The following is a 144,179-nucleotide window of genomic DNA, read 5'->3' as shown; positions in this document are numbered from 1 at the left end:
CCTCTGTGTCGGCAGTCGGCAGGCAGTCCGTCCATCCATAATTGTATTATTATTATAATATATACCACCTAACCGTGGTTTTTTTTTCATTCTTTATACCGTCGTCATAGTGTCATACTAGTTGTTACGAGTATACTACTATCTCTTTATCAACCAGTGTACAGTGCGGTAGTTCACGGCTGTGGCTACCTCTGTGTCGGCAGTCGGCAGGCAGTCCGTCCATCCATAATTGTATTATTATTATAATATATACCACCTAACCGTGGTTTTTTTTTCATTCTTTATACCGTCGTCATAGTGTCATACTAGTTGTTACGAGTATACTACTATCTCTTTATCAACCAGTGTACAGTGCGGTAGTTCACGGCTGTGGCTACCTCTGTGTCGGCAGTCGGCAGGCAGTCCGTCCATCCATAATTGTATTATTATTATAATATATACCACCTAACCGTGGTTTTTTTTTCATTCTTTATACCGTCGTCATAGTGTCATACTAGTTGTTACGAGTATACTACTATCTCTTTATCAACCAGTGTACAGTGCGGTAGTTCACGGCTGTGGCTACCTCTGTGTCGGCAGTCGGCAGGCAGTCCGTCCATCCATAATTGTATTATTATTATAATATATACCACCTAACTGTGGTATTTTTTTTTCTTTCTTTATACCGTCGTCATAGTGTCATACTAGTTGTTACGAGTATACTACTATCTCTTTATCAACCAGTGTACAGTGCGGTAGTTCACGGCTGTGGCTACCTCTGTGTCGGCAGTCGGCAGGCAGTCCGTCCATCCATAATTGTATTATTATTATAATATATACCACCTAACCGTGGTTTTTTTTTCATTCTTTATACCGTCGTCATAGTGTCATACTAGTTGTTACGAGTATACTACTATCTCTTTATCAACCAGTGTACAGTGCGGTAGTTCACGGCTGTGGCTACCTCTGTGTCGGCAGTCGGCAGGCAGTCCGTCCATCCATAATTGTATTATTATTATAATATATACCACCTAACCGTGGTATTTTTTTTTCTTTCTTTATACCGTCGTCATAGTGTCATACTAGTTGTTACGAGTATACTACTATCTCTTTATCAACCAGTGTACAGTGCGGTAGTTCACGGCTGTGGCTACCTCTGTGTCGGCAGTCGGCAGGCAGTCCGTCCATCCATAATTGTATTATTATTATAATATATACCACCTAACCGTGGTTTTTTTTTCATTCTTTATACCGTCGTCATAGTGTCATACTAGTTGTTACGAGTATACTACTATCTCTTTATCAACCAGTGTACAGTGCGGTAGTTCACGGCTGTGGCTACCTCTGTGTCGGCAGTCGGCAGGCAGTCCGTCCATCCATAATTGTATTATTATTATAATATATACCACCTAACTGTGGTATTTTTTTTTCTTTCTTTATACCGTCGTCATAGTGTCATACTAGTTGTTACGAGTATACTACTATCTCTTTATCAACCAGTGTACAGTGCGGTAGTTCACGGCTGTGGCTACCTCTGTGTCGGCAGTCGGCAGGCAGTCCGTCCATCCATAATTGTATTATTATTATAATATATACCACCTAACCGTGGTTTTTTTATACCACCTAACCGTGGCAGTCCGTCCATAATTGTATACTAGTATCCAATCCATCCATCTCCATTGTTTACCTGAGGTGCCTTTTAGTTCTGCCTATAAAATATGGAGAACAAAAAAGTTGAGGTTCCAAAATTAGGGAAAGATCAAGATCCACTTCCACCTCGTGCTGAAGCTGCTGCCACTAGTCATGGCCGAGACGATGAAATGCCAGCAACGTCGTCTGCCAAGGCCGATGCCCAATGTCATAGTACAGAGCATGTCAAATCCAAAACACCAAATATCAGAAAAAAAAGGACTCCAAAACCTAAAATAAAATTGTCGGAGGAGAAGCGTAAACTTGCCAATATGCCATTTACCACACGGAGTGGCAAGGAACGGCTGAGGCCCTGGCCTATGTTCATGGCTAGTGGTTCAGCTTCACATGAGGATGGAAGCACTCAGCCTCTCGCTAGAAAACTGAAAAAACTCAAGCTGGCAAAAGCACCGCAAAGAACTGTGCGTTCTTTGAAATCCCAAATCCACAAGGAGAGTCCAATTGTGTCGTTTGCGATGCCTGACCTTCCCAACACTGGACGTGAAGAGCATGCGCCTTCCACTATTTGCATGCCCCCTGCAAGTGCTGGAAGGAGCACCCGCAGTCCAGTTCCTGATAGTCAGATTGAAGATGTCAGTGTTGAAGTACACCAGGATGAGGAGGATATGGGTGTTGCTGGCGCTGGGGAGGAAATTGACCAGGAGGATTCTGATGGTGAGGTGGTTTGTTTAAGTCAGGCACCCGGGGAGACACCTGTTGTCCGTGGGAGGAATATGGCCGTTGACATGCCAGGTGAAAATACCAAAAAAATCAGCTCTTCGGTGTGGAGGTATTTCACCAGAAATGCGGACAACAGGTGTCAAGCCGTGTGTTCCCTTTGTCAAGCTGTAATAAGTAGGGGTAAGGACGTTAACCACCTCGGAACATCCTCCCTTATACGTCACCTGCAGCGCATTCATAATAAGTCAGTGACAAGTTCAAAAACTTTGGGTGACAGCGGAAGCAGTCCACTGACCAGTAAATCCCTTCCTCTTGTAACCAAGCTCACGCAAACCACCCCACCAACTCCCTCAGTGTCAATTTCCTCCTTCCCCAGGAATGCCAATAGTCCTGCAGGCCATGTCACTGGCAAGTCTGACGAGTCCTCTCCTGCCTGGGATTCCTCCGATGCATCCTTGCGTGTAACGCCTACTGCTGCTGGCGCTGCTGTTGTTGCCGCTGGGAGTCGATGGTCATCCCAGAGGGGAAGTCGTAAGCCCACTTGTACTACTTCCAGTAAGCAATTGACTGTTCAACAGTCCTTTGCGAGGAAGATGAAATATCACAGCAGTCATCCTACTGCAAAGCGGATAACTGAGTCCTTGACAACTATGTTGGTGTTAGACGTGCGTCCGGTATCCGCCGTTAGTTCACAGGGAACTAGACAATTTATTGAGGCAGTGTGCCCCCGTTACCAAATACCATCTAGGTTCCACTTCTCTAGGCAGGCGATACCGAGAATGTACACGGACGTCAGAAAAAGACTCACCAGTGTCCTAAAAAATGCAGTTGTACCCAATGTCCACTTAACCACGGACATGTGGACAAGTGGAGCAGGGCAGGGTCAGGACTATATGACTGTGACAGCCCACTGGGTAGATGTATGGACTCCCGCCGCAAGAACAGCAGCGGCGGCACCAGTAGCAGCATCTCGCAAACGCCAACTCTTTCCTAGGCAGGCTACGCTTTGTATCACCGCTTTCCAGAATACGCACACAGCTGAAAACCTCTTACGGCAACTGAGGAAGATCATCGCGGAATGGCTTACCCCAATTGGACTCTCCTGTGGATTTGTGGCATCGGACAACGCCAGCAATATTGTGTGTGCATTAAATATGGGCAAATTCCAGCACGTCCCATGTTTTGCACATACCTTGAATTTGGTGGTGCAGAATTTTTTAAAAAACGACAGGGGCGTGCAAGAGATGCTGTCGGTGGCCAGAAAAATTGCGGGACACTTTCGGCGTACAGGCACCACGTACAGAAGACTGGAGCACCACCAAAAACTACTGAACCTGCCCTGCCATCATCTGAAGCAAGAAGTGGTAACGAGGTGGAATTCAACCCTCTATATGCTTCAGAGGTTGGAGGAGCAGCAAAAGGCCATTCAAGCCTATACAATTGAGCACGATATAGGAGATGGAATGCACCTGTCTCAAGTGCAGTGGAGAATGATTTCAACGTTGTGCAAGGTTCTGATGCCCTTTGAACTTGCCACACGTGAAGTCAGTTCAGACACTGCCAGCCTGAGTCAGGTCATTCCCCTCATCAGGCTTTTGCAGAAGAAGCTGGAGGCATTGAAGAAGGAGCTAACACGGAGCGATTCCGCTAGGCATGTGGGACTTGTGGATGCAGCCCTTAATTCGCTTAACAAGGATTCACGGGTGGTCAATCTGTTGAAATCAGAGCACTACATTTTGGCCACCGTGCTCGATCCTAGATTTAAAGCCTACCTTGGATCTCTCTTTCCGGCAGACACAGGTCTGCTGGGGTTGAAAGACCTGCTGGTGACAAAATTGTCAAGTCAAGCGGAACGCGACCTGTCAACATCTCCTCCTTCACATTCTCCCGCAACTGGGGGTGCGAGGAAAAGGCTCAGAATTCCGAGCCCACCCGCTGGCGGTGATGCAGGGCAGTCTGGAGCGACTGCTGATGCTGACATCTGGTCCGGACTGAAGGACCTGACAACGATTACGGACATGTCGTCTACTGTCACTGCATATGATTCTCTCAACATTGATAGAATGGTGGAGGATTATATGAGTGACCGCATCCAAGTAGGCACGTCACACAGTCCGTACTTATACTGGCAGGAAAAAGAGGCAATTTGGAGGCCCTTGCACAAACTGGCTTTATTCTACCTAAGTTGCCCTCCCACAAGTGTGTACTCCGAAAGAGTGTTTAGTGCCGCCGCTCACCTTGTCAGCAATCGGCGTACGAGGTTACATCCAGAAAATGTGGAGAAGATGATGTTCATTAAAATGAATTATAATCAATTCCTCCGCGGAGACATTGACCAGCAGCAATTGCCTCCACAAAGTACACAGGGAGCTGAGATGGTGGATTCCAGTGGGGACGAATTGATAATCTGTGAGGAGGGGGATGTACACGGTGATATATCGGAGGGTGAAGATGAGGTGGACATCTTGCCTCTGTAGAGCCAGTTTGTGCAAGGAGAGATTAATTGCTTCTTTTTTGGGGGGGGTCCAAACCAACCCGTCATATCAGTCACAGTCGTGTGGCAGACCCTGTCACTGAAATGATGGGTTGGTTAAAGTGTGCATGTCCTGTTTTGTTTATACAACATAAGGGTGGGTGGGAGGGCCCAAGGATAATTCCATCTTGCACCTCTTTTTTCTTTTCTTTTTCTTTGCATCATGTGCTGATTGGGGAGGGTTTTTTGGAAGGGACATCCTGCGTGACACTGCAGTGCCACTCCTAGATGGGCCCGGTGTTTGTGTCGGCCACTAGGGTCGCTAATCTTACTCACACAATCAGCTACCTCATTGCGCCTCTTTTTTTCTTTGCGTCATGTGCTGTTTGGGGAGGGTTTTTTGGAAGGGACATCCTGCGTGACACTGCAGTGCCACTCCTAGATGTGCCCGGTGTTTGTGTCGGCCACTAGGGTCGCTAATCTTACTCACACAGTCAGCTACCTCATTGCGCCTCTTTTTTTCTTTGCGTCATGTGCTGTTTGGGGAGGGTTTTTTGGAAGGGCCATCCTGCGTGACACTGCAGTGCCACTCCTAGATGGGCCCGGTGTTTGTGTCGGCCACTAGGGTCGCTAATCTTACTCACACAGCTACCTCATTGCGCCTCTTTTTTTCTTTGCGTCATGTGCTGTTTGGGGAGGGTTTTTTGGAAGGGACATCCTGCGTGACACTGCAGTGCCACTCCTAGATGGGCCCGGTGTTTGTGTCGGCCACTAGGGTCGCTTATCTTTCTCACACAGCTACCTCATTGCGCCTCTTTTTTTCTTTGCGTCATGTGCTGTTTGGGGAGGGTTTTTTGGAAGGGACATCCTGCGTGACACTGCAGTGCCACTCCTAGATGGGCCCGGTGTTTGTGTCGGCCACTAGGGTCGCTTATCTTTCTCACACAGTCAGCTACCTCATTGCGCCTCTTTTTTTCTTTGCGTCATGTGCTGTTTGGGGAGGGTTTTTTGGAAGGGACATCCTGCGTGACACTGCAGTGCCACTCCTAGATGGGCCCGGTGTTTGTGTCGGCCACTAGGGTCGCTTATCTTTCTCACACAGTCAGCTACCTCATTGCGCCTCTTTTTTTCTTTGCGTCATGTGCTGTTTGGGGAGGGTTTTTTGGAAGGGACATCCTGCGTGACACTGCAGTGCCACTCCTAGATGGGCCCGGTGTTTGTGTCGGCCACTAGGGTCGCTTATCTTTCTCACACAGTCAGCTACCTCATTGCGCCTCTTTTTTTCTTTGCGTCATGTGCTGTTTGGGGAGGGTTTTTTGGAAGGGACATCCTGCGTGACACTGCAGTGCCACTCCTAGATGGGCCCGGTGTTTGTGTCGGCCACTAGGGTCGCTAATCTTACTCACACAGCTACCTCATTGCGCCTCTTTTTTTCTTTGCGTCATGTGCTGTTTGGGGAGGGTTTTTTGGAAGGGACATCCTGCGTGACACTGCAGTGCCACTCCTAGATGGGCCCGGTGTTTGTGTCGGCCACTAGGGTCGCTTATCTTACTCACACAGCGACCTCGGTGCAAATTTTAGGACTAAAAATAATATTGTGAGGTGTGATGTGTTCAGAATAGGCTGAAAATGAGTGTAAATTATGTTTTTTGAGGTTAATAATACTTTGGGATCAAAATTACCCCCAAATTCTATGATTTAAGCTGTTTTTTAGGGTTTTTTGAAAAAAACACCCGAATCCAAAACACACCCGAATCCGACAAAAAAAATTCGGTGAGGTTTTGCCAAAACGCGGTCGAACCCAAAACACGGCCGCGGAACCGAACCCAAAACCAAAACACAAAACCCGAAAAATTTCCGGCGCTCATCTCTAGTAATTAGCAGAAATTATTTCTCCAGGTCCTACATGCTGAGCGAAAGTTAGAACCCCCCTACCCCCGCGGGACATAAAAGCTGCCGCTGATAGCACCCCCCACCTTGATGGGTGGGTAGGGGGGTGTAGTACGGGTGACCGGCGGTCTCCTGTCCGCCGGTCACCTTACCGACACCGGGATCCCGGCAGCATACCGACGCCGGGATCCCGGCGGGGAGGGGAGAGTGCAGCAAGCCCCTTGCGGGCTCGCTGCGCTCGCCACGGTGCGGGCTCGGTGGTGACCTGCGGTCGCCACGGGTTCTATTCCCACTCTATGGGTGTCGTGGACACCCACGAGTGGAAATAGTCCCTGTTGGTCGGCATGCCGACCATCGGGATAGTGAGCCGTCGGGCTCACGGAGGAGGTCATGTGACTGTCGGTCAGCCGACCGGCGGTCACATGACTACCACCCTGGGTAGGGGCCCCAGTGCATTGTTGTGCCCAGGGGCCTACACTGCTGTTAAGACGGCTCTGCTTGTAGCCTCCTCTCCCCCTCACCAGTGACAGCGGGGTTGGTCCGGACCAAAAAGGGGCGTGGCAACATGGGCATGGGGGTGGAGCTACATGGGACCAGGCTGCTGCTGCTGCTATGGCCAGCCAGACTGTTAGGTAAGTGAAGGGAAAGAGAGAGAGAGAGAGAGAGAGAGAGAGAGAGAGTGTGTGTGTGTGTGTGTGTGTGTGTGTGTGTGTGTGTGTGTGTGTGTGTGTGTATATATGTGTGTGGGGGGGTTGTTTGTATAAGTGCCATTTCTATAGGCATTACATATAAGCGTCACTACCACTATGGGCATTACATATAAGCAGAGCCGTCCCTAACCAATATGATGCCCTAGGCAAGATTTTGGCTGGTGCCCCCTAGCACCACCGCTGGTTCTGCCTCTGACCTTGCACCTCTTTCCCAGCACCATCACCCCTCACCCATAGCAGTCCTTGTACCCCCTATATTTTAAATAGGAACAGTTCACACATTTGACGCACAGCCCAAAAAGGGGCATCTTCTTGCTGGGAAGGGGCATAGCCACACAATAGTAACTTCAATTCCAATTACGCCACACAGTGCTGCAACTTTATTCACTTTTTATCTTGCGATAGTGTCCATAATTCATATTACATCCCACAGTAGTATCACTTTACCTTATAAACGTTACTCCTCACAGTAGAGCCCCTTATTCACATTACATCACACTGAATTGCTCCTTATTCACAGTACACCACATTACACATTATTGCTCTTTATTCACATTAGATGACAAAGTAGTGCCCTTTCTATATGCAACGCCACATAGTAGAGCACCTTATACACATAATGCCACACATTAGTAATGCATTTATACACAATTCCACACAGTAATGCCCCTTACACATATGAGACACATTAATGTCCTTATAAACATAATGCACCTTACACATTATGACAACCTTTATTAATGCCCTTTTACACATAATGTCCCTTACACATATGCCGCACATTATTAATGCCCTTATACACATAATGACACACATAGTGCCCCCTACACATTTGCTGCACATTATTAGTGCCCCTATACACATAATAACACACATACAGTAGTACCCTGTTACACATATACCGCACATTATTCATGCCCTTATACACATAATGACACACATAGTGGCCTTTTACACATATGTTGCACATTATTAAAGCATTTTTACATGACACACATAATGCTCCTTACACATATTCTGAACACTCCTGCACAACCAACCCACTCACATGCACACAGCACTCACACTTCCACTAACACTGTGATCTCTGCCTCTGCTTGGATACAGATGTGTCCTCACAAATCTTGCCTCAATGCTAACGTCGGGCACCTTTTTTTCTTAATGAAAATGCATCTTATTTGCATTGCTATGTGGCTAGGATGCACAAGCAGCTTCTGCTGATTAAACTGATATGCAGCATGCCAACATACTGTGTGAGACTGTGGCTGTATCTGCATATGAAATGCTACATACAGAATATAGGCATGCCACATATCATTTTAATCAGCAGAAGCTGATGATGCCCCTAGGCATATCAAATGCCCTAGGCAATTGCCTAGTTTGCCTATGCCTATGGCCGGCTCTGCATATAAGCATCACTACTACTATGGGCATTTCATATAAGCGTCACTACTACTATGGGCATTACATATAAGCATCACTACCACTATGGGCATTACATATAAGCGTCACTACCACTATAGGCATTACATATAAGCATCACTACTACTATGGGCATTAAATATAAGCGTCACTACCACTATGGGCATTACATATAAGCATCACTACCACTATGGGCATTATATATAAGCGTCACTACTACTATGCACATTACATAAAAGCGACACTGCTAGTATGCGCATTACGTATAAGCAGCACTACTACTATGGGCATTACATATAAGCATCACTACCACTATGGGCATTACATATAAGCGTCACTACCACTATGGGCATTACATATAAGTGTCACTACCACTATGGGCATTATATATAAGCGTCACTATCACTATGGACATTACATATAAGCGTCACTACCACTATGGACATTACATATAAGCGGCACTACTACTACGCACATTACGTAAAAGCGCCACTGCTACTATGCGCATTACGTATAAGCAGCACTACTGCTATGGGCATTACGTATAAGTAGCACTACTACTATGCACATTACATAAAAGCGCCACTGCTACTATGCGCATTACGTATAAGCAGCACTACTACTATGGGCATTACATATAAGCATCACTACCACTATGGGCATTACATATAAGCGTCACTACCACTATGGACATTACATATAAGCGGCACTACTACTACGCACATTATGTAAAAGCGCCACTGCTACTATGGGCATTACGTATAAGCAGCACTACTGCTATGGGCATTACGTATAAGTAGCACTACTACTATGGGCATTCCGTAAAAGCGTCACTGCTACTATGCGCATTACGTATAAGCGGCGCTACTGCTATGGGCATTACATATAAGTAGCACTACTACTATGGACATTACGTAAAAGCGGCATTACTACTATGGACATTACGTAAAAGCAGCACTGCTACTATGGGCATTATGTAAAAGCGGCACTACTATGGGCATTACGTAAAAGGGGCGCTGCTACTATGTGCATTACGTATAAATGGTGCTACTACTGTGGGCATTATGTTTAAACGGCACTACTACTATGGACATTACGCATAAGAGGCACTACTACAATGGGCATTACATATAGGGTGCACTAATACTATCAGTGTTACGTATAAGTGGCGCTACTACTATGGGCATTACGTATAAGGGGCACTGCTACTATGGCCATTACGGATACAGGGCTCTACTACTATCTATGGGCATTATGTGTATAAGCGGCACTACTACTTGCTGTGTAATGTGAATACGATTGTGCTGCTGTGTGGCGTTAATTGAAAAGAAGTACTTTGTGTGGCCATGCCCATTCCTTGTGAGACCACACCCCTTTTTCCAGCGCACGCTGTCCCTTTATAAAGTGTGGGAGGGCACAAATTTATAGTTTGCCGGAGGGCGCCGAACACCCTAGCATTGGCCCTGTAAACACCCCTAGGGGTGGGACAGCAACACAGAGTATGTCAGGAGATAGCATAACTCTCGAATGCCTGGACCAATTTACAACAAACTTGGTTCACATATGACTTGCAAGCTGGGAACAAACACTGTGGGGGAAAGACACCCCTAGCACCTCTAGGAGTGAGGCAGCAGCACAGAGTTTTTCAGCAGTCAGCATAACTCTGGAATGCCAGGAGCAAGTTACAACAAACTTTCTACACATGTGCTTACACTCTGGGAACAAACACTGTGAGGGTAACACACCACTAGCACCCCTAGTGGTGGGACAGCAGCACATACTATATCAGGACATGCATGATATCTCAGTGATGACAGGGCTGCATGTGACAGGGACAGTGACATGATGTGAGATAGGGAATGGAGGCAGCAGGAAGCCACAGACTGAGAGTTGTATAGTGGGAAGAGCAGGTGGCTCTTCCCACTGTACACTATTCCCTTGGGGGACCAAAGTGCATCAGGGAAGCAAGATATGCCTATATACTAGCATACCCTCCAACTGTACCTTTTTGGCAGGTACAGTACCCTTTTTATGGTCTGTACCGATTTTTGGCTCTCCAAATTTCCATTGAAAGTATAGGAAAATGGGTGTAAGCACGCCCCCTTTACACATGGCCACACCCCTTTTCCTACTTTGTACCGATTATTATGTGTAAAATGTTGGAGGGTATGTACTAGATCTCCAATCAACATAAATTAACAAATTATCATTCTAATTTACCATCCTCATCCCGTACCAAAGCACGGGTATTCAGCTATCTACAATGTTATTTATACTGTGTGTTTAATATTTCCATTCATTTTTGTAAACAGACATTCTTAAAATTCGGGGCAACGCCGGGTACTCCAGCTAGTATATACTAAATCATCTGTCACAGTAGTAATATTCTGAGCATATTGGAAGTCTCGCAACAGAACATTTCTAGATGGAGTTTAAGATCATACATGTTAACATTCAACAATATGCTATGTCGGCATGCCCTCTTATGGAGTCTTTGTAAGTCATTAGCAAAACCAAATGCTCCGTCTACATACAGTACAGTCACCTTCATTGTTGTCCTAGTTGATAGGATAACCAGAAAAGTAGCTCTGGGTGGAGTGACATGAGATGAAATGAAAACCAAAACGTTATGTACCCTCCAGGTTCCATTCCCAGCATTCTGGCTGTCGGTACAATGGTGCCACGTAGTGCCACAGGGCACAGCCACGCTCACTGTCCACTCACCCTCTTTCCAACACATACAGTGGGTGTGAACAAGTCGAATTGATGTCATTACCTTTTCCCTGTGAATGTCACCTTGCGGGCCCACCTTACAGTTTTATATACGCTGATATTGAATAATACATTTCTAGTGCGCCACAAAAAAAACAACTCAGTTCTGCTCTTTATATGCTCATGGGTTACACAGGTTCTGTGGCTGATTAAACCTAGTGAAATGCAGACTTGAGGTTAACCAGCCACAGAAATTGTATAATTCGTGAGTTTCCTGGTTTAATGGGATAGTATAGTTAGTATTGCTATCTCTCTCTCTCTCTCTCTCTCTCTCTCTCTCTCTCTCTCTCTCTCTCTCTCTCTCTATATATATATATATATATGTGTGTGTGTGTGTGTGTGTGTGTGTGTGTGTGTGTGTGTGTACACACACACACACACACACAGACATAACGGAAAATGTGTGTGTGTGTGTGTGTGTGTGTGTGTGTGTGTGTGTGTGTGTGTGTGTGTGTGTGTGTGTGTGTGTACACACACAAGCATAACGGAAAATTATTAATTCAGCCTCTTAGATAAAGAGCTTTATTTCCTTATAAAATATAAGTGGTGATGTAGTCTAGAAACTCCTGTCACTTATGTTTTCCCTTTACCTATACATTGAGGCACTCTGTACAGCATTGCCTTATAGTTCATTTTCTGCACTAGTCTCATTTTTTTTAAACTAGAAACTCATGTATCTCCAGTTGTAATTGATGTAGAAAATGTATATGTAAGATAGCTGTAACTCTGTAGCTTTGCTGCTGGTTACTATGACATCACACCTAGCCTGTGATATCACTAGCCCGTGACATCACAATGCTTCTTCCTATAACATTCTATCTACAGCTGCTGACGTTTCCAGTTTCCATGCAGGAAGACAGGTAGGAGGAGGTGAGTCCTACATAGCAGGGTATGATGGAGAGGGGTAAGGAAGACAGAGTGCAGTATAGTTAGCTGAAATGCAAGACAAGATAGACAGAACTGGAATACAGGTGCAAGGACACATACATAGGAGAAGCGCAGGAAGGAACAACATATTTAGGAATAAAAATGTAGCGTTACAGGAATAAAAAGGGCAGTATGGAGGATAAGCACACATACAGGAGATGCAGATAACATGGGTCTCTATGAGGCAGGATCGTGGCTTTGGGATGAAAAAATTAATAAAATAGATAAATGGGATATTGATAACTTTGAAAGTATCTTGTTTGGATTAAGGAAAATTGGGAAACTGGTTGATTCATGGACATTTTATTGTACTTAAACTAGTACTATGCTTAATGATAGTCTTTTGTGTTTCTTAGATCATCTGGCAAAGAGATTTGCAGAGTGTTGGGTGACCGGCAAAGAGATCTGCAAAGTGTCAGTTGAAGACGGCGGGAGGGGTCGCAGAGGTAACAACGACTGGAGTATAACATGAAGGAGGTAAGTTACCATACTCTCTCTGCACATGTTACATCTGCCCCACCTGCAGTGCACATGGTTTTGTCCATTAGAGAACAAATTCGCTGCTGCGATTAGGGTTGAATTAGGCCCAGTGTATGATATTAACATGGTCAACATAGCACTAGGGAAGACCTGGAGCAGATAACTTGGGATAAAATGTCAAAAGTGAAAATAAATAAAAATGAAAGTACGTAATAAAATGTAGCAGTATAATAATACACATAGTATGTCAGCTTTGCTGCTGGTTACTGTGACATCACACCTAGCCTGTGACATCACTAGCCCGTGACATCACAATGCTTCTTCCTGTAACATTCTATCTACAGCTGCTGACGTTTCCAGTTTCCATGAAGACAGGTAGGAGGAGGTGAGTCCTACATAGCAGGGTATGATGGAGAGGGGTAAGGAAGACAGAGTGCAGTATAGTTAGCTGAAATGCAAGACAAGATAGAAAGAACTGGAATACAGGTACAAGGATACATAAATAGGAAAAGCGCAGGAAGGAACGACATATTTAGGAATAAAAATGTAGCGTTACAGGAATAAAGAGGGCAGTATGGAGGATAAGCAAACATACAGGGGATGCAGATAACCTGGGTCTCTATGAGACAGGATCGTGGCTATGGGATAAAAAAGTTAATAAAATAGATAAATGGGATATTGATAACTTTGAAAGTATCTTGTTTGGTTTAAGGAAAATTGGGAAACTGGTTGACTCATGGACATTTTATTGTACTTAAACTAGTACTATGCTTAATGATAGTCTTTTGTGTTTTTTAGATCATCTGGCAAAGAGATTTGCAGAGTGTCGGGTGACCGGCAAAGAGATCTGCAAAGTGTCAGTTGAAGACGACGGGAGGGGTCGCAGAGGTAGCAATGACTGGAGTATAACATGAAGGAGGTAAGTTACCATACTCTATCTGCACATGTTACATCTGCCCCACCTGCAGTGCACATGGTTTTGTCCATTAGAGAACAAATTAGCTGCTGCAATCAGGTCTGAATTAGGCCCTGTGTATGATACTAACATGGTCCTAGCACTAGGGAAGACCTGGAGCAGATAACTTGGGTCTCTATGAGAAAGGATCTTGGGTTTTGGATAAAAAGTAAAAAAATAGATAAAGTGCAAATAAATAAAAATGAAAGTACGTAATAAAATGTAGTAGTATAATTATACACATACTGTAGTAAGTCTGACCAGGAAATTCTGGTTATTTAGATCATCATTTGGCAAAGTTCTGGCAAAGAGATTTGCAGAGTGTCGGGTGACCGGCAAAGAGATCTGCAAAGTGTCAGCTGAAGACGACGAGAGGGGTCGCAGAGGAATTAGTGACTGGAGAATAGCATGCAGGAGGTAAGTTACCATACTTGTGTAATTGTGTGTGTGGTGGGGGGTATTGAGAGCACAGTACAAAACATAGGGTCTATGGTGGGAGAGAGCGGACAATACAAAACATGCAGAAGGGGACAACTTCATATAGCACATACAGATGGTGTGGGGGCACAATACAAAAACATAGAAATTGTGGCATACTCTATAGGACATATAGAGGAAGGACATACACTCTCTGGGGTTGCGAGATGTAGTACATACTGTAATACAGGAAAACAGGAAGGGTGGGTAGAGCATGATACAGAACATACAGATCGGGGGAAGAACAATACAGTAGAGATGAGCGGGTTCGGTTTCTCTGAATCCGAACCCGCCAGAACTTCATGTTTTTTTTCACGGGTCCGAGCGACTCGGATCTTCCCGCCTTGCTCGGTTAACCCGAGCGCGCCCGAACGTCATCATGACGCTGTCGGATTCTCGCGAGGCTCGGATTCTATCGCGAGACTCGGATTCTATATAAGGAGCCGCGCGTCGCCGCCATTTTCACTCGTGCATTGAGATTGATAGGGAGAGGACGTGTCTGGCGTCCTCTCCATTAGAATAGAGATAGATAGATTAGATAGAGAGAGATTGTGCAGAGTCGCAGACAGAGTTAGTTTACCACAGTCAGTGACCAGTGCAGTTGCTAGTTAACTTTTATTTAATATAATATATCCGTTCACTTCTCTCTGCTATATCCGTTCTCTGCCTGAAAAAAAAAACGATACACAGCACAGTCAGTCACACAGTGTGACTCAGTCTGTGTGCACTCAGCTCAGCCCAGTGTGCTGCACAGTCATCAATGTATAAATTAAAAGCTTATAATTAATTGTGGGGGAGACTGGGGAGCACTGCAGGTTGTTAGCAGGAGCCAGGAGTACAATTATATTAATTAACAGTGCACACTTTTGCTGCAGGAGTGGTGACCAGTGCCTGACCACCAGTATAGTATTGTTGTATACTACTAATATCTCTTTAAATATCAACCAGTCTATATTAGCAGCAGACACAGTACAGTGCGGTAGTTCACGGCTGTGGCTACCTCTGTGTCGGCACACGGCAGGCAGTCCGTCCGACCAGAATTGTATTATTTATTATTATATACCTACCACCTAACCGTGGTTTTTTTTTCATTCTTTATACCGTCATAGTGTCATCCTAATTGTTACGAGTATACTACTATCTCTTTATCAACCAGTGTACAGTGCGGTAGTTCACGGCTGTGGCTACCTCTGTGTCGGCACACGGCAGGCAGTCCGTCCGACCAGAATTGTATTATTTATTATTATATACCTACCACCTAACCGTGGTTTTTTTTTCATTCTTTATACCGTCATAGTGTCATCCTAATTGTTACGAGTATACTACTATCTCTTTATCAACCAGTGTACAGTGCGGTAGTTCACGGCTGTGGCTACCTCTGTGTCGGCACACGGCAGGCAGTCCGTCCGACCAGAATTGTATTATTTATTATTATATACCTACCACCTAACCGTGGTTTTTTTTTCATTCTTTATACCGTCATAGTGTCATCCTAATTGTTACGAGTATACTACTATCTCTTTATCAACCAGTGTACAGTGCGGTAGTTCACGGCTGTGGCTACCTCTGTGTCGGCACACGGCAGGCAGTCCGTCCGACCAGAATTGTATTATTTATTATTATATACCTACCACCTAACCGTGGTTTTTTTTTCATTCTTTATACCGTCATAGTGTCATCCTAATTGTTACGAGTATACTACTATCTCTTTATCAACCAGTGTACAGTGCGGTAGTTCACGGCTGTGGCTACCTCTGTGTCGGCACACGGCAGGCAGTCCGTCCGACCAGAATTGTATTATTTATTATTATATACCTACCACCTAACCGTGGTTTTTTTTTCATTCTTTATACCGTCATAGTGTCATCCTAATTGTTACGAGTATACTACTATCTCTTTATCAACCAGTGTACAGTGCGGTAGTTCACGGCTGTGGCTACCTCTGTGTCGGCACACGGCAGGCAGTCCGTCCGACCAGAATTGTATTATTTATTATTATATACCTACCACCTAACCGTGGTTTTTTTTTCATTCTTTATACCGTCATAGTGTCATCCTAATTGTTACGAGTATACTACTATCTCTTTATCAACCAGTGTACAGTGCGGTAGTTCACGGCTGTGGCTACCTCTGTGTCGGCACACGGCAGGCAGTCCGTCCGACCAGAATTGTATTATTTATTATTATATACCTACCACCTAACCGTGTTTTTTTTTTCATTCTTTATACCGTCATAGTGTCATCCTAATTGTTACGAGTATACTACTATCTCTTTATCAACCAGTGTACAGTGCGGTAGTTCACGGCTGTGGCTACCTCTGTGTCGGCACACGGCAGGCAGTCCGTCCGACAAGAATTGTATTATTTATTATTATATACCTACCACCTAACCGTGGTTTTTTTTTCATTCTTTATACCGTCATAGTGTCATCCTAATTGTTACGAGTATACTACTATCTCTTTATCAACCAGTGTACAGTGCGGTAGTTCACGGCTGTGGCTACCTCTGTGTCGGCACACGGCAGGCAGTCCGTCCGACCAGAATTGTATTATTTATTATTATATACCTACCACCTAACCGTGGTTTTTTTTTCATTCTTTATACCGTCATAGTGTCATCCTAATTGTTACGAGTATACTACTATCTCTTTATCAACCAGTGTACAGTGCGGTAGTTCACGGCTGTGGCTACCTCTGTGTCGGCAGTCGGCAGGCAGTCCGTCCATCCATAATTGTATTATTATTATAATATATACCACCTAACCGTGGTTTTTTTTTCATTCTTTATACCGTCATAGTGTCATACTAGTTGTTACGAGTATACTACTATCTCTTTATCAACCAGTGTACAGTGCGGTAGTTCACGGCTGTGGCTACCTCTGTGTCGGCAGTCGGCAGGCAGTCCGTCCATCCATAATTGTATTATTATTATAATATATACCACCTAACCGTGGTTTTTTTTTCATTCTTTATACCGTCGTCATAGTGTCATACTAGTTGTTACGAGTATACTACTATCTCTTTATCAACCAGTGTACAGTGCGGTAGTTCACGGCTGTGGCTACCTCTGTGTCGGCAGTCGGCAGGCAGTCCGTCCATCCATAATTGTATTATTATTATAATATATACCACCTAACCGTGGTTTTTTTTTCATTCTTTATACCGTCGTCATAGTGTCATACTAGTTGTTACGAGTATACTACTATCTCTTTATCAACCAGTGTACAGTGCGGTAGTTCACGGCTGTGGCTACCTCTGTGTCGGCAGTCGGCAGGCAGTCCGTCCATCCATAATTGTATTATTATTATAATATATACCACCTAACCGTGGTTTTTTTTTCATTCTTTATACCGTCGTCATAGTGTCATACTAGTTGTTACGAGTATACTACTATCTCTTTATCAACCAGTGTACAGTGCGGTAGTTCACGGCTGTGGCTACCTCTGTGTCGGCAGTCGGCAGGCAGTCCGTCCATCCATAATTGTATTATTATTATAATATATACCACCTAACCGTGGTTTTTTTATACCACCTAACCGTGGCAGTCCGTCCATAATTGTATACTAGTATCCAATCCATCCATCTCCATTGTTTACCTGAGGTGCCTTTTAGTTCTGCCTATAAAATATGGAGAACAAAAAAGTTGAGGTTCCAAAATTAGGGAAAGATCAAGATCCACTTCCACCTCGTGCTGAAGCTGCTGCCACTAGTCATGGCCGAGACGATGAAATGCCAGCAACGTCGTCTGCCAAGGCCGATGCCCAATGTCATAGTACAGAGCATGTCAAATCCAAAACACCAAATATCAGAAAAAAAAGGACTCCAAAACCTAAAATAAAATTGTCGGAGGAGAAGCGTAAACTTGCCAATATGCCATTTACCACACGGAGTGGCAAGGAACGGCTGAGGCCCTGGCCTATGTTCATGGCTAGTGGTTCAGCTTCACATGAGGATGGAAGCACTCAGCCTCTCGCTAGAAAACTGAAAAGACTCAAGCTGGCAAAAGCACCGCAAAGAACTGTGCGTTCTTTGAAATCCCAAATCCACAAGGAGAGTCCAATTGTGTCGTTTGCGATGCCTGACCTTCCCAACACTGGACGTGAAGAGCATGCGCCTTCCACTATTTGCATGCCCCCTGCAAGTGCTGGAAGGAGCACCCGCAGTCCAGTTCCTGATAGTCAGATTGAAGATGTCAGTGTTGAAGTACACCAGGATGAGGAGGATATGGGTGTTGCTGGCGCTGGGGAGGAAATTGACCAGGAGGATTCTGATGGTGAGGTGGTTTGTTTAAGTCAGGCACCCGGGGAGACACCTGTTGTCCGTGGGAGGAATATGGCCGTTGACATGCCAGGTGAAAATACCAAAAAAATCAGCTCTTCGGTGTGGAGGTATTTCACCAGAAATGCGGACAACAGGTGTCAAGCCGTGTGTTCCCTTTGTCAAGCTGTAATAAGTAGGGGTAAGGACGTTAACCACCTCGGAACATCCTCCCTTATACGTCACCTGCAGCGCATTCATAATAAGTCAGTGACAAGTTCAAAAACTTTGGGTGACAGCGGAAGCAGTCCACTGACCAGTAAATCCCTTCCTCTTGTAACCAAGCTCACGCAAACCACCCCACCAACTCCCTCAGTGTCAATTTCCTCCTTCCCCAGGAATGCCAATAGTCCTGCAGGCCATGTCACTGGCAAGTCTGACGAGTCCTTTCCTGCCTGGGATTCCTCCGATGCATCCTTGCGTGTAACGCCTACTGCTGCTGGCGCTGCTGTTGTTGCCGCTGGGAGTCGATGGTCATCCCAGAGGGGAAGTCGTAAGCCCACTTGTACTACTTCCAGTAAGCAATTGACTGTTCAACAGTCCTTTGCGAGGAAGATGAAATATCACAGCAGTCATCCTACTGCAAAGCGGATAACTGAGTCCTTGACAACTATGTTGGTGTTAGACGTGCGTCCGGTATCCGCCGTTAGTTCACAGGGAACTAGACAATTTATTGAGGCAGTGTGCCCCCGTTACCAAATACCATCTAGGTTCCACTTCTCTAGGCAGGCGATACCGAGAATGTACACGGACGTCAGAAAAAGACTCACCAGTGTCCTAAAAAATGCAGTTGTACCCAATGTCCACTTAACCACGGACATGTGGACAAGTGGAGCAGGGCAGGGTCAGGACTATATGACTGTGACAGCTCACTGGGTAGATGTATGGACTCCCGCCGCAAGAACAGCAGCGGCGGCACCAGTAGCAGCATCTCGCAAACGCCAACTCTTTCCTAGGCAGGCTACGCTTTGTATCACCGCTTTCCAGAATACGCACACAGCTGAAAACCTCTTACGGCAACTGAGGAAGATCATCGCGGAATGGCTTACCCCAATTGGACTCTCCTGTGGATTTGTGGCATCGGACAACGCCAGCAATATTGTGTGTGCATTAAATATGGGCAAATTCCAGCACGTCCCATGTTTTGCACATACCTTGAATTTGGTGGTGCAGAATTTTTTAAAAAACGACAGGGGCGTGCAAGAGATGCTGTCGGTGGCCAGAAAAATTGCGGGACACTTTCGGCGTACAGGCACCACGTACAGAAGACTGGAGCACCACCAAAAACTACTGAACCTGCCCTGCCATCATCTGAAGCAAGAAGTGGTAACGAGGTGGAATTCAACCCTCTATATGCTTCAGAGGTTGGAGGAGCAGCAAAAGGCCATTCAAGCCTATACAATTGAGCACGATATAGGAGATGGAATGCACCTGTCTCAAGTGCAGTGGAGAATGATTTCAACGTTGTGCAAGGTTCTGATGCCCTTTGAACTTGCCACACGTGAAGTCAGTTCAGACACTGCCAGCCTGAGTCAGGTCATTCCCCTCATCAGGCTTTTGCAGAAGAAGCTGGAGGCATTGAAGAAGGAGCTAACACGGAGCGATTCCGCTAGGCATGTGGGACTTGTGGATGCAGCCCTTAATTCGCTTAACAAGGATTCACGGGTGGTCAATCTGTTGAAATCAGAGCACTACATTTTGGCCACCGTGCTCGATCCTAGATTTAAAGCCTACCTTGGATCTCTCTTTCCGGCAGACACAGGTCTGCTGGGGTTGAAAGACCTGCTGGTGACAAAATTGTCAAGTCAAGCGGAACGCGACCTGTCAACATCTCCTCCTTCACATTCTCCCGCAACTGGGGGTGCGAGGAAAAGGCTCAGAATTCCGAGCCCACCCGCTGGCGGTGATGCAGGGCAGTCTGGAGCGACTGCTGATGCTGACATCTGGTCCGGACTGAAGGACCTGACAACGATTACGGACATGTCGTCTACTGTCACTGCATATGATTCTCCCCCCATTGAAAGAATGGTGGAGGATTATATGAGTGACCGCATCCAAGTAGGCACGTCAGACAGTCCGTACTTATACTGGCAGGAAAAAGAGGCAATTTGGAGGCCCTTGCACAAACTGGCTTTATTCTACCTAAGTTGCCCTCCCACAAGTGTGTACTCCGAAAGAGTGTTTAGTGCCGCCGCTCACCTTGTCAGCAATCGGCGTACGAGGTTACATCCAGAAAATGTGGAGAAGATGATGTTCATTAAAATGAATTATAATCAATTCCTCCGCGGAGACATTGACCAGCAGCAATTGCCTCCACAAAGTACACAGGGAGCTGAGATGGTGGATTCCAGTGGGGACGAATTGATAATCTGTGAGGAGGGGGATGTACACGGTGATATATCGGAGGGTGAAGATGAGGTGGACATCTTGCCTCTGTAGAGCCAGTTTGTGCAAGGAGAGATTAATTGCTTCTTTTTTGGGGGGGGTCCAAACCAACCCGTCATATCAGTCACAGTCGTGTGGCAGACCCTGTCACTGAAATGATGGGTTGGTTAAAGTGTGCATGTCCTGTTTTGTTTATACAACATAAGGGTGGGTGGGAGGGCCCAAGGATAATTCCATCTTGCACCTCTTTTTTCTTTTCTTTTTCTTTGCATCATGTGCTGATTGGGGAGGGTTTTTTGGAAGGGACATCCTGCGTGACACTGCAGTGCCACTCCTAGATGGGCCCGGTGTTTGTGTCGGCCACTAGGGTCGCTAATCTTACTCACACGGCTACCTCATTGCGCCTCTTTTTTTCTTTGCGTCATGTGCTGTTTGGGGAGGGTTTTTTGGAAGGGACATCCTGCGTGACACTGCAGTGCCACTCCTAGATGGGCCCGGTGTTTGTGTCGGCCACTAGGGTCGCTAATCTTACTCACACAGTCAGCTACCTCATTGCGCCTCTTTTTTTCTTTGCGTCATGTGCTGTTTGGGGAGGGTTTTTTGGAAGGGCCATCCTGCGTGACACTGCAGTGCCACTCCTAGATGGGCCCGGTGTTTGTGTCGGCCACTAGGGTCGCTTATCTTACTCACACAGCGACCTCGGTGCAAATTTTAGGACTAAAAATAATATTGTGAGGTGTGATGTGTTCAGAATAGGCTGAAAATGAGTGTAAATTATGTTTTTTGAGGTTAATAATACTTTGGGATCAAAATTACCCCCAAATTCAATGATTTAAGCTGTTTTTTAGGGTTTTTTTTAAAAAAACACCCGAATCCAAAACACACCCGAATCCGACAAAAAAAATTCGGTGAGGTTTTGCCAAAACGCGGTCGAACCCAAAACACGGCCGCGGAACCGAACCCAAAACCAAAACACAAAACCCGAAAAATTTCCGGCGCTCATCTCTACAATACAGATCGGGAGAGATAGTGAAATGTCTGACATTTACAGTATATCAATGAACTGGGGGCAGGTGTACAAAGCCTGGGAGAGTGATAAAGTGGAGAGAGATAAACTAACAACCAATCAGCTCTTAGGTGTCATTTTTCAAACACAGCCTGTAACATGGCAGTTAGGAGCTGATTGGCTGGTACTTTACCTCTCTCCACTTTATCACTTTGCAGGTGCGTAATACATCACCCCCATAGAATAACCAAATGATGAAATGGTACAGAATGGTATAAATGATGTGAATTAGAGCTGTAACAAGTGACTGTTTCCCTATCTTTACATATAATAAAGGTGACATAGTCCTTTCCCTAGAGTCCTTCTCCTTAACGCTCAGGGGGCCTGATTCAGATGCGGATGCAGAGCTGCTGTTGCACCAAGTGGCTCAATGCTTTTCACTGTGCATGCGTGTAAGCTGCACTGCGCACAAAATGAAATCAAGCTCACATAGAGGATCCCATCGCAAAGTGATTGACAGGAAGTCAGCGTTTGGGGTGGTAACGGGGGTGGCTAACTGTATACAGGCGTGTCAGGTCCGTTCAAACGCCGTTCCATGGGCGTGCATAAATTACCCATTGCGGCCTATGTTGATGCTGGAGAGCCCCCTGTGTCTAGGAGAATTGCTCAGCCTACGACTGCTCAGACTCACGATGCAATTGTGAATGGCAAGATTGCAGCAGCGATCACTTCAATAACCACAACTGAATCAGGCCCACAATTACACCATTATATTTTACTATTTTATCACATTAACAACTAAGGGGTCAGTTTAATTAAGTGCGAGTTTGTCTTACAACAGCCGCACTTTCCGGTAGCCCCATAGGCTGAATCTGGCCACGAAGGGTGTGAGTTTGGATGCTGTTGAAACGTTGCAGCAACGGTAACTCGTACCTAATTGGATTGACCCCTAAATGTTAGCAATTTATAGCTTTTATTATTTACTGGTTAAATTTCTTTTCTGAAGGTACCCACTAATTACTATAAGAGAGAACTTATCCCCCCAATGTGTGTATTGTATAAAAACAATGGGCCCTTTGGGATAATTGTCCTTATTTTAGGTATTTTCCATGTCCTCAGTAGTTAGAGTAACATACTTACATAGAGAGATTTTTCTCTCTACACAACCACACCACTGTTTGCAGTTTGTCTCTCTGCTTGTTCATCCACTAACAATGATTTTTCATCTCTTCCTATTCGTCTACACGCAGTGGGTGATCCCTGAATAGCTGCCCTGGGAGGAGAGCTGCGGACACATGCTCCAAATATTAGGACATATGCATTACCTATTAGGAGATGCGGTAAAGATGCCAGCTGTCGGGTTTACGGCAGTCAGAATACTGACTCTGGGGTCCCGACACTCTTCAGAATCCTGACGTTGGAACTCCAAATGGGTTTAGGCATCAGGCACGGGGTGGAGGAGAGGTGGTTAGGCTGTGGGGGAGGGAGGGTTAGGTTTACACGTCAGGCTGGAGGGTTAGGTCTAAGCATCATGTGGGGGATTATAGTTAGGCTGCAGATGGGAGGAGGTTAGGGTTAGGCAGCCCCAGGGGTGGTTAGGCTGCGTGGGAGGGAGGATTAGGTTTAGGCATCAGGCGGGAGGGTTAGGTTTACACGTCAGGCTGGAGGGTTAGGTCTAGGCATCAGGTGGGGGATTATAGTTAGGCTGCAGATGGGAGGAGTTTAGGGTTAGGCAGCCCCAGGGGTGGTTAGGCTGCGTGGGAGGGAGGATTAGGTTTAGGCATCAGGCGGGAGGGTTAGGTTTAGGCGTTAGGCATGAGGGTTAAGTTTAGGCTGCGGGGGGGAGCTTAGGGTTAGCCACCCCCGGCGGTGGTTAGGCTGCGGGGGAGGGAGGGTTAGGTTTAGGCAGGGGGATTAGGTTTAGGAGCCAGGCTGAGGGGTTAAATTTAGGCTGTGGGTGGGGGAAGGTTAGGGTTAGGCTGCTGATAGGGTGGGTTAGGCACCCCCGGGAATAGTTAGGCTGCGGGGAAGGGAGGGTTAGGTTTAGGCATCAGGTGGGGAGATTAGGATTAGGTGTCAGGTGGGGGTCAGGTTTAGGCTGTGGGTGGGGGGAGGTTAGGGTTAGACAGTGGGTAGGATTGGTTAGGGTTAGGCACACCCGGGGGTGGTTAGGCTGCGGGGAAGGGAAGTATTGGTTTAGGCATCAGGCGGTGGGGTTAGGATTAGGCATCTGACGGGGGGTTAGGATTAGGCTGCAAGTGGGGGGAGGATAGGGTTAGGCTGCGGGTGGGGGGAAGTTAGGGTTAGGCTGTGGGTAGGGTGGGTTAGGCACCCCGGGAGTGGTTAGGCTGCAGGGAAGGGAGGGTTAGGTTTAGGCAGCAGGGACGGAGGTTAGGATTAGGCACCCCCTCGGGAGGGTTAGGCACAAAGGGGAAGGTTAGGGTTAGACTGCGGACAGGCAGGGTTAGGGAGGTGGGGAGAGGGGAGAACCCCCCTTACTCACCCCTGTCAGTCTTTTCTATACAGGGATCCCGGCATCGGTATGACAACCACCAGGATCCCATGCGCTGGGATAGCATACTGACCTCTCTATTAGTACACCTCTTAATGCCCAGAGGGAAGGGCGATCCTGAGGCCATGGTTCCCCAGAGGTTTCCCCCCAAGGGGGTTTTCCTCTCCTGAGTGCTGAAGGATGACTCTTTGTGAGTCCAGAGGTGTAGCTTTTATGCCATAATGAGTACCAATCTCATGCCCATCCCTGCAATGTATAAGAAGTAAAATAATTGCTAATGCGATCACTTTACTTCTGGGTTTAGACCCCGCTGCGCTAGTTCACATGTGCAATCATCAGACTGCGTATGTGAGAGCAGACAGTAATGCAGAGGGAACCCAAGGATCCTTCTCCTGGGAATTATTGCATAATGTAGCCCACAGGCTACAAAAGCCATTTAGAAATAGCATTAGCTGCCGGGCCAAGCTCAGAAATGCTTTGCATTCTGGAGCTTAGTGAGTTTCACAGTTTACCATCTGCCGTAGAAACTTTTGGTGGCTGCTTTTGTGTTCAAAATAGGAGGAACGCAATAGATATCTCAAATATCCATTGCAGTCCCCAATACATACATTCAGGGGCTGGTTAATATTTGTGGGCAGCCCCCAAAACTGACCGTTTTTGGAGATGTCTCGCAAATATTATTTATTAAATATTCCACTTAATAAACTTTTTATATTTTAACATAAACTAAAAAATGTTTTATGTATTCATTGACTGAGTCTCCCGTCTTTACTGAATGCTAATTTCACAGGGTTCGCAAATTATTACTGATATGACTGTTACTCTACTGTCCTGCTGGTGCTCTGGCCTGCTGTATAGCAGCCAGACATATATTTTATATACAGCACTCTTGGGGAGATGTATCAAGCCTTGGAGAGAGATAAAGTGCAGATGTCCAATCACCCAAGCATCTTCTGTCACTTATCTAGCACAGTACATGAAATGATACCTGTAGTTAGAAGCTTCATTTGATTTGGGCAAATACTCAACTTTATCTCTCTTATACTTTATCACAGTATAAGATAATGTTATAAAGGCTTGTCAATACCTCCTGGTACATTTACATTGATTTATCATTCACATTTCTTCCATGCCAGAAAGGGGCTGATTGGGAATGTAAAGTGGCCCTGGAAATATATGAAAAGTGGCCTCATGTATGTTGGAGTAAGTCAGATATAAGCGGGGCTCAACACAAATTGGGCTTAAGCAAATTGTTAACATTACCCACAGTGGTAGTAAGCAAGGCTAATGTAGCATGGTAGGCAGTCACAGCACCAGCAATTGGATAGTGTTACAGGAGGTGGAGATCACACCGGTGTGTGAGGCATTGTACTGGTAGGCAGTCACAGCACCAACAGGAGGATTGTGTCACAGGAGGTGGAGATCACACCAGTAGGTGAGGCATTGTACTGGTAGGCAGTCACAGCACCAGCAGGAGGATCGTGTCACCAGAGCCGGCCCTAACCAATATGATGCCCTAGGCAAGATTTTGGCTGGTGCCCCCCTAGCACCACCGCTGGTTCCGCCTCTGACCTTGCACCTCTTTCCCAGCACCATCACCCCTCACCCATAGCAGTCCTTATTTTGGGGTTTGTACCCCCTATATTTTAAATAGGAACAGTTCGCACATTTGGCGCACAGCCCAAAAAGGGGTGTGATTTTGATGGCAAGGGGCATGGCCACACAATAGTAATCCCAATTCCAATTACGCCACATAGTACTGCAACTTTATTCACATTTTATCATGCAATAGTGTCCATAATTCATATTACATCCCACAGTAGTATCACTTTACCTTATAAACGTTACTCCTCACAGTAGAGCCCCTTATTCACATTACATCACACTGAATTGCTCCTTATTCACATTACACCACACCCTATTGCTCTTTATTCACATTAGATGAAACAGTAGTGTCCTTTCTATACGCAACGTCACATAGTAGAGCACCTTATACACATAATGCCACACATTAGTAATGCATTTATACACATAATTCCACACAGTAATGCCCCTTACACATATGAGACACATTATTAATGTCCTTATAAACATAATTCGCCTTAAACATTATGACAACCTTTATTAATGCCCTTTTACACATAATGTCCCTTACACGTATGCCGCACATTATTAATGCCCTTATACACATAATGACATGTATAGTGCCCCCTACACATTTGCTACACATTATTAGTGCCCCTATACACATAATGACATACATACAGTAGTACCCTGTTACACATATGTCGCACATTATTAATGCCCTTATACACATAATGACATGTATAGTGCCCCCTACACATTTGCTGCACATTATTAGTGCCCCTATACACATAATGACACACATACAGTAGTACCCTGTTACACATATGCTGCACATTATTAATGCCCTTATACACGTAATGACACACAGTGCCCCTTACACATATGTTGCACATTATTAATGCATTTTTACATGACACACATAATGCTCCTTACACATATTCTGAACACTACTGCACAACCAACCCACTCACATGCACACAGCACTCACACTGCCACTAACACTGTGACCTCTGCCTCTGCTTGGATACAGATGTGTCCTCACAAATCTTGCCTCAATGCTAACGTCGGGCACCTTTTTATTAATGAAATTGCATCTTATTTGCATTGCTATGTGGCTAGGATGCACAAGCAGCTTCTGCTGATTAAAATGATATGCTGCATGCCTATATACTGTGTGAGACTGTGGCTGTATCTGCATATGAAATGCTACACACAGAATATAGGCATGCCGCATATCATTTTAATCAGCTGAAGCTGCTGATGCCCCTAGGCATATCAAATGCCCTAGGCAATTGCCTAGTTTGCCTATAGCTATGGCCGGCTCTGCGTGTCACAGGAGGTGGAGATCACACCAGTAGGTGAGGCATTGATTGATTGATTTTTCATTCTACAAACCACTTTTTTTAACCTTATATGTTTCAAAGTACAGGGAGGAGAAGCACACACTACATACAGCACAGTACAGGGAGGGGGAGCACACACTACATACAGCACAGTACAGGGAGGAGGAGCACACACACACTACATACAGCACAGCACAGGGAGGGAGCACACACTACATACAGCACAGTACAGGGAGGAGAAGCACACACTACATACAGCACAGTACAGGGAGGGGGAGCACACACTACATACAGCACAGTACAGGGAGGAGGAGCACACACACACTACATACAGCACAGCACAGGGAGGGAGCACACACTACATACAGCACAGTACAGGGAGGAGAAGCACACACTACATACAGCACAGTACAGGGAGGGGGAGCACACACTACATACAGCACAGTACAGGGAGGAGGAGCACACACACTACATACAGCACAGCACAGGGAGGCAGCACACACTACATACAGCACAGTACAGGGAGGAGAAGCACACACTACATACAGCACAGTACAGGGAGGAGGAGCACAAACTACATACAGCACAGTACAGGGAGGAGAAGCACACAAGTAGTGAAACACAGACACAGGGGACCAGCGCAGCAGAATCTGCCCCTGATTATATACATAGCCACCACATTATTACATGAATAGCACCACATTATACAAATAGCACTGCATTACACGTATAGCACCACATTACACGTATAGCACCGCATTACATGTATAGCACTACACGTATAGCACTGCATTACACAAATAGCACCACATTAACACAAATAGCATAACATTACAGGTATAGCACCACACTACACGTATAGCACCGCATTATATGACTAGCACCACATTACATATATAGCCACCGCAATACATACAAAGCCTCCGCATTACATACGTAGACACCGCATAAATAGGCCAAGCATCATGGACAGACATTGGGCAGCTATAGGGCTGAAGGACGTTGCATTAGAGATTGTCCCAGGGCTGGCTGTGAGTGCAGCCTGGTCAGCTGGCATCCTGAGAACAAAGTACATCCTGCTCCTGTCCAGTCCACAAACCATACACTGTGACCGGGGACGCCCTAACCCTTACACTAACATGATAATGCAAATAATGTAATTTTATGAATAACCTCTCTGCCGGGTCCCCTTCAGTGCTCAGTCGCCGCTCTGGCCAGTTCAGTGAGAGTGCGGGAGCTGGGGTGGCAGCGGGTAAATTGAACCTGGCTCCGACCATCGCTTTGTTGCTGCTCCTGGGTGGGACTCGTTGAAGAGACCTTTGGCCAGGGCCAGGGAGAGGATGCTGCTGGGCTGGTTAACTTTCCCAAGGTCCCCAATTGGAAGAACAGCATCACCACTTTTCATGGCTAGCAGCACCTGGAATTGCCCGCCAGCCTAACTTCCGGATTATATTCCAATGAATCACAAGTACTGGAAGCAGTGTGAGCCAGCCCAGCCTGAGTGTGAATCAGCCTGGCTGAGGGGGATATGGAACCAGCCCATCGAAATCTGTCATGGTGTCCTGGTGGGCCAATCCGCCCCCGGTAACTGCACTCACTGCACCTATGGTAGCTACACCCTTGTATATAACACATGTAACTGTGACAGGGAAGGTGGCCCCTCTCAGCTGTGGGTCCCATAGCAGCTGCACCTATGGTAGCTACACCCTGCATATAACATATGTAATTGTGACAGGGAAGGTTGCCTCTCTCAGCTCTGCATAGCAGCTGCACTCCCTGCACTTATGGTAGCTACGTCCTTGTATATAACACATGTAACTGTGACAGGGAAGGTGGCCCCTCTCAGCACTGGGCCCCATAGCAGCTGCACTCCTCGTACCTATGGTATCTACACCCTTCTATATAACACATGTAACTGTGACAGGGAAGGTGGCCCCTCTCATCACTGGGCCCCATAGCAGCTGCACTCCCTGCACATATGGTAGCTACACCCTGTATATAACACATGTAACTATGACAGGGAAGGTGGCCTCTCTAAGCTCTGGGTCCCATAGCATCTGCACTCCCTGCACCTATGGTAGCTACACCCTATATATAACACATGTAACTGTGACAGGGAAGGTGGCCTCTCTCAGCTCTGGGTCCCATAGCATCTGCACTCCCTGCCCCTATGGTAGCTACACCCTGTAAATAACACATGTAACTGTGACAGGGAAGGAAGGTGGCCTCTCTCAGCACTGGGCCCCATAGCAGCTGCACTCCTCGCACCTATGGTATCTACACCCTTCTATATAACACATGTAACTGTGACAGGGAAGGTGGCCCCTCTCAGCTCTGGGTCCCATAGCAGCTGCACTCCTCGCACCTATGGTATCTACACCCTTCTATATAACACATGTAACTGTGACATGGAAGGTGGCCCCTCTCAGCTCTGGGCCCCATAGCAGCTGCACTCCTCGCACCTATGGTATCTACACCCTTCTATATAACACATGTAACTGTGACAGGGAAGGTGGCCCCTCTCAGCTCTGGGTCCCATAGCAGCTGCACTACCTGCACCTATGGTATCTACACCCTGTATATAACACATGTAACTGTGACAGGGAAGGTGGCCCCTCTCAGCCCTGGGCCCCATAGCATCTGCACTCCCTGAACCTATGGTAGCTACACCCTTGTATATAACACATGTAACTGTGACAGGGAAGGTGGCCTCTCTCAGCTCTGGGCCCCATAGCAGCAGCACTCCTCACACCTATGGTATCAGGATGCTGACTGCTGGGATCCCAACCGCCGGTTACACGATCCCAATGCATGATAGAGCATATGGTACTTGCCTATTCTCCCGCAATGTCTTGGAGACTCTAGGATAGCAGGAACCAAGGTGTAGGCATATCTTCAGTAACGCCTCAGTTCCACATGCTGATGCCCACTTCCCGTGTGAAGTGACCAGTCCAGGTGAGCTGATGACGTTATTCCTGCTGAATCCCATCACCATGGCCCCTTCCCCCGCTTTACAATGATGTAATTGTGGCTTTATTCACTGTGCCTTAATGATGCGATTCTGCTGTCATGCCCCTGCACTGCCCATATGGTTGCGCCATACCCCTCCCAACTGGCAGCCAAGAACTTGGTAAGTGTGTGATATCTGGGCCCTGTAGCTCACCAGCAAAAAAGTATACATTTTTTACCACATCCACTGCGTACAATGGGGTCTATGTACTAAGTCTTGGAGAGAGATAAAGTGGATGGAGATAAAGTACCAGTCAATCAGCTCCTGTAATTTTTCAAACCCAACCTATAATATGACAGTTAGCAGCTGATTGGCTGGTACTTATCTCCATCCACTGTATCTCTCTCCAAAGATTAGTAAATAGACTCCAGTATTTGTAATGAGCCCCAGCGCTTTAGCCTACCAAATACCCACCACCACCACCACCAATTTTGCAACTAAACACTGTAAAGCATGAGAGGACATGGGCTGTTATCCGATGTCTCCACTGTACAGCTGGCCACATGCAGGCCCATCCCGCCTCTGGAGCTGCGGCCCAGGATTATTCATCAATTTGACCTCACACTTGGACGGCCAAACCTGACCTGCAGTAGCGGATTTTGCCACGGGCAAGCAGGACTTTTGCCCAAGGTGCCACCTTCCGGAGGGTGCCGTCGCCATCTGGGGGGGCGCCGGCGCCATCCGGGGGACGCCACACCATGGCAAGATCTGCTACTGTGCCCCCTGCTGTGTCCGCTGTGTCCCCCGCTGGTCCCCCGTTGTGAAGGGAACTATAGACGCTACCCGTCTAGTTTCCCTTCGTGGAGAGGACCTTTGCGGTGCGTCATCGCGCACCGCACAGCATTGTGGGACTGACACAGACGCTAGGGGTCATAATTGACCTCTAGTGTCTATCTGTCCCATAGATCCGAAGAGAGGAGCGGCGCCGGCGGAGGTCTGCAGCGGTCGGGAATCAGGAGCGGGGATAGTAAGTATTAATTTTTTTTTGTGTAAGCGACGCTACTCCTACAGGGGGCACAAATGGGGGCACAACTCCACAGGGGGCGTAACTGACCGTGCCCCCTGTATGAAGCCACGTTCCTATTTTCCGCCCCGGGCGCCAAAAGGGCTAGAACCGGCTCTGCTGACATGGACCAGTAAAACAGCCCCATGGTGTTTCTGGAGGATCTATTGGGCAATTCAGACCTGATCACTCGCTAGCTGTTTTTTGCAGTTCTGCGTTCACATAGTCGCCGCCCACCATGGAGTGTATTTTAGCTGTGCAAGTGTGCGATCGCATGTGCAGCCGAGCGGTACAAAAAGATTTTGTGCAGTTTCTGAGTAGCCCAGGACTTACTTAGCCGCTGCGAACACTTCAACCTTCCCGGGACCGGAATTCACGTCAGACACCCGCCCTGCAAACGCTTGGGAACGCCTGCATATTTCCAACCACTCCCAGAAAACGGTCAGTTAACACCCACTAATGGCTTCTTCCTGTCAATCTCCTTGCTATCGCCCATGCCAATGGATTCTTTGCACAAACCCATCGCAGAGCAACGAACCGCTTTGTACCTGTGCGACGTGCCTGCACATTGCGGTGCATACGCATGCGCAGTTCTGATCTGATGGCAGCGCTGCAAAAACCGCTAGCGAGCAATCAGGTCTGAATTAGGCCCTATAAACACTGTGTTATGTGCATATTAAGTGGTATAAATGAGAATGTATGGAACATGAGTAATTAACATGAATTAAAAACAAATCATCACATTATAATGAAGTCCAGTAAACATGACACAATGGGAGTTGTAGTGCACCAAGGTCCTCCTAGACAGATCCGCACATGACATTCCACCAGGCACTGGGCTCAGCCACCAAGCATCCCTGGAACTTGTTATAAAATGTTTCCAAGTATGACAGTCACATATCAAAGTTAACTCTAAGTGTATCTACTATATAAAAGCGAAAAATCCGTCGTCCTGTCTTTCTATACAAATCCACAGTTTACAAGCGATGAACGTGAAATTTTACATACGAGCATATTAAAACACGGCGGAGGCAAATAAAACAATTAGAAATCCCTAGCACCCCTAGGGGAGCAGACAGCAGCACAGAGTATATCAGGAGACAGCGTAACTCCGGAATTGCTGGAGCAATGTACTCAAAAATTGGTACACATATGCCTTACAACATACTTGCCTACTTTTGAAAAAGGATTTCAGGGAGATTGTGATGGTAACACCTATCTGTATGGCTAAATCTGAGAGGCTTGTCATAAAAATGACTTACATCAACATGTAAATGAGCCCCAAAGTTAGTAAGATCTACTTGTTGAAGAAAAGACCCTTATATTTTGCAGAATTTGTTTGCGTATTGTGCTTTACAAGAGGTTCCATATACTGTAAGTGGCCATGAGAAACTTTATTTTAAATGCATGTAGCCATAGACATCATTGTGCCTTATAACCAATGCAGGGAAATGGCACTGATGTTGCCATTTGAATGTATGTATCTGTGATTAATTCCCCCCCCAAAGAATGTAACAGCTGCATAATGGGGTTAAGGTGCAATGAGGGGGATTGCTGGACTATTCAGGGAGTCAGGGAGATTGCTTCTATTTCAGGGAGTCTCCTGCAGAATGAGAGAGGGTAGGCAAGTATGCCTTACAATCTGGGAACAAACACTGTGGGAGGAAGACACCTCTAACACACCTAGGAGTGAGGCAGCAGCACTGAGTATTTCAGCAGACAGCATAACTCTGGAATGCCTGCAGCAATTTACAACAAACTTGGTACACATATGACTTTCACTGTGGAAACAAACACTGTGGGGGTCAGACACCCATAGCACCCCTAGGGGTGGGGCAGCAGCACAGAGTATGTCAATAGACAGAATAGCTGTGGAAGGCCTGGAGCAATTTACAACAAACTTGGTACACATATGACTTTCACTGTGGAAACAAACACTGTGGGGGTCAGACACCCCTAGCACCCCTAGGGGTGGGGCAGCAGCACAGAGTATGTCAGCAGACAGCATAACTGTGGAAGGCCTGGAGCAATTTACACCAAACTTGGTACACATCTGACTTACAATCTGCACATAAACTCTGTGGGGGTTAGACACCCAGGCCCGGTGCTACCCGCTCAGCAAAGGTATGCAGAGCAGGTAGGCGCCAGGCTAGGATAGGCGCTGTCTCTGCTCTGCATGCCCACTGCTGCGTCAGCCTGTCCCTCCCTGCTGCTGCTGCCGGCTGCTTTGCCTGTCACACTATATGACAGGCAGCAGCGCCGGCAGCTTGGAGCCTCCTCTCCCCCTCACCTGTGACAGCGGGGTTGGTCCGGGCTGAAAAGGGGGCGTGGCTACACAGGAATGGGGGCGTGGCTACAAGGGACCAGGCTGCTGCTATGGCCAGCCAGACTGTTAGGTAAGTGAAGGGAAAGAGAGAGAGAGAGAGAGAGAGAGAGAGTGTGTGTGTGTGTGTGTGTGTGTGTGTGTGTGTGTGTGTGTGTGTGTGTGTGTGTGTGTGTGTGTGTGTGTGTGTGTGTGTGTGTGTGGGGGGGGGGTGTTTGTATAGGTGCCATTTCTATGGGCATTACATATAAGCGTCACTACCACTATGGGCATTACATATAAGCGTCACTACCACTATGGGCATTACATATAAGCATCACTACCACTATGGGCATTACATATAAGCGTCACTACCACTATGGGCATTACATATAAGCATCACTACCACTATGGGCATTACATATAAGCGTCACTACCACTATGGGCATAACATATAAGTGTCACTACTACTATGGGCATTACATATAAGCATCACTACTACTATGGGCATTACATATAAGTGTCAATACCACTATGGACATTACATATAAGCAGCACTACTACTATGGGCATTACGTATAAGCAGCACTACTACTATGGGCATTACATATAAGCGTCACTACTACTATGGGCATTACATATAAGCATCACTGCCACTATGGGCATTATAGTTATACGTGTGAGCGCACATATAATTAGAATATATGGTTAATTAGGCTGCTGGTTTAATAATAAAAAATCTTTTATTTCTTAAAAACAGACTAAATAGACATTACCAAAATTAAAAGAACATCACAATGGAAATCACAGAGTGAAAATATGCATATATCCCCGCTATGGCCAATTGGACTTTGAGCAATTAGTATTTTGCATGCATGCCAAAAAAAAATTATGATTAATTATAACAAGACATAGTCCTTAAACACAGTCTTAATCATTAGAACTGTTTAATCCCTCCAGGGAGTTTTTGTTAGTAGTGTTAATATTTAATTAAGGATTAATTATGCTGAAGAACCAAAGTGTCCCTTAGTACGTATTGATGGCACAGTCCGTTTGTGTGTAACAGCTTTTCTCAGATAATATTGTATGGTGCCAGCTTACACTGGTCAAGAGTGTGATGCTGATGGATTATATAATCTGTTAGTCCCCCGTCGTGACACTCATATGGGCAATGCTTACCCTCCCACTCTGCTGCGGTTCTCGTGTCTGCGGCTGGGCTATATCACACCGGAGGCATATAACTTTGTCCAGCTGAGCGGTGGCACGCTCAAGGCGTGTAGTGTAGCAGGGAGCGCTCGGCTGCGTACCGCGGCTTCCGGGTTGGGCGGGGTTTCCGGCTTCCGATGCGCTCCACCTGCGTTCCACCTGACGTCTTTGGGTCACCTGACGCGTTTCTCCGCATTTTGTGGGTGGCGGTTTCTTCAGAGGTTATGAGCATTGCCCATATGAGTGTCACGACGGGGGACTAACAGATTATATAATCCATCAGCATCACACTCTTGACCAGTGTAAATTGGCACCATACAATATTATCTGAGAAAAGCTGTTACACACAAACGGACTGTGCCATCAATACGTACTAAGGGACACTTTGGTTCTTCAGCATAATTAATCCTTAATTAAATATTAACACTACTAACAAAAACTCCCTGGAGGGATTAAAAAATTCTAATGATTAAGACTGTGTTTAAGGACTATGTCTTGTTATAATTAATCATAAAATTTTTTGGCATGCATGCAAAATACTAATTGCTCAAAGTCTAATTGGCCATAGTGGGGATATATGCATATTTTCACTCTGTGATTTCCATTGTGATGTTCTTTTAATTTTGGTAATGTCTATTTAGTCTGTTTTTAAGAAATAAAAGATTTTTTATTATTAAACCAGCAGCCTAATTAACCGTATATTCTAATTATATGTGCGCTCACACGTATAACTATATTCCTTAGGTGCAGTGTCTCCTTATTCAGGAGGACATCCAGATCCTCCTTGTGTGAGCAGCCATTTAATATCTTAATTGACAATACAACAAATTTTAGCGCCCATCGTGTACTGTACACTATGGGCATTACATATAAGCATCACTACCACTATGGGCATTACATATAAGCGGCACTACTACTATGCACATTACGTAAAAGCGCCACTGCTACTATGCACATTACATATAAGCGGCGCTACTGCTATGGGCATTACTTATAAGCAGCACTACTACTATGCGCATTACGTATAAGCGGCGCTACTGCTATGTGCATATCATATAAGCGGTGCTACTACTATGGACATTACGTAAAAGCGGCATTACTACTATGGAAGTTACGTAAAAGCAGCACTGCTACTATGGGCATTATGTAAAAGCGGCACTACTATGGGCATTACGTAAAAACGGCGCTGCTACTATGTGCATTACGTATAATCGGTGCTACTACTGTGGGCATTATGTTTAAACGGCGCTACTACTATGGATATTACGCATAAGAGGCACTAATACAATGGGCATTACATATAAGGGGCACTAATACTATCAGTGTTACGTATAAGTGGCGCTACTACTTTGGGCATTAAGTATAAGGGGCGCTGCTACTATGGCCATTACGTATACAGGGCGCTACTACTATCTATGGGCATTATGTGTAAGCGGCACTACTACTCGCTGTGTAATGTGAATGTAATTGTGCTACTGTGTGGCGTTAACTGAAATGGGGGTACTTTGTGTGGCCACGCCCATTCCTTGTGAGACCACACCCCTTTTTCCTGCGCACGCTGTCCCTTTATAAAGTGTGGGAGTGCGCAAATTTATAGTTTGCAGGAGGGTGCCGAACACCCTAGCACCGGCCCTGTAGACACCCCTAGGGGTGGGACAGCAGCACAGAGTATGTCAGGAGATAGCATAACTCCCGAATGCCTGGACCAATTTACAACAAACTTGGTTCACATATAACTTGTAAGCTGGGAACAAACACTGTGGGGGTAAGACACCCCTAGCACCCCTAGGGGTGAGGCAGCAGCAAACAGTTTTTCAGCAGTCAGCATAACTCTGGAATTCCTGGAGCTATTTACAACAAACTTGCTACACATATGACTTACACTCTGGGAACAAACACTGTGAGGGTAACACACCACCAGCACCCCTAGGGGTGGGCCAGCAGCACACACTATGGGTGTCATTCCGAGTTGTTTGCTCGTTGCCGATTTTCGCTATATTGCGATTAGTCGTTTACTGCGCATGCGCAAGGGTCGCAGAGCGCATGCGCTTAGTTATTTTACTCAAAAGTTAGGTGTTTTACTCACGGCATAACGAGGATTTTTCATCGTTCTGGTGATCGTACTGTGATTGACAGGAAGTGGGTGTTTCTGGGCGGAAACTGGCCGTTTTCTGGGCGTGTGCGAAAAAACGCTGGCGTTTCTGGGAAAAACGCGGGAGTGTCTGGACGAACGCTGGGTGTGTTTGTGACGTCAAACCAGGAACGAAACTGACTGAACTGATCGCAATGGCTGAGTAAGTCTGGAGCTACTCAGAAACTGCTAAGAATTTTCTATTCGCAATTCTGCTAATCTTTCGTTCGCAATTCTGCTATGCTAAGATACACTCCCAGAGGGCGGCGGCTTAGCGTGTGCAATGCTGCTAAAAGCAGCTAGCGAGCGAACAACTCGGAATAAGGGCCCATATCAGATTCAGGACATGCATGATATCTCAGTGATGACATGGCTACATGTGACAGGGCCAGTTACATGATGTGAGGAGGGGAATGGAGGCAGCAGGAAGCCACAGACTGAAAGTTGTATAGTGGGAAGAGCAGGGTCCCTTGAGGGACCAAAAAGGGGTGCGGCCACTACACAAAGTGCATCAGGAAAGCAAGATATGCCTACATACTAGCATACCCTCCAACTGTACCTTTTTGGCAGGTACTGTACCTTTTCTATGGTCTGTACCGATTTTTGGCTCTCCAAATTTCCATTGAAAGTATAGGAAAAGAGGTGTGACCACACACCCTTTACACATGGCCATGCCCCTTTTCCTACTTTGTACCTATTATTATGTGTAAAATGTTGGAGGGTATGTACTAGATCTCCAATCAACGTAAATTAACAAACTATCATTCTAATTTACCATCCTCATCCCGTACCAAAGCACGGGTATTCAGCTATCTACAATGTTATTTATACTGTGTGTTTAATATTTCCATTTATTTTTGTAAACAGACATTCTTAAAATCCGAGGCAACGGCAGGTACTCCAGCTAGTATATACTAAATCATCTGTCACAGTACTAATATTCTGAGCATATTGGAAGTCTCCCAACAGAACATTTATAGATGGAGTTTAATATCATACATGTTAACATGCAACAATATGCTATGTCGGCATGCCCTCTTATGGAGTCTTTGTAAGTCTTTAGCAAAACCAAATGCTCCGTCTACATACAGTACAGTCACCTTCATTGTTGTCCTAGTTGATAGGATAACCAGAAGTGTAGCTCTGGGTGGAGTGACATGAGATGATATGAAAACTAAAAAGTTATGTACCCTCCAGGTTCCGTTCTCAGCAGTCCGGCTGTCGGTACAATGGTGCCATGTGATGCCACAGGGCACATCCACGCTCACTGTCCACTCACCCTCTTTCCAACACATCCAGCGGGTGTGAACAAGTCGAGTGGATGTCATTACCTATTCCCTGTGAATGTCACCTTGCAGGCCCGCCTTACAGTTTTATATACGCTGGTATTGAAAAATACATTTCTAGAGCGCCACAGAAAAGACAACTCTTAATTCCTCTCCTCTTTATACTGCTCATGGGTTACATAGGTTCTGTGGCTGATTAAACCCGGTGAAATGCAGACTTGAGGTTAACCAGCCACAGAAACTGTATAATTCGTGAGTTTCCTGGTTTAATGGGATAGTATAGTTAGTATAGCTATCTCTTTCTCTCTCTCTCTCTCTCTCTCTCTCTCTCTCTCTCTATATATATATATATATGTGTGTGTGTGTGTGTGTGTGTGTGTGTGTGTGTGTGTGTGTGTGTGTGTGTGTGTGTGTCTGCACATGTTACATCTGCCCCACCTGTAGTGCACATGGTTTTGTCCATTAGAGAACAAATTTGCTGCTGTGATCAGGGCTGAATTAGGCCCAGTGTATGATACTAACATGGTTCTAGCACTAGGGAAGATCTTGAGTAGATAACGTGGGAATCTATGAGAAAGGATCTTGGGTTTTGGATAAAAAGTAAAAAAATAGATAAAGTGCAAATAAATAAAAATGAAAGTACGTAATAAAATGTAGTAGTATAATTATACACATACTGTAGTAAGTCTGACCAGGAAATTCTGGTTATTTAGATCATCATTTGGCAAAGTTCTGGCAAAGAGATTTGCAGAGTGTCGGGTGACCGGCAAAGAGATCTGCAAAGTGTCAGTTGAAGACGACGGGAGGGGTCGCAGAGGAATTAGTGACTGGAGAATAGCATGCAGGAGGTAAGTTACCATACTTGTGTAATTGTGTGTGTGGTGGGGGGGTATTGAGAGCACAGTACAAAACACAGGGTCTATGGAGGGAGAGAGCGGACAATACAAAACATGCAGAAGGGGGCAACTTGGTATAGCACATACAGATGGTGTGGGGGCACAATACAGAGACATAGAAATTGTGGCATACTCTATAGGACATATAGAGAAAGGACATACACTTTTGGGGGTTGCGAGATGTAGTACATACTGTAATACAGGAAAACAGGAAGGGTGGGTAGAGCATGATACAGACCATAGAGATCGGGGGAAGAACAATACAGATCGGGAGAGATAGTGAAATGGCTGACATTTACACTATATCAATGAACTGGGGGCAGGTGTACAAAGCGTGGGAGAGTGATAAAGTGGAGAGAGATAAACTAACAACCAATCAGCTCTTAGGTGTCATTTTTCAAACACAGCCTGTAACATGGCAGTTAGGAGCTGATTGGCTGGTACTTTACCTCTCTCCACTTTATCACTCTGCAGGTGCTTAATACATCTCCCCCATAGAATAACCAAATTATGAAATGGTACAGAATGGTATAAATGATGTGAATTGGAGCTGTAACAAGTGACTGTTTCCCTATCTTTACATATAATAAAGGTGACATAGTCCTTTCCCTAGAGTCCTTCTCCTTACCGCTCAGGGGGTCTGATTCAGATGCGGACACAGAGCTGCTGTTGCACCAAGTGGCTCAGTGCTTTTCACTGTGCATGCGTGTAAGCTGCACTGCACACAAAATGAAATCAAACTCACATAGAGGATCCCATCGCAAAGTGATTGACAGGAAGTCAGCGTTTGAGGTGGTAACGTGGGGGCTAACTGTATACAGGCGTGTCAGGTCCGTTCAAATGCCGTTCCATGGGCGTGCATAAATTACCCATTGTGGCCTATGTTGCTGCTGGAGAGCCCCCTGTGTCTAGGAGAATTGCTCAGTCTACGACTGCTCAGACTCACGATGCAATTGTAAACGGCAAGATTGCAGCAGCGATCACTTCAATAACCACAACTGAATCAGGCCCACAATTACACCATTATATTTTACTATTTTATCACATTTAACAACTAAGCGGTAAGTTTAATTAAGTGCGAGTTTGTCTTACAACAGCCATACTTTCCGGTAGCCCCATAGGCAGAATCTGGCCACGAAGGGTGTGAGTTTGGATGCTGTTGAAACGTCGCAGCAATGGTAACTCGTACCTAATTGGATTGACCCCTAAATGTTAGCAATTTATAACTTTTATTATTTACTGGTCAAATTTCTTTTATGAAGGTACCCACTAATTACTATAAGAGAGAAGTTATCCCCCCAATGTGTGTATTGTATAAAAACAATGGGACCTTTGGGATAATTGTTCTTATTTTAGGTATTTTCCATGTCCTCAGTAGTTAGAGTAACATATTTACATAGAGAGATTTTTCTCTCTACACAACCACACCACTGTTTGCAGTTTGCCTCTCTGCTTGTTCATCCACTAACAATGATTATTCATCAATTCCTCTTCATCTACACGCAGTGGGTGATCCCTGAATAGCTGCACTGGGAGGAGAGCTGCAGACACATGCTCCAAATATTGGGACATATGCATTACCTATTAGGAGATGTAGTAAAGATGCCCGCTGTCAGGTTTACGGCAGTCAGAATACTGACTCTGGGGTCCCGACACTCTTCAGAATCCCGACGTTGAAACTCCGAATGGGCAATGATACCGACGCCCGTATCTCCACGATCATAGGTTTAGGGCTGGGCAAGGAGGGTTAGGTTTAGGCATCAGGCACGGGGCAGAGGGGTTTGGTTAGGCTGTGGGAGAGGGAGGGTTAGGTTTACACGTCAGGCTGGGGAGTTAGGTTTAGGCATCAGGTGGGGGTTTAGAGTTAGGCTGCAGGTGGGGGGAGGTTAGGGTTAGGCAGCGAATAGGGTGGGTTAGGCACCCCCGGGGGTGGTTAGGCTTCGTGGGAGGGAGGGTTAGGTTTAGGTGGGGGATTAGGTTTAGTAGTCAGGCGGAGAGGGGTTGTTTAAGATGTGGGTGGGGGGAGGTCGGGGTTAGGCTTCAGGTAGGGTGGGTTAGGGTTAGGCACCCCTGAGGGTGGTTAGGCTGCGGGGGAGGGAGGGTTAGGTTTAGGAATCAGGCAGGGAGTTAGGATTAGGCATCAGGTGCTGGGTTAGGTTTAGGCTGCGTGTGGGAGGAGGTTAGCATTAGGCTGCGGGTAGGGTGGGTTAGGGTTAGGCACCCCCGGGAGTGGTTAGGCTGTGAGGGAGGAAGGGTTAAGTTTAGGCAGCAGGAACGGAGGGGGGGTGGTTTGGATGAGGGGGAGGGAGGGTTAGGTTTAGGCAGCAGGGATGGAGGTTCGGATTATGCACATCTGCGGGAGGGTAAGGCACAAAGGGGAGGTTAGGGTTAGACTGCAGACAGGCAGGGATAGGGGGGTGGGGAGAGGGAGAGGGTTAGGCATCAAGTGGAGGGGTTAGGGTTAGGCTGTGGGTGGGGGAAAGATAGGGTTAGGCTGCAGGTGGGGTGGGATAGGGTTAAGATCCCCCAGGGGTGGTTAGGCTGCGGGGAAGGGAGGATTAGGTTTAGGCATCAGGTGGGGAGATTAGGTTTAGGAGTCAGGTGGGGGTTAGGTTTAGCCTGTGGGTGGGGGGAGGTTAGGGTTAGGCAGAGGGTAGGGTTGTTTAGGGTTAGGCACCCCCAGGGGTGGTTAGGCTGCGGGGAAGGGAAGGATTGGTTTAGGCATCAGGCAGGGGGTTAGGTTTAAGCATCAGATGAGGGGTTAGGATTATGCTGCAGGTGGGGGGAGGATAGGGTTAGGCTGTGGGTGATGGGAAGTTAGGGTTAGGCTGTGGGTAGGGTGAGCTAGGCACCTCCGGGAGTGGTTAGGCTGCAGGGAAAAGTGGGTTAGGTTTAGGCAGCAGGGACGGAGGTTAGGATTAGGCCCCTCCGCGGGAGAGTTAGGCACAAAGGGGGGAGGCTAGGGTTAGACTGCGGACAGGCAGGGTTAGGGGGATGGGGAGAGGGGAGAACCCCCCTTACCCCTGTCAGTCTTTTCTGTACCGGGATCCCGGCATCGGTATGACAACCAATGGGATCCCATGCACTGGGATAGCATACTGACCCCTCTATTAGTACACCTCTTAATGCCCAGAGGGAAGGGCAATCCTGAGGCCATGGTTCCCCAGAGGTTTCCCCCCAAGGGGGTTTTCCTCTCCTGAGTGCTGAAGGATGACTCTTCATGAGTCCAGAGGTGTAGCTTTTATGCCATAATGAGTACCAATCCCATGCCCATCCCTGCAATGTATAAGAAGTAAAATAATTGCTAATGTGATCACTTTACTTCTGGGTTTAGACCCCGGCTGCGCTAATTCACATGTGCAATCATCGGACTGCGTATGTGAGAGCAGACAGTAATGCAGAGGGATCCCAAGGATCCTTCTCCTGGGAATTATTGCATAATGTAGCCCACAGGCTACAAAAGCCATTTAGAAATGGCATTAGCTGCCGGGTGGCTGCTTTTGTGTTCAAAATAGGAGGAACGCAATAGATATCTCAAATATCCATTGCAGTCCCCAATACATACATTCAGGGGCTGGTTAATATTTGTGGGCAGCCCCCAAAACTGACCGTTTTTGGAGATGTCTCGCAAATATTATTTATTAAATATTCCACTTAATAAACTTTTTATATTTTAACATAAACTAAAAAATGTTTTATGTATTCATTGACTGAGTCTCCCGTCTTTACTGAATGCTAATTTCACAGGGTTCGCAAATTATTACTGATATGACTGTTACTCTACTGTCCTGCTGGTGCTCTGGCCTGCTGTATAGCAGCCAGACATATATTTTATATACAGCACTCTTGGGGAGATGTATCAAGCCTTGGAGAGAGATAAAGTGCAGATGTCCAAATCACCCAAGCATCTTCTGCCACTTATCTAGCACAGTACATGAGATGATACCTGTAGTTAGAAGCTTCATTTGATTTGGGCAAATACTCAACTTTATCTCTCTTATACTTTATCACAGTATAAGATAATGTTATAAAGGCTTGTCAATACCTCCTGGTACATTTACATTGATTTATCATTCACATTTCTTCCATACAAGACAGGGGCAGATTGGGAATGTAAAGTGGCCCTGGAAATATATGAAAAGTGGCCTCATGTATGTTGGAGTAAGTCAGCTATAAGCGGGACCCAACACAAATTGGGCTTAAGCAAATTGTTAGCATTACCCACAGTGGTAGTAAGCAAGGCTAATGTAGCATGGTAGGCAGTCACAGCACCAACAGGAGGATCATGTAAAAGGAGGTGGAGATCACACCAGTAGGTAGGGCATTGCACCGGTAGGCAGTCACAGCACCAGCAGGAGAATCTTGTCACAGGAGGTGGAGATCACACCAGTAGGTGAGGCATTGCACTGGTAGGCAGTCACAGCACCAGCAGGAGGATCGTGTCACAGAAGGTGGAGATCACACCAGTAGGTAAAGCATTTTACTGGTAGGCAGTCACAGCACCAGCAGGAGAATCTTGTCACAGGAGGTGGAGATCACACCAGTAGCTGAGGCATTGTACTGAGATCCAGTCACAGCACCAGTAGGAGTCTCTTTTCATAGAAGGTGGAGATCGCACCAGTAGGTGAGGCATTGTACTGGTAGGCAGTCACAGCACCAGCAGGAGGATCTTGTCACAGAAGGTTGAGATCACACCAGTAGGTGAGGCATTGTACTGGTAGGCAGTCACAGCACCAGCAGGAGGATCTTGTCACAGGAGGTGGAGATCACACCAGTAGGTGAGGCATTGCATTAGTAGGCAGTCACAGCACCAGCAGGAGGATCTTGTCACAGAAGGTTGAGATCACACCAGTAGGTGAGGCATTGTACTAGTAGGCAGTCACAGCACCAGCAGAAGGATCTTGTCACAGAAGGTTGCGATCACACCAGTAGGTGAGGCATTGTACTGAGATCCAGTCACAGCACCAGCAGGAGGATCTTGTCACAGGAGGTGGAGATCACACCAGTAGGTAAGGCATTGTACTAGTAGGCAGTCACAGCACCAGCAGGAGGATCTTGTCACAGAAGGTTGAGATCACACCAGTAGGTGAGGCATTGTACTGAGATCCAGTCACAGCACCAGCAGGAGGATCTTGTCACAGGAGGTGGAGATCACACCAGTAGGTGAGGCATTGCATTGGTAGGCAATCACAGCACCAGCAGGAGGATCGTGTCACAGGAGGTGGAGATCACAAAAGTAGGTGAGGCATTGATTTTATTGATTTTTCATTCTACAAACCACGTTTTTTAACCTTATATGTTTCAAAGTACAGGGAGGAGGAGCACACACTACATTCAGCACAGGGCGGGAGCACACACTACATACAGCACAGTACAGGGAGGGAGCACACACTACATACAGCACAGTACAGGGAGGGAGCACACACTACATACAGCACAGTACAGGGAGGGAGCACACACTACATACAGCACAGTACAGGGAGGGAGCACACACTACATACAGCACAGCACAAGGAGGAGCACACACTACATACAGCACAGTACAGGGAGGAGGAGCACACACTACATACAGCACAGTACAGGGAGGGGGAGCACACACTACATACAGCACAGTATAGGGAGGGAGCACACACAAGTAGTGAAACACAGACACAGGGGACGAGTGCAGCAGAATCTGTCCCAGTGACCAATCCGCCCCTGATTATATACATAGCCACCATATTACATACATAGCCACCACATTATTACATTAATAGCACCACATTATAAAAATAGCACTGCATTACATGTACAGCACCACATTACACGTATAGCACTGCATTACATGTACAGCACTACACGCATAGCACTGCATAACACGTATAGCACCACATTACACAAATAGCACCCCATAACACGAATAGCACAACATTACAGGTATAGCACCGCACTACACGTATAGCACCGCATTATATGAATAGCACCACATTACATACATAGCCACCGCATTACATACGTAACCACCGCATTACATACATAGCCTCCGCATTACATACATAGCCACCACATTATTACATGAATAGCACCACATTACACGTATAGCACTGCATTACATGTACAGCACTACACAAATAGCACCCCATAACACGAATAGCACAACATTACAGGTATAGCACCGCACTACACGTATAGCACCGCATTATATGACTAGCACCACATTACATACATAGCCACCGCATTACATACATAGCCACTGCATTACATACGTAGACACCACATAAATAGGCCCATCATCATGGACAGACATTGGGCAGCTATAGGGCTGAAGGACGTTGCATTAGAGATTGTCCCAGGGCTGGCTGTGAGTGCAGCCTGGTCAGCTGGCATCCTGAGAACAAAGTACATCCTGCTCCTATCCAGTCCACAAACCATACACTGTGACCGGAGACGCCCTAACCCTTACACTAACATGATAATGCAAATAATGTAATTTTAAAATAACCTCTCTGCCGGGTCCCCTTCAGTGCTCAGTCGCAGCTCTGGCCAGTTCAGTGAGAGTGCGGGAGCTGGGGTGGCAGCAGGTACAGTGAACCCGGCTCCGACCATCGCTATGTTGCTTCTCCTGGGCCGGCTCGTTGAAGAGACCTTTGGCCGGGGCCAGGGACAGGATGCTGCTGGGCTGGTTAACTTTCCCAAGGTCCCCCATTGGTAGAACAGCATCACCACTTTTCAGAGCTAGCGGCACCTGGAAGTACCCGCCAGCCTAACTTCCGGATTACATTCCAATGAACCAAAAGTACTGGAAGCAGTGTGAGCAAGACCAGCCTGAGTGTGAATCGGCCTGGCTGAGGGGGATATGGAACCAGCCCATCGAAATCTGTTATGGTGTCCTGGTGGGCCAATCCGCCCCTGCTCTGCTTTCTTGCGTTTTAAATGCATGTGATAATTTTTAATTAGAATAAAGTAATATAATATTACAAAGATTGAAATATAACAAGGAAATACAATTTATAGGTCACACATTCCCTTTTAATACTACCCTTAAGGCCTATACAGTTTACCTGCATGCAATACAAAAATGACCTTTACCTTTTGTGGTAGCTACCTGAGTTCACCTTTGACTGTAAAAAAAATATAACCCAAGGTGAAAGCCCGGGCTATTAAATTAAATAAAATTAAATGTCATGCATGACACACCTTCTCATATGCATATGTTAATCAAGCTTATGGCTCAGGAATATACATTTTTACATACAGTATATACACATTAATGCACAGTTTAAACGTTTGTAAGCACTTAATGTAAGTTCTTGTGGAAGTTCATGAAGGCACTGCAGACGCCAAGTTAATGTCCACTTTAATGCTCATTTACACTTAGTACGCTGTATGATATCTCTTTGATCCGTATGTCCAGTATACTTGCTTCTAGATTAGTTTTTACATACAAATGTGTTGTTGGCTGTCTGGGAGGTTTCCACAATATGAATTACTCTACTTTGCCAGACAGTACTTGTTACAATTTTGTGTCTTTCTTGTTGTAGCCAATGCTGCTAGATTGTCTGGTAGAGTTCACAGGGTCTATTTGCTACTTTGTTTAGCCAGACTGTATTTTGTATCTGAAAATGTTGCCAAAGTCTCAAAGTCTAGTTGTACTTGTCTGGTAGCACTACTGATGTCTCCTTGGGCAGTGCACTATGGCCCTCATTACGAGTTGTTCGCTCGCTAGCTGCTTTTAGCAGCATTGCAAACGCTAGGCCGCCGCCCTCTGGGAGTGTATGTTAGCTTAGCAGAATACCGAATGAAAGATTAGCAGAACTGCTACTAAATAATTCCCTGCAGTTTCTGGGTAGCTCCAGACCTACTCCTAGACTGCGATCACCTCAGACCGTTCAGTTCCTGGTTTGACATCACAAACACACCCTGCGTTCGGCCAGCCACTCCCCCGTTTCTCCAGCCACTCCTGCGTTTTTACCTGGCACGCCTGCGTTTTTTAGCACACTCCCTGAAAACGGCCAGTTTCCGCCCAGAAACACCCACTTCCTGTCAATCACACTATGATCACTCGAGCGATGAAAAAATGTTGCTCGAGCTTGTGTAAATCTACAAAGTTTTGTGTGAAAGTACTTAGCGCATGCGCACTGCATACCATGCGCATGCGCATTTTTGCCGTTTTTTCACTTGATCGCTGCACTGCGAAAATCGGCAGCGAGCGAACAACTCGGAATGACCACCAATATTATAACTGCCCATAAGTTATACTTGACGACAAGTGACCATTGTACACATATATAGGTTTTGCTTTATGTGTGGCTTGTGTTTCTAGCAATAATAGACGAGCAATTAAATGTCAATGTTCCTTGCAGGCTAGTAAGCTACTGTGACTTGAATGTCTATTGGTGCTGCAGATGAGTGCAATGAATAGTTCACACCAATCCACGACTAGCTGGACTCTCTGCTTTTTTCTCCCTAGATCTGCCTTTTAACCTACTGCACCGGGTGATGAGGATGGCACTGTCTCTCCCTTAACCTTTTTCTCTCTACGACTGGCACCTCATCTGGCTACGATCGGCCTCCAAATTCAGGAGAGAATGGTGACTGCAGCCAACCTCTGATACCTCTCATACAGCTGACCGGAGCAGGTCTTATCCACTTGGCATTAACATCTATCAGTGGCCTCTGTTTATCCTGCCTCATGTTTACAGCTATAACTGCGGGATGCCAGAGGTACCTTAGATGTGCCCCAGCTTTTATATGTATAAGGAGGATAGCATCTCCAGCTCTCCTGCCACCCGCTTAATATTTACAGCTCTGGATGAGTGGTAGTAGGCAAGGAGTGGTAGTGCTATATTACCTCCCAGGCAAGCATATAATGCAGCGGTCTCAGTCTCCTCCCTGCTCACTCATGTTTACAGCTTTTGTGAGTGACAGCCAGAGAGAGAGAGACTTCAACAGCTCAGCTCCGGCTACAGTCCTGAGGCTAATCCTCCGCCAATGTTACAGCCAGCTCTTTGTGGCAGGGAGGAACACTCAGGGACTGCGCTCACACTGAGGGAACCGCAGACTGCTGATCAGAGCTGAAAGCCCCTTTTTTATGTCCCTACATCGACGGGCTCGTGCCAATCAGCAGGCTTCCATTGGCTCCTCTCCTACTGCCGCCTCCAATCAGCGCCCTATCTCTTTTCAGCAGCTCGTGATCAGCATGAGGACATGCTTTTAGCGCCCTGCAGGACGTTGCTCTAGCGGCTCACGATTCAGCGCAAGGACCCGCTTTGCCACCCTTGCAGGCTATTACTTCAACAGCGGAGGTCAGCGCACGGGAATACTTTCAGCTAACATAGTATCTATAGACAGCTTTACCTGTCTCATGCAGCACAGCTTTATTAACCATTAGTTTACAGACAAGGGCCCTCATTCTGAGTTGATCGCACCAAGCAACTGTTTGCTGCTGGTGTAATCAACTAATCTCCACCTATGGGGGCAGAGCCGGCCCTAACCAATATGATGCCCTAGGCAAGATTTTGACTGGTGCCCCCTAGCACCGCCGCTAGTTCTGCAGGAGATTCCTGGCTTGAGTCAGCTGGCAGCTCTGCTAACGTCGGGTGCCTTTTGTTTATGGAAATGCATCATATTATTTGCATTTCTATGTGGCTAGGATGCACAAGCAGCTTCTGCTGATTAAAATGATATGCAGCATGCCTATATTCTGTGTGCAACTATGGCTGTATCTGCATACGAAATGCTACATTACAGTGATTTCCAGGAATACACTGCAACGTAGCATTTCGTATGCAGATACAGTCGCAGTCACACACAGAATATAGGCATGCTGCATATCATTTTAATCAGCAGAAGCTGCTGGTGCCCCTAAGCATACCAAATGCCCTAGGCATTTGCCTAGTTTGCCTATGCCTAAGGCCGGCTCTGCATGAGGGAGTGTATTTTAGCTTAGCAGGGCTGTGTTCGCTTGTGCAGCCCTGCTATGCTAAAAAAGTTTCACTCAAAACAAGAGTAGCCTTAGACCTACTTACCCTGTGCGATGGATCCAGCGATGATGGGCCCGGCTTTGACGTCACTCCTCCGCCCTCCATTTGCCTGGACACACCTGCGTTTTGCTTACCACTCCCCAAGAAAGGCAGCAAACGGTAGGTTGACACCCCGGAATGCCCTCTTGCTGTCCATCTTCTTTGCAGTCGCTGCTGCGACCGCTTTCTTCTCTGTAAGCGTCGTTGCCCGGCGACCTCGAAGATCCGCTGCATGCGAACAGGTTGGAATGACCCCCAATATCTCCATTACCTCAGCATCCTAGACAACTAAAATTATCACTATATAAATACCATTAAATCATGTATTTTTCATACATAAATATCAACTTACAGTACTTTTACTCTATTTATTATTTATTTATTTATTTATTTATCCATTTTGTGTACAACATATATATTATATGGATTTTAAAAAAAATTGTAAAATATATTTTATGATGCAACTTATTAAATATAGATAGACAGACAGATAGATAGATAGATAGATAGATAGATAGATAGATAGATAGATAGATAGATAGATAGATAGATAGATACATGGCTACAACATTTTTTGTGATTTTTGCAAATTTATTAAAAATAAAAAACTAAGAAATCACATGTACAAGTATTCCCAGCCTTTGCCATGAAGCTCAAAATTTAGCTCAGGTGCATTCTGTTTCCACTGATCATCCTTGAGATGTTCCTATAGCTTAATTGGAGTCCACCTGTAGTAAATTCAGCTGATTGGACATAAGTTGGAAAGGCACACACCTGTCTATATAAGGTCCCACACTTGACAGTGCATGTCTGAGCACAAACCAAGCATGAAGTCAAAGGAATTGTCTGTAGACCTACGAGACAGGATTGTCTCGAGGCACAAATCTGGGGAAGGGTACAGAAAAATATCTGCTGCTTTGAAGGTCCCAATGAGCACAGTGGCCTCCATCATCCATAAATGGAAGAAGTTCGGAACCACCAGGACTCTTCCTAGAAAATGCTGGCAGCCTAAACTAAAAGATCGGGGGAGAAGGGCCCTAGAGAGGGGGGTGACCAAGAACCAGAGCTACAGCGAGAGGAGAACCTTCCAGAAGGACAACCATCTGGGCTGTAACACACTGGCCGGTTTCTCCCGGATGGCAAAAAGCCGGACAAACTTTGTCCGGCTTTTTGCCATCCGGGAGAAACCGTCAGAGTCTGTCACACCGTGTGTGATGCTGTGCGCATGCGCAGCATTAGACACGGCTTGGGAAAAAACCGTTGTGTGTGAAAGCTCCCCTTCACACACACGGTTTACTGGCTGCAAAGATGGCCAGGCGCCCGCCCGGCAACCGGACCTTCCAGTGGTGAGACCCGGCTGCAACCCGGCAGCCGGGCCGGGGCCGTGCATTGTGTAGGACACTAGTCCTCACACTGTTCATTACAATGCCGGCACGTTTGGCTTTTTCCCGACCGGCAAAAGCCGGGTAGTGTGTTTTAGCCCTCTCTACAGCCATTTTGGAATAAGGCTGTAACATAACAAAATGTGGAAAAAGTGAAGCTCTGTGAATACTTTACAGATGCACTGTACTGTGTTTGGGTCTCAAGAGGCTGGCAATCCTCTTTCCCGGGTAGCTGCTGATAAACATCATTGATAAACATTATTGTGTCAGCACTATTTAGTACAGCGCCTTGGACTATTTTTGTTTAATTTCCTGTTTGGAGATGCATTTACATGGAGCCATTTGTTTGCCAGTGGTGGCGGTATGATGGTCATGTGACAAAGAAGCAGTGATGTAACACAGATAATGATGTCCAGTGCAGAAAGATATCTACAGTCTGAGTAATCTAAAACATTCTGGCTAATGTATGAGACACATACAATGCTTCCCTTGGATTATACAACGCTTTTATTATAAAGCTTTTTTTTTTCTTTCATTTTTTTATTTGAAGGTCTTCCAAAAAACGAAATAAGGTGAAAAGCCTGAAAATAACATAAACACTTTCAAAATTGAATGTGAAGAATTGAGGGCAAAGGTGAGAATACTAGAACAGGAACTTGATGTGTAGAAGTGAGTATGAGTATGTGGAGAAGTATAACAATTAACAAGGAACAGTGTTTTATAAATTTGAGACAGGTGGGCATTGCACACCATTACATGTGTCAGTTCTCATTTGCAGGAGTAAATACAGTTTGTTTGCCAGATTAGAAATGGGCAACATCAACATAGCTCCTCAGCGAAGATCTACACAGTTCCATAAGCAATTGGAGGGGTGGTCAAACTCTAGAAACAGCTCCTACAATAGGATGTGGCCACACCCCCAACATTACCTGACCATACACCATATCCTAATTTATCAAATTCAGATTTGGCCTTTCAGTTCCACTAATATAGGGAGAGAGTGACAGCAAGGGACTGAGTGGCATCAAAAACACAGGCGTGTCATAGCTCTTTGGAGGAGTGTATCTGCCTTCAGCTGCAATCATGTACGATGAGATACATGGAACTAGCATCGCTACTGTCGTGGCCAGTTTGCATAGCCATAGGGCTACCCTTAACTTCAATGTTCCTCATTTTTGTGTAAAGGCAGTGAATGTGTGCGTAATTGCGAATGAGTTTGCAATGGCTTTGTTAAGCATTTCTTCTCAATTATGGGCAGCAGCTTCAATTGCTAACATTAGCAGTTCCATATCCTAGAAAATCACAATTGTGTATGTAATTGCATATAAACATGAATTATCCCCAATAGGGTTACAGCTATCGCCAGCAGATAATCCTTTTATTTAACAAATATGTCAGAAACTTTCTATATATGTTTGCCTGTTGCACCACTAGCGGAAATACTGGGCTTTAACGTTTCAGAAAAGCATTTTGTTTACCAAAAACGGCAGATGACGCAGTATTAAGGTACAATGACACTCCTTGAAATAAAATATAGCTGTTTTAATGACAAATTTGGATACATTTAGCTAAATTATTTATGGACATTAGGGTTTTGTATTGAGTTAGAATAAAAAAATACAAGCAACTATTCGGTACATGCTAATAAACAGTATATCTAATTACAAAATCATTCAGGTTGGTCACTTATTTAGTATCTACTGTAATCATGTAAAATATAACATTTCTTTCTAAGGTATCTACCTTATCTACCTTCCTTGTGCTGAAGGTGACCTGAATGGCAGCAGCCCCATCCAACTCTCTTGCTTAGACCTCATCTTTCTTTCCAGCCACTCAGGTTCTCTCTTCACGATAGGCTCTCCTCAGTTTTTGTCTGCAGCTCTGGAGATCCCCCTTTGGTTCTCTCTATGTTTCCCACTCTCTGTACCTTGTTCTCCATTTATGCCTCGGCATCTCCTTCCCGTGTGTGCCTCTTCCACCTCTTCTCATGTGTATTTTGCAACTATCACCAATTATGTCCCATGTGTGCCTGTGTCACCCCTCCCCATGTTCCCCTCTGCCCTACATGGCCCTGTATGCCTATACTCCCTCACTATGGGGTCTATTCATGAAGCAGTGAAAAGTGTGGAGAAGTGAGCCAGTGGAGAAGAACCAATCAGCATTGAAGTAACATCTATAATTTGCATATTATAAAATCATACAGAGCAGCTGATTGGTTGCCATGGGCAACTTCTCCATTGGCTCACTTCTCCACACTTATCACTGCTTCATGAATAGAACCCTATGTGTGCCCCTCACTCTCAATGTTTATTTCAAAGAAATATACATTAAGAGAGTGAGGGGCACAGTTGTTTGTATGCCTCTGTTTCCTCACTTTCTGGACTCAAGGATCAGAAAGTACTGTTGAATATTATTCTGTACTGAGGCCCCACAAATTACGGTGGGAGCCCTGAATATACTGCAGCTCAACCTAAAATGTGTTATTCTTCTTCTTTAATGTTAAGGTGAATAAACTTGAGATGGAAAAAAGATGAAAGATGAAGAAATGACTGTGAGTGCCACAAACCGCTGCATGACATCGCACAGCTGAAAAAATAGGCGGATGACACCTCCTTGACAGAAGTGAGCACTAGTAGGTCTACCAACTTTCGGTACATAAAGATATATTGCTAGAGCACTCTTGATTCACTCACTAAATTGATTGGGTATTTGCTTGCCAAGTGAATAGACTATTATTGCAATAGCTAACTAAGTATGGGGTTAGCATACCAATACAGATGCCAGGAAACCGACAGGGGCACCATACCACCACCGGTATACTAGCGAGGTAGGTGATTCCCCCTCTATGGGTGTCCATGACACCCATAGAGGGAATATAGAACCTTTCACCAAGCCTGTCACCAAGCATTGTGGCAAACGCAAGCCCGCAAGGGGCTTAGTTGTGCCCGCCCCCCTGCCGATATAAGTATAATGACATTCGGCGTCCTGTGCGGCGGGATATCATATTTTCATACACTGGTAAAATGTATGAAAATATAGTGTAAATCAATGATACAAAGTGTATGCTTATAGGAAACTGTATTACCTATGTATTTGCTTTGTGCAATGCCAGATTAAGGTCCACATGGGCCTGGAGCTGAAATTTACAAATGGCCTATTATATGCGGCCGCCAAAGGTGTGACTAGTGATATGGGGGGAAAGCATGACCAGTGTCCCCCATTACTACACTCACACAGCAGCACCCATTACTACACTCACACAGCAGCACCCGTTACTACACTCACACCGCAGAACCCTTTACTACACACACACACATGGCAGCACCCCTTGCTACACTCACATGGCAGCACCCATTACTACACACCAGTGGCGCTGGAATGTTTTGAGATTGGGGGTGGGGGGGGTGGCGTAGTAAAAATGATATTTTGGCACTCTCCCCCAAACCTCCCCATCCCCCCAAGTGCGGGTGAGTAGCGCTTTCCTCCGGGCAACTCCTGCTGTAAAATCAATGTGCTGCCGCTGCCTGCTATGCTGCGTGTTCTCCTAGCCGGCTCTTCACTGATGCATTACTGGGATGAAGCGGGGATGTCTGAGCAGGCTCAGCATGGCCACGCCTCCCTCCCAGTAATGCATCAGTGAAGAGCTGGCTAGGAGGACATGGGGCATAGCAGGTAGCAGCAGCACATTGATTTTACAGGAAGAGTCGCCCGCGGGAATCCAGGGTAAGCGCTCCCCCTAACCTGCGCCAGCATCTCGTTTGGGGGGGCATGCTGCCCTTTCCCCCCATTCAGACGCCTATTCTACACACACACAGCAGTACCCATTACTACATTCAAACAGCAGCACCCCTTACTACACACAGCAGCACCTGATACTACCCCCACCTAGCACTCATTAGCTATTCATTGATGTATCTAAATATATGACTGGAACCACCCTACCTGATGAAGTTGTGTCTATCTTGTTGTCTCTACTGAAAATTTTGGTTCTTCAGGTAATGCAAAACTGTATGTCCCAGCATGCCCTTCATGAGAGACGCAGGACATGCTGGGATTTTTAGTTCAAACAAATCTGTAGCGCCTAGGTTGCCAGCACCTTATATGCACATTAGTCTTACCTGGTAAGTAACCTATGCAGCCATGTATAGTATCATGCTCTTCCGTGGCTCAGTCCACCCCACCGGCACTTGTGTGAATGGACACTAACTCTTCCTGGCTCCTTAACGCTGCAACATCATTAGTGCATGTTCATAAGGCTAAAAGGAACCATGCACCTCAGCATTGCTGAAGACAGTGTAATCCATGCCACCCTACCAGTTAACAGAGACAAACTGGGACATGAAGGGCCTACCGTAGGGACGGCCTTCAGTGTATTAACATTGATGGACACTATCAATTGTAGGGATGCCCATCAGACAGATGTTCATCGATGGTCACCATTGAGTGTAATGAATCATTGATGGTAACAAACTATGCGTAAATTTACCATCATTGGTTTTAACCAGAGATAGATGACTGTTCATATCTATTGTGGGGTGAGTTCAAACTCACGCATGGCCCATGGGAGGAGTCTAGAACAACATCTCAACAAACTTTATGCATGTTAGAGCCAGGGGCAGTGCATTGCTGCCAAATGACAGCTGATCCTGTCAGGTCAGCTAGAGTGAGGCAGGCCTTCAGCATCCCAGCACACTGTGTGTGTCACTCACATATAGTGTGTCAGAATATCGATGACCCGCCTCTCTCTATAGCAGACTTGATAGGTTTAGCTATAAGACAGCAGTCCTGCACAGCTGCACTTCCTCTCACACAGTGTAGCCCTGTGTAAGAGTGTATGGGACTTTGAACTATCTGACCCATGGTTACCATAGATGGCAGTAAATTATTTGGTTCTCTCTGCTATCGATGGTAAAACTAACAGTATAAAACCATAAAAGGTTTCACCCACCAATGGTCATCCCTGCTCTGTGATTTACTACAGTGCTGGCCAATCAGAGCCTTGGGGCAGGGCTTCGCAGACGCATCGGGGACGGGGCTAAGCTCCGTACCAGTTATTAAGTGAAAAAGAAAAAAAACATTGCCACTCTACCATCAATGGCAGAGAACCATTGGTTCTCTGACATAAATGGCAGAACTGTCTAACATCAGTCATTAACCATTGATGGCTTAAAATCATCAATGTTTGATGACCATCCCTAGCCCCCCGGGGATTGTAGTGGTAGGGGCTCAAGCTTAAGGGGTATGATCACATACCAGAGGGAGTGTAGCCAGTCACCACAGAGGGACTTGGACAACTATTAGAGATTACAAAGTCAGCTTGCTAAGAATAGGTCTCCTCTATAAAGGAGGGGATGTGTATTCTAAGTGACATAGCCGGGTGGACGCCGGGAAAGAAATTTGTAAAAACGGCACTTATATACAGTAGACTGAGGTGCTGACATCCCCCAAGCTGCTTACCGCGGTTATTTATTTTTAGAAATACTAGTAGGTCTACCAACTTTCGGTACATAAAGATATATTGCTAGAGCACTCTTGATTCACTCACTAAATTGATTGGGTATTTGCTTGCCAAGTGAATAGACTACTATTGCAATAGCTAACTATGATGATGATGATTATTATTATTATTATCATATTCATATTAAATTTGTATGTATTTTATGTGATTACTTAAGCATTTTTTTTTAACTAGTTTTATTAAAGATCAATCTTTCTCCTATAGACATTTTACAGTTTGTACATACTGCGACATATTTTTTACATTTCTATGTTTAGTTAGGACTTTTTGTGCCAACATGCTGCAGCAAGTGGACATATGTCACGTCAGGCACACCCACAAAGAGTTGCAGCCAAGATCCCAATATGGGATCGAATGTATTGCAATGCGAGACAGCCAAAACTTTGAGACTCTGGCTGAACTTGTACGTTGTTTTCAAGCAACAAAAATTTACAAGGCAAACCAGGTTGGTTTTACCTTGTAAACATTTGCTGCTTGGAAAAAAAAACCTACGAGTTTGGCCAGAGACTCAAAGTTTTGACTGTCTCCCCTTCCAATACATCCGGCCCATGGTGTGGACACAACCCCTCCACTGGAGCCCAATAATTTGCTGTACTGGGGTCCAAGATTCCTCATGGTGGAAGAAAGTCTCCTCGTTCTTAATAATGCACACGAGCAGATCAGTGGCAACAAAACATTATCCAGATGGTTTAAGGACACCATAAGACATTCTTATGTCTCAGAGAAGGCTCCAATTCACAAATCACATTGTAGCCCACTCTACCAGATCAGTGAGTGCCTCTTGAGTAGCGCAGTTTGGTGCCTCAGTTACTCAGTCGTGCCAGGTGACAACATGGCTCTCATTTTTACACACCTTTATAGAGTCAATGTTTGGTATGCATGGATGCCAGTTTTAGCCAAATATAGTTAAGATTTTTGGTAGTCCGTATTAAATCCATTTCGGAGTCCATCTGGGGGCACTACATTCCCACTTATTCTTACATTGTTCTGTCTGTTTTGTTCTGTTCTCTTCTGTTTTGTTAGTTATATGATGCAGGCTGATGGTTTCCAGATGTACCTACTCCATCGGTGAGCACTAAAAATCCTTTAAGAGTGATAGTTAACTGCCTAGTGCTAACAAAAATTCACTCTGTAGGAGTGCATACAAAGAGAATACCCTTTCTAACTTTGCATTTGTCTTTTGTTGTCACCTTGAGTGTTCTTATTAAACTAAAATCTCAGACTGTGCAATGACAGCTTGCATTTTTATTGGTTCCCAACAATTAATTACTGGTCTTGCAAAAATGTGACACTTGCTAGATCACTACATTAATATATATTAATCAGAAAGGGAGACTGAGGGATAATAAGCAGATGGTATATGCTTAGAAAATATAGTCACTCTCTTTCAGGAGATATCTTCTTTCTGCTACTAAACATCATCTCCATATTGTAGCAACCTCCCCCATATTTTAAGAATACAGTCTAAATATGTGAAATAAATAAAAAGAAAAAAAAACATAACAAATTTACTTGTAAAACATTTATTTTATTCTGATCCATATAACAGCTAATGGCAAATATATTAGTTAAATGTGTCCAAACTGAGTATAAAAAATTCTATGGAACAAAAGGGTTTTTATAAAAATGTAAGCATCTAGGCATGTAATACAGCAATGCAATGTAGTATTTAGGGCAAAGTGGGGGCATGTGCATCAAAAAAAAAAAATCCTTATCAGTTAAAGGAAACCTGGGATTCTATTTTCTGCAGTGCAAATAGCCATTTAATTTAAAAAAAATAAAAAAGCGACAGTCTTCCAGATGTCAGGTTGCAGAATTCATGAGCAGTGATTTCACCTGCATTAGCAAATAACTAGCATTCTAAGCAGAGGTATTAGCTCATCTGTGAATATGGTTTTCTTAAGAAAAGCCTTTGTAGCCTTAGAATCCTTAGCATGAGATTATACATGGTCACTACTTTCATAAAAAGCAGGTCTTGGTCTTTCATTTTAGGGCTCTATTTACGAAGCTTTGGATGGAGATAAAGTACCAGCCAACCAGCTCCTTGTTGTCATTTTTCAAACCCAGCCTGTACCATGGCAGTTAGGAGCTGATTGACTGGTACTTTAGCTCCTTCCAAGGTTTAGTAAATAGAACATTTAATCGCGTAAAACATAATTGAAATATTTCATTTGACACACTGTAAATCAGATTATAGTCTACCTTTTCTTTAGTAAAAAGAGTAAAACAAGTTTTGTTAAGGGATATGAGCTGCCCATTTTCTTTTGCAAGAACTACAAAATGCAACATACTGATGCAATCATAAATAATATACTCATATGACTTTAGTATACAATTTATCAATTGCTGATAAATGTGTTCCACAAATCGTTTTTACACTTGCCAGCAGACACAAATCATAGCTATATTTTTATGGTGAAGGGTAGATGTGTTAAAGTTTCTACTTTGAGATACTCTGCTTGTACACAAGGCAACAGCCAAACCAGTGACTTCATATGTAAATCACCCCTGATCTAACAGAAGCATGGTACATGTATTTATGCAATAATAACATGCATATTTCAGTTATCACGATTTCCATTTTTAATAGAACTTCAGTTGAGTTCAGGTATGGGATCTATTATCCAGAATGCTTTGGTTTTAGGGATATATTTACTAAGCAGAGGCTTTTCAAAGCAAACACTTGCTAGCAGCTCCAGTAATGTTTTGCATTCAATGATATTGTCCTTTTAAATCCTGCTGTCAGAACTGCCGCCCTGCGTCAGCTTTAATAAGCTACCACTGAGTAAATATACCCTTAGTGTTCTTCTACCGTTGGGAGATGATGGGGTCTATGCCAGTTTGTGCGTCACTTACGTAATATCGCTCTGTGTCTGCTTCGAAAAGCAGCTGCACACATTTGTGTCCATCCTGGCCCATAACACCCACTTGCGCCTGGAGTAGCGGGACAGGGTTGGCAGAGGTAGACTAACATATAGTAAGAACATGTTCACATAATTAAAACAGACATGGCACAGAGAAACACATATATGCCTGTCAAAGCCGTATAATTTGGGGGTGATCAAGAGCAGGTGTAAAAACACAATAATGATGCTCACCATCACTGGGGAATCGCTTCCAATTTGCTGACTGCAAAAGCACTGATGCTGGTAGACAAGACACAGAATTGTTCCTTATGTCTTAGAGATTTTATTGAGCGTTATTGAAGCGCCCAATAGTGAATGCATATTTCACAAGCAAAACACATGATTAAATAAGTGTAAAATAGGATACGAGTTGCAGCTCTGTACCTAGGCACACCAATTACTGCTTTTTTATTAAATTCATTATTATTATGGCAATTTGGGGAGAAATTGTGTCGAGCCCTGCGGCAAGACCAGCGACTGTAGAGAGAGGATCCTGTCTAATGTACTGAACTGCAGCAATTTTACACTTTACCTTCCGGTTTCGGATAACGAGTTTCAGGACACAAGAGCCTTCACCTTTATTTAGGTATGCACATTTCCATACACCGATTTCCACATGTTTCAGGGAGAGCAAAGCCTGACTACGGATATGATTTATAAGCCAATGCTGAGTGGCATTCCATTTAAAATATATAGATGTAAATCTTGCCTCTCTAAGAGCAGAAGCTTTTATTCAGATAATGTAGCTGTAAGCTTCAGCCCGCAGATCATGTGCTTGTTTGGGAATAACTGCAATCCCTCAATATTGAAAGGACAGAGGACTGTGAGATGAAGTCTGGATCAGTGTTCAGCACATGTGGCCGAGAACCACTATAGACAGTAGAAACACACAGTATTTACCTGCGTTACGTTAATAGAAATGTATACGTTTAAGTTATTAAATAAAAGAGAGAGTAGTGGAATGCATTATTTCTAGGTCAATACAGAACAGTGTATTAGTCCTGTGGAATCGCACTGCAATATCTACCATATTAGAATTAGAAAACAAACAATTAAGGTGCAATCACAATATATAATTCTGGTTGGAGGATTGTTTCCGATTTGAAATTGAATGGACATTTTGTACTATACACTGAAACACACAGAAATGAAAGTTTCCACTATTGAATTTTCATACATTTCCCAACCACATCATCTGCTTTATTAAGTATCTATAGAAGAAGGTAAAGGTACGGCAGTATATAATGTATACTCCTGTGATGTGTCTACCAACTGATACAAATCCTCTCCTACAGCAGCTAGACATGCATTAGTGTCGCATGTGGAAAGAAAAGGACATTTTCAAATATTTTGCATATATAAAAAAAAAAAAAATGCAACTCTGGCTTATACAAGAGTTGGTAATTCCATGGAAGGCATCTTTTGCTGGGTTGCTTGTTTTTCTTTAAATATTCAAAAACTAGTTTCTTCCAGGTCATTTGGTCTACTTCCTTTCAGATCTAACATAGCGCAATCAAAAAAAAAAAAAAGCTTCATGTCCTGCTAATGGTTTTCAAAGAATTCTTGGTGGAAGTCTCTGCTTGTACATCCCTGCAAGAGCTTTGGCTGCACTGTAGATCATCTGCCTACGGGACATGCCTGTGAATGCTACATGCCAATCTGTCCTGCTGACATGTGGTAAGTTTCTCTCCAGCACTTCACCCACCGTCACCGACAGGCCAGACCACCGGAGATTGTAGTCCTGTGGGGTGAGATTTTGAGCCTACAAACAAAAACAACTTGTGTTACATTAATGAATGGCAAAAATATCAAGACTTCACAAGTGACTGGGTCATACACACCACTCCTTGTTATGTGCGACTTGTGTATTATAGTTTATGGCAGGGGCGGGCAATATCAGGCCAGCAAGGCGGACAGTGGAACTTACCAGAATTTTTAAAACTTATTTTTTTTCTTTTTTTTAAAGCTGATTTTCATGTTGGCATGGTGTTGCTACAAAGGGCATCCCAGGCTCATTGGAGCTATGTGTACTATACTACTGCTGTGCAAGATGCTATCCAATCAGGTCGGGGTATGTATCAGCCAATAAGAATGAGACTTGAGCTGCAGCACAGCCACCTCCCAGTAGTACAGAAAGCTGCAGAGCTGGAGGTCACTGTATAGGTGAGGTGTATTATCAGGGGATAAGGGTCAAATGCACTAGATCCAACACAAATGATATCAATCCTCAAGACGTATTAATGCAGTTACTGTAGTGAAAGTTCTAGCTTCTATTTTCCAGATATTAGCAACATTACCTGCCAGTGCCTGCAGTGTGTGTCCTGTGGTGGCTGACTAAGAAAGCAGAGGCAGTCTACGAGTTAAGGTTAATTAAGTGTTCTTTTAAATTCTTATTTGCCGAGTCATCAGCAGCATGATGGTCTTCAAATCCCAATGTACAAGCGCCTCTGTCAGCACTCACAAGCAAGCTCCTTCAACAGTTGACTCATGCAAGAGCCGTGGCTCCATCAGTCTTGTGCATGCACTATTTGTCCGTCATCACTGGAAGGCTACAGCGACCGCATCGCCAAAGATATGAGGATTCACTCTCTATGGAAAATATATTTTTAGCTAGGTCAGTACGGAAGGCGTACTGGGTAGCATTACTGCCTCACAGCACTGAGGTCATGGGTTCAATTCCCACCATGGCCCCAACACTGTGGAGTTTGTATATTCTTCCCATACTTGAGTCGGTTTCCTCCGACAATCCAAAAATATACTGGTAGTTTACCTGGCTCCGTGAGTGAGTGTGAGTGAGTGAGTGAGTGAGTGAGTGAGTGAGTGAGTGTGTGTGTGTGTGTGTGTGTGTGTGTGTGTGTGTGTGTGTGTGCGCAAATGTGGAAGGGAACAGACTGTAACCTCCACTGGGGCAGGGACTGAGGAGAATGGCCAAATTTTCTCTGTAAAGTGCTGCAGAATATATGTGCACTATAGAAATAACTGGTAATAAATAATAATTCTACTAATACTTCTTTCCCACGACGTGGCAGTGGAGCAGGAAGGTGCAGCACTGTACTGTGTGATTACCTTGAAATATGTCCCCTGCCAAGTCACTTATTTCCGTTGTCTCAGCTTAGTACGTCTCCTTATCTAAAGCTGGTTACACAATGGGACGATGTTTCCCCAGCCTCTATGTTGGCTATTTGGGGAGAAAGAAAAGTAATGAAGGTCGGAGTGACATATCGCTTCTTCCTTCATTACACATGCTGCGATCGCTAGCGTTATCACGCAGATAGCCATACAGCAGAGCCAACCAGGCAACGTCGCTAGCAACCATGGGCATGTGCATACACACTGAGCGATATGTCATTTTGGTCGGCCCTGCTGCAGGCAGATATAAGTCCACCAGGCTTTATGCTCTGAAACAGCTAGCCAAAATCACATTGTAGTATGTCCATTACATTAAGGGGGGATTTCAATTAGCCGCTGTAAATTACAGAGAGCCAATTGATCCCCTGGGCCTATTCAAGTAGCCCCAAAGCCGGGAGTCACCGCCTTACGCAGGCAGAACCTCCCCAATAACTCGTGGGTTAACACATGAATCCGTGAACTTTTCACAGGTTCTGTGGGTTAACACATCAAGCTAATGCTAAGAAGCCAATGAGAAGCTATCTGAATAGAGGCTACCTCCAGTTCCACCCACGGTATTTTACCGTGGATAAGTGAATTTCCCTCTAAGTGGGAATCCTTGGCCGTCCTAATTATTATTATAAAAGGACCTTATTTTAGTTTTCTTCTTGGTTTTATTACATTGATTGTTTCTTATTGGGTCCTCAATTCCAAAAGTGTTTTACAGATATTCCTAACTATAGAAATAGACTAAAATAATGGATTAAATGTCAGTATTTCTAACTCTTATATTGGGAGAAAAATGGTTATTTTCATACACAGTAAGTCATTTTACCCAAAACACTGACTCCAAAATACATGAAAGTGTCTTACAATAAATACCATTACAATTTTATTGACAGGCATTACAAACATAGGATAGGCAAATACAAAATATATTTTCTTTGCAGCTATAGGCAATTACTAAAACTTGTTAAGCACCCCCTCACTCCCCCATTCTTATGTAGGCAAAGTTCATTTAAGGCCATGTAGATCTGCAAATCTTTGCATTTGGGCTCAGAGGCTGCTATAGGCTGGTGACTAGTAACAAACTAGTACATCTGTGGCCCATATGCAACTTTTGCAAACATTTTCCTTGACAGAATTTACTCCCATTTTGCTGCCAACTCTGCGTGTGGAGATTTCTAGTGTGTGGAACTTGCGGAACAAGCCAGCTGTATATCTGATCAGTCTGTGACCTTATTAGCCATTACTGAACAATGTAATTACAATAATTAACTTTGTTAACAACAAAAGCATAACAAATTGTTTGCAGGCTGTCTCTATCAAGCATCCATTTTTGTTTAAAGAGAAACGGAGCCATCTCCTTTTTAGACATCCAACTGAAACACTACATACAGGCCTAATGCAGATTGTTTAAAAACTTACTGTATGTACAACACAGTTAAGGGGGGTACGCACGGAGCGATGTTCACTTAATTTCTAAGCAATCTGACTAGATTGCTTAGAAATTAAAAACACATTGCTCCGTGTGTAGGGTGCCGGCGACAGATGTACAGCCCTGCGCGTTGCTATCGCCAGCTCTATATTGGGCATGCATGCCCAATCTAGTGAGATTGTTCATTTCACCACTGGGTAAAATGAGCACCCCAGTCCCCCCTAGTTCAACACACATCGCGAGAGGTGTGCGCTGAGCGGTCTGTGATAGATCGCTCAGCACACATCTCCGGGAGAAATCTCCCGTGTGTACCCCCCTCAAGTAAAAGGAGGGTTCCACCGAAACCCAATTTTATGATTAAATTTTGCAGTGGACACTTGCAGCCAGCATTAAACACCTCATTATCTATCAGTAGGAGACAAATTACTATTGTGCACCCCTCCTGCCATATTTAACATGTAATCCAAAAAGTAAAATGACGGTCTGGTGACTAGCAATAAAATACAGATCTCTTGTATAATATACTGTACCTAACAATCACATGGACTGCCATGCCTGTTTGTGGTATGTCCTAAATTCTTAGAATGGCTGCTATGTTAAATGTCTGTTTTCTGTGTATAGGAATGATGATTAGCCATTCCGCCAGCTACTGGGAGTGGTGACCTCCAGACTGCACCTTGCCCCGCTGGGTTTATATACATCCCGCACACAATGATAGCTTATGGGAGAATAGGAGTGGAATTTAGTAATAAGCCTTGCAGAAAGCCTGACCTTTGCAATTCCAGGGGACAAACATGGCAGAGTCTCTTTGTAAAAATACTTGTGTGATATTCTGCATAAGAATGGCAGCTGCAAAGACAACATGAATCAGTTGTGTTTGCCTGGGGCCACCAGCCAGTAAGATCTAGCAGTCTATCCATGAGGAAATAGGGGTTTTCAATTATCCATAATAGATATGGGGTAGATTGACTAAAGCTTCTATAACAGATACATGGTAGTGCTGGTGAAAAACAACCAATCAATATAGTAGTGCTGCTGATAACCAGATTCTAGCTATCATTTCTCTATTGCATTCTAGAAATTAGATAATCTGATTGGTTGCTATAGGCAACACCACCACTTGCCTGTTTTAGAAGCTTTCGTAAATCTACCCCATGGTATCTTGCCCTCAGAATTAAGGCATTAGGGCTTAGCTCCAAAAGGATCTTATGCTGGTCTTATGCCTGAACAGGGCCGTTTCAGTCGAGAGATCAATGGGCCCGGGTGAAGGAGTGGGCATGGCCACAGCTCTTCCCAACCCTCTCTCACCCAGCGCACGCACGCGCACACACACACGCACGCGCACACACACACAAACAGGGCTCCACCACAAGGCCTAGGCAATCAGTACCCACTCAAACCCACCACCAACAGCCCCCCTTCCCCTCTCTCCTCCTTTCCCAATTAGAGACCTCTTGCCTTCAGGCTAGTTATTTTAAACATTACAGCAATAAAATCAAGCACACATGCATGTATGAATATTTCTCTTGCAGCAAGGCTGTGGAACACTGAACCATGGGGATTGCAGGTAGGCTGGAGGAGCTGGCACTTAATAATGAATCTGTAGAGTTAAAACCTAAGCTCCTCCCCCCCTGCAACCCCATAATGCCAGTGTTCTTTAAGCACCTGTGGAGTGAGACGTTTTGTGGGGGCTGTTTTGTAGCTTAGATTTTTTTAAAATATTTTCTACGTTTACATTTACTTTATGGTTAGGGCTGTGCACTGCTTGTAGCAGCACACAGCATGAGTGCGTCGCAGCTGTTAGTTTGCCGAGTGGGAGACAAAGGGAGCAGAGAGACTGGTGTCAGACAGTCAGCCGCAGAAGCTCTATGCAGGTACTCCTCAGGAGCTCCCTTAATACTGACAGCTGTGGCAGAGGGAGTGCACTAATCGCAGTATCTCCCATCGCGACCGGATGGACCTGGGGCAGAGAATTATCAGACCCTTTTAGGAGGGTGGTAGGTAGCAGCAATGTCCCGGATGGCAGCGCCATCTTGCCTGGTTTTTGCTGCAGTTCTGGGACTGATCGGTGAAGTCTTCCTCAGACATCTGGTGCTGTGTATTAGTTCCAGGGGTTGCTTCAGCCGTCTCAGGAATCCGCCATCACAGCAGTTTTACGCCACCACTCTTCCCTCAAAAGGTGAAGAGGGTGGTATTGTACCAGGCTATCAAGTTCTTTTCTGTTGGATGACATCAGCACTCCAGTTCCTGCGTTGGAATGGAAACTGGAGTTTATTTCCAGCCTCTTCCTTGTTCGGAAGCAGTGTTTGTACTGTCACACCACTATGTTGTGGGTAAATCATTTTTGGCTGGAATCTCTTCGGTCAGTGATCCACAGCATGGGAGTCAACAAATTTTTGGCCTCACTGGACGTCCAAGATGTGTATCTTCACGTTCTGCTTTGGGCAGGTCACCCTGCTCACTTCAGTTTGCAGTCGGACCCGATCACTACCAATTCCAGGCCCTACCATTTAGAATAGTATCGGCTCTGCGTGGCTTCACAAATATGTGGTGATGGTAAGCTTACTGCACAAGGAAGGCCTCACGAACATTCCTTATCTGGACAATCTGCTAGTGAAAGCAGATTCACCTTTGCAGTTATCAAAGCACTTACAACACACCGTTCCAGTACTTAAGGATTGCAGCAGGATCCTGTAGGTGAAGTCACACCTAATAGTAACATAGTAATTAAGGTTAAAAAGAGGCAATTTGCCCATCGTGCTCAACCTGCACCAAGCTGTGATGAATCTTCATACCCGTTGAGTAATGTTTTATGACTAGTTAACTACTATAACTCATATAACCCCCGGTTTAACCATTTTGATATTTTAAATATTATAACCTTGGATATCATTTTCATTCAGAAACTTATCCATTCCTTTTTTAAATCCATTTACAGAGTCCGCCATTACCACCTTCCCTGGCAGGGAATTCCACATCCTAATTGCCCTAACAGTGAAGAACCCTTTCCTCCGTCGCGTTCGGAACTTTCTCTCCTCCAGCTGCAGCGAGTGCCCACGTGTCCTAAACGGTGTTCTTTTAATAAATAATTCCTCTGATAACTCTTTGTAATGCCCCTTTACATATTTGAAGATATTAATAATATCCCCTCTTAGACGCCTCTTTTCTAGTGTATACATATGCAACCTATTAAGCCTTTCCTCATAATCCAATCCCTCTAGGCCTTTAGTCAATTTAGTAGCTCGCCTTTGGACCCTTTCGAGTTCACCGATATATCTTTTTTATACAGTGGTGCCCAAAACTGAACACAATATTCCAGGTGCGGACGTACCAATGCTTTATACAGCGGCAGGATTACATCCGAGTCCCTTGACTCAATTCCCCGTTTTATGCACGCTAGCACCTCCTTACTTGCCTTCATTACTGCGCTTTGACATTGTGTATGGTTATTAAGCCTATTATCAATGAGTACCCCCAAATCCTTTTCCAAATCTGTTTTACCTAGTCGTTCCCCATTTAGTATGTAGGCTGCAAGTTTGTTTTTAGTCCCGAAATGCATAACCTTGCATTTGTCTGTATTGAACCTCACTTTCCATTTAGGCGCCCAGAATTCAAGTTTAGATAGATCATTCTGTAAGGACTCCACATCCAATTCCGAGTTAAGTACCTTACACAGTTTAGTATCATCTGCAAAGATTGACACTGTGCTTTCCAGGCCTATTTCTAGGTCATTGATAAATATGTTGAACAGTAGTGGACCAAGTACGGAGCCTTGTGGTATACTGCTGACTACTGGGGACCAGGTTGAGTACTTCCCGTTGACCACTACTCGCTGTACCCTGCTATCCAACCAGTTGCTTATCCATGTGCAAATAGTTTTTCCTAGGCCAAGCCCCTTTAATTTGATGATCAGTCTTCTGTGAGGCACTGTATCGAATGCTTTTGCAAAATCTAGGAAGACTACATCCACTGCTTTTCCCTGATCAAGATTATTGCTCACTTCCTCATAGAAGCTAATTAAGTTAGTCTGACATGACCTATCCCTCATAAACCCATGCTGGTTCTTGCTCATAATCCTAGTGGTCTGTAGATACTCCTGTATGCTGTCCCTTAGAATTCCTTCCAATATTTTCCCCACTATAGACGTCAAACTAACTGGTCTGTAGTTACCCGGAAGATTTTTGGATCCCTTTTTAAATAATGGCACTACCTCAGCTATACGCCAATCCTTCTGTACCATGCCTGTTCTAATTGAACTATTGAAAATGAAGTATAGGGGTCGTGCTAGTTGTGAACTAAGCTCCATAAGAACACTCGGGTGAAGCCCACCCGGACCAGGTGATTTATTAACCTTAATTTTACTTAGTCTCTCCCAGATTACTTCTTCACTTAAACAAGTTTCTAACCATGGATCTTTACGGTCACAAATGTTATGCTCTACTCCCACCAACAGTTCTCCTCTGGTGAATACTGATAAAAAAAAAAATTCAGTATTTCCGCTTTTATTCGTCATCATGTATCAATTCTCCAAATTCATCTTTTAATTAACCTATATTCTCCTTTAGTCTTTTACCGTTTATGTATTTTTAAAAAAAATTTAGGATTGGTTTTACTCACTATAGCAATTTGCTTTTCATTTTCCATTTTAGCTGCTCTTATTGCTTTTTTGCTTTTCTTATTACATTCCTTGTAATACTTGAAGTACTCTTCCTTTCCATTAGATTTAAATGCTTTGAAAGCCTGCTTTTTTTTTATCCATTTCTGCCTTAACCTTCTTGTTAAGCCACATCGGCTTGAGTTTAATATTCCTGCGTTTACTGCCCAAGGGAATAAATTTATGAATATTGCTATCCAGCAACCCCTTTAAAACATCCCACATTTCCAAAGTATTCTTGTTATTAAACAAAATCTCCCACTCTGTCGTTAAGTGCACATCTCAGCATACTGAAATTAGCCTTCCTAAAATTAAAGGTTTTGGTGGAACCCCTGTAGCTATGTTTCCTGAAACTAATGTCAAATGCCTTGTTAGCACCTTCAGTCTTTGGGGGTGGTCTTCAATACCGCTCTCCAGTGGGTTTTCTTAACGAAGTCCAAAGAACAGAACTTGCAAAATTTTGTCACTGCATTCCCGTCAGTGCCTCATCCGTCGATCTTGCTGTGCATACAGTTGTTGGGCACTATGGTATCCACTTTCAATACCATTCAGTACACCAGGTTCCACTCGTAGAACTTTAAGTGTGAATTTCCCCACAATTGGACAATGGAGGTAATTCGGATCTGATCGCTGGGCTGCGTTTTTTGCTGTCCTGCGATCAGATAGTCGCCGCTTACAGGGAGGAGTATTTTTGCTGTGCAAGTATGCGTTCCTATGTGTTAGCAAGAGCTGCTAAAAATCAGTTTGTGCAGTCTCTGCGCAGCCCAGGACTTACTCTTCCAGTGCATCCTGGCGGGCCAGCCAGTTCGTATTCAGTCGGACAATGCCACAGTAATGGCGTTTGTAAATCAAGGAGGCACAAAGAGCGCCACAGCGATGGCAGCCAAGTTCCTTTCCTGAACAGAGACCTTTGTGCAACACACTCCCAGTGGTATTCATACCCGAAGAGGAAACTTGGGAAGCAAGCTTCTTTAGTAGAACCACATTTCTCCTGAGATAGTAATATCTTATTCCAGAAGTCTTCAGGCAGTTCAGAAGTGGGGCCTTCCGCAGGTGGATCTCATGGCGTCTCGACACAACTTAAAAGTTCCGCAATTTTGTGCAGGAACCAGGGACCCAATGGCTTTTGCGGTAAATGCCATGTCTGTTCCAGGGGACTTCCATCAGGCGTTTCTGTTCCTGACGATTCCAATGTTGCCTCGGGTACTTTGAGGATCAAAAGATCAACGAGTGAGTAATCCTAGTGGCTTCAAATTGGCCACAGAAGTCCTGGTATGCAGTTTTCAAATTGTCAGTACATACTGGATAGTATCTTCCAATTTGTCCAGACTTCTACAACATGGTCCATTTCTACACAAGGACATTCCTCAGATAGTTATAATGGCCTAGCTTTTAAGACCAAGCTTGTGAAAGCTAGATGTTTTTTCTCCTTTGGTATTCGGTACTAAAGGACGAGCCCATTAACCACAGAGTGGAAACTCTACTCCTTGTGGCGTGAACAGAGAAAGGTTCATACTTAATGTTTGATCCCTCATTTCTTGGCCTTCCTTCAGAGGTTTTTGGAGGCCAGTCTATGGCTTTATTTTTTGACAGTATAGATTTCAGCCATGTCAATTTACAGCAGCACTTGGCCAGATCTCCTATTCTTTTCCAGGGTGTGGTGCGTGTTCAACAAACGTTTCATTCGCCGATAGCATTGTGGGTTCTTAATCTGATGCTATCAGCTCTCCAACAGGCTCTATTTGAGCTTTTGCATTCAGCAGATCTTCAGTTCTTTACTTGGAAGCTGGACTTTTAATTAGGACTATTACCTCAGACCAGCGTGTTTCTAAGTTGGGGCTTTTTATTGCAGGCCGCTTTTTCTGATCTTTGTACGTTCCAACAGAGTCTTGTTACAGCTCCTCTTAAACTAGGATATTGTCTTTCCAGTTTTTCCTTCTTTCCGGAACTAAGGTGATCTGGCTCTCTTGGCCGTTGTTCAAGCTTTGCAGATTGACTTTGGCAAGACCTGTCTGCCGTAAGGATTTTCTGCTTGTTCTTGCGACGCACATTACCATGGTTGGCCGGCTTCTATTACATGTTGAATCCGCACATCACTCGAGTCTATACTGGTGCAGGGCACACAGCATCAGACAAGGTGTCAGCACATTCCACTAGGATAATGCAAACCTTTTGGGCGGTGCGATATGGTACTTCAGCAAAGTAGGTCTGTCATTCAGCTCGCTCGTCCTCCGTCCACACGTTTTCCGAGTTTCAGGTTTGTGTCTCCGGCTACACCGCTCTTTTCTCTGGTCAGACAGCCTAAGTTTTCCCTCCCCTAGGGCAGCTGCTGTGCGTCCCATGGTCCAGTGTTCCACAGTCTTGCAGCAAGAGAAAACAGGATTTTTGGTTACTTACCATTAAATCCTTTTCTCTTTAGCAGGCTGGGGAACACTGCGTTCCCTCCCTTACACGCAGTCATGCAAGGTTTTGGTTCTTGACAGTCTTTTCCCTACTAGTTTGTTCATTGTTCTAACAGTTTTACTGGGTTACTTCAACACCTTACCAAACTCTTTTAAAGAATTACTGGCATTGTGGGGTTACGAGGAGAGGAGCTTAGGTTTAAAGCTACAGATTCATTTTTAAGTGCCAGCTCCTCCAGCCTACCTGCAATACCCTTGCAATATACCCCAGCCTGCTTAAGAGAAAAGGATTCAACAGCAAGTAATCAAAAATACTATCAGTATATTGTATTCACCAGAGTCCATAAATAACAAGACCGGGGCACTCAGTAAATTCCGATGACCTACACCCTTATGGCATTATAAAATATAAAAAAATAAGTTCTTTACCAAACTTTTTCATCATGAATGCTTCCCTATCCCTGCCTAGGAGAACCAGTGGTACCCATCCCTGGCTCCTGACAGTTCCATATCTGAAGTGAGAGGATCTAAAGAAAGATAATGTACAAATGCTGCAAACTGTACCTGAAGTAAAACAAATTCATACAAACCTGTTGAACATATTCCAGAGGCACAGGGGTGGCTTGTGTGAAGTTTTCTAAACGTATTCCATGCATTGGGTCGTCAATAATTACACAGCCAATGTCAAACCACCTACAAAAAACAAAGCCATATGATGAGTTAAATGCCCTAAATTTCATATTTCTTACTTGTATAATAGGGGACCTTAAATCTGTTATGTACAAGAATTCCATATAGCCTCCCCATATTGCCCTTATCTGGATTCTTGACCTACATTAGGATTCGCAAAGGTCAGGCCTTCTGTAAGAGGTACAGCTGCATTTAACAGCTCCTGTATCTCCATCTACATGGGGTGGATGTAGTTGTCTGGTGGTCTTGTTAGTTTAATAATAAGAATATTAAAAAAAAAAAAAAAAAAGGTATTTTACTTGGTGGTGGTGCAGGTGTAAAGTATAATTATACCCAAGATTCAATTTTAGGAGGATTATCCTAAGTCAAAATCCTATCATCATAAGGTTACTTACCTGGGGCCCAGCATCCATGCACTTTACCAGGGCCCACACTACCCTGCTTTCCCCTGCTGGGCAGACATGATCCTTCTCTGAGAAGATGACAAGTCGGCACTAGTAGGAGAGGACAGAGTGGCAAACATAGCTGGTTTCTGATCTCTCCTGCCACAGTAGACAAGGGGTACCCATATGGCAGGCACACGTTTGGTGATTCAGGTGGACTAGGTTTCAGGCAGGATATTCCACCCAAACATGAGTTTTCAGTTTTGTGGCATTATCTATAAATGAACCTACTGAGCATCTATAGTTGCACCTGCTAACATGGCATTTCATTTATTTTATTCAACAGAAGATAAGAGCAGATTTTAAGGCAGAAGAGCCTCTGCAGAGTGCTGTAATTATAGCAGCAAGCCTTACTTATCAGGGAGAAGCTCAGCAAGAAAGTTTTCCACTGACACAGCGGGCTGCTTCTCATGGATCACACCACTCCGGCGCAAGCCATCTATTCTTTCTTGGGCTCCCTGTAAAAGGAGAGTAAGAGATACACTGGAGGTGAGTTTATATGGTGTCTTAAACGATGCATGTGCTTACTTGGTGTGTGCTATACCTATACCTCAATCGGCTCTTGCTTAAATAGTGCAAACATTATCTCAGATTACATAATCCTGTCATTTTGGTGATATATTATCAACAGGAAGAGCCATGCTATAATGGGTTATATATATCTACACACACACATACACGGTACTGTGCAAGTTTTAGGTAGGTTTGGAAAAAAATGCTGCAAAGGAAGAATGCTTTCAAAAATACTGTTAATAGTTTATTTTTAACAATTAACATAATGTAAGCATGATCTGTCATCTGATGCACTAAGTTTCCTTGGCCGACCACTGTGTTTACGGTCCTCAACGTTGCCTGCTTCTTTGTGCTTCAATGCTGAGAAATACAGACAGGTACTGATCCATCACGCAGTAAAATCAGGGAGGCATCTGATTGGCTCCAAATTTATTCTGCAGCAGGAAAACGACCCCTAACAAACAGCCAATGTCATTAAGAACTATCTTCAGTGTAAAGAAGAACAAGGAGTCCTGGAAGTGATGATATGGCTCCCACAGAGCCCTGATCTCAACATCGAGTCTGTCTGGGATTACATGTAGATACAGAAGGATTTAAGCGAGCCTACATCCACAGAAGATCTATGGTTAGGTCTCCAAGATGTCTGGAACAACCTCCCTGCAGAGTTCCTTTAAAAACTGTACAAGTGTACCTAGAAGAATTGTGCGGTTTTGAAGGCAAAAAGGTGGTCACACCAAATATTGATTTTGATTTAGATTTCTCTTCTGTTCATTCATTTTGCATTTTGTTGATAAAAATACACTAATAACACTTCTATTTTTGAAAGCTTTCTTACTGTGCAGCATTTTTTCCACACTTGCCTAAAACTTTTGTATGTATGTATGTATGTATGTATGTATGTATGTATGTATGTATGTATGTATGTATGTATGTATGTATGTATGTATGGGGCCAAGGGACTTATTGAAAATTAAATTTAAAGTGCCCAAGCTCCCTGCACACACACAATCTACAGCCCATAATACTCCAGTGTCCTCTCAGGCTTAGTGTTTTAAAACTTAGCAAAATAACAATAGGCATTAGCACTGGACACACTTAAATTAGATACGTTGAGTCTTGTTAAGGATACTCTTTATATATTTATTGTGTTTATTTATATAAAAGATAAGGGTTATTACCTTTAGCCCAGCAGCATATCCTATAGGTTGTGGAGCAATGTTAGATTGCCCATCTTCCCCTGTTACAAGAGCCATGCCAAAGACTTCCTGAAAAGCATCTCGCACAGCTGCCACCTTTACCTCTTTGTTAGACGTTACCACTACATCAAGTTCTCCTCCAGATCCTACATAAAGGAGAACATAAACCAAGTGGAAAGAGTTCAGTATGTAGGATGTGTATAAAAATGACAAATCTACATTAAAAGCTAGAAGCTAAGCACATCAGCAAAATATAATCATGTTTTACATTAAATATTATACAGTTCATATGACCAGAATTATTTCAGCCTGCGTTCCCCCCCTTCAGATATAATTATAGTTGATGGTACTTTGTGTTTATTTTTGGAGAGAAGTACTAAAACAAAAGGTTTTCAGTATTTACTAAAGAAAATAAAAACTAATAAACTTCCAAGTGACAGGATATTGGATCTTTCTTAAGAAAGATAATAGGATTTTAATTACCTACCGGTAAATCCTTTTCTCGTAGTCCGTAGAGGATACTGAGGTCCATTCAGTACCATGGGATATAAACGGGTCCACTAGGAGCCTTGGGCAGTTTAATAAATCGATAGTGTGCGCTGGCTCCTCCCAGTCTAGAAACTGTGCCCGAGGAGACGGACATACCTTGAGAGAAGGGTTTAAAAGACAGTGGTGAGATTCGAACCAGCACACACAAACAAGAGGAAAGCCATGCTAACCAAACTTGACGAGGGACAGCAACAGCTGAAACAATACTTAACCAAGTAACAGTGCAGGAACACACGAAGCACTGAGCGGGCGCCTAATATCCACTACGGAATAAGAGAAAAGGATTTACCGGTAGGTAATTAAAATCCTATTTTCTCTTACGTCCTAGAGGATACTGGGGTCCATTCAGTACCATGGGGATGTACCAAAGCTCCCAAACCGGGTGGGAGAGTGCTGAGGTTCCTGCAGAACTGATTGACCAAACTGAAGGTCCTCAGAGGCCAAAGTATCGAACATGTAGAACTTAGCAAACGTGTTCAAACCTGACCAAGTAGCCGCTCGGCAGAGCTGTAAAGCCGACACCCCGCGGGCAGCCGCCCAGGAAGAACCCACCAACCTAGTAGAGTGGGTCTGTACAGATTTAGGAACCGGCAAACCTGCTGTAGAGAAAGCATGCTGGATAGTAAGCCTGATCCAGCGAGCAATAGACTGCTTTGAAGCAGGACACAAAATTTTAATGGGATCATAGAGCACAAACAGTGAGTCCGATTTTCTGTGAAGCGCTGTCCGCTTCACATAGATTTTCAAAGCCCTCACAACATCCAGGAATTTTGAAGTAGTAGTGGTGTCGTAACCACCGGGACCACAATAAGTTGGTTGATATGAAACGCAGACCCCACTTTTGGAAGAAATTGCTGACGAGTTCCGAGTTCAGCTCTATCTTCATGAAAAATCAAATAGGGGCTCTTATGTGACAACGCCCCCAATTCCAACACACGTCTTGCAGAAGCCAAGGCCAACAGTGTGACGGTCTTCCACGTAAGAAACTTTAAGTCAACCTCCTGTAAAGGCTCAAACCATTCAGATTGTAGAAACTGCAACACCACGTTGAGATCCCAAGGTGCCGTGGGAGCCACAAAGGGCGGTTGGATGTGCAGAGCACCTTTGAAGAACGTCTGAACCTCAGGGAGGGAAGCCAACTGTTTCTGGAAGAAAATGGATAAGGCCGAAATCTGGACTTTTATGGAGCCCAGGCGTAGGCCCACATCCACACCTGACTGCAGAAAAAAGCAGAAAACGTCCCAGTTGAAACTCCACCGCATGAAATTTCCTGTTTTCACACCAAAAGACGTATTTTCTCCAAATACGGTGGTAATGTTTAGACGTTATCCCTTTTCTAACTTGGATCAAGGTAAGAATTACCCTGTCCAGAATGCCTTTCCGGGCTAGAATTTGACGCTCAGCCTCCATGCCGTCAGACGTAGCCGCAGTAAATCTTGATAGACTAACAGCCCTGTTGCAGAAGATCCTCTAAGAGGTAGAGGCCACGGGTCCTCCAGGAGCATTTCCAGTAGATCCGCGCACAAAGCTCTTCTCGGCCAATCCGGAGCAATGAGAATTGCTTGAACCTTTTCCCTTTTTATTCTTTTGAGAATTCTTGGGATCAGTGGAAGTGGTGGAAACACATACACCTTCTGATAGACTCATGGAGTCACCAGAGCATCCACCATCACTTCCTGTGGGTCTCGCGACCTGGAACAATAACGCCTGAGCTTCTTGTTGAGACGGGAGGCCATCATGTCGATCTGTGGAATTCCCCACCAACATGTCAAGCACCCGAACACTTCCGGGTGAAGGTCCCACTCTCCTGGGTGGAGGTCGTGTCTGCTGAGGAAGTCTGCTTCCCAGTTGTCTACTCCCGGAATGAAGATTGCGGACAAAGCCACAGCGTGTCTCTGTCCAGAGGAGAATCCTTGTTACCTATGACATTGCAGCTCTGCTCTTCGTTCCGCCCTGTCGGTTTATGCACGTTACCGCCGTCACATTGTCCTACTGAACCTGGATGGCCTGATCTTGAAGATCTTGTGATGCCTGTAGAAGGGCGTTTTATATGGCCCTTAGTTCCAGAATGTTGATTGGAAGAATGGTTCCCTGACTTGACCATTTTCCTTGGAAGTGTTCCCCTCTGAGGCTTGCGTCTGTGGTTAGCAGAATCCAATTTTGAATCCCAAACCTTCGGCCCTTTGTCAGGTGAGAAGTCTGAAGCCACCACAGAAGAGAAATCCTGGCTCTTGGCGACAAGACATATCCTCTGGTGCATGTGGAGATGCAATCCGGACCATTTGTCCAACAGATCCAGCTGGAAGGACCTTGCGTGAAACCTTCCTTTCCCAGAAGGCGAATGCATAGATACCTGGGTTGGTTTTTTCCTTTCTTAGCAGGAGCTGGAAGCCGAGTGAAAAGGAGGAGCAGTGAGCTGGAACAACTGCAACTGCTAAGTGGAGTATAGGTGCCGCAGGAGAGAGTACTACGGCTGCATAAAAGTGAAGGACCAAGAACCGCACAAAGATAGATAAGTATAAGCCAGCTTAATTATTGTATAAGTGAGATTGCTTGTCTTCTATTTTTCATTTTTGCCGCTTTTTCTTTGAGTGTAACAGGGAGTTAGACCTTGCAAACAATATGGGAGGGGCTGTGATTGAGGACCTCACTCAGTGCATGTCGTGCAAGATGTATGCACACCTGGAGCTACCGGCCCAGTGTGAATACATCTGCATGAGGTGTGTGCGAACGGTTGCCCTGGAAGCCCAGGTAACTGATCTAGAGCAAACCGTTATGCGACTGAGGGAGATTCACAATCTCGAGCGTAGTTTAGACAGAACGGTGGAGGAGTTGCGGGAGGGGTCACTGGTAGAAGAGGATGATGATCAGGTAGCCAGTTGGGTCACAGTTAGAAGGAAGAAAAAGAGGGGGAGGCACGACATCTCCGAACTATCAAACTCGAACAAATTTGCCCGATTGGACGAGGAATCGGAGAATGATAGTGAAGAAATGACGGTGCCGGAGGAGACTGCTCCCTCTAGCATCCAGAGGTGCGGTCCCTCTGGCGCGGTTGGGATAAAAGATAGAGAGGTACCTAGTCAAATGGTGGTGGTAGGGGATTCTATCATCAGGAACGCAGATAGGGAAATCTGCTACCGGGACCGTGATCGCCGTACAGTCTGTTGTCTCCCGGGTGCTCGGGTACGGCACATCGCGGACCGGGTAGATAGATTGTTGGGAGGGGCTGGCAAAGACCCGGCGGTCTTGGTGCACGTTGGCACCAATGACAAAGTTAGCGGAAGGTGGGATGTCCTTAAGAAAGACTATAGGGACTTAGGAAAGAAACTGAAGGAAAGGACATCTAAGGTAATATTCTCGGAATTATTACCCGTGCCACGCGCTAGTCCAGGGAGGCAGAGGGAGATTAGGGAGGTAAATGTGTGGCTTAGGGATTGGTGCAGGAAAGAGGGGTTTGTGTTCCTGGAACACTGGGCGGACTTCTCAGTCAGGCGCCATTTCTTTTGTCGTGACGGATTGCACCTGACTGAGGAGGGGGCAGCGGTGCTGGGGGGGAAGGATGGTTAGAAGGTTGGAGGAGATTTTAAACTAGGAGCCTGGGGGGAGGGTTTAGCTAGAAACTACGGGTCATGCAGTGAGAATAGTGGGGATGGCGATAGTAAACGAAATGGGGGAGAAGTTGGGGGGAGGGTAAGAGCAGGCGGTAAGGTTACTAACATGGGTACTAAAAGGGATTTTACTAAAGCACTAACCAATGACGATTACAGGTCATCCTTGCCACATAAGGTGAAAGATGTCCCTAACGCAAAGGGAAAATACTTATCTTAGTTGTATGTATGTAAACGCCAGAAGCATTACTGGTAAAAAGGGTGAACTAGAAATACTTGCAGCAAGCAAACAGTATGATATTATAGGCATTACTGAAACTTGGTAGGATGAATCTCATGATTGGACAGTCAATCTAGAGGGCTATACACTGTTTAGGAGAGACAGACTAAATAAAAAGGGTGGAGGGGTGTGTCTGTACGTAAAGCCGTTTTTAAAACCTAATATATGGGAAGATATTCAGGAGGTGACTGTAGACACTGTTGAGACATTATGGGTAGAAATTGCATGTGGGGAAAAAGGAATAAAAAAGTTAGTATTGGGTGTATGCTATAGGCCGCCTGGTATCAACGCATCTGATGATGAATTGTTACTAAAGCAAATTGAAAGAGCAGCAGGAGTAGGAGACATAGTAGTGATGGGATATTTTAACTATCCAGAGATAAACTGGAAAAACGATTCATGTGATACTGCTAGGGGCAATATGTTTTTAAACACACTTAATGATAACTACTTAGTCCAACTAATTGAGGAACCAACTAGGTACAATGCAATCTTAGACCTGGTATTAACAAACAATCAGGATTTGGTATCGGGTATTATAGTAGGGGAACCCATAGGAAACAGCGACCACAATATGGTCACATTCAATATCAGTTTCTACAAACAGCCCTATACTGGCTCAACTAGGACTTTAAACTTAAGCAAAGCAAATTTTGAAAAGATGAGGGTATTTTTCAGGGATATTGAATGGGAAGGTTTGTTTTTAGGAAAAAATACTACGGAGAAATGGGAGGTACTAAAATTCCTGCTAGCTAAAAATACACTCAAATATATTCCTATGAGTAGCAAAAAAGGGAATAAAAATCATAAACCGATGTGGCTTAACAAAAAGATTAAGGAACTTATGGGCAAGAAAAGGCGAGCATTTAAAAAATACAAATCTGACGGGGAAGCAGAGTCATTTCAGCACTATAAGGAATGTAACAAAATTTGCAAAAAGGAAATAAGAGCGGCTAAAGTAGAAACTGAAAAACTAGTAGCAAAGGAAAGCAAAGCGAATCCCAAAAAATTCTTTAAATACATTAATAGCAAGAGATTAAAAAAGGAGAGTATAGGCCCTTTAAAAGACAAGTTGGGAGTCTTAAGCAAAAATGATAATGACATAGCGGACACACTAAATGAGTTTTTTTCTACAGTATTCACTAGAGAGGACCCAATTCAGGGACTGACACACAATCTCAATAATGAGAATATCACACTGATAGGTACTTATTTAAGTGAGGAAGTAGTCTGTGACCGATTAAAACATTTAAAGATTAATAAATCACCAGGGCCCGATGGTATTCATCCAAGGGTTCTAATGGAGCTTCACTCTGAACTGGCAAAACCGCTATCTTTGATCTTTGAGGATTCAGTTATATCAGGTATGGTTCCCTAAGACTGGCGTATAGCGGAAGTAGTGCCTATATTCAAAAAGGGAAGTAAAGCTGAACCAGGTAATTATAGACCAGTTAGTCTTACATCTATAGTGGGGAAAGTATTGGAAGGTATTCTAAGAGATAGTATTCAGAAGTTCCTTGAAACCAATAAGGTCATTAAAAGGAATCAACATGGGTTTATGAAGGACAGATCCTGTCAAACCAACTTACTTGGCTTTTATGAAACAGTAAGCGCAAACCTAGATCAGGGTAAAGACGTGGATGTAATCTTTTTAGACTTTGCCAAAGCGTTCGATACTGTACCACACATGAGACTTATCTACAAGCTACAAGAATCAGGGCTAGGAAGCACAATATGCACTTGGGTCAAAAACTGGTTAGATAATAGGAAGCAGCGCGTTGTGGTTAATGGATCTTTTTCAACTTGGACTGAAGTGCTAAGTGGTGTGCCGCAAGGCTCAGTATTAGGACCGCTATTGTTCAATATTTTCATTAACGACCTAACAGAAGGTCTAGAGCATGGTGTCAATTTTTGCAGATGATACCAAATTGTGTAAGGCTATAAATACAGAGGAGGATGCAGAGTCTCTTCAGAACGACTTAGTTAAATTAGAAGCATGGGCAGCCAAATGGAGAATGCGCTTCAACACAGACAAGTGTAAGGTAATGCACTGTGGTAACAAGAACAAAAATTACACCTACCTACTAAATGGGGTAAAATTAGGGGATTCTGTACTGGAAAAGGACTTAGGTGTCCTCATAGACAGCAAGCTAAGCAGTAGTACCCAAAGTAGGACTGCAGCAAAGAAGGCTAATAAGATATTAGCATGCATAAAACGGGGTATTGATGCTAGGGACGAGAGTATTATACTCCCGTTATATAAATCACTAGTGAGGCCACACCTTGAATACTGTGTACAATTCTGGGCACCGTACTACAAAAAGGATATCCTGGAGCTTGAAAAGGTACAGAGGAGGGCGACCAAACTAATTAAGGGCATGGAGACGATGGAATACAAGGAAAGGCTTGAAAGACTAGGCATGTTTACATTGGAAAAGCGGAGACTAAGAGGGGATATGATCAACATCTACAAATATATAAGGGGACAATACACAGGCAGGTCTTGTCTGAGCGGCAGAGGCCAAGGGTCCTCTGAAAGCATCTCTTGAAGTTCCGGGTACCAAGCTCTTCTTGGCCAGTCCGGAACCACGAGTATAGTTTTCACTCCTCGCCTTCGTATTATTCTCAGTACCTTGGGAATGAGAGGCAGAGGAGGAAAACACATAAACCGACTGGTACACCCACGGTGTTACTAGAGCGTCCACTGTTGTCTGATTGGATCAGTACCGGTTGGTTCTGAAGCAGGGGCCTAGCTTGGCTTAGGGCATTGTAAATGGCCCTTAGCTCCAGAATATTTATGTGAAGCGAAATCTCCTGATTTGACCACAGTCCTTGGAAATTTCTTCCCTGTGTGACTGCACCCCAGCCCCGAAGGCTGGCATCCGTGGTCACCAGGACCCAGTCCTGTATTCCGAATCTGCGGCCCTCTAGTAGATGAGCCCTCTGCAGCCACCACAGCAGCGACACCCTGGTCCTTGCAGACAGGGTTATCCGATGTTGCATCTGGAGATGGGACCCGGACCATTTGTCCAACAGGTCCGACTGGAAAGTTCTTGCGTGGAACCTTCCGAATGGAATTGCTTCGTACGAAGCTACCATTTTTCCCAGGACTCGTGTGCATTGATGTACCGACACCTGTCCCGGTTTTAGGAGGTCTCTGACTAGAGATGACAACTCCTCGGCTTTTTCCACTGGAAGAAACACTTTTTTCTGGTCTGTGTCCAGAATCATTCCCAGGAACAGAAGACGTGTCTTCGGGACCAGCTGTGACTTTGGAATATTGAGAATCCAGCCGTGCTGTTGTAGCACTTCCCGAGAAAGTGCTACCCCCACTACCAACTGTTCCTTGGACCTCGCCTTTATCAGGAGATCGTCCAAGTACGGGATAATTAAAACTCCCTTCTTGCGAAGGAGTATCATCATTTCGGCCATTACCTTGGTAAAGACCCTCGGTGCCGTGGATAACCCAAACGGCAGCGTCTGAAACTGATAGTGACAGTCCTGTACCACAAATCTGAGGTACTCCTGGTGAGGAGGGTAAATGGGGACATGCAGGTAGGCATCCTTGATGTCCAGAGAGACCATGTAATCCCCCTCGTCCAGGCTCGCAATAACCGCCCTGAGCGATTCCATCTTGAACTTTCTGATATAAGTGTTCAAGGATTTTAAATTTAAGATGGGTCTCACCGAACCGTCCGGTTTCGGTACCACAAACATTGTGGAATAGTAACCCTTTCCTTGCTGAAGGAGGGGTACCTTGACAATCACTTGCTGTGAATACAGTTTTTGGATAGCCACCAACACTGCCTCCCTGGCAGAGGGAGTTGCTGGTAAGGCAGATTTTAGAAAACGGCGGGGATGGGGGGAGGGGGGGGGGGAACGTCTCGAATTCCAGCCTGTACCCCTGAGATACTACTTGAAGGATCCAGGGATCCACCTGTGAGAGAGCCCACTGTGTGCTGAAATTTCTGAGACGGGCCCCCACCGTACCCGGGTCCGCCTGTGAAGCCCCAGCGTCATGCTGTGGACTTACCGGACGCGGGGGAGGACTTTTGCTCTTGGGAACTGGCTGTATGCTGCAGCTTTTTCCCTCTACCTTTGCCTCTCGGCAGAAAGGATGCGCCTCGAGCCCTCTTGTGTTTATGGGGCCGAAAGGACTGTACTTGATAATATGGTGCTTTCTTTTGCTGTGGGGTAGCCTGTGGCAAAAATGTCGATTTCCCAGCCGTAGCTGTGGAAACGAGGTCTGAAAGACCATCCCCAAACAGTTCCACCCCCCTATAAGGCAAAACTTCCATGTGCCTTTTTGAATCGGCATCACCTGACCACTGCCGAGTCCATAACCCCCTTCTGGCGGCAATGGACATTGCGCTTATTTTTGATGCCAGCCGGCAAATATCCCTCTGTGCATCGCACCTGTATAAGACAGCGTCTTTTATATGCTCTACTGTCAGGAAAATATTGTCCCTATCCAGGGTATCAATATTATCCGACAGGGAATCTGACCACGCAGCAGCAGCACTGCACATCCATGCTGATGCAATCGCTGGTCGCAATATAATGCCAGTGTGTGTATATATAGCTTTTAGGGTAGCCTCCTGCTTTCTATCAGCAGGATCCTTTAGGGCGGCCGTATCCTGAGACGGTAGTGCCACCTGTTTTGATAAACGTGTAAGCGCTTTATCTACCCTAGGGGATGTTTCCCCAACGTGACCTATCCTCTGGCGGGAAAGGGTACGCTGCCAATAACCGTTTAGAAATTATCAATTTCTTATCGGGGGAAGTCCAGGCTTCCTCACACACCTCATTTAATTCCTCAGATGCAGGAAAAACTACTGGTAGTTTTTTCTCACCGAACATAATACCTTTTTTTTTTTTGTGGTACCTGGGGTACTATCAGAAATGTGTAATACATTTTTCATTGCCTCAATCATGTAACGGGTGGACCTATTGGAGGGTACACTAGTCTCATCGTCACTGGAGTCGGTATCCGTGTCGACATCTGTGTCTGCCATCTGAGGTAGCGGGCGTTTTAAAGCCCCTGATGACATTTGAGACGCTGGAACAGTCACAAGCTGAGTAGCCGGCTGTCCTATGTCGTCAAACCTTTTATGTAAGGAGCTGACACTGTCACGTAATTCCTTCCATAAGTCCATCCACACAGGTGTCGACCGCTCAGGGGGTGACAACACATTTACAGGCATTCGCTCTGCCTCCACATCATTTTCCTCATCATACATGTCGACACAGCGGTACCGACACACAGCACACACACAGGGAATGCTCTGACAGAGGACAGGACCCCACAAAGCCCTTTGGGGAGACAGAGGGAGAGTATGCCAGCACACACCAGAGCGCTATATAACAGAGGGATATCACTATACAGAGTGTTTTCCCCTATAGCTGCTTGTATTATATATATACTGCGCCTAAATTTAGTGCCCCCCCTCTCTTTTTTACCCTTTCTGTAGTGCAGGACTGCAGGGGAGAGCCAGGGAGCAATCCTTCCAGCGGAGCTGTGAGGGAAAATGGCGCCAGTGTGCTGAGGGAGATGGCTCCGCCCCTTTTTCGGCGGGCTTTCTCCCGCTTTTTGTGTTATTCTGGCAGGGGTAATTTACACCTATATAGCCTCTGGGGCTATATATGGTGTCAGTTTTGCCAGCCAAGGTGTTAATATTGCTGCTCAGGGCGCCCCCCCCCAGCGCCCTGCACCCATCAGTGACCGAAGTGTGTGGTGTGCATGAGGAGCAATGGCGCACAGCTGCAGTGCTGTGCGCTACCTTGGAGAAGACAGAAGTCTTCAGCCGCCGATTTTCCGGACCTTCTTGCTTCTGGCTCTGTAAGGGGGACGGCGGCGCGGCTCCGGGAACGGACGACAAGGTCGGGTCCTGTGTGCGATCCCTCTGGAGCTAATGGTGTCCAGTAGCCTAAGAAGCCCAAGCTACCACCACTTAGGTAGGTTCGCTTCTTCTCCCCTTAGTCCCTCGCTGCAGTGAGCCTGTTGCCAGCAGGTCTCACTGTAAAATAAAAAACCTAAACTATACTTTCTTTCTAGGAGCTCAGGAGAGCCCCTAGTGTGCATCCAGCTCGGCCGGGCACAGAAAATAAGAATTTACTTACCGATAATTCTATTTCTCGGAGTCCGTAGTGGATGCTGGGGTTCCTGAAAGGACCATGGGGAATAGCGGCTCTGCAGGAGACAGGGCACAAAAAGTAAATCTTTAGGATCAGGTGGTGTGCACTGGCTCCTCCCCCCATGACCCTCCTCCAAGCCTCAGTTAGGATACTGTGCCCGGACGAGCGTACACAATAAGGAAGGATTTTGAATCCCGGGTAAGACTCATACCAGCCACACCAATCACACTGTACAACCTGTGATCTGAACCCAGTTAACAGTATGATAACAGCGGAGCCTCTGAAAAGATGGCTCACAACAATAACCCGATTTTTGTAACTATGTACAAGTATTGCAGATAATCCGCACTTGGGATGGGCGCCCAGCATCCACTACGGACTCCGAGAAATAGAATTATCGGTAAGTAAATTCTTATTTTCTCTATCGTCCTAGTGGATGCTGGGGTTCCTGAAAGGACTATGGGGATTATACCAAAGCTCCCAAACGGGCGGGAGAGTGCGGATGACTCTGCAGCACCGAATGAGAGAACTCCAGGTCCTCCTTAGCCAGGGTATCAAATTTGTAGGATTTTACAAACGTGTTTGCCCCTGACTAAGTAGCCGCTCGGCAAAGTTGTAAAGCCGAGACCCCTCGGGCAGCCGCCCAAGATGAGCCCACCTTCCTTGTGGAATGGGCATTTACATATTTTGGCTGTGGCAGGCCTGCCACAGAATGTGCAAGCTGAATTGTATTACACATCCAACTAGCAATAGTCTGCTTAGAAGCAAGAGCACCCAGTTTGTTGGGTGCATACAGGATAACAGCAAGTCAGTTTTCCTGACTCCAGCCGTCCTGGAACCTATATTTTCAGGGCCCTGACAACATCTAGCCACTTGGAGTCCTCCAAGTCCCTAGTAGGCGCAAGGCACCACAATAAGCTGGTTCAGGTGAAACACTGACACCACCTTAGGGAGAGAACTGGGGACGAGTCCGCAGCTCTGCCCTGTCCGAATGGACAAACAGATATGGGCTTTTTTGAGAAAAAAACCACCAATTTGACACTCGCCTGGCCCAGGCCAGGGCCAAGAGCATGGTCACTTTTCATGTGAGATGCTTCAAATCCACAGATTTGACTGGTTTTAAACCAATGTGATTTGAGGAATCCCAGAACTACGTTGAGATCCCACAGTGCCACTGAAGGCACAAAAAGGGGGTTGTATATGCAATACTCCCTTGACAAACTTCTGGACTTCAGGAACTGAAGCCAATTCTTTCTGGAAGAAAATCGACAGGGCCGAAATTTGAACCTTAATGGACCCCAATTTGAGGCCCATAGACACTCCTGTTTGCAGGAAATGCAGGAATCGACCGAGTTGAAATTTCTTCGTGGGGCCTTCCTGGCCTCACACCACGCAACATATTTTCGCCACATGTGGTGATAATGTTGTGCGGTCACCTCCTTCCTGGCTTTGACCAGGGTAGGAATGACCTCTTCCGGAATGCCTTTTTCCCTTAGGATCCAGCGTTCCACCGCCATGCCGTCAAACGCAGCTGCGGTAAGTCTTGGAACAGACATGGTACTTGCTGAAGCAAGTCCCTTCTTAGCGGCAGAGGCCATAAGTCCTCTGTGAGCATCTCTTGAAGTTCCGGGTACCAAGTCCTTCTTGGCCAATCCGGAGCCATGAGTATAGTTCTTACTCCTCTACGTCTTATAATTCTCAGTACCTTAGGTATGAGAAGCAGAGGAGGGAACACATACACCGACTGGTACACCCACGGTGTTACCAGAACGTCCACAGCTATTGCCTGAGGGTCTCTTGACCTGGCGCAATACCTGTCCCGTTTTTTTGTTCAGACGGGACGCCATCATGTCCACCTTTGGTATTTCCCAACGGTTCACAATCATGTGGAAAAACTTCCCGATGAAGTTTCCACTCTCCCGGGTGGAGGTCGTGCCTGCTGAGGAAGTCTGCTTCCCAGTTTCCATTCCCGGAATGAAACACTGCTGACAGTGCTATCACATGATTTTCCGCCCAGCGAAAAGTCCTTGCAGTTTTTGCCATTGCCCTCCTGCTTCTTGTGCCGCCCTGTCTGTTTACGTGGGCGACTGCCGTGATGTTTTTCCCACTGGATCAATACCGGCTGACCTTGAAGCAGAGGTCTTGCTAAGCTTAGAGCATTATAAAATTACCCTTAGCTCCAGTATATTTATGTGGAGAAAAGTCTCCAGACTTGATCACACTCCCTGGAAATTTTTTCCTTGTGTGACTGCTCCCCAGCCTCTCGGGCTGGCCTCCGTGGTCACCAGCATCCAATCCTGAATGCCGAATCTGCGGCCCTCTAGAAGATGAGCACTCTGTAACCACCACAGGAGAGACACCCTTGTCCTTGGATATAGGGTCATCCGCTGATGCATCTGAAGATGTGATCCGGACCATTTGTCCAGCAGATCCCACTGAAAAGTTCTTGCGTGAAATCTGCCGAATGGAATTGCTTCGTAGGAAGCCACCATTTTTACCAGGACCCTTGTGCAATGATGCACTGACACCTTTCCTGGTTTTAGGAGGTTCCTGACTAGCTCGGATAACTCCCTGGCTTTCTCTTCCGGGAGAAACACCTTTTTCTGGACTGTGTCCAGAATCATCCCTAGGCACAGCAGACGTGTCGTCGGGATCAGCTGCGATTTTGGAATATTTAGAATCCACCCGTGCTGTTGTAGCAGTATCCGAGATAGTGCTACTCTGACCTCCAACTGTTCCCTGGACTTTGCCCTTATCAGGAGATCGTCCAAGTAAGGGATAATTAAGACGCCTTTTCTTCGAAGAAGAATCATCATTTCGGCCATTACCTTGGTAAAGACCCGGGGTGCCGTGGACAATCCAAACGGCAGCGTCTGAAACTGATAGTGACAGTTCTGTACCACGAACCTGAAGTACCCTTAGTGAGAAGGGCAAATTTGGGACATGGAGGTAAGCATCCCTGATGTCCCGGGACACTATATAGTCCCCTTCTTCCTGGTTCGTTATCACTGCTCTGAGTGACTCCATCTTGATTTGAACCTTTGTAAGTGTTCAAATTTTTTTGATTTAAAATAGGTCTCACCTAGCCTTCTGGCTTCAGTACCACAATATAGTGTGGAATAATACCCCTTTCCTTGTTGTAGGAGGGGTAATTTGATTATCACCTGCTGGGAATACAGCTTGTGAATTTTTTCCCATACTGCCGCCTTGTCGGAGGGAGACCTTGGTAAAGCAGACTTCAGGAGCCTGCGAGGGGGAAACGTCTCGACATTCCAATCTGTACCCCTGGGATACTACTTGTAGGATCCAGGGGTCCTGTACGGTCCCAGCGTTATGCTGAGAGCTTGGCAGAAGCGGTGGAAGGCTTCTGTTCCTGGGAATGGGCTGCCTGCTGCAGTCTTCTTCCCTTTCCTCTATCCCTGGGCAGATATGACTCTTATAGGGACGAAAGGACTGAGGCTGAAAAGACGGTGTCTTTTTCTGCAGAGATGTGACTTAGGGTAAAAACGGTGGATTTTCCAGCAGTTGCCGTGGCCACCAGGTCCGATGGACCGACCCCAAATAACTCCTCTTCCATTATACGGCAATACACCTTTGTGCCGTTTGGAATCTGCATCACCTGACCACTGTCGTGTCCATAAACATCTTCTGGTAGATATGGACATCGCACTTACTCTTGATGCCAGAGTGCAAATATCCCTCTGTGCATCTCGTATATATAGAAATGCATCCTTTAAATGCTCTATAGTCAATAAAATACTGTCCCTGTCAAGGGTATCAATATTTTTAGTCAGGGAATCCGACCAAGCCACCCCAGCTCTGCACATCCAGGCTGAGGCGATCGCTGGTCGCAGTATAACACCAGTATGTGTGTATATACTTTTTATGATATTTTCCAGCCTCCTGTCAGCTGGCTCCTTGAGGACGGCCCTATCTATAGACGGTACCGCCACTTGTTTTGATAAGCGTGTGAGCGCCTTATCCACCCTAAGGGGTGTTTCCCACCGCGCCCTAACTTCTGGCGGGAAAGGGTATACCGCCAATAATTTTCTATCGGGGGGAACCCACGCATCATCACACACTTCATTTAATTTATCTGATTCAGGAAAAACTACAGGTAGTTTTTTCACATCCCACATAATACCCTCTTTTGTGGTACTTGTAGTATCAGAAATATGTAACACCTCCTTCATTGCCCTTAACAAGTAACGTGTGGCCCTAAAGGGAAATACGTTTGTTTCTTCACCGTCGACATTGAAATCAGTGTCCGTGTCTGTGTCTGTCGACCGACTGAGGTAAAAGGACGTTTTAACGCCCCTGACGGTGTTTGAGACGCCTGGACAGGTACCAATTTGTTTGCCAGCCGTCTCATGTCGCCAACCGACCTTGCAGCGTGTTGACATTATCACGTAATTCCATAAATAAGCCATCCATTCCGGTGTCGACTCCCTAGAGAGTGACATCACCATTACAGGCAATTTGCTCCGCCTCCTCACCAACATCGTCCTCATACATGTCGACACACACATACCGACATATAGCACACACACACAGGGAATGCTCTGATAGAGGACAGGACCCCACTAGCCCCTTGGGGAGACAGAGGGAGAGTTTGCCAGCACACACCAAAGCGCTATATTTTACAGGGATAGCCTTATAATAAGTGCTCCCTTATAGCTGCTTTTATAAAATCACAATTTCGCCAAATTTTGCCCCCCCTCTCTTGTTTTAACCCTGTTTCTGTAGTGCAGTGCAGGGGAGAGCCTGGGAGCCTTCCTGACCAGCGGAACTGTGTGAGGAAATGGCGCTGTGTGCTGAGGAGATAGGCCCCGCCCCCTTTTCGGCGGGCTCGTCTCCCGCTTAAAAATGGATTCTGGCAGGGGTTAAATATCTCCATATAGCCCCGGAGGCTATATGTGAGGTATTTTTTTGCCAAAAAAAGGATTTTCATTGCTGCCCAGGGCGCCCCCACCCAGCGCCCTGCACCCTCAGTGACTGCCGTGTGAAGTGTGCTGAGAGCAATGGCGCACAGCTGCAGTGCTGTGCGCTACCTTAAGAAGACTGAGGAGTCTTCTGCCGCCGATTCTGGACCTTCTTCTCTTTTCAGCATCTGCAAGGGGGCCGGCGGCGAGGCTCCGGTGACCATCCAGGCTGTACCTGTGATCGTCCCTCTGGAGCTAATGTCCAGTAGCCAAAGAAGCCAATCTATCCTGCACGCAGGTGAGTTCACTTCTTCTCCCCTAAGTCCCTCGATGCAGTGATCCTGTTGCCAGCAGGACTCACTGTAAAATAAAAAACCTAAGCTAAACTTTTCTAAGCAGCTCTTTAGGAGAGCCACCTAGATTGCACCCTTCTCGGCCGGGCACAAAAACCTAACTGAGGCTTGGAGGAGGGTCATGGGGGGAGGAGCCAGTGCACACCACCTGATCCTAAAGCTTTACTTTTTGTGCCCTGTCTCCTGCGGAGCCGCTATTCCCCATGGTCCTTTCAGGAACCCCAGCATCCACTAGGACGATAGAGAAATCTAACTGAGGCTTGGAGGAGGGTCATAGGGGGAGGAGCCAGTGCACACCAGATAGTCCTAAATCTTTCTTTAGATGTGCCCAGTCTCCTGCGGAGCCGTCTATTCCCCATGGTCCTTACGGAGTCCCCAGCATCCACTAGGACGTCAGAGAAATATTGCTCCCCCCCCTTGCTATGACTCCCTGGTACTGCTGAGGTAATTTGGAGTCCTTGTGGAGGAGCTGCGCTTCCCTGCCAGTCTGTCTGTGTAAGCTGCAGAAGGAAAATGGCCCTGGTGAGCTGCTGGATTCGCTCATAGTGAAGCCACGCCCCCTCAATGGCGCACGATCTCCCCCCTTTTTTTTTTTTTACACTGGCCGAGATGATTTTGGTGCTTAACAGTGGGTCAGAGCCCCTCTAAGCGCTGTGCCAGTGTGCAAGAATGCTGATCTGAGCCTGGAGAAGCAGCCTGCACTCAGAGCTGCGCTCCTACCCTTGTGCCGCCATGATAGCCGGTGACCCGCTAACCAGGACGCCGGCATAGTACTCACCACTGCGGGAATGTACGCTCGTCGTGGTGGAGCTTGTGAAGGGTTCCCTCAGAAGCTCAGTATCCTGTCAGCGGGGAACGGGACCATTAACCCTATAGGAGGTTGGGCCCCGGGCCCCCCCCCCTCCAAGTTTCATGAAGCAGACAGGCTGGTGCCAACCAGCCCTGTCTAAAAATAAACAGAAAATAAATGCAGAAAACTCTTCAGGAGCTTTCCTAAGTGTGACCGGCTACTCTGGTCACATTTTCTAAACGGAGTCTGGTAGGAGGGACATAGAGGGAGGAGCCAGCGCACACTATTGATTTTTTAAAGTGCCCAAGGCTCTTAGTGGACCAGTCTATACCCCATGGTACTGAATGGACCCCAGTATCCTCTAGGACATAAGAGAAATGTCTTTTTCCTTACTCTTTATGTATCGCTCCCTATTCCAATGTATTTGAGGGGAAGCACATTTATATTAATAAGCTTGAGGATCAGTAGATAACACAACCAATCATGGTTCCCACTCAGCTATGGGGTACTATCCTGGCAGTACCAAATTCCCCTGCAATTACTCTATGCATGTTTCCAGTATAAAAGAGAATCGGCTCAGTGTTTCATCATCATCACTAAGGGCTCTAGGACCACACCCTGGAGGGGGCACCTGCCCATTTGAAAAAACCCTCGGAACCTCTCCTAGGTCACCTCGAAGGCAGTCAGTTCTCAGAAATGTTCATTTATTGTGTGGCCAAACTTAACGATGGGAGAAGAATGTATTCTACCTCAACTCTACACCCCAGAGGTAAAATGAAGCTTGGTTGTCGGGTGCTACATACAATTTCAATTAGTTTGACTGCATGTAAAACAATACATTAAAAATAGAAAAAAAACAAACAACTTTATTTGCACCCCTTCTATCACAATGGCTTGTCAAGCTGAAAATATGAGGTGATCCTGGTGTAGTTTAGATACACAAAAAAATGCTGCATTCAGAAACACAATTACATGTAACATTCAATAAGATAATGGTTTCCTGTCACACAGGAGCCAAGAATCATGTAATGTTCAAAAAGTCATCATACTACTTACTGATATATGGAGCCATACCAGGGTCTAAGGTGGTGATCACACTCTCCACTGAGTGTTTGGTTTTATCCAGCACAGATTTCACCATAGGATTTCCAGCAACTCCCTGTATTAACCAGAAAAGCACATGATGATCCTTATAATACACAAAACTGCAAAAACACAAATGTCTAAGCAAAACACACCAAATAAATACAGGAAGAATGCTAAAAACAGAGGGGCAGATTAATTAAGCCTGGTGAAGTGATAAAGGGGAAAAAGCACCAGCCAGTCATCTCCTAACTACCATGTCACAGGCTGGGTTTGAAAAATGACAGGAGCTGAGTGGCTGGTACTTGATCGCCTTACACTTTATCACTTCACCAGGCTTAATAAATCTGCCCCAGAAAGAGCAAAGCACTGCCAGTGTTTCATGAAGTGAAAGAATAACTTGAATTAATTGCTATGGGGCTGATGCAGAGATAAATGTGTCTGTTTTGCAGATAGGTCTTACTAATACTCCACAGCCAAGCGCATATGGGCAATTCAGAGATGTACGCAACTCGGCCACACTTCCACTTGTGACTGAAAGGGCATACCTGGCTGACAACTGGGTACTCACATGCAGGCTACATTTAGCCAGGCTGTGGGGAGAGTGTCTTCAGAGGGATTTCTTGCACCAAGGGCAGGACTGGTTTATGCTAGAAGTGATGACAGGGATAAAAGCAAGCATGTGGACAGGGGTGGTGCAGCCGCATAGATGAGTGCAACACTGCATACAGGTGAACATCCAATTTTTTCTTTGTATTTAGTGCAATTGCGACCACCTTGTGTTCAACTTTGCATTGGCACTTAAGTGTTTATATGCAACAATCTATCCAGTACGCTGTGTCTCAATCTTTCGCGCAGTACGAGCACCAAAAACAGAGCGGACATGTCACGTTTTGCATTTTACAGCCATGCTTCATATAGGAATAGGTCACTGAGTAAAGTAACCATTTGGTGGGGGTATAGAAAATAAGGTGATCCTCCATTTAGTAAAATAAGGAAAATATAGATGAATGATGGGAAAATATAGATGAATGACGGGACTCAAGGTCGACACCACTTAGGTCGACACCTGAAATAGGTAGTCGTGGACAAAAGGTCGACGTCAAAAAGGTCGACGTGAACAAGGTCGACGTGAACAAGGTCGACGTGAACAAGGTCGACGTGAACAAGGTCGACGTGAACAAGGTCGACGTGAACAAGGTCGACGTGAACAAGGTCGACGTGAACAAGGTCGACGTGAACAAGGTCGACGTGAGTTTATTATGGGTTTTTTTGTGTAGTTTTCTCCATAATGTGACCGGGAACCCCAATCAGTGCACCGTGTCCCCTCGCTGCTGCGAACAAGGTGCCTCGCTCTAATATCGCTGCGCTCGGCACAGGTTACCGTTCCCAGTTGTAGTCCATGTGGATCGTAAAGTATGAAAAAGTAAAAAAAAAAAACGGGGAAAAAATACAAAAAAAAAAAAAAAAAAACCGCATGTCGACTTTTTGTCCATGTCGACCTACTTCAGGTGACGACCTAGTGTCCAGATACCCTCAGACTGTTCCGTGACAACCTGGGGTGCCTTATGGCACTTTCAAGGGTGCCTTGGAGTGGTTATCCAGGACCAATTAAAATTATTTATGGTCAATGTAATAGGCAAAACCAGTGCTTGTTGCTGCCAATCATACAATACGTGGACAAACAGAAGCAAATCTTGTTCCTCACCAGACAATTGAACTTAAGGATGACATAAACAGACTTTAATTTAATATTTCTTTCTAAATTTATCAATAACAAGCTTTTGGCCTAGGGGTGCCGTGAAGAAAATTCTGATACTCTAGAGTGCAGTGATTCAAAAAAGTTTAGGAACCACTACCATACACACATCTTCTGCCTCTTAGTGTGTTACTTCACTTACCTTAAAGAAACCCCAGATTCCACCAGCAGATCCTTCTTGTGGCATTGCATGCACCCTGGGGTCTTCAGGTTCCTCTGGAAAGGTTATAGAAGAACCTGCTGTACCAGACGCATTTTGGACAACAGGATTTGGTAGCACTAGAAGAGAACATTACAACATTACCTTCAGGTCAAAGGTCTTCTATAATTTCCACATTTTCGCTAAAGCGGGATATGGTGAAGATAAAAAAAAAAAAAAAAAAAGGCCCTCTAACCCTAGAGTTTCTCCTGTATAATGGTTAAATGTACCTATATGGACAAAAATCTCCCTAAAGTTCGGTACACATCTCTGCAATCCCACTGCTGATCAGGTTACACGCTCCCGATAAGCCAAATAGTGTGTACCCAGTTTGGCCCCTGTGACCCTATACACAATGAGCTAGTATTAGCGAAGTGTGTACGAATTTCTATGGGATTGGGATGTCCGCATCTAAACTATGAAACATCACATAGGATGCAACCTCCCGATATGACAGTTGCAGGAGTGTTTTAAAGCTCCTGCATACACACCTATAAAATCATCAGACCGATCAGCTGATATCAGGTGGTCAGGATGACGATTGTATAGGTGTGTAGCCATATTAAGATTTCTGCCATTGTGCAAGAAAGACTTCATTGATCACAAATGGTTACTGATGCATGATCACCATAACAATATATCTGGCAGTACTGTGGAATCTTCTGACATGAAGTTACAGTGAGGAATTCCAAGATCACTTATACCCCTTTCACACAGCCATAAATTTCCCGGGTTAAAACACATGAACGCGCATCAACCCGGGAAATTTCTCAGTGTGAAACGGTACAGGGACAAAAACCCGGGATTTCTGAACCTGCATTTCAACCCTGCAATCGACCAGGGTTGGTCCCGGGATGATCCCTGGACCCTGGACAGTGTGAATGGTGCAGGGACATGTCCCACCTTCCCGGGTTGCCTCTGCTGATGCGGATTGGCTATTCAGGGCACTTCCTGGTCTTGTGGTTTTTCTGAGACGCCCATTTTCAGAAAATGCAGGGCCATCCCGGGTTCAGTATGAAAGGTGCAGACCCGGGATGTCTCGGCAAAAAATGCTGGTGTGAAAGGTGCCAACCCGGGAATGTCCCTGCATGAGCCAATGGCAGAATTCCCGGGTTTTGTCCCTGCATTTCTGGTGTGAAAGGGGTTAACTAAACAGAACCACAATATTGTACACAAAATCAAATAAATCCATCTGACATCCATATAAAACTGTAGGCTTTTTGTAAAGCCATATTCCTGCTACAGTACCCTTATGTAAATATATCTGCTGTGCAAAAACACTTTAGATAAAAGGGACCCAAATCTAAAGAAAGTTCAGTGCTTTTTCATGTATGCACGGGCAGTGTATACGCTAGACATTTTTCTATCTGGCCTTCACAGAGAACCATGTCCTTTTAGGACATGCCCATACCCCTAATGACACTACAGTGGCATAACTCCCAGAGGCAACAGAAGCATTTGCCACTGGATGCCAGCAAGGCACCCCAAGAATCGTAGTCTGAGCTGCACATTCCGATAAAGCTGCCGTGTTGGGAGTCCCAAACCCATGCAGCACTTCTCCACCAAAGGTGGGTCTGCATTGGAGGAGAGTTTGGGAGAAATGTATCTTTTCACAGAACTAAGACATCCTGCTCACACCACTCCTGAGGTTCTTCTGGGGCTAGTCACGAGCGGTAATCGACTAGCTCGGAAACTGAACCTGGCTTACCAAGCGTTCGCCGCAGACTAACTGAATAGCTCCGGGCATTTAACACAGGAGCTACTGTAGAACTCTATCCTGTAGCGAATTGATACTTCCCCCTTTGGTTTTATTTTAAATGGTAACTTTAACATTTCACAGCGATTGTTAATGGATATCTGCAAATATTTTAATGGAGAATTTTATATATTCCTGGCCAGAATGCTTCCTTTCGGCACATGTATGATTTGGTAAAACATAATTTGTGTTTTTAATACGATCCATATAAATGGATTTCTATTTTCACTACAGTATGTCCTGTACTGTTTGGGTGTTGCAGATGGCTGACAGCACCTGATCCCCTGACAACTGGGAATAAGCTTATTATCAGACAGGTTACCGAACGACACCAAAGCACTTTTATACACTTTTATACACAAAAACACCCAGACATAAAACTAGATTATGCATACAGAAAAACATTTATAAGCCTTTTTCTTCTTCAGGTAATCCTGAAATATATTTTATGTGGTTACTTACAGGTAATACAATGGAAAACCTATCAATAAGCAGTACAGACAGTCTCACTCTATACTACTGCATCAGATATAGTATTATTCTTCTATTTTATGATCCAGCCTTTTAAATCTTCTATTTAGATTATAAAAAAGACACAAGTGAACAGAGATCAAAACAAAGAGGCAACTAATGGTGTTTTATACTCCCAGACAAATGCAAGCGTATCACACAGAAGATAATGGCAGACAAACTTAAGCTCACAGAATAAAGTGGAACAGTTCAATAAAAGGCTGAATATGCTTGCAAATTTTGATTTAAGCACCTGTCTAATATGGGCTAACATTTGTTTTATTTGCCAAGAAAAGAACTGAAACACACAAAAAAAAAAAAAAAAAAAAAAAAAAAAAAGTGTTCTTAGGTCATTTTTAGCAAGAAACAAACAGGAATAAAAGACACAAATGAGTACAACCTGTGAGAGGGGGTGCAGAAAATGATGGCATCAATGGCGTCTGTGGTGCTCGCCCAGCATGACCCTTTGTGATATCATAAGTGGAGGTTACGGAAAAGCCAGTGACCGGAGGACCCATAGGTGGTGCGGACAAGACAGGACCAGGGGTGGAGCTCAGGGGAGGAGGACCAGGTGGGAAAGAAGCAGAAGAAAAGGACGGCAATGGACTGCTGAAAGCTCCAGGTGCTGAGGTGTGGAGAGGAGGCAATATTACCCCGGAGGCAGGAGGTGGAGGTGTGTATGGGAGAGGAGCAGATGTTCTCATGGGAGGAACAGTAGAAGGTGGCAGGGGAGAAGAGAATGTAGGGGGAGAGAAAGACTGGACAGATGGGAAGGTTGGACCAGCCAGAGGACTTGATAAAACTGTAAAAGGAAAAAACAAAAGTACATGTTACATCAAGAAAAATACTGTTTTCTCATTTAGTAGTAACTCACCATTCCTACACAGCTGTGTGTTCCCAAATAGTAAATGTTGCATTTAGTTTATGAGCAGCACTAAGTAAACATTATTTGATAGCAATAAAATAGTACAGCAAACGTGTCAAACAGTACCAGACAGGTCACACAAAATGGCAAAAATCACATGCATTATAATGGGTTTTATAAGAGTTAGATTTTTCTTTTCTGGTTTCCATTTGTGCTTTCCAGCCATAATTTACACAATCATGTCCATATGAAATTTATTGACTGCCCTCTGGGATCAACACAGCAATACAGTGCTCTTGGATGGCTTGCAATTGTAAGCTCTGTGTTGAATCTCAGGACAACCATAATAAAACATTCTAAGTCCATAACAAAACTCTAGAAAGAGAAATAAATGTACATAGAATAAAATGAGGGCAGCTATTGAGGGGTCGATTCAACTGTTTTCCCCCATGGAGGGAGACATTTCTTCTTGCAGCTTCCTGAGGTGGAGAAGTAATGTGTGTATAGTCCATTGTTTGGGCGCCCTAAACACTTCTTTAGACGGGGTTTGTGATACTAAACCCAGTGCTAATGGGTGCCTGAATGGAGAAACAATTGAATTGCTCCGTCAGGTACCTATTCATATAGACGCCCAGCAAGGAACCAACAAAACAATTGAATTGCCCCCTAAATGATCAATCTTAAATCATCTGAATATCATCTAATATTTGAAACTAAAAAACACTACGCAACATCTGCATACATACAGCATCTCCGAAGTTACAATGTGCTCAGTCCTACCATAGGCGTTTCTATAATGGGTGCAGTGTGTGCAGAGCACACGGGTCCCTGGGTCCAGGGAGGCCCACAGCGCACCCATATATTATACTTATAACTCCGGAGTCCTGCGGCGGCACTCCAATGTGGGCATAAGTCACTCGGAAAATGGCCGCCACGGCCATTTACAAGTGATTTGCACATGCGCACTGGAGAGGTCACCGGGAACAAGTCGCGGGCACCATGTTCCTGGAGACCTGCGCATGCCAGAGTCTACTTGCTGCTGGAGAGGAGGTGGCCCGTTACTGAGGCTGCACACGGGTCCCCTACTCTCTTTAAACACCCATGACACCTACAGTTGCAAATGTCGATGCGTTTGAAATATGTACAACCCTGCATTGCCCATACTTGTGTACTCAGTTCCAGAGCAATCCCAGTGCCAAAAGAAGCCAGATATGCCCTGCAAATGGTCATACATACAACTGTATCAGCCCTAAGTATCTCTATATCTGCTCAATTACAAGGTTTAGCAATATGGGAGTTTAAATAAAGTCCCAGCATACAGGCACAAACCAGATTGCAAATAAAATGGTGTTGCTCAGTATCTATGGTAAACACAATAATATGATCACCTTCTGTCCTGGGGAGTACAGCTATAAAAGATCATTAGTAGGGAAATGCCAGCGCAGAGTGGAAGGTTTTATATGAAAAGCTCAACCATTCCTATATTTAGTTGACCAGATGACTGACAAACTCCTGTACAATGGTATAGGTGCACTCTACTTACAATGTACAGGCCAACAGTATACTGGTAATCAAAAGGTTCACTTTCCTATAAATTTAATGTTTACCCAAGTCTTACACCACAAGGTAGATCATGCCGAGTAATATCTTTCCCCTATAAACCAGTAGAACTACCATCAACACAAAATCATAGTGGAAGGTCATCTAGTAATTAGTCAGTATAAATGTAGTTTTCACACAATGCTCAATAAGCTAGTGCCCACAAAACATGCCTATAAGACGCTATGGGGCAATTCACCTGTTTCCCCCGCAGATGTAACTAGTGGCTACCCGACGGAGCAATTCAGTTGTCGCTCTGTACGGGGGGGGATATTGAAACACATTTCTGCTCACAGCCTCCTGAGGTGGTGAGCAGAAATGTGTTGCAAGTACAAGGTTCGGGCAGGTTTAGTATGATATCCCAGCTGTCGGGATCTCGCCAATCAAGAGACTGATGGGGGGATCCCGACAGCCAGAACACTGGCGTCGAGCGCAGCATGTCCGCTCGGCCTGTTTCGGGCCTGGTGGCAACCTTTGGTCACCACAGGGTTGTATTCCCCTTGGGTTGTGGCATGGATTCCAGCCGGCGGTCGGTATTCTGACCACCAGAATTTCACCAGGTGTCGGCATCCCAACAGCCGCCAAAATGACTGCCTCCCATTTGGACACCCTAACCAGGACTTTAGATTGCTTTAGCAGCTACACCCCATAGAGGTCACATTAATGTATTGTATTTCTTTTACATTAGATAATTGTTACAACCTATGGTACTGCAAGATGGAAGGCATCCTGAGGAATACAGTGATCAATGCCAACTTTGTTCTATACAATATTTTGATTAATATCTCTTGATAAATATCACTCTGCTTTCAGTAGGATGTCCTTTTTATAGTTGGATGATTTTGCGCCACAAAAATAAGCTTGAAAATTCTGTCACAAAAATATGTTTAAAAATGACATCCTACTGAAAGCAGAGTGATATTTCTCTGTGTACAAATGCATGGGATCCGGTCTGAAGATCGACAGTAACTAGGTCGACAATGTCTAGGTCGACCACTATTGGTCGACAGTAACTAGGTCGACAGGGTCAAAAGGTCGACAGGGTCAAAAGGTCGACATGTTCTAGATCGACAGGCCAAAAGGTCGACATGAGTTTTTCACAATTTTTTTCTTTTTTTGAACCTTTTCATACTTAACAATCCACGTGGACTACGATTGGAACGGTAATCTGTGCCGAGCGAAGCGCCAGCGGAGCGAAGGCACCATGCCCGAAGCATGGCGAGCGAAGCGAGCCATGCGAGGGGACGCGGTGCACTAATTGGGGTTCCCGGTCACTCTACGAAGAAAACGACACCAAAATAACATTAAAAACTCATGTCGACCTTTTGACCTGTCGATCTAGAACATGTCGACCTTTTGACCCTGTCGACCTTTTGACCCTGTCGACCTAGTTACTGTCGACCAATAGTGGTCGACCTAAACATTGTCGACCTAGTTACTGTCGACTTTCAATACCACACCCCAAATGCATATATGATACAGTAGACATGATATGGCTCAACATCACTAATTAGAAGTGTAAAAATATTACCCTAATTTTACATAATATAACATAATGAAGCATAACATAAGCAAAGCAGAATAGTGTCTTCACGACACTAGTAATAAAGTGTGAAGCTGGGTAAACACTACACAATATATTGGACAATCATTCGATCCGCGACCATCTTTTAGTGTTTGTACACCCAATTCATTGTGTTAACACTACTCAGGTCACATCATCCCATGAAATGTACTACATATCCTATTCTTGTTAGTGGAATTGTAAGGATTGTTACATTGGGGTCAATTCAATTCAGCACGGACTGCATAGTGCCGTGAAGGAGCTCCTGGTGCTATTCAATTCAGCGTACGGTTATGTTGGAGAAGGCTGGTTCTCGCAGACAAAGCAGTGTTTAGTCGCGAGAACCGGCATTCCCCGACTTAAGTGCCCAGCATGATGCTGTTTCCGCCGTGCTAAGGGCAGAAAACAGCATCACTCCAGTACTTACGTGGGATTTCTGCTTGCACCACCTCTTGTTGGGCATCACATCTCGCTGAACTGATTAACTCTGGGAGCTCCCTCTCAGTGCTATTCAATCTGCACTGAATTTAATTGACTTAATTGTTTTTAAAATCGTTCAGATGTGCACCCAGCTTGACTCGCATTTTCCATATAAATGCATGCATGATCACTTTATAAATCCATTGGAAAACGTCTTTATTCCAAATGGAAATGACAAACAAAACATCTAAATAGACGTGATATTGCTGCAATGCTTAAGAATGCGATACTGTCTGCTGGATGGGTCAATATGTAAACAGCAGGCTACATAGTGTAACTGGTGCTGTCGTCATCACTTCATTTTACACTGGTCTAGTACCCTCAAAAAGATACTGTACTAAGACTGCTGCCAGATCTGTGCAAACTGAAGAAGTCGGCCTCCAACCCTGGGGTACCCCAGGTGGAGGCCCGCACCATCAGGCTGATGGTTTATCTTCTGATTTGGAAGACGGCCTTCTGGTAAGCCCAATGCTTTTTAGTCTTACCAGATGTGTCATATTCAGACTGTTTGCCATAACCCTTTCCTTTTGCTTTTCCCCGAGTCCGAAAGAGCCGAAAAGCTGGAAAGGAAGGAAGGAAGGAAACTTCACTTTCTTGGAGTCTGCTTCCGACTATAAAATACTGTTTAATTCTTTACCAAAAAGAATATCTCCATTAAAAGGCAAAGACTCCAGAACCTTCTTAGATTCCGAGTCCGCTTTCCATGTACGTAACCAAACCGCTCTGCGTGCTGCTACTGCTGAGGCCCAAGAGGCAATTTTACCCATATCCAAGGCTGCTTCTTCCATAAAAATAGCTGCCTGTTTGATATGTGCAATATGAGATATTTGCTCTCTAAATGCCATTGAAAGGTCATCCCCCAATACATTAACCTAGGCTGCCACTGCTTTTGCCATCCAAGCCAAAGCCATGGCTGGTCTCACGATTGCCCCAGACAAGGAGAATTTGGTATTAAGAAAACCATCTATTTTCCTATCCGTGACATAATTTAATGATGTTCAAGGCAGAGGTAATGTAGATTTTCGCACCAATCGGATGACTTTGGGAGCCACCTCCCTTTTTAAACAGTCCCCAGCCAGAAAAGGATAATGGGAATTCCATTTCCTTAGAATTCTAAACTTCTTACTGGGTGTAACCCAAGCCTCTTGCATAATTTCCGTCAGCTGTTCTGATCCAGGAACCTCAGTACTAACTATTTTGGGACATTTAAACACAGGTGCCTTAGATTTTAACAAAGGCTCTGCTGCCTCCTCCAAGGATAGAATGACTTTCATAGCACTAATTAGCTCAGGAATGTCCACTGAGCTGAGGCCTTCCTCCTTGTCTCTGTATCCAGACCCGGAGTGCGATGAGTCCTCATCCTCCGACGAGTCCTCATCTGAAACATGTAGACTGTGAAGATGTTGTTTAATGTCTATGTGATTTACTTAACTACAGAAACATTTCAAGTATGTAGGAGAAACATATTACTGCATTACATTATATAGGAGTTAACGTATTCAGTCGCACAGAGAAAGAAGACAGCAGCAATAGTTTAAAGACTTATATGCATCAGGCACTTATCCTACTATTCGTACCAAAGGTAGATAGAGACTAAGGGCCTAATTCAGAGTTGATCGCAGCAGCAAATTTGTTGGCAGTTGGGCAAAACCATGTGCACTGCAGGGGGGCAGATATAACATGTGTAGAGAGAGTTAGGTTTGGGTGGGGTCTGTTCAAACTGAAATCTAAATTGCAGTGCAAAAAAATAAAGCAGCCAGTATTTACCTTGCACAGAAACAAAATAACTCACCCAAATCTAACTCTCTCTGCAAATGTTATATCTGCCCCCCCCCTGCAGCACACATGGTTTTGCCCAACTGCTAACAAATTTGCTGCTGTGATCAACTCTGAATTACCCCCGTAGTTGTGTATCACCCGGCTCAGGAGAGTGGGATACAGGGAGACTTCACCCCGCTTCCAGGATCGATCAATACGTTAGGGAACGCTGAATGGATGCAGATGCTATTGGTGTACACAATCGCCCCGTGAACCTACAGTGAACACAGACGCCCAAGTGAACACTGACGCACCAGTCACACAGCTGCCTATGCTGCGACTGGGACCTTTTAGATACACAGCATCTCAGACGGAAGCGGGAACTCCGGTCATGGCAGGAAACTGTTCATGAACTGGGGGGAGGAGCGACCAAGAGAGCGTCTTACTCCCCACTGCTGACATCAACCCTAGGGATCGCGGCCTCATACTACCCCTGGAGCCTATGATCCCTGAGGCCTAGTGCTGGTGCACCCAAGGTGGCAGCCGCGTCAGCGACTGTTTGGTAATCACCATCCCGAAACAGTGCGGCTGTGGCTTGCGTTTCCCCTGCTAAGCGGAACCAATGCCTTACCTTCTCCTCGTGCTCCAGCCACAGCCTAGTAACGTCTGCTGGACTTGCTAGTACATCCTACACAGACACCCACCGAAACAACAATGTACATGTGGTTAAGCGTTGTCGCGACCTGTGGGGAGTAGTTGGAGTTGTTCTTTCTAAGGTACGTATACGACGCTTCTTTGAAAGATCGCTCAAAAAATATAGTAAGACTATAAAAAGAAAAGAAAAAGCTTATGGCTGCTAAAAACCAGCAGCTCCAAACAAAAAACTGAACTGCCTGAGACGGGGATATACTGTAGGGACGGGCCCATTGCATTCTTGGAGGCCGAACGCTTTGATAGTTTGGTGCCAATCCGCTGTCGCTACCTCACATCCCAATGTTATCCTGTGGATAACCTGTGGACCCTGCAGGAGAACCTATGCTTGCATACCTCATTTTCACTTCTCTAAAAGTAATGGACTGCAAGTCTAATGCTGGGTACACACGGGGCGACTTGTGCCTGTGTGCTAAGCGATCTAGGTTAGCACAGTATGCTCAGATCACATTGCTATACACACAGCAATGTGTGCTAAGCGATCTGTGCTAACCAGTGTTATGTATACACATGCTATGCGATCTGACTAGCTCTTGCCTGCATGCTTGAATGATCTGAGCCGGCGATAGCGGCGCGCTGGGTCACGCATTACTATGGGGCATACACACGGAGCGATTTGTGCTTAATTTCTAAGTGATCTAGTCAGATCGCTTAGAAAATACGTAAAAATTGTCCCATGTGTATGGAGCATTAGATATTGCCAAATCTAAACTGAAAAAAATAAATAAATACATTTTGGTATGTATACACAACATAGAAATGCGTATATTTACGTCCCACAAATGGACTTATTTCCAACTCTAACCTTATGGTACCATTTGTGCACAGAACTCAAGCAGTGGGTCTTAGGGCAATTATTTCCTATCAGCACGTATAATGATTTAAGTGAATTAAGTAAATTGCACAGTACATAGTGCCTGCTCATTGTGGAACACATTTTGCAGCAATGTGGAGGGTAAACATCTACCTGGTGGAATTGGCGTGGCAATAACTGGAGCAGCTGCACTTGATGTCCCCAAGGTGCTGGGGGGAGGCGTGCCCGGAGGAGTCGTCTCAATGCCACTCTCTTCCATCATTTTCTGCAAGGGGGCACTAGAAGAGAAACAATTCAGTACTATCACAATTATATATATTTCCTCTATATAAAACAGCAACGTTCAAAAAGAACAAAATTATTAAATAAGAAATTATTCTGGCAAACCAAATGTAATTCAGTCAATATCGCCTTTACTATTAAAAATGAATGGGCTTTATGAAAAAGTTAATATATTCTCATTATTTTTCAATAAATGCTTATTAGAGCTTACAGGCAATCCTGCCAGGTGTGGGTGTGGTGTGCAAGGGCGACGTTAGTTTTTTTAATGTTTTTTTGGTGTCGTTTTCTCCATACAGTGACCGGGAACCCCAATTAGTGCACCGTGTTTGCTCGCCATGCTTCAGGAAAGGTGCCTCGCTGCGCTTGGCACAGGCTACTAATCCCAATCGTAGTCTGCGTGGATCGTTAAGTATGAAAAAGGTCAAAAAAAGAAAGGAAAAAAAAATTGTGATAAACTCATGTCGACCTTTTGACCTAGAGACAGAATCCCATCTTGCCTTACTACTCAGCTCAATTAATAAGGTGCCAAACAATCTCTCTCTTTTTTTTTTACATCTATTTTATTCATTTTTTACTCTACAAACGGTCTTTAATGGACAAATGATGGTAAAACATGGTGTAGATTATTTGCTTGACATTGGCATAGTGTGCTACTTTGGTCAGCAATGAGAACTTTGCAAACCAGATTATTTGTCTAAAATAAAAGTATTGACAGATGTCCTCATAAATCTAGTTTTTGTGCCATATGGGACAACTAACGCTAGGTATACAACTGACATACTGTATGTCGGTGGACCAGCCATCATGCTACCTGAGCAGCCAATCAAATTAAGCGTACACACTTACCGATCAGCCACTCGATAGGTCAGTCCCTGCCATGCAGCTGGGCAAGCATTTGCCCAGCTGTGACGTTAGCTCCCGCAGCAAGTGTGCAGACTGTCCATACACACAACACGATGCACAGATATATCGGCCATTGGCTGTGCTGCAGGGCAGATGCGATATACCTGTGAACGACGTTCGCAGACATAACTCTGGTACACACCCTCCCATGATATCTGATCTATCGGCCAGTGTGTACCCAGCATTATACACTCCACCACAGGTAACCATTCACACACATTTTCCTGAACTGTGCATCTTATTCACATCGTGGCTGCAGTCGCTCATAGGGCCTAATTCAGATCTGTTCGCTCGCTAGCGTTTTTCGCTGCGCAACGATCAGGTAACTACTGCGCATGCACCGCAATGCGCAGGCGCACCATACGGTTACAAAGCGGATCGTTGTGCACTGGTTCTAGCAAAGAATCCATTCGCACAGCCGCCCGCAAGGAGACTGACAGGAAGAGGGCGTTTGTGGGTGGCAACTGACCGTTTTCTGGGAGTGGTTGGAAAAACGCAGGCGTATCAAAGCGTTTGCAGGGCGGGTGTGTGACGTCAACTCCGGGCTCGAATAGGCTGAAGTGATCGCAGCGGCTGAGTAAGGTCAGAGCTACTCAAACTGCACAAGCTGTTTTTGTACAGGGCGGCTGCAGACGTGTTCGCACACTTGCAAAGCTAAAATACACTCCCCTATAGGTGGCATCTATCTGTTCGCAGCACTGCAAAAAATAGCTAGCGAGGGAACAGATCTGAATTAGGCCCATAGTGTACTAGTCACATTAGTATTTTTGTCACAGATACTGATAAAGTCATAGATGAAGCATAACGATACATGGCACAAACACTTGTATTGGGATGCGGTCACTATATCGACGCCGGGATCCCAAACAGTGAATAGCCCAAAGGTCAGCATGCCGACCAACAGGGACTATTCCCACTCGTGGGTGTCCACGACACCCATAGAGTGCACTCACCTTCCCTGTTGGCCATCTAACAGCCGGGATCCTGCCATCGGTATGGTGACCGGCAGTCGGGTCACACGAACCCAACCCCTTGTATCAGATCTCTGTCTTCTAACTTTTTACCCACATTAGCGACTAATCGCCAAGTCTATGGCACGATCTGAGGATAAGTGTGTGTACACTACAAGGCAAGCTTACTCTGTGATTACAAGAAATATTAATTACAAACCAACTGTCTGCTGATCTTATAGAGTGCATGCTACCAACAATACTGGAGTACTCCGACAGTGACAGGACTGGTGTGCAGAATGCAGGCTGCACTCCATCCTCCCAGCAATAGCACCACCATGTCAGTAGTGTAGGAGGACTACATTCCCCAGCATACACTGCAGTGCAGCCATACAACAAGCCAGAGAGAAGAGAGCTGCCACGTCAGTCGCCCGTCCCCACGGTGAGAACATACAGGACAGCAGACGGAGTGTAAAAGAGCAAAAAGTTCCAAGCAGCAGAGCCGGGAGGAGGGGGTCATTGCTGTTACCGAGCCGCACTGTACTGTACTGTGTGACCGGCACCTGCCCCATAGGGTGCAATACCCATCACTGTGCCGCCGGTAGAGCTCGCTGTCCCTCACACCGCTCACACTCACCGTGTCACCGGCAGCAGCTCGGACCCGGGCACACGAGGCTGCTACAGGCAGCAGCTGGGAATCGCAGCGACTTATTCGGTTGGGGCTATCGCCCACGCCGGCGTGTAATATGTCCGCCGCTGTGGTGCTGCTGGTGACGGCAACGCTGCCACGTAACCCGGACTGGGCGGAGGAAGGAGACGGACTGAGGACGAGGGCGTGTCTGCGTGCAGACAGAGGGATCCCGAGGGGCAGCGGGCGGGGATGAGAGCTGCTGGCCGGTGCATAGAGGGCAGCCTGTTCAGAGCCGGCCCTAACCATTATGATGCCCTGGGCAAAATTTTGACTGGTGCCCACTAGCACCACCGCTGGTTCCGCCTCTGACCTTGCACCTCTTTCCCAGCACCATCATCCCTCACATATAGCAGTCCTTATTTTGGGGTTTGTACCCCCTATATTTTAAATAGGAACAGTTCGCACATTTGGCGCACAGCCCAAAAAGTGGTGTGTTTTTGCTGGCAAGGGGCATAGCCACACAATAGTAACCCCAATTCCAATTACGCCACACAATACGGCAACTTTATTCACATTTGATCATGCGATAGTGTCCAGAATTCATATTACATCCCACAGCAGTATCACTTTACCTTATAAACGTTACTCCTCACAGTAGAGCCCCTTATTCACATTACATCACACTAAATTGCTCCTTATTCACATTACACCACACTCTATTGCTCTTTATTCACATTAGATGACACAGTAGTGCCCTTTCTATATGCAACGCCACATAGTAGAGCACCTTATACACATAATGCCACACATTAGTAATGCATTTATACACATAATTCCACACAATAATGCCCCTTACACATATGAGACACCTTATTAATGTCCTTATAAACATAATGCGCCTTACACATTATGACGGCCTTTATTAATGCCCTTTTACACATAATGTCTCTTACACATATGCCGCACATTATTAATACCCTTATACACATAATGACACACATAGTGCCCCCTACACATTTGCTGCACATTATTAGTGCCCCTATACACATAATGACACACATACAGTAGTACCCTGTTACACATATGCCGCACATTATTAATGCCCTTATACACATAATGACACACAGTGCCCCTTACACATATGTTGCACATTATTAATGCATTTTTACATGACACACATAATGCTCCTTACACATATTCCGAACACTACTGCACAACCAACCCACTCACATGCACACAGCACTCACACTGCCACTAACACTGTGACCTCTGCCTCTGCTTGGATACAGATGTGTCCTCATAAATCTTGCCTCAATGCTAACGTCGGGCACACCTTTTTTGCCGAAAATGCATCTTATTTGCATTACTATGTGGCTAGGATGCACAAGCAGCTTCTGATGATTAAAATGATATGCAGCATGCCTATATACTCTGTGAGACTGTGGCTGTATCTGCATATGAAATGCTACACATAGAATATAGGCATGCCGCATATCATTTTAATCAGCAGAAGCTGCTGATGCCCCTAGGCATATCAAATGCCCTAGGCAATTGCCTAGTTTGCCTATGCCTATGGCCGGCTCTGAGCCTGTGTGTCCGGTCATGGTGCTGTGTGCGGGTTACTGCCTGAGCAGCGGGCACCCACTGGCCGGGGTCACCCCTCCTTACCCGGATCACGTGTAACAACTTTTTCTTCTCCTACGTAATTTTAACTACGATGGCTCCCTGACTATTACCATCTATACATAAGGAAATTAGGCTTGGAGAGAATACAGTACACTGCAACTGCAACACAAAAATGAAGTACCTCCCAATATGGCCCTTACTGCAGGGACACGATGCTCTGCTCCTGGCTTTCCCTCTTCATTTATTGCCATCACCTGTTGTGAAACGCCTTTCTCATCAGTTGACATGTTCAACACAGGCGATGGCAATCATAAATTAAGAAGGAAATCCAGGAACGGAGCATTTTGTCCCTCCTTGAAAGGGCAGGGACGTGCAGTCAGGGGAGGCAGTGCCTCCCCTGTCATTAATGATTAAGATAATACAAAGAAGATGCATATGACACATATTCTGTGTCATATGTATCTTCTTAATATTATTCTGATCATTGCTCCCCTCCTTATGTGTTTGGGAGGCACCGATCGTGGTGCCTCCCGTTATCTCTGGGGATAATATGGGGAGCGGGGGGGGCGGACACGGGCGGGGACTAGCCATGGGCTGTAAAAGCCCATTGAAAATGTATGGGAAAGCGGCACCATTAGTGGTGCCGCTTTCCTACAGGGACGTGCTTTCAACCTATGAAAGCACGTCCCTGTCAGTGAGGCTACAGTGATTGGCCAGCGGATCCGTCACTGGATCCGCTGTCAATCACTGTGCGGGCGGCTGAATGCGGCGATTGTGCGGGCGGCGGGATGCGGCGGCGGTGGAGCAGGCGGCGGGTTGCGGCGGCTGTGCGGCGGCGGAAAATTACCTTTATCTGCAGAGTTTGGCAGCGGAGCGGTTCCAGTTTCAAAAATGGCGCCTCAGCGTCATTTTTGAAATTCAAGATGGCCGCCGCGAGCCAATCACGGCTCGCCGCGTCATCGCCCCGCCCCCTCCGGCTGACTTATATAAGTCAGCGCGAGGCGGAGGAGAGTCAGTCCGACGGCAGAGGAGGAGCTGTGAAGAGCTCCTGAAGAAAGAAGACGGCTGGAAGTCCTGGCTGGGCGGCGGCTATGCAAAAGAGCTTAGCAGCCGCCGCCCACCAGGTGAAGACGCTGGAAGCCCTGGGGGGGTGGCGCCCCCCAGGTGAAGACGCCGGAAGCCCTGGGAAGACGTGTGGCGTTTTATTTTAATATTTTCTTTACAGGTGGACTATAGGTGCCAGCGGGCCCTTTATGTCCGGGCATGCTGGCACTTGTGGTTCTCCAAGTGCCAGCATGCTGGGGCAGGCTTGCTGGGACCTGTAGGCTACCTGTAAAGAACAATATTACTATTCTTTGCAGGTGGACTACAGGTGCCAGCAGGCCCTTTATGTCCGGGCATGCTGGCACTTGTGGTTCTCCAAGTGCCAGCATGCTGGGGCAGGCTTGCTGGGACCTGTAGGCCACCTGTAAAGAACAATATTAACACACAATGAACCCCGCACCCACCGCCACCAGGGGTGCGGGGCATAGCACTGGGCTATCAGCCCAGTGCTGGTTATTGCTCGGGAGGGGGGACCCCATTTTTATTTTTTGGGGTTCCCACTTTCCGAGGAATTCCAACCCTGGGCTGACTGGCTGGGGGGCAGATTAATGTTATGGCAGGGGGACCCCACACTGAATGTCTCCCCTGCTATGGCATTACTCCCCCTGGCTGGTTCTGCCTAGTGCTGGTTTTCCTGATGTGTTGGGGGACCACACTTTTTTTTTCCGGGGGGGGGGGGGCTTGTTAGCTGCCAGTGCCTCCCCAACCTATGATCCCACCGCACGTCACTGTGAAAGGGTCATGTTTGGATGTATGTTTTAATGACATTTTTCTGGCGTATCGGTAAATGCATTAGGGGCGAGTCAATTATTTATCGCACCTGATCTCCCGTCTAAAGCACCATACACAAAGGGCTTTCTGAGCGATATTGTTCACAATATTGCCTAGTGTGTTCCCCGTCTTCGCTCCCTTCCCCGCCGGCATCAGCAAGAGAACGGTCGATATATCGGCCGGTGTGTACGGGCCTTGAGACTGTCCTCCATCCCTCAGCTCTGAGAGAGATAACTGCCACAGTGAACGTTAGCCCCGCCTATCTGCTAGTGGGCGCGTGACCTGTGCACAACCCAGCCTGCTGGGCGGGTGCAGCATCACTGTTTGTGTCGGCAGGTAAGTGATGGAGAAATGTCACTCCCTGCCTGTCAGTGGAGATCAGGATGCTTGCTGCCAAAACCCACCAGCTGTTGCTACTGTAGAACAAAAAATATCTTCTATTTCATGTTTGCATCCTGTTGAGCTCTGCAGTACATATGTCCACCAGAATAGTTACATTTATCTGTTCTGGATTTTGTATCCATTTGGCCTGTCTTTTAGAATAACTTGGACATCATAATACCAGCAGCATTATGCCAGTGTGATACTAAAGTTAATTAAAGTATTTTAACCATGTTGGCAGTATAGTTTTAAACATGATGGTGAAGCATCATGTTTAAAGGTAAACTGCTGACTCAGTGAAATGCTTTAATTAGCATTAGTCACAAGTAGGGGCGCCATAAAGTTTTTAGGTTGGGTGAGCAAGAAATAATTTCATTTTGGCACCTTTAAATTGCTGAATGTTGACACCTCAGGGGCAGCTAGACTTACCCGCCACACCACTTACCTGATGACAGAGTAAGCTATACAGCATATATCTACTGTATATTTATATACAGGTAGATCGATCTATACACACACACACACACACACACACACACACACATTTATGTTAAAAACAGCATAGGGGACACTATGGGGAATGCAGATATTAGTGTATTAAATTTAGAATAAAATACAACAACAGGCCCATTTATTAAGTTTTAGACATGATAAATAGAATTTTTTATCGCAAATATTCATACAATAAGAATTTAATATCCGCCGAGATGTATTAATAACCACATCCACGGACAGAGGATCCGATAGGAGCCTGTCCCTGTGATGTGTAAAGGGAAGAGATCACCTCTCTATTGTTTGGTAGGGGTGGAGCGCCTTTGGTCACAATCACCACTGTGGGGGTGCAGACCGCATGCAGCTGTCACCCTCGGTTCATATTTTTCATAACATTTTGTGTGTTGTGTGCATTATGCCTCCCAAGGATGGGTAGTGCATACTTCAGTATAATGTAGGTCATGACAACAATGTTGGAAAACGTCTGTGTAGGCTTAAGGATGAAGCAGAGTAACTGTACACACCAGTAGATGCCTTATAACTATGAAGTGGTTTATTGGTAATGGGTATAGCCATTCTCCTCTAGACACACACTGGTTGTCTGGAGCAGAGCTTGAGCGGAGTGAGGTGTCATGCAGCTCACCAGCTGGTGAGTGCATGCAAGATGCAGGTAGTGGTGCAGGATTACTCTGGAAATGCTCTGGATTAGGAATGTAGCGGGAGACCCGCTGACATAACTATGTAATGGGGGGTGGGGGTGTTGAAAGTGGAGTGCGCTGGACATTGGAGCTACAGTGGTATACAGCCATGCACCACTGTGTCGCTCACAGACAATGGCAAGATAGTGCCCTAAATGCGCAGTACTAGGTTCTGTGGCCATGTTACCTTGGGAATGAAGCCTCCCATAGGAACCAACAAGTGCAGTAGCGCCCTCCGCTTTCAACACCCCACCCCCCCCCATTACATTGTTATGTCAATATGCCAACACTCATCACTCCAGAGATTGCAGTTGAGAATACACAGGCAAAAGGTTCAGAAAATTGAAAATATATAATAGCCCAATTGTAAATGTAGGAAACATGTTAATCTGTTGCTGTGATAAATGTGGCCACAAATAGAGGACCAAACAAGAAGGATCTTGTTAGGCCTAATGACCAGTGCAGTGCAGTGTGATTGGTATGCGGTTAGCATACCAATCGTCGGGATCCCGGCAGTCACAATACAAATGCTGGGATCCCAACGGGGGCACCATACTGCCGCCGGTAAACTGGCAAGGTAGGTGAGTCCCCCTCTATAGGTGTCCATGATACCCATAGAGGGAGAATAGAATCTGTGGTGAATGTAGCACGCCACCGAGCCCGCAGCGTGGCAAGTCCAGCAAGTCCACAAGGGGCTTTGTTGCGCTTGCTACCCTGCCGGCATTCCACCGCTCAGGATGTCGATGTCGGGATAGTGACATTCGGCACCCCGGCCGACGACATTACATACCAAACCCGTGTCGTTAGCTCGTGTGTGGACACATTCAAATTTTATCATCGTTTAAGGAAGTTATCATCCTACAAGTTTAGATCTAATCTGATTTTATTTGTGCAGGGTGAGGGCATGTAGGACCACGTTCTCACTCTAATGTACAGGGCCGGCTCTACCATTAGGCAGCTTTAGGCGGCTGCCTAGGGGCGCCAGCTCCTGGAGGGCGCCACTGAATTCATCTAGCAAAAAACTGAAGGATGTCTCTGTATGCGGCCTCCTCCTTTTACACTGCGCTGGCTGCTGCTGCGGGTCTAATCAAGTGCAGCTTCCACTATCAGGCTGTACCACATAGTGCCTGAGCGCTTCCTCTGTGCCGACATGAGTAACATCAAGTCAAGTGAAGGCGCATAGGATGCGGATGTAACTATGGCTCCAGAGGGGCACCCCATGGCTGCTCCTCATAGCCCTGATGCACCTCCTGCAGGGGGGTTGCAGGTTAGGGGGCACCGGGTTGAAGCTTTGCCTAGGGTGCATAGAGACCTTGCACCGGCCCTGCTAATGTATTGCCTTTGTGCTCTGCTCCTATGGTTAATACTTCTTTCCAGGCTTTACTGCCTTCTTTGCTGGTTGTTTTGACCTGACAGTTCCTCTCAGTAACCCTCCAGGTCTTGTAAAACATTGTGGCATGGCTGTGCCCTAGTTTGTGACATTCATGGTTTTTGTTCATTGTCCTTGTCCTTTCCTGGCTTTGATTTCTCTACTTTTCGCCTGTTTATTAATTATTGGGTTTTTAACCCAATAATTATAATTTCTTATTACTGCAATTTCTTAGTGAAAGAATTTACTAATATTCACATACTGTATAGGCTACAGTGGTTACTGCCATTTGAAGATGCTTTTAGCTGCTGGGTCCAAGCTCTGGAATTCAAAGGATTTTGAAGCTTCGGAAAGTTGGTATTTAAGCAGCTCCCAAAGCTTATGGTGGGCTGCTTTTGAATTGAAAATGGTCTATTGCAGCAGGTATCCCCAATATCTGCTGCAATCCCCTGTACATACATTCAGGTAGCCTTAATATTTGAAATATGCCCCTGAGTGTAGTTCCTATTAGTTGATGCTTTCTGTTATGACCCTTGAGATTTTGTTTTCCATTTTGACTTTGAACCTGTATCTGTTCGATACTCTCCTTGTGTGGCTTCAGCTGCTTGCTAATCTTGTCCTACATCTGATGTCTTGTACCATGTCTGCCTGGATGTCTGTACCCTTTGCCATGTCACTTGTCTTTGTTCTGTCACCCTGATTGCCCTAGTGGCGTTTTTTGGCACTTTGTATCTTAACACTTAAGAGCATCTGGGAGCTTGAGATCTCGGTCCAAAGAGGCTGCCAAGGAATCTAAAACATCTTGAAACAGATCTTTTTAGATATGCACCTCTTTACAATTACTTTGATCTTGCTTATTTTTTTGTTTTACACTATCCCATGTACTGTTGTTCTTACCACTCTGAGGCCTATTTATCATACAAAAATAAGCTAGTCCTCTGAAAATGGCTGTTTTTGGAGGTTTGCCACATTTTTTACTGTAGATATCTGATACATTCCTTCTGTTAAGTATCACAAAATCAGTCCCCATAGCTGTCTATGGGTACTGCATAAAAGTCCTACTTACCAAGCTTTACATTTTAGAGAGGGATCCAAAGGGAATGCATTCGGCATGCCGGGGTACCGTCGCCAGAACTGTGACACCACTCACAATGCCAGCGCCGTAATCACGACTGTTAGCATCCCAAACGTAAGTATGCCAGGGCTGGTTAGGGTTGGGCCACAGGGGTGGGGTGGGGGGGTTAGGAGTAGGCAGTATGGGGGAGTTTAGGGTTAGGCATCGCGGTGGGGGGGGGGGGTGTTAGGGTTATGCAGTACAGGGGAGTTTAGGGTTAGGCTGCGGGGGGGGAGGGGGGTTAGGCTCTAAGGTGGTAAGGTTATATTTAGGCTGCGGGGCAAAGGGTTAGGCTGCAGGTAGGGAGGAGAAGGTGGGGAGGGGAAAAGGGTTTGAATACTTACCTAGCAGGTGTTGGGATTCTGCACATAGGGATGCCGATGTCGGTCTTCTGACCGCTGGCATCCCGAGTGCCGGCATCCCGTACCAAACCCATCCAAAGATCCCCTCTCCAATAAACAGTGCTTGCACAACTGCTGTAATGGGTCAGAAACTGGAAGTAAGTTAAGCTAACACTTTAGATTTTTGCTTTGCTGGGACGCAGGCTCCAAAAAGGCATTAGAAATTTCTGCCATATGCGGCAATAAGGAAATTTTCAGGGCTTTCAAGTCAGTATTAATCCATAGTTTGATGTGTGCACCCTGTTGTCTCTCTTGCACTGGTCTCTAGCATTTTGTATATAGCAGAATTTGCTATTTGACCCTTTATTTCTTACAGTGCTTTTGCCTTGGCTTATCTGACCACTGGTTTAACTTACTCGTCCTATCACCTTTTGAGGAACCCTTGCATCCTTAGATATCTACTGTTTGCGTGCTATTCTTTCTTGTTTCAGTTGTCTTTATCTATGGATTGCAACCCCCATCTATCAAAACTCATTCACCTGATGGGTGTAGCAATAAAAGATAAAATTTTAGCAGGTGCAATAAGCAGAAAATAATAATTGTGAGAACATCATATCTTCAAGTGGAACAGTATCACTTTGTATTTATTTTCAAGAAAATAACATTCCCTATCAATGTCACTTGAACATACCTACCAATTAAATGGATTGCTCCCTGTGGCTCTGAACAATCTAGTATTGTTTATTTATAGATGAAAACATGAGATGCAGAGAAGATAGATCATATATTTGTCTTAAATGCGTCAACCTTATAGGAAGCATATGTCCTCTCTAAATGTGCACACTGAGGGTTTTCTATGAATTTGAAAAAAATAAAAACCTGATAAATAATTGGTGTATTATAAGACATCATCAGAGTGAATTGTTTTAACAAATTTAAAAGCAGGTAGATCCGGGGATACTGGCTTTGGTAGGAACTATGGGGGTAATTCAGACCTGATCGCTGTGCTGCAAATTTGCAGAGGTCTGCAATCAGATAGTCGCCACCCAGGAGGAGTGAAAATCTGCCCCGTGCAAGTGTGCGAATGCATGCGTAAGCCGTGTGAAAACTTCGCCTGACAGCGGGCAGCTGCAAATCCGTTCGCACCTCACTCAGAATCAAAAAAAAATTCCAATCTGTCCAGCCTGTGCAGTCTGTGCGTAGCCCTGGACTTACTCCTCCAGTGCAAAGAAATCAGGCTGACCGGGGCTGACATCATACAAACGGTCAGTTACCACCCACAAACGGCCTCTTCCTGTCAATCTCCTTGCGAACACATGTGTAATCAAATTTTTTGCACCACTGTATCGCTACTGTCCGTCGTGCATGCGTATGCACCGCATTTGATAATCGGCCACTGTGCGATCAGGTCTAAATCGGGCCCTATGTCTTGCATGTTTTGACAATCCAGTACCATATAGCAGCTATGTGAATATGTGAAGTACCACTTTGCAGAAGGTGTGAATTTCTAAACATGCAAACATTTGGAACATTCATTCCATATAGCTTTCATCCCCTCCACAGACTTCTCTTTGCTATCTCTAATTATTTTAGTCATGTGTCTTTCTACTGCGGGGTACACTGGGCTCCACAGGGAATGACATTGGGGTGTAGAGTAGGATCTTGATCCGAGACACCAACAGGCTCAAAGTTTTGACTGTTCCCAGAATGCATAGCGCCGCCTCCTCTATAGCCCCACCTCCGTGCACAGGAGCTCAGTTTTGTAGTTGGTGCCATGCAGTAAGCAGGCATACAACAGGGGGGCTGCTCCAGCAGCCCTGATAAAGAAGCTTTTAAAAGAAAAATGAAGACTTCTAGGGCTGCAGCAGAGACGCTGTCTGTGTTAGATGTCAGTCAGACATCTCCTGCTGCAGCTTCATCACCTCCCCCAGCGGCGCTGTATACTACCGTGCCCTGGTTGCCGGGTACTTACAGCGGAGGCTCCGGTTTTCTTCAGTTAGTCACACACACGACCGCTGTTCTCCTGGATCGCGTGGCCGCACTCAGGGAGGAGGTAAGTGGGACCCCCCGGCGGGACCCGCTGTAAATCGCGAGCGCGCTGGCGTGGACACTGTGGTAGTACAGGGACCCCACTAGACCACCAGGGCTAGGGCACAGGTCAATTTTCTCTCATAAACCGTTTATATAAGCCCACAGTACTCGGTGGTGAAGTCCAGCGGGGGGATAAGGCTTTGACCTGTAGCCCCTCCCCCAGGGCGCCATTTAGAGTAAATGTTCCCGCCCTGTAGCTGCATATCTCTCTCTCCCTCACTCCTTGTCAGCGTTTGGGCGCCATTAGGACAAGCTGAGCTGATCCTGGGACTGTTTTGGCAAATCCTCCTCTGTAAAGCCGCCTGCATGTCAGCGCTGTGCATTTTACAGGACACTTAAGTATTCTACATGTCTGCTGACAGTGTTAGTTAAGAAAGAGTGCATTTAGTCAGGGTTATATAGTACAAGTACCCTGTGATATACATCCAATCTTTACTGTGCATTGTTATATCTATTGAGTGTATAGCTATACATAGTACTACTCTGTATTGCTAGTCCAGTGCAGTTTTATTGCATGTCATAATTTCTGCATTGTATAATGTGACTATGTGTGTGTGCATATAGCTGCTGTGTGACCTCCATTTCATGTATCTCACTCAGATTGCTATCCCTATATTCTATAACCTGAGGGGGCTAAGGGGGTCACTATGACCCATTCTTACACAGCGGTTTATCGATGCGGTGCGAACGGGTGCAGCATGTGCGGCGGCCGAAGTGCACGTGCGCGACGTTGCCCGGCGACGGTTCGCCGGGTTACGTCGCGGCTAAAGAAGAAAGTGGTCGCAGGACGGACAGCAAAGAAGAATGACAGAAAGAGGGCGGTGCAGGGTGGATCCGGACCGTTTGGAGCCGTTTTCGGGGAGTGGTGAGTAAAACGCAGGCGTGCCCAGGTGAACGGAGGGCGGAGGAGTGACATCAAAGCTGCGCCCATCATCGCTGGATCCATCGCACAGGGTAAGTAGGTATAGGCCTAGTCTTGTTTTCAGTAAAAAAAATTTTGGTTAGCAGGGCTGCACAAGCGATCGCAGCCCTGCTAAGCTAAAATACACTCCCCCATAGGCGTGGACTATTGATCGCAGCAGCATCAAAAAGTTGCTGGCTGCGATCAACTCAGAATGACCACCTAAGTGCGTCAGGTTTTTCATTTAATATAGGTAGTTCACAGGATATACTCAGTGTGTATTTTTCTCTGTGATTTTTAGTCACCATATACCTCTTGAATTCCCTGTTTGTGCTGATACACTGCACAGGGGGTTCTTGTCAGGTATTTTGCTGCTGATATTGTACTGTGTTGCCTTGTATTGAGCTTTCGGATATGTCAGCTACAAAGGGGAATGGTGCTGGAGCTGATCCCACATTGTATGGTGGTGACGCTGCAGACACATTTGAGGAAAACATAGCAGCTGAGGGTTCAGGTTCTGGGGGAGCCTTACCCCCAAGTGGGACTATAGCAACGGGGGTTCATAATGACCCACCTTGGGCTACCTTCTCCACGCTATTAAATACACTGGTAATTAGATTAACACCCCCTATGGGACCTCCTGTGCCGGTACAACTGCTTATGGTCCCTGCGGTTAACCCGCCATGGGCAGATCAACTGTCCACTCAGTTACAGCAATTGAACCAATCACTGACTACTCAGAAGTCTAACCCTCGTCCGCCTAAGACCAAGGGGTCCTCTAAGCGGGCCATTACTTCCTTACAATCCACCAATGTCCCAGACTCCTTGTCTGATGAGGATGGTGTTTCTACTGACCCCACAGATTCTGATCCCGACGCTTCTAATGGGGAGTCTTTCACAGGTGGATGTTCCTGACTCGTTGGAGGCTATCAGGACCATTCTTCAAATTACTGATGATCCAGAGCCTGATGCTGCCCCTAAGAAACCGGACAGGTTTAAACGTAAGAAAGTGGTTAAACAAGTTTGACCTCATTCTGACCATTTAGTTGACATACGTCAGGAGTCCTGGGAAAATCCAGGATAGAAATTCACGCCTCACAATAAGATGCTGGCTCGCTACCCCCTCGCTGCGGAGCTAAGTAAAAATTGGGAGACACCCCCGCCAGTGGATTCGCAAGTGGCGTGGCTGGTGGTATTCTCAGCTCTGCCAGTAACTACCGTCACATCTCTGAAAGAACAGATGGATAAGCGTGTGGAGGGTTGTTTAAAGGCAGTTTACACCCTAACTGGTGCTGCACATAAGCCCAACATTGCAGCGACATGGACTGCAGAGGCTGTTGAAGCTTGGACTCAGGAGCTGGAGGCGGAGTTGCCTTCCAACGCTTCTGATCATGCTAGACAATGTCTGTCTTATATTGTCACAGCTTCTCATTACATTAAGGAGGTAGCTTCTGATGCCGGTATTCTGACGGCCAAGGCTTCTGCTACGTCCATTTTGGCTCGCCGGATTCTCTGGTTACGGTCCTGGTCTGTGGATTTGGACTCTAAGAAAACCCTGGAGGTACTCCCTTTTAAGGGAGACATTCTTTTCGGAGAAGACCTCAACAAGATAGTGGCTGACTTAACCTCTGCTAAAACAGCATGTCTACCTAGTACTGCTCCTTCGGTGCCGAAGGCTAAAAGTACTCCATTTCGCTCCTTTCCTCCTTCAGGGAAAGCAAAAGGTCAGGCGTACCCAAAACAGGTTCGTACTTCCAAACCCAATAAGCCCAAACCCAAAAGGGCCTGGGCTGCCCGTCAGCCTGCTTCTAAAACTGACAAACCTGCCGCATGACGGGGCGGGTCTCCCTCTGGGGGATCCCAGGGTGGGGGGCCGACTTCTAGGGTATACCCAGGAATGGTTGAGGACCACTTCCGATGCCTGGGTACGGGAAGAAGTCGTCACTCGAGGTTACGCCGTATCCTTCAAGAATCGTCCCCCTCGTCGATTTTGCCTGACAGACGTCCCTTCGGATCAGATGAAGGCAAAAACTCTTCGTTCGGTGGTACAGTCCCTCCTGGACACAGGAGTGATAGTACAGGTTCAACTGGCAAAGGGTTCTATTCACCGCTGTTCCTAGTCCCGAAACCGAATGGGTCCTCCTGGCCCATTCTCAACCTCAAGTCCTTGAACAAATTTGTGAGGGTCTCCAAGTTTCGTATGGAAACTCTTCGCTCTATTGTTCTGGTCTTGGAACCTGGGGATTATATGGTCTCCCCGGACATACAGGATGCTTACCTGCATATTCCCATTGCTGTGTCGCATCAGCAGTACCTGAGGTTTGCGGTTGGCAACCTCCATTACCAATTTTTGGGCATTACCTTTTGGTTTGACCATGGCTCCGCGAGTCTTCACCAAGGTCATGGCGGTGATGACGGCTGTACTCCGCCGTCAAGGGGTCAGGATCCTACCGTACCTGGTCGACTTGTTGATCCTGGCAAATTCCCCAGAAATTCTCCTACGCCATCTGGATCTGACTATCCAGTTTCTGCAAGCCCACGGGTGGCTCATCAACTGGAAGAAATCTTCCCTGGTCCCTGCTCAGAGCATGGTGCACCTGGGGGCGTTATTGGACACTCACAACCAGCGGTTGTTCTTGTGTCAGGGGAAAGTCCTGAAGCTTCAGGACAGGATTCAATGCTTCCTATCTCGTCCGCAAATGTCGATACATTCGGCAATGCAAGTGCTAGGTCTCATGGTGTCGGCTTTTGACATGGTGGAGTATGCTCAATTCGATTCCCGCCCTCTGCAGAAGTTGATTTTTTCCAAGTGGGAAGGCCTGCCTCACCGGATCCGGTCTCAAATGATCTCCTTGTCTCCGAAGGACGTCTGTCACTGAGCTGGTGGCTTCAGGACCAACGATTGAGCAGGGGTCGTCCCTTCTGGATCTCCAACTGGGTCTTTCTGACGACGAATGCCAGTCTGAGAGGTTGGGGCGCGGTGTTGGAGCAACACTGCCTTCAGGGTCAGTGGACCAAGGAGGAGTCTCTCCTCTCAATAAACATTCTGGAACTGCGGGCGGTGTTCAATGCTCTGAACTTGTCCCAGCATTTAAAACAGAACAGAGCTGTTCAAGTACAATCGGACAACGCTACCACAGTGGCGAACATCAATCATCAAGGCGGCACTCGAAGCCGCATGGCAATGAGGGAAGTATCAAGGATTCTTCAGTGGGTGGAACGCCATCTGCCAGCCATATCGGCAGTATTCATTAAGGGGGTCCTAAACTGGGAAGCGGACTTTCTCAGTCATCAGGACGTATACGCTGGAGAGTGGAGCCTCCATCCAGAAGTGTTTCAACTCCTCGTGGACAGGTGGGGCCTTCCAGATGTGGACCTGCTGGCGTCTCGACACAATCACAAGGTTTCGGTCTTCGGAGAAAGGACAAGGGATCCTCTAGCAGTGTTCGTGGAAGCACTGGCAATTCCATAGAACTTTCAGCTGACATACGTGTTCCCTCCAGTGTCACTACTGCCCAGAGTAATAAGGAAGTTCAAGCAAGAAGGAGGAATCCTGCTTCTGATCGCTCCCGCGTTGCCCAGACGGCAATGGTTCTTCAGGATCTCTCGATAGAGCGTCCCCTTCTACTTCCGCAGCGCCCAGATCTCCTCGTTCAGGGCCCCTGTGTATATCAGGAATTAGCCCGGTTGGCTTTGACGGCGTGGCTCTTGAAGCTTCCGTCTTGAGGGCCAAAGATTTTTCTGAGGCGGTCATTCAAACTATGTTGAAGGCCCGGAATCCGGCTTCTGCTCGGATTTACCATAGGGTCTGGAATTCTTACTTTGCTTTGGTGCGCATCTAACAATCATGACGCTTCTAGTACGGCCAAACTTTTGGCCTTTATACACCAGGGCCTGGACTTGGGCCTTCGTCTGACCTCCATCAAGGTTCATATTTCTGCCTTGTCGGTTTGGTTCCAGAGAAAAATTGCGACTTTACCTGATGTTCATATGTTCACTCAGGGTGTGTTGCGGATTCAACCTCCTTATGTCCCGCCTGTGGCTCCTTGGGACTTGTCGGTGGTTCTAGAGGCGTTACAAGAGTCTCCGTTTGAGCCCCTTGAATCTGCTGACCTTAAGTGGCTTTCTCTTAAGGTTTTGTTTCTGCTGGCTATTGCCTCTGCTACACGGGTGTTGGATTTGGGTGCCTTATCTTGTAGGTACCATATCTGATTTTTCACCGTGATCGGGCGGTTCTTAGAACACGTTCCGGGTATTTACCTAAGGTGGTGTCTTCTTTCCACCTTAATCAGGAGATTGTGGGTCCGGCCTTTGCCTCTCCTGAATTGTCTTCCAAAGAGCGGTCTTTGGATGTGGTACGGGCTCTCCGTATCTACATGAAGAGAACTGCCTCCATTAGGAAGTCGGATTCTCTGTTTGGTTTTCACAAACGTGGCTGGCCTGCTCACAAGCAGACCCTAGCCAGATGGATTAGAATGGTGATTGCACATGCTTATGTACAGACTGGCCTTCTAGCTCCTGCTACCATAAAGGCCAATTCTACTCGGTCGGTTGGACCTTCTTGGTCGGCCCGCCGTGGTGCGACCCTTGAACAATTGTGCAAGGCGGCTACGTGGTCCTCAGTGAACACGTTCATAAGGTTTTATGCCTTCGATACTTCCGCCTCCCAGGATGCTTCCTTTGGACGCCAGCTTCTTGTGCCCACTACAGTGCGTCCCCTCTCATAAGGAACTGCTTTAGGACATCCCCAATGTCATTCCCTGTGGAGCCCAGTGTACCCCGCAGCAGAAAACGAGATTTATGGTAAGAATTTACCGTTGTTAAATCTCTTTCTGTGAGGTACACTGGGCTCCACAGGGCGCCCACCCTGACGCACTTAGCTTCTTTGGGTTGGTATGGCATTAGCCGCTGACACTTTCTCCTGTCGTGAGAGTGTGGTGTGTGTGCCTACTAACAGTTGTCGTTTCTTTTGCCTGTTACTGCATTGGACTGGTTAACAAAAACTGAGCTCCTGTGCACGGAGGCGGGGTTATAGAGGAGGCGGTGCTATGCATTCTGGGAACAGTCAAAGCCTTGCGCCTGTTGGTGCCTCGGATCAAGATCCTACTCTACACCCCAATGTCATTCCCTGTGGGGCCCAGTGTACCTCGCAGAAAGAGATTTAACAACGGTAAGTTCTTACCATAAATCTCGTTTTATGGTGCTGCTTAGGGCTTTGTACTATTCAGCTTAAGCAAGGAAGTGAACACACTTCCAGTCCAAGCACTGTTGGAGGTGGCTGTCTGACTTGTGTCCTGTGATTGCACAGCGATCCAGGGAGACTGTGTTGTCAGATTAGCCTAATAGATTTAAACATGTGCTCGCTATGGCTTTGTGCAGAGTAGGTCACATAATGTGGACAACGCTGCTCCTGTCAGTTGGGAGCAGCCAGTTGGGGTCCCAAGGCTTTGTACATGATATTCAAGCTTGAGCACCACCTAGCCCTGCTAATTGTACTGCTGGTTGAGAACTGCCAGGACATGCCATTGCTTCATTATGGTTCCAATGAGATGACGGAGTTTCATCCTGTAACAGAAAAAGAGGAGTTTTCTGAGAGCTGCCTTTATAGGGGATGTAGTTATCCGCTGGTCACAATACCTCCCCCTGCATCCCGAACACTGACAATTCCAACAGTCGGCATGCCGACTAACGGGTCTATTCAATGCCTGTCGGAATTGCTGTCAAGTCGGAAAGACGGCAGTTTCCGACTTTTTTAGGATCATGGTTCGACCTATTCAAATGGTTTGAACTCGGGTTGGCAGATTAGCAATGGATCCACATGTTTTGTCGAATTAGCAGCCAATTCCAACAGGTTTTTGGTCCGTTTTCGACAATGCTGATCCGACTTAAAAAAAGTCGGATCAGCATTGTCGAAAATGGGCAAAACTGTCGGAAAAGGCCGCTAATTGAATACTGACCTGTCAGAGAGGATCCGACAGGCATTGAATAGACCCCTAAAAGGGACTATTCCCACTCTTGGGTGTCCACGACACCCATAGAGTGGAATAGAACTGCTCGCCACCGAACCCACAGCACGGGGCTTCGTTGTGCTCGCCCCACCACCTGCCGGCAATCTGAGGTCGGGATGCTGACCGCCGGAATCCCTGGCGCCGGTAACACATACCCAACCCTTTATACTGTCTCTTTAATATTGTTGTGCATGCAGATTGCTGTGATCTACAGTATGAAAGAGTGTATTTTCAATCATTTTTCACATAAAGATAAATTAGAAAACAATCTCAAAAGCACAAAGGGTCTGGTTCAGATGTGGTTGAAGAAACTATTGTCAATCAGGTGTCGCAGACCTGTACTGTGCATACGCAGTATGAGTCCTGCACATGCACAAAGTACCGAACATCAGTACTTTGGGGCATGCACCCAGAAGCATTGGGACCTGAATCGGGCCCAATGTATCCTATTGGCCGCACACACAAACCAATGCAGTCATCATGTGACATTTCCAATGAAGCATATGTCCATGTGTGGACCCCTTCAATTTCAGATTCTAGGACATATCACTAAAGGCAGGAAGCTTACTACTACTACTAGTGACTATATGCAAAAGAGAACCAGTTAAAACAAGGTAGCAAAGTAATTTGTGTACATTTTTATATTCGGGGAATGCAGAAAGACCCACAACCCTCTCAAAACCGTTTACTTTCTTTAGAACACAAGGGGGATATGTATAAAAATAACTTATCTCAGTGCTAAGAGACTGCATTGCTGCTTATTGTCTTTGTGCTGAAATGTGTGACATCAGCATGGTGCTGATGCAGTATGTAGTTCTATGCAGGGACGTGTGGTGAGCTAAATGGCTCAGGAGGCACTAGCTGGCCCCAGAGCTAAATTTAAACACAATGTATGAGTCAAAGTGTACATCTGGGCATTATACACAGACGCAGCAGTATAAACTCCTGGAAATTTGGTGAGTTTTGATCAGAGATGAGCAGAAAAGATAGGCAGGGAGGAACTGCCTCACCTGCCATAGACTTTTTACTCCAGAGCAATGTGCAGTGGATCAGACTGGGATATATATAGAAAGGGGAGCTGCCATGGCACACTGTTGGCATGGTCACGCTCTAGGGGCACCTGAAAAGCAATACACAGCCCTCATACCCCTCCCATGAAAACATATTCATTACATGCTTCAGGAGTAGGAGCATACTTCACTAGTCCACTGCATGGGGACATATCTAACAGGGACGTGCAGTCAGGGGAGGCAGTGCCTCCCCTGTCATTAACGATTAAAATAATACAAAGAAGATACTTATGACACATGTCCTGTGTCATAAGTATCTCCTTTAGCATTGATATTTTCTCTATCGTCCTAGTGGATGCTGGGGTTCCTGAAAGGACCATGGGGAATAGCGGCTCCGCAGGAGACAGGGCACAAAAAGTAAAGCTTTAGGATCAGGTGGTGTGCACTGGCTCCTCCCCCTATGACCCTCCTCCAAGCCTCAGTTAGGTTTTTGTGCCCGGCCGAGAAGGGTGCAATCTAGGTGGCTCTCCTAAAGAGCTGCTTAGAAAAGTTTAGCTTAGGTTTTTTATTTTACAGTGAGTCCTGCTGGCAACAGGATCACTGCATCGAGGGACTTAGGGGAGAAGAAGTGAACTCACCTGCGTGCAGGATGGATTGGCTTCTTTGGCTACTGGAGATTAGCTCCAGAGGGACGATCACAGGTACAGCCTGGATGGTCACCGGAGCCTCGCCGCCGGCCCCCTTGCAGATGCTGAAAAGAGAAGAAGGTCCAGAATCGGCGGCAGAAGACTCCTCAGTCTTCTTAAGGTAGCGCACAGCACTGCAGCTGTGCGCCATTGCTCTCAGGACACTTCACACGGCAGTCACTGAGGGTGCAGGGCGCTGGGTGGGGGCGCCCTGGGCAGCAATGAAAATCCTTTTTTTGGCAAAAAAATACCTCACATATAGCCTCCGGGGCTATATGGAGATATTTAACCCCTGCCAGAATCCATTTTTAAGCGGGAGACGAGCCCGCCGAAAAAGGGGCGGGGCCTATCTCCTCAGCACACAGCGCCATTTCCTCACACAGTTCCGCTGGTCAGGAAGGCTCCCAGGCTCTCCCCTGCACTGCACTACAGAAACAGGGTTAAATCAAGAGAGGGGGGGCAAAATTTGGCGAAATTGTGATTTTATAAAAGCAGCTATAAGGGAGCACTTATTATAAGGCTATCCCTGTAAAATATAGCGCTTTGGTGTGTGCTGGCAAACTCTCCCTCTGTCTCCCCAAGGGGCTAGTGGGGTCCTGTCCTCTATCAGAGCATTCCCTGTGTGTGTGTGCTATATGTCGGTACGTGTGTGTCGACATGTATGAGGACGATGTTGGTGAGGAGGCGGAGCAAATTGCCTGTAATGGTGATGTCACTCTCTAGGGAGTCGACACCGGAATGGATGGCTTATTTATGGAATTACGTGATAATGTCAACACGCTGCAAGGTCGGTTGGCGACATGAGACGGCTGGCAAACAAATTAGTATCTGTCCAGGCGTCTCAAACACCGTCAGGGGCGTTAAAACGTCCTTTTACCTCAGTCGGTCGACAGACACAGACACGGACACTGATTTCAGTGTCGACGGTGAAGAAACAAACGTATTTCCCTTTAGGGCCACACGTTACTTGTTAAGGGCAATGAAGGAGGTGTTACATATTTCTGATACTACAAGTACCACAAAAGAGGGTATTATGTGGGATGTGAAAAAACTACCTGTAGTTTTTTCTGAATCAGATAAATTAAATGAAGTGTGTGATGATGCGTGGGTTCCCCCCGATAGAAAATTATTGGCGGTATACCCTTTCCCGCCAGAAGTTAGGGCGCGGTGGGAAACACCCCTTAGGGTGGATAAGGCGCTCACACGCTTATCAAAACAAGTGGCGGTACCGTCTATAGATAGGGCCGTCCTCAAGGAGCCAGCTGACAGGAGGCTGGAAAATATCATAAAAAGTATATACACACATACTGGTGTTATACTGCGACCAGCGATCGCCTCAGCCTGGATGTGCAGAGCTGGGGTGGCTTGGTCGGATTCCCTGACTAAAAATATTGATACCCTTGATAGGGACAGTATTTTATTGACTATAGAGCATTTAAAGGATGCATTTCTATATATACGAGATGCACAGAGGGATATTTGCACTCTGGCATCAAGAGTAAGTGCGATGTCCATATCTGCCAGAAGATGTTTATGGACACGACAGTGGTCAGGTGATGCAGATTCCAAACGGCACAAAGGTGTATTGCCGTATAAAGGAAGAGGAGTTATTTGGGGTCGGTCCATCGGACCTGGTGGCCACGGCAACTGCTGGAAAATCCACCGTTTTTACCCTAAGTCACATCTCTGCAGAAAAAGACACCGTCTTTTCAGCCTCAGTCCTTTCGTCCCTATAAGAGTTTATCTGCCCAGGGATAGAGGAAAGGGAAGAAGACTGCAGCAGGCAGCCCATCCCCAGGAACAGAAGCCTTCCACCTCTTCTGCCAAGCTCTCAGCATGACGCTGGGACCGTACAGGACCCCTGGATCCTACAAGTAGTATCCCAGGGGTACAGATTGGAATGTCGAGACGTTTCCCCCTCGCAGGCTCCTGAAGTCTGCTTTACCAAGGTCTCCCTCCGACAAGGAGGCAGTATGGGAAACAATTCACAAGCTGTATTCCCAGCAGGTGAAAATCAAATTACCCCTCCTACAACAAGGAAAGGGGTATTATTCCACACTATATTGTGGTACTGAAGCCAGAAGGCTAGGTGAGACCTATTCTAAATCTAAAAAATTTGAACACTTACAAAGGTTCAAATCAAGATGGAGTCACTCAGAGCAGTGATAACGAACCAGGAAGAAGGGGACTATATAGTGTCCCGGGACATCAGGGATGCTTACCTCCATGTCCCAAATTTGCCCTTCTCACTAAGGGTACTTCAGGTTCGTGGTACAGAACTGTCACTATCAGTTTCAGACGCTGCCGTTTGGATTGTCCACGGCACCCCGGGTCTTTACCAAGGTAATGGCCGAAATGATGATTCTTCTTCGAAGAAAAGGGGTCTTAATTATCCCTTACTTGGACGATCTCCTGATAAGGGCAAAGTCCAGGGAACAGTTGGAGGTCGGAGTAGCACTATCTCGGATACTGCTACAACAGCACGGGTGGATTCTAAATATTCCAAAATCGCAGCTGATCCCGACGACACGTCTGCTGTGCCTAGGGATGATTCTGGACACAGTCCAGAAAAAGGTGTTTCTCCCAGAAGAGAAAGCCAGGGAGTTATCCGAGCTAGTCAGGAACCTCCTAAAACCAGGAAAAGTGTCAGTGCATCATTGCACAAGGGTCCTGGTAAAAATGGTGGCTTCCTACGAAGCAATTCCATTCGGCAGATTTCACGCAAGAACTTTTCAGTGGGATCTGCTGGACAAATGGTCCGGATCGCATCTTCAGATGCATCAGCGGATAACCCTATATCCAAGGACAAGGGTGTCTCTCCTGTGGTGGTTACAGAGTGCTCATCTTCTAGAGGGCCGCAGATTCGGCATTCAGGATTGGATGCTGGTGACCACGGAGGCCAGCCCGAGAGGCTGGGGAGCAGTCACACAAGGAAAAAATTTCCAGGGAGTGTGATCAAGTCTGGAGACTTTTCTCCACATAAATATACTGGAGCTAAGGGTAATTTTATAATGCTCTAAGCTTAGCAAGACCTCTGCTTCAAGGTCAGCCGGTATTGATCCAGTGGGAAAAACATCACGGCAGTCGCCCACGTAAACAGACAGGGCGGCACAAGAAGCAGGAGGGCAATGGCAAAAACTGCAAGGACTTTTCGCTGGGCGGAAAATCATGTGATAGCACTGTCAGCAGTGTTTCATTCCGGGAATGGAAACTGGGAAGCAGACTTCCTCAGCAGGCACGACCTCCACCCGGGAGAGTGGAAACTTCATCGGGAAGTTTTTCCACATGATTGTGAACCGTTGGGAAATACCAAAGGTGGACATGATGGCGTCCCGTCTGAACAAAAAACGGGACAGGTATTGCGCCAGGTCAAGAGACCCTCAGGCAATAGCTGTGGACGTTCTGGTAACACCGTGGGTGTACCAGTCGGTGTATGTGTTCCCTCCTCTGCTTCTCATACCTAAGGTACTGAGAATTATAAGACGTAGAGGAGTAAGAACTATACTCATGGCTCCGGATTGGCCAAGAAGGACTTGGTACCCGGAACTTCAAGAGATGCTCACAGAGGACTTATGGCCTCTGCCGCTAAGAAGGGACTTGCTTCAGCAAGTACCATGTCTGTTCCAAGACTTACCGCAGCTGCGTTTGACGGCATGGCGGTGGAACGCCGGATCCTAAGGGAAAAAGGCATTCCGGAAGAGGTCATTCCTACCCTGGTCAAAGCCAGGAAGGAGGTGACCGCACAACATTATCACCACATGTGGCGAAAATATGTTGCGTGGTGTGAGGCCAGGAAGGCCCCACGAAGAAATTTCAACTCGGTCGATTCCTGCATTTCCTGCAAACAGGAGTGTCTATGGGCCTCAAATTGGGGTCCATTAAGGTTCAAATTTCGGCCCTGTCGATTTTCTTCCAGAAAGAATTGGCTTCAGTTCCTGAAGTCCAGAAGTTTGTCAAGGGAGTATTGCATATACAACCCCCTTTTTGTGCCTCCAGTGGCACTGCGGGATCTCAACGTAGTTCTGGGATTCCTCAAATCACATTGGTTTAAAACCAGTCAAATCTGTGGATTTGAAGCATCTCACATGAAAAGTGACCATGCTCTTGGCCCTGGCCTGGGCCAGGCGAGTGTCAAATTGGTGGTTTTTTTCTCAAAAAAGCCCATATCTGTTTGTCCATTCGGACAGGGCAGAGCTGCGGACTCGTCCCCAGTTCTCTCCCTAAGGTGGTGTCAGTGTTTCACCTGAACCAGCTTATTGTGGTGCCTTGCGCCTACTAGGGACTTGGAGGACTCCAAGTGGCTAGATGTTGTCAGGGCCCTGGAAATATAGGTTCCAGGACGGCTGGAGTCAGGAAAACTGACTTGCTGTTTTCCTGTATGCACCCAACAAACTGGGTGCTCTTGCTTCTAAGCAGACTATTGCTAGTTGGATGTGTAATACAATTCAGCTTGCACATTCTGTGGCAGGCCTGCCACAGCCAAAATATGTAAATGCCCATTCCACAAGGAAGGTGGGCTCATCTTGGGCGGCTGCCCGAGGGGTCTCGGCTTTACAACTTTGCCGAGCGGCTACTTAGTCAGGGGCAAACACGTTTGTAAAATCCTACAAATTTGATACCCTGGCTAAGGAGGACCTGGAGTTCTCTCATTCGGTGCTGCAGAGTCATCCGCACTCTCCCGCCCGTTTGGGAGCTTTGGTATAATCCCCATGGTCCTTTCAGGAACCCCAGCATCCACTAGGACGATAGAGAAAATAAGAATTTACTTACCGATAATTCTATTTCTCGGAGTCCGTAGTGGATGCTGGGCGCCCATCCCAAGTGCGGATTATCTGCAATACTTGTACATAGTTACAAAAATCGGGTTATTATTGTTGTGAGCCATCTTTTCAGAGGCTCCGCTGTTATCATACTGTTAACTGGGTTCAGATCACAGGTTGTACAGTGTGATTGGTGTGGCTGGTATGAGTCTTACCCGGGATTCAACATCCTTCCTTATTGTGTACGCTCGTCCGGGCACAGTATCCTAACTGAGGCTTGGAGGAGGGTCATAGGGGGAGGAGCCAGTGCACACCACCTGATCCTAAAGCTTTACTTTTTGTGCCCTGTCTCCTGCGGAGCCGCTATTCCCCATGGTCCTTTCAGGAACCCCAGCATCCACTACGGACTCCGAGAAATAGAATTATCGGTAAGTAAATTCTTATTATTTTAATCATTTGTACCTTTATAAAAAACAGTTGTATATGGGCTTTGGAGGCACCGCTCTCGGTGCCTCCCGCTGTCTATGTTAAGAGACTGGAAGCGGGGGGCGGGGCCAAGCACTGGGCAGTGAAAGCCCATTAAAAAATACAGTAAAAGCGGCACTTACTAGAAGTGCCGCTTTGACTGACAGGGGCGTGCTCATATGAAAGCACGCCCCTGTCACTAAGACACTGCTCCCTGCCTACAAGCTCCAGCTGTCAGGAGCCAGCTCACCTCCTCCCCTCTCCTCCTCTCCCGGTGTCTGCACTGCTCTCCCCACACAGATGCGCGCCTCCCCGGTTGATGCCGCTGACTTCGATGGCTCTACCTTCCAGCCTCTCCGCTGCCGCCGGTCCCAGCAAGTTGTGACAGTCGAGGCGGGGCGCAGGGCAGAGCCAGGAGTGCTAAGAGGAGGGAGAGCTGCTGCCGGGATCCTGTCTTCTAGGGAAGCCTGGTGAGTCCTACGCGCACGCGGGGGGGGGGGGCGCAGCGCAGGCAAGTAGGGAGAGCTGCAGCTGCGAGGTGAGAGGCGCATTTCATCCCGGCCAGGGCACAGCGAGGACTCTCCGTATATGTCGGGGACAGGCTGCGGGTGGATGCGGCATGGGTAATTAGTAAAGTATGCCACATGAGTGAGTGCAGGGGCCGAGGGAAGGAGGAGGAGGGCTGGGAAGGTGAGGGATGACCGTGCCTGAGCTGTGCTGTCTGCCTATGGGGGGGAGGGGGGGTGCTGGTGCTCTTAGATGACCGTGCCTGAGCTGTGCTGTCTGCCTATGGGGGGGGGGGGGTTGTAGGGTTGTATGATGCTGGTGCCAGCACTGTCTGGAAGGAGGGGGGAGGGGGGGGGGTGCTGGTGCTCATAGATGACCGTGCCTGAGCTGTGCTGTCTGCCTATGGGGGGGGGGGGGTTTGTAGGGTTGTATGATGCTGGTGCCAGCACTGTCTGGAAGGAGGGGGCAGGTGGGGGTGATCTTGGTATCTTTGCTCTCCATGGAGGGGTGGGGGTGCTGATGGTGAGTCTGTATGTGTTCTTGGTGCCTGACCTGTCTGGAAGGGGGTGGGACTCACGGCAATGTGTTTGGGGCAGACTATAGCTTGTATACATTTTTCATTGACTGGCAACAATTGCACTAAAATAAAATATTTGGAAACCCCCCTCCAGAAATCTTGCGTTTGCCCCTGTAATCTGCCCGTGCGACTGCGTGTGGTGACCAAGAGACAGCCGGAGCCATGTACCAGGACCCTAAAGCCGTGGCCAAGATCACCGAGAACACCTACAAGGTGAGGCGGGCACTAGGGAGGCCAATCCCGGGATCGGCAGGATCCCGGGATTTGGGACCAAAAATGCTGGGATTTGAATCCCGGGATTGGAGCCTCCAATCCCGGGATTCACAAGATTAGAGTGCATGCGCAGTTTTGCCGGACAGCGCTGAACACTATAGCACAGCGCTGCCCGGCTGTCAGCGAGGTAGTTACAGCAGCCACAGGTAGTTACACACACACACAGTGACCGCGCTGGCGGCATTTCAAATGTAGCGCCAGCCGCCAGCCAATCAGAGCTGGCAGGCCGGCAGCCAATCAGGGAAGCGGCAGCAGCCGCGGCTCCTGATTGGCTGCCGGACTACCAGTTCTGACTGCCTGGCGGCCAGCGCTACATTTGAAATGCGGCCAGCGCGGTCAGTGTATGTGTGTGTCCATGGCTGCTGCCCGTGGCCCGCCTAATTAGTAAGTGTTATCGCTACCTACAGCCACACTCCCTCACTGCTCCAGATATCCTTCCTCTCTGCTCCAGACATCCTCCCTGCTCGCTACACCCACAAGCACCTTCCCTTCCTGTTCTTTACATGCTCCCTACACACCCACCCTCCCGCTGCTCCCTACACCCACTCTCCCGCTGCTCCCTACACCCACCCTCCCTTCCTGCTCCTTACATGCTCCCCACACACCCACCCTCCCGCTGCTCCCTACACTCACCCTCCCTTCATGCTATCACCCTCTCCCTGGTGTTACCCTCTTCCTCTCACCCACTGCTGTCATCCTCCCCTGATGTCACCCTCTCCCTGTCACCCACTGCCTTTCTCTGACACCCTCTCCCTGTCACCCACTGCATCTCCCTTGCATCACAGTCTCCTCTTCACCATCTCTCTCCTGTCACCCTCTGCCTTTCCAAGGCATCACCCTCTCCTCCTCATACGACCATGTCCCTTGTTGTGAGGCCACACCCTCATTGCAAGACCATACCCACTTTTCCGGGAGCATGCGTACCTTCAGCGCATGCAGGAACAGCGGCGGGACACGGCGGACATAATGGCTGCCGTGCCTCACCAGCCACTGACCTCACCGCACGCCACTGATATCTAATAACATTCTGATCGTTGGGACAACATTGTCTCAAGTCGGACAGAGCCCTCAAGTCAGGACTGTGCCGCTTAAATGTGGACAGTTGGGAGGTGTGACCAAGTGCAGTCACTCTTGAGCTCTCATATGGAGAGAACCAACTGCACTCTCATGCTCTGTACCAGTGTGCTAGCTCCAAGTCACCAAGCAAGAGCCAGCATTCAAGTCCTAATGGAGCTTTATTTAAAAAAAAAGATATTACAGCACAGCATGCGGGTACAGGCCTATTGGTGTATATACAGAGTGACAATATACAGGACCAAACTCCATGACATAAGATGAAGACATGGATGTACTTCTTAAATCCCAGTAGGGTAAACCCTTGGTCACAAGTGTAATCTACCTTCTACAACAATAACTCTAATCTTGTGCTAAGAGCAAAAATTTGGAAGTGTAAATCTACTGCACCGATAATATTGTGAATAATTATTTTGTGTATATAGATTCCCTTATGTAGCATTAGTGGACATTGGGCCTAATTCAAAGTTGATTGCAAAACAACATTTTCCTCTAATGGACAAAACCATGTGCACTGCAGGGGAGGCAGATATAACATGTGCAGAGAGAGTTAGATTTGGGTGTGGTGTGTTCAAACTGAAATCTAAGTTTCAGTGTAAAGATAAAGCAGCCAGTATTTACCCTGCACAGAAACAAAATAACCCACCCAAATCTAACTCTCTCTGCACATGTTATATCTGCCTCCCCTGCAGTGCACATGGTTTTGCCCATTAGAGGAAAATGTTGTTTTGCAATCAAACTTGAATTAGGCCCATATGCATTATATATCCATCCTGAACTGGGTATTTTACCACTGACAAATATTAATACATAAAACAAAAGGAAATGCAGAGTTTGACCTGTGTGGTGCCCAATAGATTATTTTTTTAAACACTGCCTTTATTATACATACTATACACATAATTATATTAAAACCATAGAATTGAAAAGGATATATGTAAGAAGTGTACACAGAGTATAGGTTGTGCAATTAAAAATTGCTGTACACTTTATATCTGCTGTTATATATTCCCTTTCTATGATATAATAAAGGATTATAATCCACACGGGATCCCGAAGCCCAGCATACTGGGCGAGCGCAAATGAGCCCCCTGTGGGCACGGTGGCGCGCCATGCTATTTATTCTCCCTCCAAGGAGGGGGGGGGGGGGCGTGGACCCTCAAGAGGGAGAATAGTTGTCGGTGTGCCGGGTATCGGGATTCCGGCACCAGTATACTGAGCGCCGGGATCCCAACAGCCGGCATACTGTATACCACCCATCCACACAGATAAATAGTAATTTTCAAGCTCATAAAAAAGAACAGATCTTATATCTCATGTACTCACGGTGTGTGTATAAATAAACACATACAATCCTAATCTAATAAACCATAGGGGTAAATTTACTAAGGTGGGAGATTTCTAGAACTGGTGATGTTGCCCATAGCAACCAATCAGATTGTATCTATTATCTTCTAGAAGCAGCTAGACAAATGTTAAGTAGAATCTGATTGGTTGCTATGGGCAACATCACCAGTTCTAAAAAACTCCCACCTTAGTAAATTTACCCCATAGTCTTTCGAGAAGTCTCAAAATAACACACTTTCAATATGGGTAGGCTTAAAATTGATTGTTTCTCTTTACTAATTGTCAACTAGTAAATTAGTGGTATAAAGTAATTAACCACCTCAAGTTGAAATAGGTTTATGTTGGATTAATAATAGTTTTACAGTGGCATTACATTATTAACCACTCCTAGTTGTAATTTATTTTTCACCCAAGCTGAGGTCATAGCAGCAGGGAGCCCAAACGACCAGCAGCCCTCCAGGAGCTCCAACCACCGATCCCCAGGTTTGGTGAGTATGATCACCAGTGGGGGAGGGGGGCTGTAATCGCGACAGGAGTGGTCAACCCAGCGGTGGTGGCAGCACATGTGCAGCATGACATCAGGGATTTTTTCTTTTACAAAAAATACCCAGATAATGCTGCGGAGTGGCATCGCAGGGACAGAGTTTGCCCACAAGCTCTGTTTCTGCATGTAACAATTGATACATCCGTGCAATGTAATCAATTATCGCAGTTCAGATTGGGTCAATTTTTTCACATCCCATCCGCATCCTCGGAGTAAGTTTGCATATATGGGGATGTGTGTGGCCAAACAGTCACAGTTCTCATCATTGTACAATTAACACAAAGGTGTTAGCACTCATAACTCAGACCCCTCCAAGTTGCTAAGGTTTGCAGCCATTTTAGTCACCATTTGCTACTACAAGCCAGACCCTTAACGTACTTTGGCAGTGTCTGAGCACCCATTCCAGCCCCGGTCAAGACTCCCTAGACATGCACAGTTGTATGACTTAAAAAATATGTGTACTGTATATACACTAAAGAATGCAACTTGAATAAAAAATAAAAAAAAAGGCTTTAATTACGTGTACTTGTAAATCTGAACAAGGCCTATTATGTCTTCAGTGCTCTGGCTCCTGACGGCTGAGTCACAGGCAGTGCACTCCTGTCACTATACAGGTGGAGGAGAGGGTGGGGCTTTGCTGAAGTATGTCTGTCTCTGATAGCATCCAAGCCCTGCTCCCAAATGTTTTGCTTCTGCTTTTTTTCTGTATAGTATATTATCATGATTTCATTTTATATAAGGATAAATAACCAGTAATTTCCTTTAATCTCTTTGCCAGTGAGACATTTCTCATCCTTGTGCTGAACCTATTGTGGAATTTTTAAGGTTGGTCAAATTCCAACATCAGTATGAGAAATTGTTTTCAGTACTCATACAAATTATACCCTACTTACTTATTTCCATCAACTCTCCGGGAGATCAGAGGAGAGCATCATCATGTTTCAGGGGTAGCAGGTGGCTGAGATGACGCACATCATAGTGAATTGCCCTACCTAGTTCATCGGTAAAGTGTTGGGATGTGGGAGGTTTGTCCACTCTCCTGGGAGCCAAGTGAACGCCCCCAAATCTAGGAGTCTCCCATAAATTCAAAAAACACTTTGTGACCTGGTGATCACTCAGATCACCAAGTTCTTCAAAAGCAGTGCACGGGTGAGCTTCAATCCAGACAAGAAGCATTGCAATTATTATAATGTTTACATTTCAGAGTAACATATAGCGTAGGTCAGTGGTTCTGAAACTGGGTGCCGTGGCACCCTGGGGTACACCGGGACACTTGCAGGGTTGTCTTGGCTTAGTGGTCCAGGACCAACTGAAATTATTTATGGTCAATGAGGCAAACCGGTGCTTATGGCTGCCATTCATAAAATATGTGAACAAACAGAAGTGAATCCTTTCCCTCACCACATAACTGAACCTTAGGGTAACATATAAACACAGTTTACTTAATTTCATATTTTTTTCTGAATTACTAGGCAAGAAACTTTGTCCTACGGTACCATGAAAACATTCTTACACTCTAGGGCGCCGTGACTCAATAAAGTTTGGGAACATCTGGCATAGGATGTGTCAATGTTACATTAACTGTTTCATCAGGGCATACGTGGATTGGTGCATTTTGACTACCGGTATATATATATATATATATATATATATATATATATATGTGTGTGTGTGTGTATGTATGTATGTATATATATATATATATATATAGAAAAAATCCAAGAATAACCACGCAGGTGATTGTACCCAGAAATACCAGCACACAGCTTAGATGCAAAAGAAGAAGTTTTACTTGTCCAGAAAAATCATTAAAAAGGCAACAAGCATATAGCACACATGATGGTAGCAGCATGAATAGATCAATGAGTACTTATCATTCCGACAGCTGTTTCGACTATCTTCATCATGGGAATAGATAAAGTGACATGGTGCTGTACACTGCCATCCGCAGTGTCTGGTTCCAAAGTGACGTGTGCCTGAAAAGCTTAGCCCATGAGTGCATTAAATAGTGTGTGAAATACTTACCTGTAAGCTGTCTCACCTGTTCCCCGTCACACGTGGACATCAGCTGCGTTACATCCAAGCAGCACGGCATGCCGTGAACCGGAAGTGACGTGCAGGGGAGGGTATTAACCGCTGCACATCGTCAGTGACCAAACGATGGAGCCGGGACCTGTCCATCCTGCATGGAGACATAAGTCTCCGTAACTGTGTCCTGGTGTGAAGAATCACCCTCGGGCCGCGCGTCACTTCTAACGCGTTACCCGTGGCAACCAACAGGTCGTGCTTAAAACAGTCCGGGTAAACGAACACACCCGGAACTAAAGAAGCATCAGACCTGTTTCCGGGGACAAGGGGAGAGGCGCACAGGCAAAGAAAAACAAATACAGTGTAAGATAACATTGAACTGATAAAAATGAATAAAAATGAAAATAAATTAGATGCACACTTACATCCTGATGATGAATCTACTGATAATAAAGCATGTCTATGGCCAGTCATAAATGATTTAACAATGAATTGAACTGAATTTAAATCTGTCACTGACTACATTCTTAGTTATTATACATAAATCATGCCTTATAAAAAAGCCCCAATTTATAGGCCTTTCAGTAAGTAGGTATATAAATCAACTGAAGTGTGCATATAAGCATAAACAGTTAATCTAATTAATAAACAAATAAACAAAAAGATTAAACAAAAAGTACATAGATAAGACAATGGATCCGGATGCAGAGTCATCAGGCTCACATGTGTTCACGTACATAAAAAATATGAAGTGAAAAAAATGTAAATATAAAAAAAGAAAAGAAAAAAATATATTTATTTATAAAAAAGGTACCAACGAGAATTCCTCATTAAGTCCCAATGGTGAAAGGGAAAATAATCGTCGGATCCAGCGGCATTCTTGTTGTAATAGCAGCTTATGCCGGTCACCACCCCTCTTCAATGGTGGTATGTGGTCAATGGGCATGAATAAAAGATCTTTAATGTGGTGACCTTGATGAACGAAGTGTTTAGCAACTGGCGGAGTGGAATTTTCAATTTTGATGAACGCTTTCTTAATTGATGACCGGTGCAAGGCCATCCGTTCTTTGAGCATTCTAATAGTCTTTCCGACATATAGTTTCTTGCAGGGGCATTGGATCACGTAAACGACATATTTGGTCTCACATGTCATTCGATGTTTCAGTCGAAAAGTGTCTCCCCTAGTTGGATGGACGAACGTGCTACCTGTGTGCATATGCTTGCAATTAACACAGGAGCCACATTTGTGTGCTCCTGGTTTCAATTTTAGCCACCATCTGGAGACATCTCGTGATCGCTCCTTGTATCTCAGTCGGATCATAGCCCCTCTCGATGAATTTCTTGCCCATCTCGGTCAAAGCAGCTGGTAATAATAATTCATCCGAAGTTATGCGTTTCACTCGTAAAAGTTGGGAGAAGGGTAGTCCCTTCTTTAATGGCTGCGGATGGAAGCTCGTAGCCAACAAGAGAGAGTTTTTATCTGTAGGCTTCCTATAAACCTGGGTGGTGATGGACCCGTTGTTTAATTTGATCGTAACATCCAAAAAATTAATAGACAAAAAGTCGTGAACACATGTGAGCCTAATAGACCCTGGAATTTGATTTAATTTGGTAATAAATTGTTGAAGCTCAGCCTCACCCCCAGTCCACAGCATGAACAGGTCATCAATATATCGCACATAAAACAAAATGTAGGATGAAAATTTCGGATCTGCCATGATATATTGTTGTTCATACTGAAACATAAACAAATTAGCATACGATGGGGCCACATTGGACCCCATCGCTGTGCCCTGTAATTGTAAGTAAAATGAATTTTCAAACAAAAAATAATTTTTGTGTAAGATAAAATCTAACAAAAGTAACAAAAATTCACTTGGTGGACCCTCATACTGTGGACTGGAGGTAATGGCCTTCCTAGTTGCCTCAATGCCCTCAAGATGATTGATACAAGTGTATAAACTGGTGACATCGAGTGTCACCAGTATACAGTCATTGGGAAGAGGACCAACTGCCTTTAATTTCGATAAGAAGTCTGAAGTATCCTTAATGAAGTATGGCGTTGATTGCACAACCGGCTGCAGAAAAAAGTCCACATATTGGGATAATGTCTGGCACAAAGAGCCCCTGGAGGAAATGATAGGTCTCCCAGGGGGTTTGTCCAGACATTTGTGGACTTTGGGCAAAACATAAATCAAAGGAATGCGGGGAAAGTCCTGGGTAAGGAATTTAGCTGTTTGATCATCAATCCAATAATTAGAAACACCTAAACCAATTATGGAATCTGCCTCACGTTTAAAATTATTGGTTGGATCAAATCGGAGTTGTTTATAACATTGTTTGTCGGCTAATTGCCGATTGATTTCATCAATGTAATCAGTACGATTTAATAATACCACGCCCCCACCCTTATCGGCGGGGCGTATGATAACATTTGGGTTATCCCTTAGAGATTTGACTGCCAGTCTTTCTAATTTAGTCATATTGTGATTTTTAATTTTAATATTATTGATGCAAGGTAAAGTTTCTTTTTTAACTAAATTAATAAAAACCTCAATGGCAGGATTCATGGATGGTGGGTCAAAGTTACTGGGTGTTTTAAATTGACTCCTTTTGACAGAAACAGTATCCCTTTTTGAGAAATAATCTTTAAGTTTTAATTGTCGAAAAAATTTAAATAATTCGACCTCACAATCAAACTTGTTTTGTTTATATGTTTGAACAAAAGTGAGTCCTTTAGATAATACTGCCATTTCTGCCTCTGTTGGAGTGTAATCTGATAGATTGAAGACAGTTATTTCCGTCCCCCCTTGTAATTCCTGCCTCCTGTATTTTTTGTGCTTGAGCCCCCCTCTCCTGCACGGTCTCTTGAATCCGTGGTCTCTTTTGTTTTGCTCCTGGTAAATGTTTTGTCCCCTAAAAAACGACCCCTATAGTGGCCTGAATGATCCGAATCGCTTTGAGAGGTATGCGATTCTATGTCCGTAAATTGGACCTCAGCTTTATTACGGAAGTTTTGGCCTTTTCTCCAGGGACGTCTATTGGTTTGTGTGAATAACCACGGATAGACTCTCAAATCCCTGTAGTCGTCTTTAACCTTACGGTATTTAGTTTTTTTAAAAACCAATAGTTCATTTTTAAACGCTTGAATTGAATCGTCTAGTTTGGTTAACCAATCATTTGTGGAATCTGTTTTTAAGGTTTCTAGGCCCGCACGCTCATAGCCCAAAATCTCCTTTTTGATGTTATCAATGTCAGTGTTGACCTGTTGTACCACCAATACCATCAAGTCAAAACTACATTGATTAAGTATTTGACACCATTGGCGACAAAACTCTTTGTTGTTCCGACCAAGTGTAGGCTGGTTTTTAATTCTGAAACCACGGGGAATTAGATTTTCTTTGTGATATTGAGATATCGTTAACCCGTGTAGTTCCAGTTCTACAAGCCTTTTACGTAATCGTAACAAATCAGAGTATATTTCAGTGGGAGTGTCTACATCAAAGGCTAATTGTTCAGTGGAAGAAAACAAAATCTTGGAAACTTCTTTATCCAAGAATCGCTTTGTCCCAGTGATGTCCTTGGCATCCAGATCCATTGTCCAAAAACGTATACAACACACAAAAAAATACACAAACACAGTTACTTGAAAAAAATAAGTTCCAAAGAACTGAAAAAAAGGAAAAAAATGAAAAATTGTATCTTATACTTGTGGTGCAGCTCCCAGTCCATAATAACAGTCCGTTACCATGATGAATAGACAAATCCACAAAAGCAGCCGCTTCTCACTTATCATTTAGAAAACGCTGGTGCACGGTTGGTGTAATCATATAGAAAAAATCCAAGAATAACCACGCAGGTGATTGTACCCAGAAATACCAGCACACAGCTTAGATGCAAAAGAAGAAGTTTTACTTGTCCAGAAAAATCATTAAAAAGGCAACAAGCATATAGCACACATGATGGTAGCAGCATGAATAGATCAATGAGTACTTATCATTCCGACAGCTGTTTCGACTATCTTCATCATGGGAATAGATAAAGTGACATGGTGCTGTACACTGCCATCCGCAGTGTCTGGTTCCAAAGTGACGTGTGCCTGAAAAGCTTAGCCCATGAGTGCATTAAATAGTGTGTGAAATACTTACCTGTAAGCTGTCTCACCTGTTCCCCGTCACACGTGGACATCAGCTGCGTTACATCCAAGCAGCACGGCATGCCGTGAACCGGAAGTGACGTGCAGGGGAGGGTATTAACCGCTGCACATCGTCAGTGACCAAACGATGGAGCCGGGACCTGTCCATCCTGCACGGAGACATAAGTCTCCGTAACTGTGTCCTGGTGTGAAGAATCACCCTCGGGCCGCGCGTCACTTCTAACGCGTTACCCGTGGCAACCAACAGGTCGTGCTTAAAACAGTCCGGGTAAACGAACACACCCGGAACTAAAGAAGCATCAGACCTGTTTCCGGGGACAAGGGGAGAGGCGCACAGGCAAAGAAAAACAAATACAGTGTAAGATAACATTGAACTGATAAAAATGAATAAAATGAATAAAAATGAAAATAAATTAGATGCACACTTACATCCTGATGATGAATCTACTGATAATAAAGCATGTCTATGGCCAGTCATAAATGATTTAACAATGAATTCCAAATTAATAGACAAATTCCAAATTCCAGGGTCTATTAGGCTCACATGTGTTCACGACTTTTTGTCTATTAATTTTTTGGATGTTACGATCAAATTAAACAACGGGTCCATCACCACCCAGGTTTATAGGAAGCCTACAGATAAAAACTCTCTCTTGTTGGCTACGAGCTTCCATCCGCAGCCATTAAAGAAGGGACTACCCTTCTCCCAACTTTTACGAGTGAAACGCATAACTTCGGATGAATTATTATTACCAGCTGCTTTGACCGAGATGGGCAAGAAATTCATCGAGAGGGGCTATGATCCGACTGAGATACAAGGAGCGATCACGAGATGTCTCCAGATGGTGGCTAAAATTGAAACCAGGAGCACACAAATGTGGCTCCTGTGTTAATTGCAAGCATATGCACACAGGTAGCACGTTCGTCCATCCAACTAGGGGAGACACTTTTCGACTGAAACATCGAATGACATGTGAGACCAAATATGTCGTTTACGTGATCCAATGCCCCTGCAAGAAACTATATGTCGGAAAGACTATTAGAATGCTCAAAGAACGGATGGCCTTGCACCGGTCATCAATTAAGAAAGCGTTCATCAAAATTGAAAATTCCACTCCGCCAGTTGCTAAACACTTCGTTCATCAAGGTCACCACATTAAAGATCTTTTATTCATGCCCATTGACCACATACCACCATTGAAGAGGGGTGGTGACCGGCATAAGCTGCTATTACAACAAGAATGCCGCTGGATCCGACGATTATTTTCCCTTTCACCATTGGGACTTAATGAGGAATTCTCGTTGGTACCTTTTTTATAAATAAATATATTTTTTTCTTTTCTTTTTTTATATTTACATTTTTTTCACTTCACATTTTTTATGTACGTGAACACATGTGAGCCTGATGACTCTGCATCCGGATCCATTGTCTTATCTATGTACTTTTTGTTTAATCTTTTTGTTTATTTGTTTATTAATTAGATTAACTGTTTATGCTTATATGCACACTTCAGTTGATTTATATACCTACTTACTGAAAGGCCTATAAATTGGGGCTTTTTTATAAGGCATGATTTATGTATAATAACTAAGAATGTAGTCAGTGACAGATTTAAATTCAGTTCAATTCATTGTTAAATCATTTATGACTGGCCATAGACATGCTTTATTATCAGTAGATTCATCATCAGGATGTAAGTGTGCATCTAATTTATTTTCATTTTTATTCATTTTTATCAGTTCAATGTTATCTTACACTGTATTTGTTTTTCTTTGCCTGTGCGCCTCTCCCCTTGTCCCCGGAAACAGGTCTGATGCTTCTTTAGTTCCGGGTGTGTTCGTTTACCCGGACTGTTTTAAGCACGACCTGTTGGTTGCCACGGGTAACGCGTTAGAAGTGACGCGCGGCCCGAGGGTGATTCTTCACACCAGGACACAGTTACGGAGACTTATGTCTCCATGCAGGATGGACAGGTCCCGGCTCCATCGTTTGGTCACTGACGATGTGCAGCGGTTAATACCCTCCCCTGCACGTCACTTCCGGTTCACGGCATGCCGTGCTGCTTGGATGTAACGCAGCTGATGTCCACGTGTGACGGGGAACAGGTGAGACAGCTTACAGGTAAGTATTTCACACACTATTTAATGCACTCATGGGCTAAGCTTTTCAGGCACACGTCACTTTGGAACCAGACACTGCGGATGGCAGTGTACAGCACCATGTCACTTTATCTATTCCCATGATGAAGATAGTCGAAACAGCTGTCGGAATGATAAGTACTCATTGATCTATTCATGCTGCTACCATCATGTGTGCTATATGCTTGTTGCCTTTTTAATGATTTTTCTGGACAAGTAAAACTTCTTCTTTTGCATCTAAGCTGTGTGCTGGTATTTCTGGGTACAATCACCTGCGTGGTTATTCTTGGATTTTTTCTATATGATTACACCAACCGTGCACCAGCGTTTTCTAAATGATAAGTGAGAAGCGGCTGCTTTTGTGGATTTGTCTATTCATCATGGTAACGGACTGTTATTATGGACTGGGAGCTGCACCACAAGTATAAGATACAATTTTTCATTTTTTTCCTTTTTTTCAGTTCTTTGGAACTTATTTTTTTCAAGTAACTGTGTTTGTGTATTTTTTTGTGTGTTGTATACGTTTTTGGACAATGGATCTGGATGCCAAGGACATCACTGGGACAAAGCGATTCTTGGATAAAGAAGTTTCCAAGATTTTGTTTTCTTCCACTGAACAATTAGCCTTTGATGTAGACACTCCCACTGAAATATACTCTGATTTGTTACGATTACGTAAAAGGCTTGTAGAACTGGAACTACACGGGTTAACGATATCTCAATATCACAAAGAAAATCTAATTCCCCGTGGTTTCAGAATTAAAAACCAGCCTACACTTGGTCGGAACAACAAAGAGTTTTGTCGCCAATGGTGTCAAATACTTAATCAATGTAGTTTTGACTTGATGGTATTGGTGGTACAACAGGTCAACACTGACATTGATAACATCAAAAAGGAGATTTTGGGCTATGAGCGTGCGGGCCTAGAAACCTTAAAAACAGATTCCACAAATGATTGGTTAACCAAACTAGACGATTCAATTCAAGCGTTTAAAAATGAACTATTGGTTTTTAAAAAAACTAAATACCGTAAGGTTAAAGACGACTACAGGGATTTGAGAGTCTATCCGTGGTTATTCACACAAACCAATAGACGTCCCTGGAGAAAAGGCCAAAACTTCCGTAATAAAGCTGAGGTCCAATTTACGGACATAGAATCGCATACCTCTCAAAGCGATTCGGATCATTCAGGCCACTATAGGGGTCGTTTTTTAGGGGACAAAACATTTACCAGGAGCAAAACAAAAGAGACCACGGATTCAAGAGACCGTGCAGGAGAGGGGGGCTCAAGCACAAAAAATACAGGAGGCAGGAATTACAAGGGGGGACGGAAATAACTGTCTTCAATCTATCAGATTACACTCCAACAGAGGCAGAAATGGCAGTATTATCTAAAGGACTCACTTTTGTTCAAACATATAAACAAAACAAGTTTGATTGTGAGGTCGAATTATTTAAATTTTTTCGACAATTAAAACTTAAAGATTATTTCTCAAAAAGGGATACTGTTTCTGTCAAAAGGAGTC

General features: G+C 45.6%; 1 protein-coding gene across 3 annotated transcripts; it reads right to left on the bottom strand.

Moving 5' to 3' along the window:
- Positions 1-57,847: 57,847 nt before the first annotated feature.
- PRRC1 (proline rich coiled-coil 1) lies at positions 57,848-109,924 on the bottom strand. Of its 3 annotated transcripts, none has more exons than XM_063964246.1 (9): positions 109,742-109,924; positions 103,579-103,703; positions 96,035-96,436; positions 93,312-93,448; positions 91,384-91,486; positions 73,673-73,836; positions 72,336-72,439; positions 71,439-71,541; positions 57,848-61,008 (listed from the first exon to the last, which is right to left on the bottom strand). In XM_063964246.1, the coding sequence occupies exons 1-9, from the start codon at positions 109,843-109,845 to the stop codon at positions 60,799-60,801; spliced, it is 1,452 nt and encodes a 483-aa protein (XP_063820316.1). In that variant the 5' UTR covers positions 109,846-109,924; the 3' UTR covers positions 57,848-60,798. The 3 variants fall into 3 exon arrangements, with proteins under 3 accessions (XP_063820316.1, XP_063820317.1, XP_063820318.1); XM_063964247.1 differs by lacking the exon at positions 109,742-109,924 and adding an exon at positions 106,198-106,442; XM_063964248.1 differs by lacking the exon at positions 96,035-96,436 and having other exon boundaries at positions 109,742-109,922.
- Positions 109,925-144,179: the final 34,255 nt, after the last annotated feature.

The sequence above is a fragment of the Pseudophryne corroboree genome, chromosome 1, assembly GCF_028390025.1.
Source record: "Pseudophryne corroboree isolate aPseCor3 chromosome 1, aPseCor3.hap2, whole genome shotgun sequence".
Classification (NCBI taxonomy): Eukaryota; Metazoa; Chordata; class Amphibia; order Anura; family Myobatrachidae; genus Pseudophryne; species Pseudophryne corroboree.
This window is presented reverse-complemented; position numbering and strand designations above follow the sequence as displayed.

Bases quoted from the DNA above. Each gene is read 5' to 3' on its own strand.
- PRRC1 (XM_063964246.1), bottom strand. From the start codon at position 109,845: ATGCCGGCGGGGAAGGGAGCGAAGACGGGGAACACACTAGGCAATATT. The intron at 103,704-109,741 runs GTGCGATAAATA...TTTCTCTTCTAG, and splicing joins TGCTTTAGACGGGAGATCAG to TGCCCCCTTGCAGAAAATGA. The intron at 61,009-71,438 runs GTTTGTATGAAT...TTTTGTTTGTAG, and splicing joins CTCTGGAATATGTTCAACAG to GCTCAAAATCTCACCCCACA.